Source organism: Callospermophilus lateralis, unplaced genomic scaffold (assembly GCF_048772815.1).
Source record: "Callospermophilus lateralis isolate mCalLat2 unplaced genomic scaffold, mCalLat2.hap1 Scaffold_2121, whole genome shotgun sequence".
Classification (NCBI taxonomy): Eukaryota; Metazoa; Chordata; class Mammalia; order Rodentia; family Sciuridae; genus Callospermophilus; species Callospermophilus lateralis.
In genome coordinates, this window is record NW_027513089.1 from 133,422 (window position 1) to 277,600 (window position 144,179).

General features: G+C 35.9%; 1 protein-coding gene across 1 annotated transcript; it reads right to left on the bottom strand.

Moving 5' to 3' along the window:
* Positions 1-19,863: 19,863 nt before the first annotated feature.
* On the bottom strand, positions 19,864-120,879 carry LOC143390359 (roundabout homolog 2-like). Its single transcript, XM_077108222.1, is given in 12 exon segments — positions 19,864-20,048; positions 38,877-39,077; positions 40,845-41,117; positions 47,623-47,796; positions 59,559-59,764; positions 62,987-63,247; positions 72,211-72,367; positions 77,026-77,151; positions 77,554-77,837; positions 83,035-83,160; positions 84,605-84,647; positions 120,582-120,879. Coding segments are annotated over 12 exon segments (2,334 nt in total).
* Between the last annotated feature and the right edge of the window lie 23,300 nt (positions 120,880-144,179).

Consider the following 144,179-nt stretch of genomic DNA (forward strand, 5'->3'; position numbering starts at 1 on the left):
CTCGGTCACCGGTTCATGTCCTGTTGTCATAGCAAAGGGATGACATAGTTCAATGGCTCCATCTTTTGAATTCCCTGAGACTGCATCAGCACAGGCAAGCCTAGAATGTGATGTTTTTTATGGGCCCCAACATCTTCTTGGTGTCGTGTGTAGTTCATTTCTTCACTGAAGAGAAAAGGAATTCTGAGACACACTTATTAAACACTTTATCAACTTTCTACCATCAGTGCCTGGATTTTCATGCAGTGTGATTTCTCTGGGATAAAGAGACTGGGAGAGGAGAAAAAGCTTTCGCAAAAAAATGAATACATAATAATTCACAACTCTAAGATGTGAGGAATTTATTTTTTATTTGTGAAGTTCCTTAATTCACCTCCTTTATTTCAAAACAAATATCTAAGAAGTTATATTCATTTGTGTTTCATCTATTTGCTCCTCAATCACTGAATTTAGTCTAAAATTTTATCACATAGATTATACAGATTCTTGACTCCTGGTAACTGGCATTTGTAGGCAATTAATAAACCAAGACTTAAAAAAAATATGTCTTTATGTAGATGACATGTAGAATAATTGGAACATAGCATCATACCTTCCTGATTGTCTTGAGTACACAAAAAATTAACAGTTAGGTAATGCAATACAAACCCTGTGGTTACTTGAAATCTTCCTTTAGAATAATCCATGTTGCCCATTAAACCTAGTTTTAAATAAATTGGTCCAAAAAATCTTCCACCCAATATGGTCATCCTTTTATAGAGAGCAAAATAACATGCTATGGCTATATAAATTCAGGAACACTCTTAAAAATCAGAAATCTTCATCAACATGATACACGTATAAAGCTACCAGTCAGTACAAGCCAGAACGTCAACAGAATAACACAAATCTAAGAGAACCTTCGTAGATTTTCATTGTGTAGCTGATTGAATGAATGTGATTAGAAATTCACTGAGCTCACTCTGCTAACCAGAGCCTACATAAGCCATCAGAAGGAAAAGTGGGTGGGAGAGAATGTAACTTACTTTGCACTTACAGGCAACACTGCTGTGAAGTCAAGACAGACACAAGTGCTGCTTCATTTATAAAGGGTAAAGTCTCTTTAGAGAAAATAACCATGTCAGTGCCCAAACTCAGGTATGCCAGTGTATGCCAGGGAGTCAACCCACCCTCCTCTAAATCTTTTCCATGCCATTTTTTAAAAAGTTAGGATAGTACAGGGGTATGAAAAGAATTGATCCCTTCAGAGGATTTGCATCCAATTCAAGAGAGAATATAAGAAAACAAGGACCAGCATGTTAAGTTATCATACAACCAAAGGGAAGTAAAACCATTGCAAGTTTACTTGCTTTGAATAGCAGATTTAATGGTGTTCTATGTCATAGTTTAATGCTCTGGGTATTTAAATATATTTTCAATTGAATTTGAGTTGAAAGTTTGTATGTGCTTTGGTGGAACACTTCCTAATTTCTACTTAATAAAAATATGTAACTGTCCATTGACAATAAAACAATAATGATGCCAATGAGATCCAAACGGGGGATTATCTCCACTGGAAAGCAATTGTGTGTCAGTATTAAAGATATGCAGAACCATAGTATTCACTAATGTTAGTTTTTTCATCTGCTTCTGTATATTGTGTTTATAGAGTTACATGACCAAAATTGGTGTAAAGCTACATGTCTTTCCACATTATCTTAGAGGTGAAGTTACTTTTATTTTCCTTCTTTATAATGTGTACTTCAAATGAAGCACCATGCATTTCTTTAAATGACATGCAATTTACTAATTCTTTTTAATTCCATGATTTTAAAATCATTTATTGTGACTTTAAAAGTGTTGCAAGATAAGGGATTCTGTGGCCTTGGGTAGACTTTTTATACTTTGTTTTATAGATGCATTTTTTTAAAACTGTAGTTTGTTTAAGTCAGCAAACAGCATCCAAAATCTTAATGTGTTTCATTTGATGTTAGATTGGCAAAGAAATTGGCATAAAATTGGTTAATAGTATTGTCAAACAATTGTGTATTGTGTACTCACTGGGAAAAAATAAAATATATTCACATTTCAAATTTGTAAAAAAGCCATTTAATGTAAAACAAACTTGTTTGCAGACAAACCAAAAAATAGACTATTTTGTCACTTTTAGGTCTTCTCATTAATATTTTGTAGCAAAATGAATAATCTTGTCTTCTAATTCAGGTATGGGTTGAAAAGTGACAGCTAGGAATTGGCATTGACCTATAAAAGTCATTAAAATACAATGATTGAGACTGACCTGTAGTTCTCATTCTATCAGCACTGTTTTCCAGATCTGAAGCCTCCATCACACTATAATGACCTTTAGATAGTTAAAATTACCACAAACATTTCTCATCAGAATTACTTTAATGAATTATTCTTAAGTGTAAGTAAATATGATAATTACAAGCAAGTACATAGTTCTTAATTGCTTTAGAATAGTTAATTATAATTGTTTGAGATGTTGGATATTGAACAATTACCTCTGGGACAGACGGGAACAAAAGAATAATATTCTATCTTATTGTACTTCATAAATACTTCATCATTCTTCATGGTAAACTATAACTGTAGGATATAATTCTCCAAAAGTAGTTTCTGAGTTTTTAAAAATAATTATCTCAGTAACTGTAAAAAGCAAATGGTAAAAAAGAAAAGATACATTCATTCATTTAAAAATAGCTTTAAAAACACATGGTAAATGGACAATACATTTTAGAGATCTATTTAACATTGATGCATCATAAAATGCTCTTAGAGTAATTACAAATAATGTTGCCTTAATATAATATAGTGGTGATACATACTATGTGGGGGTTAAAGATGAAACCTACCTGTTATCAATATGATAAAAAACAGACCAATTACAAAGCAAACATTGCTTTATTGAATTTAGTTGTATTGTAGAAACACCTACACATGGCAAAAATACAAAATTATCTCAAAGGTTATTTTAAAAAATGCACTATTTTATCTTGATTACTGTAGATACTAGCTAAGGAAAAAATATATATTTTAATATTGCAGAAAAGCATTTATAAAAAAATATTATTTAGAATCCTTAATTTGTGAAAATGAATTCTCTCTCTCCCATGGAAGACAGCAGAGGTCAAGCTAAACCTCACTCAATAACAGAAATGCGAAATGAAACTGCAATGAAAGAAAACCAAGTTTTATGAGTATAAAGGGAAAGGTATATAAAAAGGCTAACTGGTGATCCCAACTCTTTTTTATCTGTATGAATTCACTGAAGTCTCATGGACAGAGAGTAGGAATTTGATATCTGGAAGTGTCATAAGCCTGCCCAGAGTCACAGAAACAGGGGCAAACATATCCTATGGCTATGTTTTTAGTTTATGAAGAATTAGAAATATGGCATGTCTTTGCATTTTCTAATCAACACCTTCCTTTTGCAGTAGTCAAACTACAAGGGAGGGTATGTATATATATATATATATATATATATATATATATATATATATATACACACACACATGTATGTATGTATATGTGTGTATATATATATGTATATATACACCATTATTATATATATATATATATATATATATATATATATATATATATATATATACATATAAACTCACATCCAAGATATCTGACTAGATATAACCAAGATATGTGAATATCTGAATATATATATATATATATATATATATATATATATATATATACATGTTTAATATTATATGCATGTCTTTAGGTATATATGTGTGTGTATCTCAGATATCTTAACCAAAGAAAGCTACATTTTCACATCAGATACTGTGACCTTATACTAAAATCAATATCCTTTGCAGGTCACTATAACTGCCCTTAGACCATAGTACCATAGTACTCTTTCCAAAAAAAAATAATAATGATAATACCTGGACAGATACAGGCTTTATAGCACACATTTTTTTTAAAACAATTTTCAGACAATCTTTTTCAAGACCAATTTTTCAATAATTTGTTTCTGTCAAATACAGTTCTTGTTTTTATTCTTTTTGCAAGCAAGCACTGAGACACGGTGCTTAGAATTAAATATTCAGAGTGCTTTAAAAGGAAATAATTCTTGCCTTGAGAAATAGATTAATATCTTTTATTAAATCTTGCCCTGATTTTTAAGAAAGTATTGTTTTGAGTAATTTTGTTATGTTAATGGGAAAGACGCAAAAACCAAAGTTTTCAAATACATTTCATACAATAAATTCTGTGTTAGCATCATTTGTATCTCAAACTCCCATCAAATTACCCTTGTTCTATTCTTTCTCAAAAATACTATGTGGGATATTAAAAGTTATTTTAAAAACTAAGAAGAGGCTAAAGAACTGGAAGCTCGAGGTTTGAATGTATGAAGAGTTTTCATCACTGCCTGACTTATTTATACATCTGTCCAAATCTTATGTGACATAAAACCCTTTGTCCTGGGACACCTCATGGGATTAATACTCTTCCAGGATCTGTAGTACCTATTCTGCCATTAGAATCTTTAGTGACCCCAAAGGTATTTTATGCCATACCTTGCTGCATATTTTTTTAACCAATTTAACTCATGGGAAAGAATCATGCAAATTCCAGGAACTCTGTGGAGGTGATGAGAAAAGTGAGTTATTAAATCATTGAATTATGTTTCAAGAACTTAATTGAGATCAGTACTCTGCACTTTCTCAACAGGTATGAGTGCATCATGTTCCTCAGCATTTCCACAATTCTGTGCTCTGAACACTTGAAATCATTAGGCTAAAACTAAAGCATAAAAATAGACTCATTATCTTTCCCCACCCCCAGTTCATATCTCCTACCTCCCACAAAAGAATAATTATTTATTTTTTAAGACTATTGGTTGATTATCACTAGGCTCTACATAAAGTAGAGTTTTGCTAAAATTAATAATGGATCACATGAAATTTAAGAGAAAAAGACTTATCTCAGTAAGAATAATAATAGAACTAAGTCCCAGTAGAATTTTAAATATAGCTAACTAGAAACTACAAAAATCAGAATACTCAGAAATTGCTAAATATAGATGCTCAGAAGTGAAAATGAAGGGTTACCATTAAACGAACTTTCACTGGCAGTGAGTACAAAGACGTTAATATTATCATAGAAATGAAAGTGGAATAGAGAATATAAAGATTTAAATTTGCTTGATTAATTTTGAATGATGGTAGATTGGTGCAATCAATAAATTTAAATATCCTAACAGGGTGATTTAAAAACAATTACCAATGGGTAATGATTCTACTAAAAGATGAAATAGGCAAATGGAAGCAGCCTGGGTGGTGGGGGGAAGACACATAAGGCTAATATTCAACTTAAGAAAAAGGAGTAACATTTTCAGTAATATACAACCCTTTCTTATGCAAGTAATCATTTACCAAGAATTAAATTAATCAGTAATAGAGATGTTATTTTTTAAATATTTAAAAATATGATGTTATTTTTTAAATGTATAAGAGAAATCCTTATATATGCATGGCAACAAAGTATTAAAAAATAAGTGTGTCCAATATCAGCTAACTCCTACTAAAACCATTTGAATATTATATTACAAGTTAAAAATTGGGCTGGGAATATAACTAGGGCTTGCCTAGTGTGCATGAAGCCCGGATTCAATTCCAACACTAGAAAAAAAAAACATTAAAGTTTATGATGAAGATAAGAACTGCTTTTCTCAACGAAGCTCAAATAGAAAGATAGTTTGGATTTCCTTTGATAAATTCCCAAGTAAAAGATTATAATGCTATCAATGTAATAGGTAGTCAATAAATGTATTAGAGCACATACCCATAATATAAAAATAATTTTCAATCATTAGAATCTAAAATAGATGAATATACTAATGAGTAAAGAAAAAGGGCACCTTACAAAAACTTTGAGTATCCAGAAAGGCATCTCAGATTAAATAAAGCTTTAAATAATCTCAATTTCTATTTGATAAAGGATACATTTCTATATATCCATACATACACTCAGGTACACAAATATTTTCATACTGCATATAATTTATTTCATACACATATATGTTTCAACTTTCGGAGGAAGGGGTATTTTGTTTGACCAAATGCTGTTTTGGAGTAAATGAACGTGTGCCATACTGTACATGGCATAGTGTAGTGGGGAGAAGATTGATATATATTGAGATCTCATTATAACTTAGTTGAGGTGATAAAAGGGATAGAATGAATATTCTACTGGAAGCAGAAAATTAAACAAGTGATATAATTTGACAAATGTCAGAGAAATAAATCTGGAGCATCAACAGTCGGAGAAAGTATGGTATGGCAGCCAGTGGGCAGTGAGGGTTTTGGTAATCAGAAACCAGTGGAAGCAGAATGCAGGCTGGCCTTGAAAAGAAAGAACTGAAGAGCACTCAGAAAGAAGGGAAGAAGCAAACACAGCTCAGTCCTAACCTATAGGAAACTTGGTCTGATGAGGAAATTGGTTATCTGAGCCAACATTTGACTTTGGTGGACTCAAACATATGATAAATACACAATATGATACTTCAATGGAGTAAGGAAAATGGGCACCTAACTCAGACTCTAGGAGGCAAGCTAGATTCCAGGCTGAATAGTGCTGGATGAGTCTCCATTTCTTCCAGACATAAGACTTAATGAGCACTTCATTTTCCCTGTGCAAATGCACTGATCCATAATATAGCACAGCATTGTATACATAGAATAAATATAGAATAGAAAATGGCAAAGGAAATAAAGTACTCAATGTTACAGAATGTTTAAAAAACAACAGTGGAATATAGTGTGGCAATGTAGTGGATTAAAGGGCACATGGAATAAAATTCCCCCAAATTCAACTAATGTCTGGAATTATTAGTGAAACCTAAAGTAAGACAGATGAAAGGTTAGTATGCCTGCTCCATATGCTTCGTTTTCCACATGGAGAGAAATGGTTTTGCTCCTCTAGGGGGATTTATGCTTTTGCAATTGAGAAGGGTCAATTATCCTTTCAAATTCTATGTATTCCAGCTTTCTAGGTATGCAGGAAGGGTCAAGATTAAGAATGCTAGGTAATCCTAAGTCTGCAAACTAAATAAATATTATAATTAAAATGGAGTATAAAGTATTTCCATTTATAAAGTGTATGACTTCATGTAAACAACATCACATACCAGATGAAAGCAGAATGGGACAAATTATGATGAGCACAGTCCAAAATGGGTCAAAGTGACTTTCTACACACATTCAATTGAATATAACAAAGCCAAACCAGACCCCAGGGCACCAGCAGAAACTTCATTAGGGAAAATGAAGAACAACACACAATGATGATGAATTTTGCAACAATGATCTGGCTGAGGACCAACTACAAAGGAGCACAAACAAATAATGCTAGAACCTGCAAAGAACAGATGAATGAAAATAAAGATAATGACATACAATAACTTAGTAGGGAAAAACGTTGAAAGCAAAACATAGTCGTCCCACATATCCTACCTCCCATTCCACGTTCCCCCAGGACCCTAATGATTTGTTGATTATATCTTATTAAAGACAAACAACAGAAAAGCTTAGAAACATGAAAAATAATTAGAGCATAAAAGTAAGTATTGATAATTAGGAAATGGCAAAATATAATTAATCCTCCATTCTCTGCAAATATATTTTCTGAAATGATTCCATAGTTATAAAGTGCACAAGGATTTTCATTTCATAAAGCCCCATACAATTACGAACTGCACACAAAGCTATTTTCTCACAACATACACTTGCTATGCCACTTCAGGGCAGTAGTCAAAATACATTCAAACATGGGGTTGCTAGATTAGCTCTCTAGGCATAAGGCATAATGCCTCGGACTTTAACTGATATCTTTCTGTAGGTATATCTTGTCATCAGAGGTTTCAAGTTATCTATGTTTACATTTAATGCTACTAGAAATGATAGCTTTCTCTTTCCAAGTTATATCTATTTATTTTCCCAACCATTTGAGGTTTGAGGAAGTATTTAAAGATTTTGGATTATTAAAAAAATGCAGTACTAAAACACCATGTTCGATATTCCTTTTGCATTTGCCAGCTTCTGATACAACAATGAATTGAGAGGCCTCCTAAATATTCAATTGACTTTAATATATTGACACCCGCTGAATTATTTTACTAAGTTTAGTTGAACATCCTTGTGACTTTACTTGAAAAAGCAACCATTTCACATTTCACTAAATATTCTATCTATGAGCTAAAAGTCTAAACATAATGCAGAATAGCCTTAGTTAGTTGTGGAAATAGAATAGCATCAAAACAGTTAGAAGCTATGAAGCGCTGAAATTTTGTCTTCAATACACTTAAGAAGAACAAAGCTTTATAAAGCACCATTTCACTACTTATGTTCAATTAATTATAACATTTCTCTGGAGAGACATATGTACATATTTCACTATAATTTTAAGCAAGTGCAAGTTCACCAAGTGAGACTTCAGATAAATGCTGGGAAGAAAATAGCACTACCATCAACCACAGCTTTGTAAGTCAGAAGACTATTTTTGAAACAGATCCTTTTTAATATAAATCTTTTATATATGCTTAGAGGTGAAGTCCCGGTAAATATTACCTTATCAAAGGCAATTTTTTGGTGGGGTTAAAGTGTGGGCATTAGACCAATATTTCTTACCTGTAGGTTCAATCTACTTAAGCAACATGTATACCCAGAGAGCAGATAGTAAATATTTTCTCATAAGAAGATCCTTGGATCATCTTTAGCATTTAGAAAAGGCCTGAGTTCTGTGTGTAATAGAAGAAATTGCCTTTAAGTTTAAAATATTTCCTGCAGGTGTTCCCACAAAAGATCTTCCCTCTAAAAAAACTCGGCTGAGGCTATGAAATATGTACTTCCAGCTGTGGGACCCACCAGAAGTCACCCAAAATACTCTGAAAAAAGCAACTTGTCAGTTAAATGAATGAATCTTAAGATTTTCCACGCAGGGTGTTGATGAATGTGCAATGTACACACTGGTTTTGCTTAGGCAGTGACTGCTCAGCAAAAACCAGGATTATACCCACAGAAACAGTGCCTGCTGGGACTAAAGAAAACAGAAAATAGGACCCAGTGAAGGAAGCCTGCCAACATGTGTTATTGTTTGAGAAAAGTGAGGAATGATTCCCGAGGAATTCAGAGAACCTCTGACTGCTGCTTCCCTCACAAGCCTGGAGCAAGGTGGCTCCCTCCTCCATTTTAGCAGAACAAGTGGTTACCACAAAGAACACATGGAACATGTCCTCCCGAGAGAGCCATGTTGGTTGGGCTCTGGGGCAGACCTGAAGGACCTGAAGGACCCATGTTTTCCAAGAGGCACTTATTTTCTTTCTTCTGTCTTTGATACACATGGTTGTCCTAAATGTCTTGCCATTGGCCTCGGTGACATCAGATACTCCGAGACTGTTCCAGAGAGTTTTGCTTCAGCTGCTGCAACTTTTGATGAGTGTTCATCTCAGATAACTCCACCCCACAGCTTCTCTAGATGATGTCCCCCTCTGTGGCCACTGTAACTGTCCCCTCTGTGGTCTCTCAGAAGCTCCTCTCTAGAGGAAGCAGGACGTCCGCAGTATAGGCAGGACATGGTGCACATGTGTGAGCCTTCCATCTTCCGTTTTTGTTTGTTTGTTTGTTTTTTCCTATATGAGCAGTCTTCTCCTCACCCTTTTTGGAACAGTGGAATAGTCTGAGTACTGTTTCCCTTATGCTGCAACAAAAGTTCTAATGAAATGGGTTTTATTTTGTGTATTCATGATTTCTCTCTTGAGTAGAACCAGCGGACCTGGTGACTCTAAAAGCTAGTAACACTGAGGCTGCTGGTACTAAAAGCAGCCACAAACCAGAGCTGGCAACGCTGAGGGGTCTAGCAGCCAGAGAGGATCAGAGTGCAATGGAGAGTTCCAGAGAGCAGTTGGTAGCTGCTGGCTCCAGCTTCTAGTGTAACAGGTGTCCACTTAACTTTTTTTTTCCTTTTTTTGCATTGCAATTTTCTTTTTGTTTTTTATTGGTTGTTCAAAACATTACAAAGCTCTTGACATATCATCTTTCATACATTTGAAAAAAAAACAAGGGAGAGAATTGAACCATTTCACTTTTTGAACATAGCCTTCACTGCTCTGAGGCCTAGTCTAAAAGGGATGTGTTTATCTTTTCCTCCTCTCCCTCTTCCCTCCCTAACCTGGGGGCTGGGAAGAAGAACCACAGCCTCTGGGACTAGAGTCCTCTGTGCTTCTCTCTAGCTAGCAAAGCAATAAAACTTCTTTTTCCTTTCTCTCCAAATCATGTCCTTGTTATCAGATTGGCATCTGGGACAAAGATGGAGCTTTTGGTAACAAACGAATTATGTAGAAGCCTTCATGTCTGATGGAATGTTTCTGGTAGAGTTTAGACTTTGTTTGGGACCTATCTTGTGTCTTTCTTCCTTCTGTTTTCTGCCTGCTGGAATGGGAATATCCTACGCTTATCTAACCATTGTATTTTGGGAGCACATAATTCATCTGACTTCACAATTTCACAGTTGGAGATGAATCTGGTCTTAGGATGAGTCTCACATTTAAATGACGTTTAGCCAAGAGTAGACTTTAGAAGTTGAGTTGATGCTGGTATGAGTTAGGACTTCAGGACTGTTGGGTTTTTAATAAATATACTTTGTATGCAAGAAGGACATGCATTTTAAGCTATAGACTGGAATATGTCTCCCCCAAATTCAGATATTGAACCCCTAAATCCCAATGGGATGGTATTTGGAGATGGAGCCTTTTGGAAATAATTAAGGTTAATTGAGATCATATGGGTCTGATGAGGAAGAGAAGGGCTGGGGATGAAGCTCAGTAGTAGAGTGTTGGCCTGGCATGCATGAGACCATGGTTTTGGTCCCTAGCATCGCAAAGAGAGAGGCAGAGATATCTTTTTCTCTTCATATCCATGTACAGATCAATTGCCATATGAGGAAATGGCAAGGCACGGCAATGTACAAGCCAAACAAACAAACAAAAAAACTTTATCAGAAAATGATCCTGCCTGCCCATGAAAATTTCTGTTGTTTAAGCCACCCAATGAATGCAATTTTGTTATGACAGCCTGAGTTAATACAGGTCTCATTTTAAAATTTAAAATAATGAGAACAGCAAAAATATTTTGTCATTCCTACCTTCGTACACCTATGCAGCTTTTTGTGTTTTTTTTTTTCAACTGAATCTGTCACCAGTTGAGTTGAGACGACTCAGTTAGTAGGGTTGGAGGATGCTTGGATAAAATAATGCACTACATTGGCACTGCTGCTCTCTCCCGTTCTTTAAGTCAGATGGCTAATGGCGCTACTGCAGGACTCTCAGCGAAGATGATTGTCATCATGCGAGTCATTTGACAGGGGCTTTTCTTCCTCAACACCAGCTGGAGGCCAACTCAAGTATTGATTGCTGTCATTTTGCTTCTGTGAGCTCCCTTTGCTCAACCTTCAGTTTTGCTAAGATATGTTTATAGGGAAGCCATATGTGTGTGTGGGGGGGTGAGTGTGCACACATCAAGGTGAGATACTTTTGCACATGTGCTAATCTTACCAATTTTTGTTTTCTTTTTCACCATGCCACTAGTAGGCCACTTACTCATTTTGGACCTAACAGTTCTCTAACAGAAGCAAGGCTGGACTCCACTGTGATTCCTAGGATTATCCAGTGGCTTCCAGAAAGCCATATGGCCTCCTAGGACTATGGGGTTGAGCACATGTCATATGTTGGAAATGATAAACCCTTTTCTCAAACTATAAGAACTAGATTCATCTGCAAGCAAGAGAGATGTTTTCTTTTGTGAAAAACATGTCTACTCTTACTGCTCCAAGTGTCATTAAAGACTCATTCAAGAGTAAGGAGTGTGGGCTTGGAAGTCAAAGAAGCTTCTAGTTCTGGCTCCCCCAATGACTGGTTGAACAGGTGGAATATTGTCACTTAGCCTCTTTCAGCCTCATAAAATCATCAAGTAAATATTGGTCAAATGCCCACTGAATGTCAGAGGCTGCACATGGAGATAGGAAGGAAATAAAGAAGAACAAAAAATAAACACATGTAGGGTGGGGGGAAAACTAAACTAAAATCTCCAAATCTCAGAGGAACTTACCACCTTGTAAAAGGAGCAGATGTAAAATAAATATGTCGGGGTGTTCTGGGGACACCAAGCTGGGAATCACAGTCTGCCTTTATGTAACATGTGTGATCAGTGACCAGTACTTCAAATGTCCATCTTCTGATGAACTCTTCAGTAGTAGTAATGGAGAGGATGAGAGCTTTGTGCTTATTTAAAGGGAAAAGCAGGAGATGGAAGAGAAATACTGTGGATTAGCTAGCCTATCATGGCATTTGGCACATGACCATGGGACCGGATTTGTGCTGTACCTGAAGACACTCTAGAATGGATGATATTACACTTGAGAGCATAATACAGTTTTGTTACTTTGGTGTTTTTGCAGCTTTGGACTGCCCTAGATTTCTGTTCCCAGAGCAAGACCTCATTCTCCAAGGAAGAGAAAGCTTTAGCAGCAGGCAGTGCTGAGAGGCAACATGCTCATTAGAGTCAGCAATTGCCCTGGAGACAGTGACAGTTACCAGTTTAGACCCGGGACTGGGATAGCCACACTCAGAGTATGGGTCTTCTTCCTGCACATGTGGGGTGTCCACAGTATTGAGAGGTCATAGATTGTCTTTCTAGCAACTGCTATTATGAGGCAACTGAGGCTACAAATGAATATTAATACTCATACAATCTCAGAGTCCATGGAGCCTGAGTCCAATGTAGATTACATATATGATTATAATAAATTTATAGTAAGTATCTAATGATGGTAACCACAGATAGTAATAAGGACACCCAAAAGTATAGAGTGAACTCAGAAGACTTAAGGGAGGATTCAACAGAAAAGCCTATGGTTTATAATTTTCTTATAGGTAGAAAAAATATTTTACATATAGGAAAGGGGAGATATTCATTTCAAAAAGGTCAGAATATGTAAAAGCATGAAGAACTAGAGAACTGAGAGAATTTGAGTAATTCTCTCAAAAAAAGGCAAGAACAAATTAGTTAGGAATGCTTTTTGTTGCATATCACAGAAAACCCAGAGGAAATAGTTGCAATGAACAAAAGTTTATTTTTATCTCAAAAAAAAAAATAAGTTCACAATAAGTAATTGCTGGATATGTTTCAGGGTCAATAATGCCACTCCTACATGACTGTAACATGACTGCTGCTGCTCCAAACATTGCACACATGCTTCAGGCAGGAGGAATAGAAAACAGAAAATGGTTATGCCTTACTTTTTTTTTTCCTGGAAAGACAAGAATTTGTCAGAATCTTATCAACACGATTTCAAGTAGATATAATCCTGATTGTGTCAAATGTCTCTTCTCGTGGTACCATGCCCCCACTACCCGCCCCCCCCCCAAATCTGGGAAAATAAAGATTTATCTTCATCTACTGTTGTATTTATAATACCCCAAAGAATTGTTAGAAATAAAAAGATGGATCAACAGGAAGTGGTGAAAAATTATACATTGTTAGAGTATTCAGCCTATGTACATGTAGGAGAAATAAAAGTTAAAAAGTAAAGAAAAGGGTTACCTGGTTTGAAAGGCCTCTTGGGCCTATAAATTTTGGTCTTCTGGTCCTCAAGACAGAGAACCCACTAATTTTCTTTTAATATATATTCTGTAAACTCCCTTGTCAATCACCCTAACACTGTACAGAACATCCTTTGGAAACTTAGGCAATGTTAGCCATTGCCATGAACTCCCTGCTTATCCGACTTCCCCTGAAACTCAGGAAACACAGAACATTCCTCCTTCTCCTCCCTAATCATGCTCCATACTGGGACTCTGGCACATTAAAGGTGAGTGAGTACAGCAGGAAGCAGCTGCTCCTGACGAGAACAGACCTTCCTCATATCCAGCATCTAGGAGCAGTACTGAGATGGGCAAGAGACTGGAGGAAGGAAATTTTATTCAGATCCTGACTGTCACAGATGAGCTTCCTGGCCTCACACAACTCATTCTCTAGGCTTCTGTCATGGAGGATAAGCTAAAATAATAGGGTTGAACTAGTGAAATTATAGAATCCATTCTAGTTCTATGATTATTTGTTGATTTACATCCTTCAGCTCCTCCAAGCATGCACACACACCCTGGCTGTATTTTTTAAAGATTGATAGGATGACATTTAATGGGGAAAAAATCAAGGCAAAAACCTTCCTTTATTAGAGACATGGATCTCTAAGTTAGTTAGATTTACAGTCTTTGTACAAGTAACATTGTAGCCATTAAGGAACCTATGAACTAATATCTCCCCACCACCATTTCCCAGTTTTGGAGTCCTACATTGGTCTAGCTTTAGTCTCTCTTATTTCACTATGAAAAGTTTTGCCATCAAGGCGGCTGGGTAATTCTCTTATTTCCTTCAGAACACATGACTGTTCATTAAGCTTGGAGCTACAGCCTTCATGCTTCTAGACAGTCACAAATATCTTTAAATGTCATTTATGCATGACTGTGTGTATAAGAAAGAGGAGGTTTTGGAATTGGGTTCAGGGAAATAATGACCTCGCTGTCATTTATCATCAATAAGCCCTTGAAGATAATCCACATAGGCACTGCTGGACAGAGATGCTCAGTCAGTGTGCTCCACTAGCTTCTAGGCTCTGCTTCTGATTGCTCTTCTTGGACCATTTTCTTTCTTTAACTTTGGCGAATTACTAATGTTATAGACGATATTTGCTTCTGTTGTGGATGAGATCAAATCACTTGTCAAATAAGCTGATCTTGAAATTTGGGTGGAACGTCTCAACCCTGGGGACTAAAGACAACATGTTCACTGAAGAAGGAAATCTTCATTACTGTGAGTGTACAGCATTCTGTTGTTGCAGGAGAACTCTGACATTTTTCTAACTGGATTGCATCTGCACTTTTAAAAGACAGACAGTAGAGTATCACTGGAGATAATAGGATCTGAAACTCGAAAGCCTTCATATTTTATTAGAGCTATCTTGATCCCATTTCATTAAGTCACTGGAGTGTTATTTCACATTCCGGTGTCTGCATAACTGCATTGCCTTTGTTTCTCAGTTCTATTTAAAATTCCCTGCCACATCAAGGCTAGTGAATGTCACTGAAGATAACTATAAACATGTAATAACTTCCAACTACAGGAATGTGTAGCTTGAAAGCACTTGAATGATCAGGTCTCTTTGTAATAAGTGGGAGCCAGGGGAGGACAAATTAAGTCCAACCACTTGGTGTGGTTGTCAGATTTAATTTGAGATCTGACCATCCATGCATAGACATAGACATTTATCACAGATGGTCAAGGAATGGAAGTGTGTTCTAATGAACAATAAGTCTACATAAAGCAAATGAAAGACTGATTCCCACATCACAAAGAACCTCTAGATCAACCAATCTCAAAATTACAAAAGAACCTGGGAAAGAATGTAATGTGAATTTGCACCATGAAAATATATTACAATGACAACTTAATTTAGTAACTTGCTTTGAACTTTGTTCTAGTTGTCCATTGTTGCAAAGAAACAAATAAACAAACAAAAAACAAAAATAAAATAGCAAACTTGTTGACATTAAGCAAGAATTTATTATTATCTTTACTGGATCTGTGAGTCTCACATAGCATTACAGCCAGATGTTAATTGACTTTTGAAGGTTTAACAGGGTCACGATCAAGATAACTTCTTCAATCACTGGTCTATCATCTGCCTGAGTTAAAACCACTTAGGGCTGTTCAAGCATCTTTTTTTCCATGCCATCACTTCACATGACTAGTTGGAGTATCCACAGAGCATAGTGGTCTGAGAAAATTGGTTTTCCCTAGAGCAGAATTGGTTTTACCCATAGACAAAGTTAGAAACTACAAGAGTTCTTATGACATAAGATCAGGAGTCAGTCAGACAGTATTACCCCTCTCACAAATTATTTGTTACCAGCATATCACAACGTCAGCCTAGACTCAAGGGTCAGGAGTTATATAAGGGCATGAATATTAGGAAGCGTGGTCAGTAGAGGTCCTTCTTCAGAGAACAGCTATAAAAACTTTGTTAATCTACGAGCTGAGGGATTTGCTGTTGCTTACTATGAATAGAGCACTCCTCTAAATAAGATGTTTCTTAACTTACAATGGGGTGATATCCTCATAAACCAAATGAAAATTGAAAATTTCTTAAGTTGAAAATGTGTTTGATACACCTGGTTGGTCCTACTGAGCATCACAGCTTTGCCTAGCCTATCTTTAAGATTAAGTGTTCCAAACACTTCCATGATCCTACTGTTGAACAAACTTATCTAATATGAAGACTATTTTATAATTAAGAGTGAAATATCTCATGTATACACATAATAGGCATTTTGCAGACATGATGGGATGCAAAATAATAAAAAAACTACTATATCTGAAAACTATAGCATTGCAGGACACTGCAAAGAATGGGTTATTTATGTTTGTGATCTCATGGTTGCCTGGAAGATGACAAGCAACACAAGAGAGTACTGTACCACATTTTGCTAGCTCTGGAAAAGATAAAAATTCAAAATACAATGCATAAGCTCATTTCCTACTAAATGTGCTTTGCTTTTCACCATCCCAAAGTTGAAAATTCAAGTCAAACCATCTTAAGTTAGGGACTATCTGTACTTTTGTATGCATTATCCATTTTAATATTGTAATAACCCAGTGAAAGATGAGGTTTTTTTTATTTGTTTGTTTGTTTTTAGGTAAACTAATTGTTTTATATATTTGGTGCATGACAGCTCTGTACCAGACTGTGGTGGATGGAATTCTACATGGCCCTTGAGGTCTCTGCCCCATGGTGTTCCTCCTCTAACTCTTGTTATGTGACAAAGGGATTTTGCATATTTAATTAAGTTTTCTAATTAGTTGACTTCAATACAAGGAGCTTATTCAGGTGAGACTATCCTTTAAAAGCAGGGATTTTTCTCCAGCTGGTAGCAGAAGAAAAAGTCAAAGAGATAAAAAGCATGTGAAGGAATCCACGAGCCACTGCTGACCTTGAAGATAAAGGGGTTGTGTGAAGGCTGTAGAGAGATTTTAGCAGAGGTGGGTAACAACAGCCCAACAGCCAACGAGAAAACAAGGACTTCAATCCAGCAATCATAAGAAATTATGTTCTACCATAATTAAGGGAATTTTGATGCATGTTCATCCTCAGTTTCCAGGTCTGAACTTAACCAGACCAATCCTTAATTTGGGCCTTATGATCCCTAAGCAGAGAACCCAGTTGAGTCTGGCTGGACATCAAAATTGTAGAGCTATGAAATAAGTAGGCATTGTATTGTCACAAAATGTGGTAATTTGTTAGTCAGAAACCAAAAATCTAATTTGGTACCTATAGGGCTTTTGTGGGTATCACACTCTTGCTTGAACTTTGCCTGTTTGTTCTGCTATCCTAAAATACCACAGACTGGGTCATTGATAAACAATAGAGTTTATTTCCCACCATTCCAGAGGCTGGGAGTTCCAAGATGGAGGAATCAGCACATCTGTTTGTCTGGACATGGCTTCATCCTCTAGAGGGAAGAACACCATCCCCATATTGTACAAGGTGAAAGGGAAAGTCTCTTTTATTAGGGTCTTGATCCCATTCACAAGGTCTCATTCCTGATGACATTACACTGGAAATTTGGAAGAGATATAGGCAAACCAATTTCTAATTCCCCCCACTCCTTTACCAGTTTTTTTTTCAATGAACTTTCTCTAGTAAATTCATTTCATTTCAAACTCCTTATCTTGGGATTTCACTTTGGAGAATTAACTGAGTTAACAGAGCTGGTCCTAGAAAGTGGACAGTGGGAGAGAATCCTGAGGTGGGGTCATTTACCAGCCTGATGGTAACATAGATGCAATTACTGGTGGAAACTGTATTGTAACTTGTAATTCAATAGCGTCTTATATCTAACCTTCCTCTGAGGTGAATTGGGATGGGATTGGAGGTAATGAATTTATTTTCTTTTGCATTATCTCCAGCATTCAAGTAATATAGGGGAAGTAGTAACTTTTAGAATCATTGAGTGATTGATTGGGTTTTGTCAAATATCATTTATATACTAAAGAAAGGAAAGGATAAACTCAAATCTTGTAGCCTCATGTTTGGCAACTGGGGTACATGGCATCCTAACTTTCTCTCCAAAAATCTTGTGCAGCTCCACCCCTAAGTCCTTGCTGTTTAGAGACCACTTGGCCTCCCTCTCTGTTGGCTTAATTCTGCTCAATTCCTACAGCTTTCCTCAAAAGACACTCCATATTACTGGCATCTCTTAATCTGGAGAGTATCCAGTGCTACTTGAGCTTCCTTTACACATCTCCAGGCAGCACCCTCTCAGCGGCTGCTTGCAGGGTCTCAGGAGCTACAAGACTTCTTTTCTCAGGTGAATTTTTCTCTTGCTTTGATCTTGTTTCTTTTTTCTATCCCCCTATTTATCCCCTGTGGAATACAAATGTTTATTCTATGCCTTCATATTTTGGATATATATAATTTGCTTCAGACTTTTAGAGGGACTCATGCTGAGAGTTTGCCTTGAATCTCAGTGGAGACTTTGAACTTGAATGTTTGGGCAATCCTTGAATTATTGAGACTTGGAAATGGACTAAATGTATTTTTCACTGTGGGGTGGACATGAACTTTTGAGGGTACAGGCAGAATATTATGGTTTAGATATGAGGTATCATCCAAAAACTCACTCGTGAGACAATGCAAGAAAGTTTCGAGATGAAATGATTGGTTTATGAGAGCTACATCCTGATCATTGCTGATAGGGATTAACTGGATGCTAACTCTAAGCAGGTGGGATATAGCTGGAGGAGGTGGGGTCACTAGTGGTGTGCCTTTGGGACTTATATTTTGTCCTTGTTGATCAGAGTTCTCTCTTCCTGATTCCTGGTAGCATGTGCCACATTCCTCTACCACATTGTTCCACCATGAAGTTCTGCCTCAACTAGGCCCTGGAGCAATGAACTTGGCTATCTATTTACTGAGCTTCTGAAATCATCCTCCTCTAATCCAGGGTAGCAGAAGTGTTGACCAAGTGTCAGAGAAGTCTAGAATAAATGGTGAAGGTGGGAGATGGTGTACATTACTTAGGCTACAGGACCAACTATGATGGAAGTCCTGCCATAGAGCACAATATAGTATAACTCACTAATACTTCCTTTTCATTTTTATTTTTCTAGGAATTTTATCAGACATCATCTTGAAGCAACAGTGTAATGGATTTAATGTGACAACTGAATGGATCTGACCATTGATATGGATGAATTGTAGCAGATCATGTTTCCCACACGTTTCTTATAATCATCCACAGATTTCCCCACTAACTCATATTTTACCAGTCCAAATCTGCATCTTTTAAACATAGAGCTGTCTTCAGGATGATGAGCATACCCTGTCTACACAAATGAGATGCAAAAAGCCTGAAAATGTATGTTCCTTCAGGAAAAGCCACTAAAAAATAATTAGTGACATAAAGGTACAGATTCTCAGCTCTCTCACAAAGTGATGAACTGAACTCTTGTGAAATATAGACTGCATAGATTATCCGGTTAGGATTGACCTAAGTTTACTATCTGTAGGACTTGATTACCATATTTATGCTTGATCTCCTTCTAGTTAAAGGACAACTTCCCTTGAATTCATGAATTCTTTTCTCTGCTACATCATTTAGAAGCAATTCTTCCTTCTCTTCTTCTCTACTGATATGGTTTGAATGTGTATGCCCCTACAAAATTCATATATTGGAATTTAAACCCCAAGATGATAATATTAGAAGATGGGACCTTTGGGAGGGGACTAGGTGAAACCCTCATTAATGGGAACAATGCTTTTATGAAAGAGCTGGGAGAAATCACTCGGGCCCTTTTGACCCTTCACCTTCTGCCAGGTGAAGATGCAATAACAAGATGACACCTTGGAAATAAAGATGAGCTTCACCAAATCTGCTGGTACCTTGATCTTGGACTTCTCACCCTCCAGAACTATGAGCAATAAATTTCCATTGTTTACAAATTACCTAGTATGTGGTATTTTGTTGTAGCACCAGGAATACATCAAGATCTCCTCTACACATACCCTTTCCCCGGCTTCTCCTTTACTACTTCTCCTCCTTCTTCCCCTTTCTCCTCTTCTTCCTCCTCTCCTTTTCCTCCTCCTCCTCTTCCCCTCTTCCTTCTCCTTCTCCTTTTACTCTTCTTTTTCCTCCTCCTCGTCCTTCTCCTTCTTCTTTTCTAGCTTATTTATTTCAGAAAGCATGGTTCCTTTAAGAACTCAGTCATATCAACTAGTTAAGACTTTATTCTGAGCAATGCAAGATGCCACTGAAGAGCTTTGAGGAGAGAAAAATGACACAGAAAAATGACACTTTTCTGTATATTTTATGTAGAAAAGACTGTAAGACAGGAGTGGAATGACAGATGATAAGGGGGGAGACTTCAGGTAAAATATGTGTACACACTCACACACACAGCCCTTCATGGTATGATATGTGTATGTGCCAGTCTCTCCTCCCTTATTGTATATATTTTTAAAAATTTCTATTGTCCATGGAAATTAACAACACTGTCTCCCTTACCACTTGAAGATACGGATTATGGTCACAAGGTCTGGAAAACCAAAAATAAACAAGGAAATTTTTTTCCCATCATTCTCACCCCCTATTTAGGAGTAAAGACCCATATCTTAATTATTGTGCATGGATATAATTGTCCTCTCTACCTCTATCCTTCCCAATACTGAACTGGGTAGAACATTTTTTCTTACATTCATTGTCACATTTCTTGTCTTATCTTAGGCATTCTTTTTTTGCCATTTTTGTTAAAAAAATTAAAATCAGCTGTAAATTGATTTTATGAATGAACAAGTGAATAAAATTTTAAACTAATTAACCAAAGTGGGAATATGAAGAGAATGTCAAACCTGAAACCTGGAAAGGCACCAGAACATTAGTGTGGGCTGTGAACAGGAACTGATCATTAGACCCAAGAAGATAGTGCCTGCAAATAATTAATGCAATTATAACAGGAAGAAGAGAATGTACAAATATATATATATATATATATATATATATATATATATATATATATATATATATATATATATATAGTATTGAGCATTTGCTTTGGGAATCATTTTCCTGAGCATTTCCTTTTTCTATTTAGTTATACATACTATTAGGGTTCATTTTGACATAATTATACAAGCATGAAATAAAGTTTTCTCTGATTCAGTTCCTAGTAATTCCCCTTTCCCTCCCCTCCCTCCGTGTTCCCTTTCCTCTATTCTACTAATCTTTCTTCAATTTATCTATATATTTGCTTAAATTAGTGCCGTGTGTGTGTGTCTGTGTGTGTGTGTGTGTGTGTGTGTGTGTGTGTGTGTGTCTATGATTTACTGTGGTATATTCAAATACCTACATAGGAAATTTTGGTCAGATTCATTCCAGTGTTCTTCCTGTCCCTCCTCCTTTACCCTCAATCCCCTTCCTCTGCTCCATTAACCTCTTCCTACTCTTCCTGAGCATTTTCTATCCATTCCTTAAGTTAATCTTCACAGCAGCCCGATAGGTTTGCATTAATCTAACTTTTTACAGATACTAGCAGCAAGGAACACTTGGGAGAAGTAATGTGTGGACCCTTAATGAAAAGTATGCAAACAACAATTCAAAACTCCACTAGATTAGGTTGAAATTAGGAAGACACTGGTGTGGTTGCTGTGGGGATATATTCTGGCTCTTTTGGGATTTCTTATGAAAACTCTGGGGAGGCTGAATCAGCACATACAGGAAATCAATGGTTCCATATATAAAAAGTTGAAGGAGACAGAGAAGCAGCAGCTGGAGATCATGGTGCATGGAGATTCCAACTTAACACAAACATGAAGAATGGCCCTGGATTGCAAAAGACTTAATCTACTTACACATAACATATGATGACAGAGTACCATTCCTTTGTGAGACACCTGTATTTCAATTCCTTTCATTTTCATGACATAACTCTCACAGAAAGATATTCTTCTCTTCCTTCCACTCTCCTCCTCCCTGGCTTCACTTCCCTTTCCAGTCCATCTCCTCCACTTCTTCTCCACCTCCATTTTACTCCTTCCCCTCTCCCTTTAATGAAGAACAAAGCTAACAGTTGAACCCCAAGTTTCTGATTTCAAACCCACCATGTGCTGCCTCTATTATTTCTGTGTAAAATATGAATTTTCTTGAGACCTATGTGTTAAGTTAGGTTTTTGGCAGGTGTAGAATTAATTTTAATTTATGTGAGAATAAATTTTAAAAGGAAAATTTGACAGGTAAAATTTGAAGAGTTGAAATTGAGAAAAATCAACATAGTCCCCAAAGCAAAAATTATATATATATAAATTGACTTCTGCTTAACATGTGTTTGAAAAATCATCATTATTTATTATGTTCATCATCAGCCACTTAAGAGCTTGTATTACTGGGGCTGGAATTGCAGCTTAGTGGTAAAGTGCTTATTAGAGCATGCATTAGGCCCTCAGTTTGCTCCTTGGCACATCCCAAATTGATCAATCAATTGATCAGTCTTTTTTGGATTATTTACTAAATTCAGTATTTAGTTTTCCTATCTCATTAGTTCTTTGCTTGATTAAGTAGTATATATAATTATTATTTATTATATTATCTTTATATGAAACTTTCTAATCTTGTGTATTTAAATTCTCTGACTCCGGGCAGTGTCTTTCTATTTTTCCCCTATTTTTTTATTTCCCTTCATTATAGCAGATCTCTGTGTAGCAGTTGCTATGATCATAAACAACCTAATCAAAGCAATCAACATTTGCTACATACCTCCTACTTGTGAGGGCCTGTGCCACATTAGGACTGTAAATGAAGTAACATGCTGTACATGTGTATCCATACAGTATCCACTAGTTACATGTGGTTAATTAAATGTAAATTATTTAAAATAAAATGTTCAGTCCTTTTTCATTGGCCACATAATTCCATTGGTTGTGGTATTGAACAGGACAGGTCATAAAATAGATAAATCATTGTCCATTGTGCTCACAGAAAGTTCTAGAATTAGTGCATAACTTATGCTAGCAATTTATGACTGTATTCTGTGCTGTTTGAATTCACTACTTCTTTCTTCCATTAGATTTTTAGTTCCATCTGCAATACTTGCTGGATGGTAGCTACTCTATAAACAAACATGAATAAGGAGGTGGGGGAAGTCTTAGAATTTGCTCTGCAAAGAGATAAACAATTCAAATATGTCCAATTTAAATTTGTCATGTTTATTTTTTAATTAGTGCTCATCCAGCAAAATTTGTACTCATTTGTATTTAGGAAACCTAAAAAAAAAGTTGGTGAACTAGTATAAAAAGAGTAATGGTTAAATATTTTCTATCTGACATAATCACATATAACAGATTGAATTGTCTCTCTTTGTTTATCTGTTCCATACTTAACTATTGAATATTCTCAGGATTACTTAACCTTTTAAATGTGTTTTATGTAAATGATCTCATTAAGAAAAAATACATTTGGGTCAATTCCAGACTTAAATCTTGTACTTTTAGTTTTTGTTTATACCATAGTTAATACATGATGATGATTTTTTTACAGCTTACCTGAAAATCATTAATTTCATAAATGATATTAGTCAAGATTCTTATTGTTAAGTGACAAATGCCAATCTGAATCAATTTAACAAGACAGAATAACTTAAGGAATACAAGAAATTAGTGAATATCCAACACATAGGAAAGACTGGGGTATAGTTAAGTCTGGCAAACACCTTGATTCAGGGTTTGAAGGACCATAGGACTCTATGTATGGATTGAGCTTCCATTTGCTTATTGACATCATCTTATCAACATATAATGTTATATAGATTTCTTCTGTATGGTGGAACGCATAAATTTTAACTGTTTCTGTGTGTTTCATGTTAAGATTTCAAATCCTAGAGATGTACTTTCTTAGATTAATTTGGTGCAATCCTGTTCCCAAGCTTCCTGGATCATTGAACTCAGCCAGGAATCAGAAAATAATTTTTTTTAACCAGTTTTGGTCCGATTCTCACAATTGGATCAACATGGCTGGGAGATGTACTCATGGCCAGTATTGAGGAAGTTATGAAAAGATAAAGGAAATTCTAGAAGGAGACAAAAACAATACACATCCAGGACAATAATATAAAAGAGTTCCCATTTCTTCTCAAATTTTCATTGGCGACTCAGAAACATTTTCCATATGGTTCCGAGTAATCCTTGGGTCTCAACACTCAGATTGCTGCAGACAGCTCTATCAGGCACTCTCTCCTGTTTTTTTTGTTATCTTTTCTAACAAAAGGAGCAGTGTTAGTATTCACAACAGCACGATACAATGAAATCATCTGTTTACCAAGCACCAAAGGCAGTGTTACATATTATTTAACCCTTATTGTGGTTAGAAAGAAAATAATAACAATTGTTCTCTCTTTTTTCATTGCTAAGATCATAATTGAGCATTTAGCAGAAGTTCCATTCCTGAGTTTCTTTCTTTAATAGGCAGTGACCTTTAACAAATAACCACTAATATAATTAATATTTTCCTTCTCAATCTTGCACTCTCCACCCATTGTCTACATTCTGTCTTTCAAATTATATTGGGTCATACAGAGGACACATGCTAGATGTTTGGATTCCAGAATTACAAGCTTCACAGCCAATGTGTATTTGCATAAAAGCAGACTTCTTTTTCAGACATTAGACACACAGAGCAGCCTTCAGTCTGCCAACTTTATTACTGTTCATTTCACCATCCTACAGCAGCTCTTCCTAAAACAGTACCATTAATCTCTGCAATATAAGGTACTCGTCCATAATCACTCACAGAAGAAATAAGATACTGTCTTGTTCTATGGAATACATCAATGATATGGTATTGTTAAGCATTTTATGATTCAGGAAAAAAAAACATGATAAAACTGAATGAATATTTGAACGAAATAGCTTGAAGACAAAAGTGGAAAGCAGAAAAATAATATAGATCTTTTATTTTGGTTGGGTGTGCTATGCCAGCAATACTGTCAAAATATCTGTGTGCCCATGTGGCAGAAAAATGAAAATGCTTTGATAGGTAGAGACTATCCCATATATTTTACAACAGACAGCCACAACATAACCCTGTATATGATATGTTCACATTTCAAGCCCCATTCTGTGACTGGCTGAACCAGCTAATGGGTTACTCCATATTCGAAGATTTACACTAAGCTTTTTCTTTCCAATTTTCCTTGGACTGCAGGAGTTACTGATGCTGATTGAACACTGCGGCTCAATAAACAACTTTGCTATCTCAAAAAATACACCCTCTTTGCCAGCAAGATGTTTGGAGTGATTCCAAGAAAAAGACAAAAAAAAAGAAAAGTCTGGTCAATGGAGAGAAGGAACCACATTGAAAGGTTTGCAGTCCTATTTTCACTCTGGTCATAAATCATTATCCACTCTGGCATTGATTAATTGGTCTTTCTCGAATTCTCCAGAATTCTTATGAAAATCTAGGCTAAAGCACTATTACACTATTAGCAGAAGACAGAAAGGGATACATTTTCTAAATGTTGTCTGGAGATAACAGTGTGTAGGCAAAAATGTGCCACATTGAAAGTAGCTCTTTGGTTATTTACATTTTTAGAGTGATTTAGTTTCTTTTGTCAAAGTCTTCATTCACCCCCTTTCTTATCTCAGGTCTACAACCAAGCCAGAGAGGGTGAGGGTGACATGCTCTACATAGTCCACCTGTCACTTGTGATACCAGGGCATCCTGGCCCCATTGAAAGTTTCTATGTTATGATGTCTAATTCTTCAGGGTTTATTGCTAATGATCCAGTTTTCCATTGGTAATTGAAGCTAGTATCTTAAACAGATTAAAAATGGGTTAAAACAGCTGTCTGAATGTCACATTTGGTCAGGCTTCTGGAGATGAGGCTCCGAATTCGAACAACAGTTTCACTTTGAGAATTAATAAGCTTTTAATTTGAGGCCTAATGTCTACTGATTCCTGTTTTCTGTTCACTGACTGCTATCTTGCCTTCCTTTACTCCTCAATGACTGCAGTTTTTTATTTTGCTTATGTGTTTCTTTTGAAGAAAGTTTGTAATTACACTTTACAGTTTGTTAGTTACAATTTTAAGTGATACATACTATTTATTAAAGAATAGCTATGCTATAAATTTATCAAAGTATACAATCATACAAAAGGAAATAAACCAACAGGTCACATTCAAAAGCTCAAATACAGACCCATGTATATACAGATACTATGTACATGACAGCTGCTTTTGTGTATGAATGGTTTTACAGAGAGCATTTATAATATTGGCTACCCATTACAGATAATAATGAATCCAGATTCCTATTTTAAAAACATGAGAAGGTTATATTTCAGGCAGATAAAAAATGAGTGAGTCAGGCACAGTGGTAAATGCCTGTAATCCCAGAGTCTCAGGAGGCTGAGGCAGGAGGATCGCTAGATCAAAGCCAGCCTCAGCAACTTAGCAAGGTCATAAGCAACACAGTGAGACCTGCTCTCCAAATAAAATACAAAATAGGGCTGCAAATGTGGGTCAGTGGTCAAATACCCCTGAGTTCAATCCCCAGTACCCTCCTGAAAAAAACCCCAAACCAAACAACAACAACAACAAAATCACATTTAAATTTTTTTTTGTACATGAATAGAAAGGAAAATGATGTCAGGGCTATGAATTGATTGCTTGGAAAGATAAAACACACACACACACACACACACACACACACACACACACATAAAAGCTACTATTTATTAAACAAATACACTAATAAACTAATCCTTTTAAACAACTTGGGGACATGAACAAAACATTTGATTTGGGGAACTAACAAGAAGTAGTAGGCAATTTGGGATCAGTATTTGCTCCAATGAGTGTAATTATTGTGTAAATTGTGGCTCTTGACAAAAATCTCTGATTCCTGTTGAGATGTTGTTAATGCCCCAGGAAGAAGCCTGCCTTCTCCAGTGTGATTGCTTACAAAGACACAGCTGTTTCCTTCCTCCTTTTTCCCACAGGAGATGGTCAAATTGCCAGTGTTTCATTTTCAAGTGCCATTGTTCACATAGAGCTTTAGGAAAAGGCTCCTGCTTTTTTATTGTTAATCCAATTCTAAGTGATGATCTTTATTTTAATCCTGTAACATTTTATAACAAATTTATTAGGCACTGACATTAGCCACTAAGGCACAAATAGCTCTGTCACTTTTTTTTTAACTTAACCAGTAATTTAGTAATTTATGCAGCCTCAGAATTACTTTATTGGTATGTGAAATCTGTTTTCATGAAGAATTTATGGGAAAAATATAAATCAAGACCTGTTTCTTCAATACCTTTCTAACATCATTCCATTAGTTATGATTCTGACCGAAAAGCAATGTGATAACGTTTATGACTTGATAGGATACTTTAACATCATATTTTATATTGCATATATACAATGATCAAGAAGGAAAGTACAATTGTTCTATATTCTGAGGAAAGAAGTTAAATTTATTCATTAAAGAAATTGAAGAATAGGTTAAAGATGTTAATGATAACTGAATGCGAGCTCATGCTGGGACCTTATATGAATTAGGTTTGGCAGTCTCAACAAACACTAGGCAAGCCCTAGTTATATTCCCAGCCCAATTTTTAACTTGTAATATAATATTGAAATAGTTTTAGTAGGAGTTATCTGATATTGAACACACTTATTTTTTAATACTTTGTTGCCATTCATATATAAGGATTTCTCTTATACATTTAAAAAATAACATCATATTTTTAAATATTTAAAAAATAACATCTCTATTACTGATTAATTTAATTCTTGGTAAATGGTTACTTGCATAAGAAAGGGTTGCATATTACTGAAAATATTACTCCTTTTTCTTAAGTTGAATATTAGCCTTATGTGTCTTCCCCCCCAACACCCAGGCTGCTTCCATTTGCCTATTTCATCTTTTAGTAGAATCATTACCCATTGGTAATTGTTTTTAAATCACCCTGTTAGGATATTTAAATTTATTGATTGCACCAATCTACCATCATTCAAAATTAATCAAGCAAATTTAAATCTTTATATTCTCTATTCCACTTTCATTTCTATGATAATATTAGCATCTTTGTACTCACTGCCAGTGAAAGTTCGTTTAATGGTAACCCTTCATTTTCACTTCTGAGCATCTATATTTATAAATTTCTGAGTATTCTGATTTTTGTAGTTTCTAGTTAGCTATATTTAAAATTCTACTTTGACTTAGTTCTATTATTATCTTACTGAGATAAGTCTTTTTCCCTTAAATTTCATGTTATTCATTATTAATTTTAGCAAAACTCTACTTTATGTAGAGCCTAGTGATAATCAAGCAATAGTCTTAAAAAATAATAATTATTCTTTTGTGGGAGGTAGTAGATATGAACTGGGGGTGGGGAAAGAAAATGAGTCTATTTTTATGCTTTAGTTTTAGCCTAATGATTTCAAGTGTTCACAGCACAGAATTGTGGAAATGCTGAGGAACATGATGCACTCATACCTGTTGAGAAAGTGCAGAGTACTGATCTCAATTAAGTTCTTGAAACATAATTCAATGATTTGATTTAATAACTCACTTTTCTCATCACCTTCACAGAGTTCCTGGGATTTGCATGATTCTTTCCCAAGAGTTAAATTGGTTAAAAAAAATATGCAGCAAGGTATGGCATAAAATACCTTTGGGGTCACTAAAGAGTCTAATGGCAGAATAGGTACTACAGATCCTGGAAGAGTATTAATCCCATGAGGTGTCCCAGGACAAAGGGTTTTATGTCACAGAAGATGTATAAATAAGTCAGGCAGTGATGAAAACTCTACATATATTCAAACCTCGAGCTTCCAGTTCTTTAGCCTCTTCTTAGTTTTTAAAATAACTTTTAATACCCCACATACTATTTTTGAGAAAGAATAAAACAAGGGTAATTTGATGGGAGTTTGAGATACAAATGATGCTAACACAGAATTTACTGTATGAAATGTATTTGAAAACTTTGGTTTTTGGGTCTTTCCTATTAACATAAAAACATTACTCAAAACAATACTTTCTTAAAAATCAGGGCAAGATTTAATAAAAGATATTAATCTATTTCTCAAGACAAGAATTATTTCCTTTTAAAGCACTCTGAATATTTAATTCTAAGCACCGTGTCTCAGTGCTTGCTTGCAAAAAGAATAAAAACAAGAACTATATTTGACAGAAACAAATTATTGAAAAACGGGTCTAGAAAAAGAATGTCTGAAAATTGTTTTAAATAAATGTGTGCTATAAATCCTGTATCTGTCCAGGTATTATCATTATTTTTTTTTGGAAAGAGTACTATGGTACTATGGTCTAAGGGCAGTTATAGTGACCTGCTGTCTTCCATGGGAGAGAGAGAATTTATTTTCACCAATTAAAGATTCTAAATAATATTTTTATATAAACGCTTTTCTGCAATATTAAAATGTATATTTTTCCTTAGCTAATATCTACAGTAATCAAGATAAAATAGTGCGTTTTTTAAAATAACCTTTGTGATAATTTTGTATTTTTGCCATGTGTAGGTGTTTCTACAATACAACAAAATTCAATAAAGCAATGTTTGCTTTGTAATTGGTCTGTTTTTCATCATATTGATAACAGGTAGGTCTCATCTTTAACCCCCACATAGTATGTATCACCACTATATTATATTAAGGCAACATTATTTGTAATTACTCTAAGAGCATTTTATGATGCATCTATGTTAAATAGATCTCTAAAATGTATTGTCCATTTACCATGTGTTTTTAAAGCTATTTTTAAATGAATAAATGTATCTTTTCTCTTTTACCATTTGCTTTTTACAGTTACTGAGATAATTATTTTTAAAAACTCAGAAACTACTTTTGGAGAATTATATCCTACAGTTATAGTTTACCATGAAGAATGATGAAGTATTTATGAAGTACAATAAGATAGAATATTATTCTTTTGTACCCATCTGCCCCAGAGGTAATTGTTCAATATCCAACATCTCAAACAATTATAATTAACTATTCTAAAGCAATTAAGAACTATGTACTTGCTTGTAATTCTCATATTTACTTACACTTAAAATAATTCATTAAAGTAATTCTGTTGAGAAATGTTTGTGGTAATTTTAAAACTATCTAAAGGTCATTATGGTGTGGTGGAGGCTTCAGATCTGGAAAACAGTGCTGATAGAATGAGCTGTGAAATTCCAACTACAGGTCATGGTCTCAATCATTGTATTTTAATGACTTTTATAGGTCAATGCCAATTCCTAGCTGTCACTTTTCAACCCGTACCTGAATTAGAAGACAAGATTATTCATTTTGCTACAAAATATTAATGTGAAGACCTAAAAGTGACAAAATAGTCTATTTTTTGGTTTTTCTACAAGCAAGTTTGTTTTACATTAAATGGCTTTTTTACAAATTTGAAATGTGAATATATTTTATTTTTTCCCAGTGAGTACACAATACACAATTGTTTGACAATACTATTAACCAATTTTATGCCAATTTCTTTGCCAATCTAACATCAAATGAAACACATTAAAATTTTTGGATGCTGTTTGGTGACTTAAAAAAACTACAGTTTTTTAAAAGAATGCATCTATAAAACAAAGTATAAAAAGTCTACCCACGGCCACAGAATCCCTTATCTTGCAACACTTTTAAAGTCACAATAAATGATTTTAAAATCATGGAATTAAAAAGAATTAGTAAATTACATGTCATTTAAAGAAATGCATGGTGCTTCATTTGATTTACACATTATAAAGAAGGAAAATAAAAGTAACTTCACCTCTAAGATAATGTGGAAAGACATGTAGCTTTACACCAATTCTTGTCATGTAACTCTATAAACACAGTATACAGAAGCAGATGAAAAAACTAACATTAGTGAATACTATGGTTCTGCATATCTTTAATACTGACACACAATTGCTTTCCAGTGGAGATAATCCCCTGTTTGGAGCTCATTGGCATCATTATTGTTTTATTGTCAATGGACAGTTACATATTTTTATTGAGTAGAAATTAGGAAGTGTTCCACCAAAGCACATACAAACTTTCAACTCAAATTCAATTGAAAATATATTTAAATACCCAGAGCATTAAACCATGACATAGAACACCATTAAATCTGCTATTCAAAGCAAGTAAACTTGTAATGGTTTTACTTCCCTTTGGTTGTATGATAACTTAACATGCTGGTCCTTGTTTTCTTATATTCTCTCTTGAATTGGATGCAAATCCTCTGAAGGGATCAATTATTTTCATGCCCCTGTACTATGCTAACTTTTTAAAAAATGGCATGGAAAAGATTTAGAGGAGGGTGGGTTGACTCCCTGGCATACACTGGCATACCTGAGTTTGGGCACTGACATGGTTATTTTCTCTAAAGAGACTTTACCCGTTATAAATGAAGCAGTACTTGTGTCTGTCTTGACTTCACAGCAGTGTTGCCTGTAAGTGCAAAGTAAGTTACATTCTCTCCCACCCACTTTTCCTTCTGATGGTTTATGTAGGCTCTGATTAGCAGAGTTAGCTCAGTGAATTCCTAATCGCATTCATTCAATCAGCTACACAATAAAAATCTACGAATTTTCTCTTAGATTTGTGTTATTCTGTTGACATTCTGGCTTGTACTGACTGGTAGCTTTATACGTGTATCATGTTGATGAAGATTTCTGATTTTTAAGAGTGTTCCTGAATTTATATAGCCATAGCATGTTATTTTGCTCTATAAAAGGATGACCATATTGGGTGGAAGATTTTTTGGACAAATTTATTTAAAACTAAGTTTAATGGGCAACATGGATTATTCTAAAAGAACATTCCAAGTAACCACAGGGTTTGTATTGCATTACCTAACAGTTAATTTTTTGTGTACTCAAGACAATCAGGAAGGTATGATGCTATGTTCCAATTATTCTGCATGTTATCTACATAAAGACATATTTTTTTAAGTCTTGGTTTATTAATTGCCTACAAATGCCAGTTACCAGGAGTCAAGAATCTGTATAATCTATGTGATAAAATTTTAGACTAAATTCAGTGATTGAGGAGCAAAAAGATGAAATACAAATGAATATAACTTCTTAGATATTTGTTTTGAAATAAAGGAGGTGAATTAAGGAACTTCACAAATAAAAAATAAATTCCTCACATCTTAGAGTTGTGAATTATTATGTATTCATTTTTTTGCAAAAGCTTTTTCTCCTCTCCCAGTCTCTTTATCCCAGAGAAATCAAACTGCATGAAAATCCAGGCACTGATGGTAGAAAGCTGATAAAAGGTTTAATAAGTGTGTCTCAGAATTCCTTTTCTCTTCAGTGAAGAAATGAACTACACACGACACCGAGAAGATGTTGGGGTCCATAAATAACATCACATTCTAGGCTTGCCTGTGCTGATGCAGTCTCAGGGAATTCAAAAGATGGAGCCATTGAACTATGTCATCCCTTTGCTATGACAACAGGACATGAACCGGTGACTGAGCCAATAATGCAGAGTATGAGACCTATTAAAGGGTCTCCTACTTGAAAACTGATCCTGATTGTTACATCGAATAGTTTTGAAGTACTGAATATATCGTAGGAAAAACATAAGAAAATATAGTCAGAGCTAGAATTTAAGATTGCGTAGGTAGCACATGGGAAAATGTCACAAGTGGGAATTTCAGGAAGGTTATCTTCTACTTGACTGATTGACTATACATGTACAGTAGCTAACATATATTTCAAAGTCACATTTATTTTGAGCATACGTAGCTGATGTTCAACTTCTTGTTCTCAAAGTCGTGAAAACAAATGAGGGAGGACACTGTTATTAGTGTCCACTTACAAGGTTTGGTTTTATTTAAAAAGTGTATAAACATGCATTTTTTTTCTCCCTTTTAATTTTTTCTTTTCAATTTACTCATTCAAAATGGGTCAAACAGATTTTAGTTGGTAGCCAATTTCTGAGAATGTATCATCAAATATTTATTCCAATAAACTTATGGATGGTGAACTGAACATACTCTTAGCACTGCTTTTTAAGCACTTGCAATTTGGCTCTACCTTTGGTGAAATCAACTTTATATCTTAGTTAAATGAAACACAAAGTTGTATATAGACTGCATTTTTTCAATCATGAATTTAAGTGATTCAGTTTTATCCTTTAGTGTGTACTGTACATGTATTAGAAAGACAAAACAAGATATTGCAATAGATTTCATGTTTGGAAGCAGCCTGAGCATGTCCTAATAATAAATTGCTTCTTTACTTGCTAGATAGTCGCGAGTTCATTTTGTTTGTTTCCTTGGGGAACTTCATGTTATATTCTGACTTAATGAGTTGGAGAGATTAATTATGGTAATTCAGAAAATGCTGTTTTAAAAAGCTATAATATAAATACAGCTCTTGTGAAACACCTTAATTTCCTTTTGCTTGTCGCCATTCTCAGATGGGTCAATTACAATGACAAGTAAAGTTGATTCTAAATAAAACTTTAATTATCTTTTTTTAAAGCAAGTTTAGTACATCTTTGCTATCTGCATATTTTAATGCATATTCAGCCTAAAGACTTAAAATTCCTTCTTTTGACCCCTTGCTTTTGTCAATAGCAAAATCCATCTTTCTTCTCTTAAAAACAGACTCATTTTCTGATGTTCAGACTTTGCCAAGACCATTGTTCCTTCGCATCTTCCTATTTCTACACCCCAGCTGAAAACCATCTAACAGAATGAGTTACACCAGCATTATCCAACCTAGCTTACAGTACAGAAACCCCCTTCACATTCAATCTTTTCTTCATGTCATAAGGAGTAAAGATTTGTGCTTATCACCAAATAAAATTGCAGTGCAAAATTTAAACATAAAAGTTACACAATTAAGAAAGCAACAAGGCCTTTAATATTGTGTTGTGTTACACTTGTGTTACGTGTTGTATGTCAGTATGTCTGTATGTGTGTATGTTCATATATCATGCAGTGATATAACAATTGGCAGATGAGGAGTGCTCATGAAAAATTTTAAAAATGGATCCAAATTTCTTTGACTCACATGATTCAAATGGTTCAATTTAAATTGGGTAAACAGATAAAAGTAAAGATGTCTTTAAAATTAAGCTTATAAGTTTTTCTAGGTGTTCAAAAATAAAACCTAAAAATGTTGATGTCTATAAAATAATCTGATTAAATTCAAAATTTACAAGTATTGTTTCAAAATGTGAACAGAAGGAGGTTAACAGATAAAAAAGAAACTAGAAAGTTCTAGGTATGGATTTCATAGAGGAAAAATGTGTTTCTGGATAAGAGTCTATATGATGGTAATTTTAGGCTTAAAAAAAGACATGTTGGAGATATAATTAAATCATTTGTGTTCTATAACTGGGCTTGTTATCAATAAGATATGTACAGTTCTATGTTACCTTTTTACACTGAGATACAACTTAAGTGTATTTTTAAGTTAATGAGGGCTTAGTCTATGTAAAGGTTTTATTGTAAAACACAAAAGTACTTTGCTACTTTTCTACAAAATGTTAGAAGCTTTCAGCCTTTCTTTAATTCATGTTTTAGATGTGATATTATGTTGTGTTTGCTCAAGTTTACAACAATTTATGTAGGCTTTATAAAATGATGTCTAAAAAGCAAAGATCAGCTTCAGAGCTATAGTAAAATTCATGAAGAGCCCCTTACTTGAGATAAGGCTCTATGTCCCATCTCACTGCATGTGAAAGTGACTATAAAAGAAATAGGCTAGATTTCAGTACATTAAAAGTTGTGTCCAAAGGTTAGTTTTTGTCATGATTACCAGGATCTCAAACAGGGGATATAATGTATAACTCCACCAAAATTCAAGGTAGCTATTATATGAACTAAATATGTTTTTACTCTTGATAATTTTATTTTGTAGTTTTCTTATAAATGGTCTAAAGATTGCCTGTTTTGCAGAGGTACTGCTTTAAGAACTCACAACCTGGGTTAATTTAAGACAAGGAGTTATCACCTACAGGATAGAGAGATAGACATTAAAGCCCAGTGCTCTTAATATAAGGCTGTTAAAACTTATTTGCTAAATGTTTAAGATTAAGTTTTAAAATTAAAAATTTGACTCTTGCCCTCTGAGTCAGTCTGAGTCAGGGGATAGGGGACTTTTCCAAAGAGCTTTGCAACTCTAGGCCACATAACCTCCCGATCAGGGAGATTAATGAGACCAGTGGAGGACAGAAAGCCAGTCAGTGCATTTGCTGTGAAGAGGAGGGTCATCAGAAAAGGGAGACATTCCTGATGCTTCTGAGGGAAGCCACATGGTCAAGCAAGGCCTGGACCCATCCTAGCGCAAATGGCACTAGCAGATCTGAGAAGCTGCTGTAAGTTCCCGAGGACTCCCAAGGAAACTTGGCTGACTGTTAACAATAGATAGAAACAAAAGTCAGTTTGACTTGCTTCATCTTAAACACTTAGCAAAGACAGTCAAAGCCAAAACACAGCTATTCCTGGGCATTTTAAATAAAATAATACTTAAATGTAACTTCCATAAATAAGTAAACTGGATTCTTCAAAAGAGATTCTCAAACATGAATGCCTGATAACTATCAAAAGGAACTGCCAAAGTAGTTCTTAGTTCAAGGCCTTTATTTCTAACCTACACAGGTAGGCCTGGTGTTTGCTAGTATGGTTATCCAGCCCTAAGTAACAGAATTAAAGATTTCTCTATTAGACACAGAGGTCATACTAGTAAAAGGATTTTGCAAGTCAGGTGACATTAAACTGTATCTTAATGTTGTGTTTACATCCCTGAAAATTCTGGCAATGTGACAAATATCCTTAAAGATTTACATACTCAGATAAAAGCCATGTTCTCAGCAATCTTAGCTCCTGGTTCTTGGTACTTCCTGGTGGAAAACATTGTTAGTCTTTGTCTTTGCCATCATACTCATTGGCATATTCCTGTGCTATGAGATTTATTGCTGCATCAGTCTGGTTCCAGTACTAATGAATTCTTTTTTCTCTTATAGACCACCCATCACTCAAATGGCCCTCCAGCCAATTACTTCTCAATCAGACTTCTATCATGGACCCACTCAATAGACCCGATTTTTAAAGGGGGACTCCAAACTGCTTGCCCCACACCGTCCCTTTTCAGCCTGAAGAAGCCAGAAAGATTTTCTTCGCCCCCCTTCCTTACAGCAGTAAGGAGTTCCCAAATTAGAAGGGGGAATGAAGCCAGATTAAAAGTTAGGTAGTCAGTGTAGTTAGGTAAATCTAATATCGAGTGAAATCTAAAATGGAGGCCATGCTGGGAATGACTCAGGGAAAACGCAGGACAACTCATGGAATGTTAATGAAGTCCTGAAAAGGCCCTAGGCCAAAGTCCACCTCAAGGAAATGTTAATGGAGCCTGGGAAAACAGCCCCAACAGACTTGGAGATAGCCCATCCCAAAAGGTGATAATTAAGCCCACCTGTAGACCTCCAACCTACAATTCATCACTGAAAGAACTATAAAAAGGGGAAACAACTGCACTTCCACGGATTCCACCTTTTGGGTCCCCTTCTTCCTCCAGGAGAAGTCTTTTCTGCTGTCCTTTAATAAACTTCTAATTTCTGTTCTGACAAAAAAAAAGTTACACAATTAAAAGTTAATATATGGAACCACAGCCTATTAATTCACATATAGTAAAACAAACCAATAAGAACAGACAATAATAGGAACAGAGCTAAAAAGAGTGAGCTTGCATAGCAATGCACAAAAGAAATTATATACAGAGAAAAATCCTTTTCTTCCTGGAGGGCAAGTTTTGTTTTCTTTCTTTTTTTTTATATACTCCTGACAAGAAAGAGTTAAGGTGGATGGTGTACTTAAGAGAAGAACACAAGTAAAATATCTGTGGGATATGTGTGGCTGTGTGTCTTTACATTGCATTTACAGTTCTTTTAATAGTACATAAATAAAAGAAATTGTTCATTGCACTGTTTAGTGTCATCACGTTCATGAGTTGGGACCTGATGATCCTTCAGAGCAGCTTTGTATGTCTCCTCTCGGTTACTCTAAAAAGAGATGGAAACAAAAGTCAGGAATAAAGCTCAAGAGTTAAATGATGCATTCTTCTATCCTGACCCGCATATTCAAAATCAGAGCAACCGGATAGTAAATGAAGATGAAGTCATCAGAAAGATCTTGGTGTGTTTGTGCAATTCATTTTCGTTGAACCAGAGAAACAAGGAAAATAGAAACACTGTAGTATCTGGAGATTTAAAATTCAACTAGAGCTATTTTATTTTCACTCCCTGCACACCTACGATTATGTCAATATAAAATTTAAAGAAAATTTCAAGTACCCATGGGCCAAATGAAAAATTATAAATAAATCTTAATACTGATCTGATTGATAATAGCCAATAATGATAACTCAGATCCATAAACGATAAGTTTGAAACTATTTTCCCTTTTCATTAGCTCATGAACTCCTCCAGCCTGTGATGTGAGCATAATGGTAATCATAAACTATTTTTCCATGAGGAATTCAAGAGATCATAAAAGTAGCTTTGTCTTCTCATGAGCTATAATCAGGCAAGGGGTTGAGAACATTAGAAGCCATGGCTGTTCTCTTAACAGACTTGGTTAAGCTGAATTCAAAGAAGCAGTTGACAATTTTAAGCAGGCATCATTATAATAGGGAATAGGGAGTTGGTAAATTTCCTAATGGAATTAACACAAATTCAATGTTTTTAATTGGACGAACTGTGACATCCCTATTTTTCACCATTACCTCATATTTTTATATTTAGAAAATATGAAAACCAATGCCAGTTCTTCATTCAAAAAGATAAACTTAATCAATAGCTATATCATTATAATAAAAATATTGTGAACTAACTCAAATCAAAGATCAAATTTTTTTTAAGACTGACTCCATAAATTAAAAAAAAAAAAAACGAATGAAGAGCAAATAAATGAAGAATAGGAAGAACTACTAAGAAGACTCTTTAAAGTACCAAAGGGCCAGAATTTCTCTCTTTTTTATTGTGCTGAGTTTAAAAGAGCAAGAAAAGTATCCAGTGAACTACATTTAATTTAACTTGTAAGTGTTGAGACTCTTTGCCCACGTTTAAACAATTTTCTGTTGTTTTATGGTTGTTTATTTTGGTAATGGGGTTTGAACCAAGGGTGCTCTATCCTGAGCTACATCCCCAGCCTTTGTTATATTTTATTTTGAAACAGGATCTTACTAAGTTGCCCAAGTTGTCCTCAAGCTTGTGATCCTCCTGCCTCAGCCTCTGGTAGCTAGAATTACAGGTGTGCACCACCATGTTTAAAGTAATTCTTACATAGCATAAATCAGCTTGAAATATAAATGAAATATTTATGTCATCGACCTGCTATAAATAGCAATCATCTACGTTATGACCAAACTTGTTTAAAAATCATTGATTTTTTTTCCTGTAGCAGGGAAAGTTTTCTATCATTCTTAAATTTGTTTAATATGACAATATTATTAATCTAATATTTTTTCTGAATCACAATAAACCATAATTTTTATTATTTTGGTTCTGGGGATTGAACTCAGGGATGAGCTTCCATTGAACTACATCCCCAGTGCTTTTATTTTTCATTTTGAGACAGGGTCCTGTTGAGTAGCTGATGGTTTTACTAAATTGAGGCTGGCCTCAAACTTGGAATCCTCCTACCTCAGCCTTCTATGTCATAGGGATTACAGCTGTGCCACACCGTGCTTGGCTATGGTAGCCTTTTCAGTGACCTAAAACACTTACATAATTCACCTGTAAACTGTCCTTGAGTATTTGAGCCCATATGTCCTATGTCAAGAAGGTCACTGGCATTGCGCTGGTGGCCTCCCCTCAACACCTCTGGTTTCCTGGGTCCAGTGGATCCTTTAGAAGAAGCTGTTCCTGATGAGCTGTGGCCACCTGGAGATGGGAAACTGGGCTTGCTATAGGGCACCAAGGCCTCCTCTGAAAAAGAAAAATAAAAAACAATAAAGGGCTAAATTGAACTGCAGCCTGGGAAAATAACATGAATTTAACTCTTACAAGTTAAGCTCAGAATGGACCATTTTACTATTTCATTCTTTAGTAAAATTAAAATTAAGAGGTTTAATCAAGACTGGATATTAAAGGAATTTCCATGTGCAAGCAACATTTCCTACAATAGGATCTGAAGCAGGATTAAATTAAAAGAGATCTTGGGATAAGTATACACTGTTGTATATTATTTGCAAAACTTAAATTCATTATAAAAGAGAGCAGCTTACAGTGAACTACTTTGTTTCAAAAAAAAGCATATCTTAGAATAATTTCTAGAGTTCAATGAGGCTTCAATATTCCCATCAAAACAGAAGAAACGTGGTTTTGTTTTAGTTTAAACCACAGCAATATTTTCTCAATCAATTTAGATCAAGGATTTTGTATTAACAAATTAAGTAAGTTTCTTAAATTTTTGTTGTTGCTTGGGACATAAATATATTAATTGAAAGGCTAGGAATTTCATTAAAAGAAAAAGAGAAACCCACCCAATTTTAACAAATGTGATAATATTTATTTTGTATATTGTCTCCCAACAAATAACTGATCAAATGTATTATGAATAATTATTTAATATTTTGAATCCTTCTTTCCTTCTCCTTTCCTCCTCTCTTTATTTCTTATCTCTCTCTTCCTGTCTTTCTCTAGCTCTTTCTTTTCATCTCTCCACATCTTCCTCTCCACCCCAACTACTCTATTTCTTTCTTTCTTTTGAGGTTTTGGCCATTAACAAGTGATTAGATGATGAAAAATTGTTGGCTGAATTTACTGTTTCTTGCCTTAGATAGTCTTTAATGACAGGGATCACATAATTTTTCTCTCACAGCTTGAATGGTCAACCATTCCTAAACATTTCAGTAAATCTAGATATTGAAATTGTCATCTTCTGGCCCTTGCACAAATTGAATTTTTCAAAAACTTGAGCACAGTGTTGTAACAAAATGTAATTACAGAAATGCATGGGGAGAGGACTTGTCTAATAAAGATTGAGTCCAAATGAATGTGGAATATGTTTCAAAAGTTGTGTGCATGTGTATATGTTTATTAATACTCAGTAAATCCTGATGCAAGATATTCCAAAAAATGCAATAGCCTCACCCCTAATTAATGTCCAATCAGAAACCATGAAATTTATGTTTTAACATTTCCAGGAAGTGTGATTTATAAACAAGAGCATTCTTGTCTCCATGTGAACAGTCATCTACATTTAATCAGTTAACCTTTTCTAACATGAGGTCAGTTGGTTGGTCATTTATTTGTAAATTTATAATCTCAATTAATTCACCTAATTGACTGACAGGAGCTCTCCTTTCAAGTGACTGGTTACTTCTGTCAAAATGACAATCTCCTTGAAGGTAGAGATTAAACTGACACAAAAGCTGAAATTTAGTGGTCTTAAAGCTACTCAATAGAAAAGGTAAAAGGCAAAAAAGCCAAAATTGTCCCCTTAGACCGTAGATGAAGGCTGGAGATCTCTTGGATTCAAAGACCTATGGAGTGGTCAATTTGAGGAGCAATCACCACTGTAATCAGTTTCAAGGAACATGCCTCTGAGGTCTGCTTGAGAAATTCCTACTTCACTTACTGACTTAAGGCAAATATCTCTTGGATGCCCTTAAACAACTGCCATTTCTAGAATACCTGGTAGAAAATAAAAGGGTCACAGCCCACACTTGCTTGGGACTGTGCAGAACACACCTGATCCAACCCCTTGTTTGTGTGGGGCGTTTTGTGTGTCTTCTTGGCGTTCTGTGGAGCTTATCCATTCCTGGGTTTGTCGTTGCCACTCTAGGGAGGTTTTGGCTGGACAATCCAAGTAGCTCTTTGGGTCTTCTAAGCTGGAGGCATGTTGTCTCTCTAGAGAGCTTCCTTTTCTCTCTGTTGAGTTTTCCACATGACCAGCATGCTGGCTCGGGCCTATTTGCTGCCTTAAACCCTGGCCTGGTGGGGGATCTGGTGGTGGTGGAAGATCTAAAAATTTTGAATAATGTTTAGAATGGACTAAAATTTAATGAAAAAATACAGGTTTTAGTTCAAGTTGGAAAAAAAAAAAAACTCCTGCCCTCATACAAGTATCACCCATGCAAAAACAAACAAACAAAAAAAAAAAAAAACAGAGAAAAATAAAAGTCAATTATTGATATGTAAAATGCATATTATTGGTGTCTCTGCTGTCTTCTACCACAGCATCATTGAAATCAAATTTACTGGATTCATCCAACTGTTAAACATGGAAAATGTTTTCAATTGCACACTGGGGCTAACATTCAAGGTTAAAGGGCAACTTAAGGGTCATAATTCATTTTCATCCTTCCGTTTTCAAAGTAGAAATACTATGGCAAAAAATAAAATAATAACATCACTAGAAATTCTAGCAACTGTGCTAATAAAAGAACAAAAGCCAGCCTGCCAATCTCCATAGGAAACATCACCCTTGGGAAATTAAGAACTATATGCCGTATCATATGCAACATATGATTGCCTATACCCAAGTATGTGGCACATTCAGCAATAGTCAAAGGGTTAAGCTAACATTTATTAAATGCAATTAACATTCTGCCTGACAACCAATTCTGGCTATTCGTTTCATGAGTTAGCTAATGAGTTACAACTAATATATTATAATCTTCCAATGTATTAATTTTAATAAATAATAACCAATGTTCAGCATACAGATTGAATATGCTTTATGGTACTAGAGTTGGCAATATATCATGGAAATTTGAGAAGTAGTGGAATAGATAATTTTTTAGAAATGCTTTTTAAATTAAATATCGGAAATGAAAAACTTTAAAGTTCAAGTATCAGCAAATTTTTCATTTTCCTTTTATTAGCTATTCATATCTAAAACTTTGTGTCTTGAAAATCTTCCACTGTGAAATCATACTTCCTTCCTTAAATATTACACCAGCTGAAATGATTTATTTTTTTTCCTTTAGTACTGGGCATTGAACCCAGGGGAATTTTGCCACTGAGCTACATCCCCAGTTTTTTTAATTTGTTATTTTGAGGTAGTTTTGTATGTTGTTGAGAGTCTCATTAAATGCTAATGATTGAGGCCAGCCTCAAACTTGTGACCCTCCTGACTCAGCCTCCTGAGTCATTGGTATGGTAGGTGAGCATCACAACAACCAGGTTTAAAATAATTTTTAAATCCTTCTAAATATTCATTTAGCTTGATTTATTGTGATTTTGTGTATGCTATTGCGTACTTCTTAGTTTATCCTTAGAGTATTGGCAATTATGTTATTTATTCATAAAAAGCAAAAATCATGTATACTATTTATTTCATTAATTAGAAGATACTGTACTTAATATAGCATTGTTATGACACTTTTATAACCAGGTTCTTATTTCTAATAATATTATCATTGAATTTTAAAGGGAAAAGTATAAATTTCTTATATAGAAAAAATAGCTTTTTCAAAGGAATGTTAAACTGGTCATTCTAAGATTTATACTTTGTCTTAGGAGCAAAATTATATTATTCTCTACTGCACAGAGAATCTGGAGCACCCAGGTTGGATGGTTACTAGTTCTTATGTATACTTTTCACATTATATTATGAATTTCTAATTATTGAGGGGAACAGAGTCTCTGTCTGGGAAAATAAGGTTTTATTCCAAACATTTCTTCCAAGATGAAAAGCTAATGTAATGTTGAGATATCTCTTTGTTGGATAATCTAATGAGTTTGGGACTCCCATCACTAAACATTATTATAAATGCAAATTAATTATTTCATTTGAGTTATTGTTCTTAGAGAGACAGCAAGGAGAAATTATAAAATTTGCTTCCAATATAACAGATCTTCACATTGATTTTTACTCTCCATCAGAGCAGCTTAATTTCTAAAATGGTCAAAATGGTATCTGCTTATGCCAGCTAAAACTCTGAAGACTATTTAATATAACCTGAAATTATATAGCTTCATAATTAAGTAATATCCTTGAAGACTGTGTCTTCTAAGAAGAAAGGGCATTGCAAGCACATTGAAATAAACCAACGGGAAAGGGAAATGGAATTGCAAATGGGTATAGAAAAATAAAAATATATAAGCAAATACATTTTATCTAAATTAAATTTATTATTCAATTGTAGGTTGATTCATCTCAACAAAGTCAATTCACTAAAGAGTATCTTACTAGACTACTGAGAATTAGCTATTGTCAGGTGACCACAATCCCATGACATAAATGTTGTTATTGTCCTCATTTTTTATTTGAGAAACTGGGACCACAAAAAAATGAAGTATCTCCATTCTGGATCTTTCCTCCCAAGAACTGCAGACTCTTCTAACCAAATCTACATGGCACAATTCCACTTGGATATTTAGAAAGCTTTTCAAATTGCACATATCAGAACTGAAATCTAGTTCCTCCTTTATAAAATGTGTGTCTTGCATGATATTCCTCTTCCCCACCTGTGGCAATTTCATCCTACAAGTTCACCAAAGCTATGAAGTGACCTTTAAGCTTTGCTTTACTAATTTAATTAACAAGACCTGTGAGCACCATTTCCAGAATTCCTCACTTCTCATCGCTTTCACTTATTTCTGACTTGTTATGAATCCCCTATGTTGCTTCTACAGCTTCCTAAGTATGTGATCTGTTTTACACCTTTTCCCCATTAAATATAACACAACAGTGGAGACGATCTTTTTAAAAAGAAAAACAGAGAAGATCATGTCACTCCTCTGCTCCCCCCCACCCCCCACTCCCCACCCCTCTCTCCAGTAGCTTCCCACTCAACATACTGTAAGGCTGATTGCAACACTGCAGCTTTAAGGTCCTACATCATATGTGCTCTTTTGCTTGTCTGACTTCGTGTTCTATTTTGTTTTTATGCTTGCTCTAGTCATTTTTCTCCCCTAACATTTTTGGTAAATAAGCCCCAGGTTTTATTGCTGTTTTTTTATGTCTTTGAAGGACCTTTCCTTGGATATCTTTGCTTTCATTCTTCTAGTCTTTTCTCCAATGTCACCTTGTATGTGAGGCCTTCCCTAAAGAACATTCTGAAAAATATCTCTTCCCTACCTCCATATTTCTCAACTTCTTTCCCTTTTGTCTTTTTCCTCATGGCAATGATCACCCTCTTATCAACTGCTTTTTTATATTCATGTATTACTGTTGGTCTTTATCTATCTTCCTACACTCAAATGTAAGCTCCATGAAACCAGAGGATTTTGTCTATCTGGCTCCTATTGCCTACCATGTGGAATACACTTAATATATATTTTAAGGGGTAAAGCTAATATTTGACAGAGCTTGGAAAGGGCCCCTTTTCTGAACAGGGCATTAAAAACCAGGGGAAAGGGAACACAGGTTGTAGTCTAAGGAAAATCAGTTTGTTGGGTAGAGAACTGCCAATTTTTACTCAGTGTGTTGGCTTCAAAGGTATTTTTTGACTCATTATGCAAGTGGATAGAAGATGTGGATTCATCAATGTCTCCTTAGGTGTGCCTGGGTTTTGGTATAGCTTTTGGGACAGACACAGAAATATCCATTCCAATTCTTCTGGGACACATGGAGGATACTTTCTAGTACTAGACACCATGGGAGAGAGTTTTTGATAATGACATATGAGACATGAAATAGGTTCTTGTCATTAGAAACTCCCAATGATCACCCATTATCTGTCTTTGCCTCACTCAGAAACCATAAATATTTCTGAAAATAATGCCATCTCAATTCTGGAGAGACCTACACCCTTACATTACTGCTTAGAGGAGAACCACCTGACCTTGATAGATGAGTGTGTCAATAAGAAAGTATCTTTTACTGTGCCAAGACACTGAGGGTTAGAGGTTGTTTGGTAAAGCAGCTAGCAGTAATTACCCTAATTAATATAGCCATAAAACACTATTGTAAAATCTATAATGTAAAAGTTTTATTGTAAAGTGTCCATACACTATAAATTACTAGGCAGCAATCTTCCCAAAAAGAAAAGTTTGATTTTATGTAAAGAAGTTTTGAATTATTCCTGACACATGGATTCATATCATGTAAGTGCCATGTCATAAGCATTTATTGTAAAATAACAATATTCTTAAGGCCTCCAAAATAAATGTCCTTGTTTCACAATTAAATGTGTCTGGATTGCACATGTGGGAAGATATGTGAGCCAAATTTCCTTTGCAATATCACTTAAAATATATCTACTAATAACACATAATTCATAATCACTTTTCAAAATTGAAATTTAGGGACCTATTTTTTTTAGAAAGATAAGCAATATATTGATCATGATTTAAACTAGGAGGAAGATAGTTTTATGTGAACATATTGAAAAATCTTGCAGAAAAAAGGATTATAGAAGAAAAAAGAGCACTCTACTTTTTGTATATTTAAATTGTATGCCGTCCACATATACTACATATGGTCTTCAAAGATTTGTAAAAAGAACACACTATATTTTTCTCTGTTGCCACAATATTCTGAGCAGAAAAAAATATATAAAATTATTAATTCTCCAAGTTGTAGCATATCAGTGAGAGCAGTCTTTTCTATTTAGAGTGAATAAGATCAACACTGCAAACTGTTCTAAGTGCTCAACTAATCTCCAGAGCATGTGGAGCAGAAAGGCTTTGTTCACCACAGGGTATCTATTTAGAGAGAATGAAAAACTCAATTGGACCCTTAATCTTCATATTCCATAGAAACACTTCCCCATGAAAACAAAATAAGCAGGATATATGAACAAACCTGAAAGCTTTTAGAACAAGCATGTTTGGCTTTTTTAAGCCTTCTTAGCATTACAGGGTGACAAAAGAAAGCACAAAGATGGCTGCCTGACACAGAGTGCCCCTTCCCACAAAGGAAAATGCTTTTTTTTTTTTTTTCCAAAACAAGCTTCATTCTGTTTCATAATGATGGATGTAAGAGTGCTAAGGACTAGGTCATAGCTTCTCAAAGGTGGATGTCCATTAATTTTAACCCATGGAGCTTCAAAACTTCCTATAATAGGATTATACCTCAGAATAATCATGAATGTCTCCATGGTTTATTTGAACATATCCCCAAATGTTTCAAACATTCAGCATGGCTAGGTTAATCCTAGTGTTTAGTTGGACAATCTCAGATAAAGTTTGTATGCTTATGAAAGATAAGGTTGAGAAGAGGGAAGAAACTCATTTTTGAGTCTCACTGCATACTAGGCACTTTAAATATAATTATATATCCTTAAATATACTTCATATGTGCTTATGCTTAGAATAAAGTTTCATGATGAATATATTTATTCAGACTTTAAAAGATATAATAATTAAGTGGAAAATGTGGGAAATAGACTATGCTCTGAGAGCAGTTGAAATACTCATTATTGACCATGGATAACTTCCAGTAAAAATATTTTCTGAAACTAACTATTTAAGCAAATATTCAAAGATTGGCTATTCAATTAATTGACATACGTTGGCAAACTATGACCTATAGGCCAAATTCTTCCACTATTATATCATAACAATTTATTAGATATTAGTCGCACCCATATTTTCATTTACTATAGCTCTACCCATGCAATAATGGCAGTGCAGAGTACTTGTGGCACAGGCCACATGCTAAAAAAAACTCCAAATATTTACTCTCTGAATTTCAATAGAAAAAAAAAATATATATATATATATATATATATATATATATATATATACTAGCCCTTTGTTATGGTCCAAATGACTGTATATCCCTAAAATTCATCTGTTGAAATCCTAACCCCAGGTGAGGGTATTGGAATATGAGGGCTTCATGAGGTCATAAAGGTAAAGTTCACATGAATGGGATTAGTGCCCTTATTAATCACACCCCAGAGAGGTCTGTTCCATCATGTGAGAATTAATAAAAATTTACCATCTGTAAACCAGAGTGTGAGCCTTCAAAAGATTCCAAATCAGTAAGTGCCTTGATCTTTGTACTTCCACTAATATTAGCCCAGAGATCCATGAGAAATAAATATTTGTTGTTGAGAAACTTTCTGCTGTTTATACAGTTATGATTATCTGTTATAGCAGCCCAAGTAGACACTCTTCAACTACATAACCGCTAGCATGTTTTAAGCTCTGAAATTCACGAAACTAAAAAATTACTAAACCATTTCAAGTTCTTTTCCAAGAGTGAAAGAGATTATAATTTCATATCATAAATGTTTTGATACTATGACATGTGCACATGCTGCTTATGTTTTTTTTCCTAACCTTTAAGTGGAATGTTTGCTAAAATACAATAAAGAAAAATTTCAGAAGGGTAGAAAAATCAACAGTTAAGAGTGGTACAGCTTCTCTTTCTTGGGGATTAATCATAAAGACATAATTCCAGATTGTTGAGAGAGAGGGTGTTTCACGTAAGCAAGACCATTTTGCCAGGTTCCTGCCTTGTATGTAATGAGGCAATGCCTAATCTACCATAGATATTTTAATCTGAGTTAATGACCAAGTAGAATGCATCTCTTCATTGAGGAAAGAAGAGGAACAGAAATCAGCCTACCATCTGTTATTTCTTCCCTTCGGTGAGGCAGTGCTGGCTGTTGGTCCATTCGCCCTCCCTTGTGTTTGTTGGTGGGCCTGGGCCTCTGACTTTGATTCAGGGCTGTGCTCGTGTTACTATCAGTAGAAAATGGGCTGGTGGGTCGAGGTCTTTGAGAGGAGGTAAAGGCTTTTCCTAGAAAGAAAACAAAGGGAGTGGGGTATAGGGAAGGTCATTGTAATGCACTGATAATGTCTTGTATTTTCTGCTCTTCCTAAGGCTAAGTCTGTGAACCTACCTAGAGACGCCATTGGAAGATACCAAATATTGGTGCACCTATAAAAATAAATATATGCCCTGCTACATATAATGTGTTCAATTTTTATAAGCTAAGAACATCCCACCCACAAAAATATTTCAAACAATTGAACATAAAACAAATCCACCAATCCAAAGCTTCATACTGCTTGATTAGTTTTTATATTACCTTGAAAATCTTAGTGATAATTTTATAGTTATATGCAAATTCATGAAACATTATTTCTCAAAATTCAAGAGGTTATTTCTTAAATGAATTGCACACTGTTTCATTTTCACCCCTGAAATTTTAAAAAATCTGAGCACAGTAAAAAATGCCTTGTAGTTTTATTTGAAAAGTCTGCTCAGGTACACATGCTAAATTGACTTTACCACTTATATGCAAACAAAATGAACTCTATCTCTTAGTGGAAACTCAATAACATCAGTGTAGAGGATAGCAGGTTAAAATCACCTTGTATATCCAAAGTGAAGTAGGTATTTTGTGATAACTGTATCTGAGCAGACTTCAAATTCTTATGGACGAATGAATTGTACTATTTCCCTTTCTTGTGGTTTAGTACAAAAGAAGTGAAATTTATTCTGGGAAAAGGTTACCTAATACATTTTCAAAAACGTCTTTTAATACTGTTTATTATAGTAAGAGAAGGATGGTTTATGTTCATATATTTATTCTCTTGTCATGTTTTCATTTCATACAAACTTATCCTACATAGTTTCATTTTCCTAAGTCAATGTTACATGATGTTGCTTAATGTTTTATTAGCTATTAGCACACATGCAATACATGCAAGGAAACTAATAAATTAGTTTTATTCTGTCTAATTTATTAGTTTCCTTGCACTTTCTCACTGTTCTGCTTACAGCTAATGCCACAAAAAGCACTCAGGCAACATAAAGTTTTTGACTTATGCTTTATAAAGCAAGAAAATTCAAATAACAGTTATATTACAACATATTTTAGATTGGATGCTATATGAAAATAAACCTCTGCAATGCTTGAGAAATCATTTTATTTTGCTTGAAGATATCTAATACGTGCTCAAAATAAACATTGATGATATAATTCAAGACAATTTCCAAGGCTCACTTTTCTAACCTGAGAGTTTAATAAATATCAAGAGCATATCACTTTTATTTAATATTTGAACACTACAAAGATTTAAAAATGCATTTGATATTTCATTAGTTTTGTAAGAGAGCTCAGTTTAATTCATATATTACCATCCTAAATGTGAAGTTAAGAAGTACATAAACAAATATTAGAGCATAATCATGCCAAATTGTTGTTTTTTTTTCCCAGAAAAACAAATGATTACAAACTGCTAATCTATTTTTAGAATTAAGACTGCATTTCTGTTTGTGGAATGAGCAGCATGTGAAAATGACATAATTGGTCCTTTATATTATTACTTATTACTCTCAGAAATCAATATTAAATTCTCTAATGTACAATATACACGTAGTCATCATTTTATTCAACTTGCAAATGCAGTAGGTGTATCTTTAATTAGCATCCTTTAAAACATATAATAAAATATTGTATTAAAATCTTAGCCAAACAATAAGACCCTCAGCCATTTGAACTGTTAGACTGAAAGCCTTACACCTATTCACCCCATGCTGAGGAAGGTTTCCCAGAAACTGCATTTGTAGAAAGAGACGGGGCAAAGGAAAGTAATGGAGATAAAAGCTGAATAATTTTAATCACTAGGTTCATTATTAATGTGTGCAGATTTTGCAAAGTGTGAGTTATTGAAAATTTAATGGCAATCTGAGTTGCTGATTTGCCGTAATATAGAAAGGAAGTATATTCCAATTAATCAGCAGAACCGTGAAGAGAAAGGGATATTAAGGATAGAAGGTAGTAAGTTGGAGCCTATTTTTGGCTCTACAAAACTTGCATCAGGTCAGAGTTCAGACAACAGAGCATCCCAAATGTTCATGCATATTACAGAGAGCCCTGCAGTCAGACTTGCTGAGAAAGAAGAGGAGAAAAAAGGTAAGTGTCCCAAGGACAAGATTCTCTCATGCAAAGAGTGTTGACTTTGGAGTCTACAAACCTGTTCTTGTAAGGCTCGTTCCATCCAGCCTAAAACCAGCTTTATCTGCTGCTGCCACCAGTGCTTGTGCAAAACTGCCACTGGCAAATATGGAACCATCTGAGGAGCTACCTACACTAGATCTATGACTAGAAAAGTTACAATCCTCATCAGATGCAGAGTCCCATCCATTTACCATTGAACCTAAAAACAAATGTAGTTGTCTAGTGAGTTTGTATATATTGCATATCTCATGTGCTTGCAAACACTATACGAATGAGCAAGTACACTGCCTCGACTCCTTGCCACTTTGAAGTTTCATCATGGATTCCTTAGCTAAACATTATCCGTGTTTTAAACACACTTAGTACAAATGAAAGAAGCTTGTGTAAAATCGGTATTTGTTTGAAGCACATGTGCAAGACATGTTCCAAGTGGTTCATTTCTTACATTGTTTAAATTGTTACATGATCATTTTTCCAAGCAAGAACTGCTATGTGTATTTTCTACAAGTCAGGGAGGATCACTTTTATTGAAACAAATTATGGTTAATTTAAACTGATCGGTGACTTGCTTGAATAAATAGTATGGGTATAATTTGAAGTTACTTCAGAGGGCAATGGTAATCTGCATAAAAACTTGAATGCCGGACCTTGTACGTACAGTTGTATTTCATAGAAGATCTGGAATTATTTTAAGATTTTAAGGTGAACAGTTAATTACTGTTTAAATAACAAAATACATCAACTAAAATGTATAGATGACATCAAATCAACTAAACATAGAACATGAGGAAAATGTTAGTTTGCAAAAGTGCTATTAATTTCAATATTTCTTATGCTTTCTTTGATTTTTAATATTTGAAGAACTCTAATTTTCTCTTTAACACTGATACTTATGAAATTAGCCTTTATGGAGACTATTATCAGCATTTCTATCAATTTTCTTTTTCAAAATGAACTATGGCAGTAGAGTAAAAAAAATGCAACTTTATATTTAAAGAAAATACACTTTGAAGATATTGACAACTTTTTTTCTTTCTAGAAAGTCACTTAGTATTTTATGCATATACATACACACATATTAGATAAAAGCACACTGGGAACTTAACTCATTATGTAATAAAATTAAAATTGCAGTACATATTTAAGTTGGTGTACCATTAATTCATGACAAAATAAATTATCAAGTATTGTTTACCCTATCTTCTGCTTTTGTTAGAAGAGGGACAAAAAAGGACTTACAAAAAGTTAATTTAGAATTCAGGCTGTCATGGTACAATAACACGGATGCATGCATTCTCAAGACAGAGAAAACTGAAACTGAAAGGGTTAGAATGATCTGGAAGTTAAAAGGGTGTTAAGTGTAGCAGAGAAAGATAGAGTCTTGATTCTATTTGCCAAAAGCACAAAGATATACTTTTTACTTTCCAAACAAATTCCCTTGACACAGACCACTGCAAGGAACCTGAGATAACACCAGCAACTGAGCCTCCTCTGAGAGATTCATTTCTAGGTTAATAATCACAAGTCAAGGATCAACAGCCCAAAATGAAAGAAGAAATGATGCAGTGGGTCTTGGAATATAATGCTACAGGAGATAAGAAGAAATCAAAGTGTTTCAGCAAGGGGTCACAAAAGAAAATGAAAGTCGAGAACTGGGAATAGTTTTAAAACATTCAAAAGCTCAGTTCCAAACCCTTCCATGTTATTTCTGTTTTTCTAAATGTCTGTGCTCACTCTCCAAACAAGCATCTCCTTATTGTTATTCTAATTCATCCTGACACTCCTTTTAGCGGATTTCCTTCTAGTCCCTTCTATCTTTCCTCATTGTTATCTACATTATCTTTTCAAAGCATCAATCTTATACTTTGTTCCTCCGTTTAAAGTCTTACCTATAACACCAATGCACATAAAAAATTAGGAATCTGAGACCTCCCCCCAATATTAAGCCAGCCTACCTTTGCAGCCCATTCTGTCCCACAACTAGTGTAATCTCACTCTCTCACCCACACATCACTTCCCATTTCTTGACAATACTCTGTATTGCACCAAATCTAATAATCACTGCCAAACTTTAAAGTTCAAATAAAATACCATCTTTATCCCCTGGGTTCTACCTTCAACATTCTGTTAGGGTGACTCCCTCCTTTGTTGTGAAACATTGTGCATGCAGTAGTCTATCACCTGTCTCCCTATATTTTGTATATTGTATGTATTTTTTCTGTTCCAGGAAATAAAACTCTTGACATTAAGAACTATCTCTTCTTCACTTCAGTATTTCTTGTACAGGGTCACTGAACAGTAGGAATTCAATGAACAGTGGGCATATGGAATTAAATGCATTTATTGTTTTTTTATTCACTGTAAATTCTTTGAGTGATTATATTTGATGTACAATTTCTTAGCAATGACCTTTCTTTAGTTGCAAAAAGAATGTTCTTACAAGCATCCTCAGAAAATTTATTAAACAAATTAGTGAATATTTGTTGATTACTTTGGAACCATGGGAAAAGCAATAACGTCTTCAAGTAAGAAAGTAAAAATTGTACTATATAATTTTTATTATATAAATTAGGATATATATTATATAATAAAGTTCATATGATGTACATCTTGGTTAGGCTTTGATATTTTTGAATATCAAGGTTAAGCAATATTGTCTTCCAATGAAGATGCTAAATATCATTAAGTGGCAAGTGGCAATTTATTTGTGTGTGTATATGTGACATCTCTATTGAGATTCACCCATCCCAATGCACTTAGCCCAAGCTCTTATTTTTGTTGTTATTCTTTTAAAATTTTCTTATTCCACTTCTATCCACTATGATCAGCCAAGAAATTGAGTCTACTCTGCCTGCTGTGTGGTTCTACTCTGAGGATCTAGAATATTGACAAATTTAGTTTCTGAATCTGCAAAATTTAGAAAAAAATCTCCCATCACAGCAATGTTACCAAAGAAATCCCATCTTGTAAGACTTCCCAACTTTCCCCCCAAATAAACTGTTATCACCCTGTGAAAGTGAGTCCCACACAAGAGGATTTCCATACATGCATCTGCCTTACCCTAAACAGATCAGCAACTTTCCTACTTTTGTGTTTGCTCTGATTTCTCTCAATCTTTCAAGCTTTAATTTGACACAATATGGCCTCAAACATAATCAAGAAATATTTAAACATATTTAAATTCATTTAAAAATGAATTTATTTTTCATTTGTTCATGAAGCTTTTCCTGATGCTCACCGACTCCCTTCTCTGGGAAGAGAGAGTGGCCTGGAAGGCAGGACATCAAGTGGGTATTGGTTGATAAAGAGACAACATTAGCTATTCTTTTACTTGTACTTCCAATAAGAGCAAAGCGACTAGACAGATGACTTTAGAGTTAAAGACAAATATACTATAGCTATTTGGCCATATTAGGCAATGAGAACACTAATGATCCCAAGTGAAAGAGAGAAGTTAAGTTAGTTGCTTCAATAGATTGCAACCAATATAAACAGAAAGAAATCGATATTTCCTTTTCCTTCATTACTCTGCCTTTCTGGTAAGTCTTCAACTTTCCTCTGAATTGGGGATGAGATACATAGAAATAGTACCTTCGTAGGACAATTTTAAAGCAGTTTAGTTATATTGTATGAACAAAAAGGTCTATAACATATGTTAAAGTTCCTACCATAAAATCGTTAAAATTTTTAACATTTATTGATTTTACCTCTCAGTCATTACAATTTTTCCTCTTACTTTTGATTTGAACATCAAGAATGATCTGAAGATTCAGGCAAACAATTATTAAAGAGAGGAGGGAAAGAAGGAGGAGAAGGGTAGAAATCCTTGAGGAGGAAGACAAAAGGGGGAGGAAAAAAGACAGTAATTGAAAGAAAACAAAAAAGAGTAACTCATCAATTAAAAAGGAAGTCATTTAGTGGTAACAGTTTTTTTTTGTAAATGTAAGCATAAACATGAAAATAAAAGTGAACACCAGGTAAAAGGAGTTCAGCCAGAGATTCTTACAAATTATATGAGATTTGTATTCATTTGACACATTATAGCCCCAAACATAATCAATACATACTTAAACACTTAATGAAAAATGAATTTATGTCCTATAGAGAAATTTATTTGTGTTTATGTTCTCAATCTTTCCAAATTTCTCAGCTTTAAAATTACTGAAAGGTCAAAAAATATCTCAAATGTATTCAAGTTGTTAAAGAAAAAATGCACACAGGACATTAAGTTGTTGCTCAAATGTTACTGAACTTAAAATACCATGATAAAGTGGCATCTTGCTGTGTCTCTATTACATCTTCAGCACTAAAATTAATTTATGATCAGTCATCAATTCATTTACATGTCGTTATATGCTAAATCCTTCCTTGCTGATAAATGCTTATCCTTAGATCCATTAAGCTAGAGTAAAGTCTGTGCTTTCTAATATGACCCTGATAATTGTTGCATTACCATTTTTATGAGATACAAAAACTAATGTTCCCCCATTTTTTGAGCCAATATTTAATTCTGAAATTTTTTCTATGAAGTTCTCATTGCCTAACTACCTGCTAAGTAAAATCTTCAACTCTAAATGTCTTTGATCAAATCAATCCAAATATTGACTTCTGTTTAGAGGCAGAGAAATATTTCAAGTCTCTGGAAATTCTTTTTACACTCAAATGTCTGAATATACAATAGTCCCACCTATATTCCAGAGAGAGAAAGGCATGGGGGAAGGTGGGAGGGAGTGGGAGAGAGGGAGGGAGGAAGGGAGAGAAATGTGTCATATAGGAAAAGCAAAATAAGCAATTAAAAAATCACTTCCCTTGGTTCATATAATACTTGTTAACTCATCTCAAAATATTGTGCATAAAATATGCACTTTTCTTATCCATTAAATTCCAAAGTATATATTTAATTTCTTTTTAAAGACATCAGATAATGATTTCCTTAATTTTAGCATTATTCCTGGAATTTGCCTTAATACTCAATTATTATGCTTTTGTAGCAGAAGCAAAGTGTGGCAAGTGTGTGGAGTGTGTGTGAGTCTGAGTAGGGAGTGAGTGTATTTGTGTGTGAGGGAGAGAAATTGTTAGGCCATTAGGCTTCACCATCTGTCAGATCAAACTTTCCCGAGTCCAAGGACCCAAAAGCTGTGTGCTCAGGTCAGATGGTGAGGATGTCTGGTTTTATTACTTTCATACTCTTCTGGTATGGGAGTTCCAGTAAAAACCTCCAAAGATATAAAGTGGAAAATACAGGGCCACAATTTCCTTTCAGCTGTAGTGTTCATGTGGGATCCAACAGGCAAGGAAAATTTTATTCGTTTCACTTTACAACACTCAATCTGGGTCTTTTTGTAATCAGTGAGGCAGTTAGAATCTTGACTACATGTTCAGGACATTGTCCTCTCCCACTCTCCTCTTGCCTTGGTTTGTTTTCATGGTGGTGTCATTAAATTCAGGAAACACTTATCCTTGACTCCCACCACATTTTGGAAGTTAGAGAAAGAAATCTTGAAATCTTGCCCCTCCCTGGTACTCAGAGAGCAAAGCTGACAAGTTGAACATTGAGGAAGAAACGGTCCATATTTCCCAAGACAATGTTGCATAGACATTGCTTAGTCCCAAATGCAGTGTGATGGTATGAAACTTAAAAAAATGTACATTATTACAACCAAATAGTATTAAGCACAAATTAAAATAAAAATTATAAAAATAATATTCCTTCCAAAAGAGCTAATGGATTTTAATTTTATTAGAAAAAGGTAACTGCACACAGAGATAAATATGAGAAGAATAAATAATAAAAGTCATATCAAATTCAATATTTTTATCAAAATTAAGCACATTGTGGGAAAGGATTAACGTTTCCAGCGATAAAATGCATATTTTATTTTTATAAATACATACTTATTCCTTTCAACACACACACACACACACACACACACACACACACACACACACACACAGAGAGAGAGAGAGAGAGAAGTAAAAAAAACCAGAACATTATTTTCCTCTTCAATATGCTAATTCTGAGGATTAGAATGAACTGGGCATTTCCAGGGCAGAGATCATAGTAATTTATCTTTAAAGTAAAACTGATTGATTTTGTTCATTCTTCTGCCACTTATCTGGTAGATAACCTTCAAAAAGGATGTAAATCCTTCTGTGACTCAATTTCTTTAGCTATAAAATGAGAACAACAACAATAATAATGAGGTTATGAGGATTAAATGAGTTAGTAGATGGTAAAACTTTACATCAGGGCAGGGAGTTCTTTCTACAAATGTAAGAAACCAAATAATTTAGGCTTCTCCATTCTATAGTTCTGTCATGCATTCTTTAGTTCTGATTTCATACTTACATCTTGTTTCTTTACAAACTCTAACATTTAAATCCATTCTTAGCTCAGCCAGCCATAGGAAAAAACAAGCCACTGCTTAGAAGGGTATCATGCATTGACTAGGAGCTAGGTTTTCTACTTTATTATTATTATTGCTGTTTGGTTGTTGCTATTATTAAATCTAAATGTTTATTCAAATGACTAGAAGTCATGGGCTTAAAATAAATGTTTGTTTAGGGAATAAATACATGAAACAGGAGACTTGCAAATACATATTACCATTACTAAGATCATGGGATGTGGAATTATTGATATTTTCATTTCTTTTTGTTCTTTTTCATTCTTGATGATCATTTCAAGATTTAAGTAGCCATTCACAAACTACATACTTGCTATGGAAATATTTGCAGTTAATGTATGTATATATATATATATATATATATATATATATATATATATATATATATATATATTTTACAGAATAAAGCTCTGTAGACTGTTAGTGGCTGGTATTCCTTATGCTGGCAGTTGGGAGTACAATTCAGCCAAGTAAAATTTGAAATTTTACATAAAGACTTTCAGCCCACCCAGTGTTACTGTGTTACCCAGTGTTACATCCATTCTGGATGGCTTTAGAGTCTCCAGGAATGGAAATTGTTAGTTCTATTTAATAAAAATGGTCATTTGCTTCATGAAAATGACAATATAAGGGAATTTCAGTTGAAAGTAAAGATTAATTTACACCACAGGCGAGTTTAGAACTCTAAGAAACTGACGGTAAGTTCAGAGTCCTCTAGTCTCCAAAGCTCATTGAAGGAGTATGTGTATTATGGCCTATCTCTATTAGCACTATTAAAGTAGCCTTATAGCTGAACAAAACCTAAGAACATCATTAGAACAATATTCATTAGCACGTTGGTTTTGATTACATTTGGTCCACATAAACATCCACCTGAGCATATGTACAGGCATGTGTACACACACAATTACATGTATATCCTAGTTGCTCTCCCTCACACACAAATACATTCCCTCGCTACATAGACTCACACATATTCCACACACATTGTGCCTTGTCTTTCATACACACATGTATACCATACACTTTACACACATGTTCACAAACTGTATAGAATTGAAAACTGTGTAATACATGCACATACCCTGTATAGATGTGCACACCCCATTCACACTCACACTGTATATGCACTTTCAATCTTCCTTGTTCTCACACACATTTATACTCATGCACTCTACACCCTACATATGTACATACACTAATACTCACATCCCCTATGGCCACACTAATACCTACATATACTCATTCACACTTCCTACACACATACACATAGACACACAACACACCCTGGAAGGCAAATCAAATCTTTGATCAAACTTTCTCCTCAAAGTCATTGGTGCATGGAAAGACAAAAAAATGTGTATGGGGGAGGTGCTTAAGTTGCTTAAGTGTAAAGTACAACTTCTGCTAAGGAGATGTATTATTCATAGGATAAGTGCATTGTGGAATTCATGCCTAAACACCCTGAGGTTTCTATATTCAGAAGTAATTAAGCAGTGAATTCAAGTAGGGAAATTTAGACTTTCTTTTCTTAGCAATAAGAGCTTCATTTGGAATTAACATTATATTACCAACAGGAGAAATGCAGGTTACTTAAGATGTTTAAACTTGACATCTTAACCAGTGGACTACTTTAGACATCCTTACTTGTTCCTGACAGGTGTGTATGTAAAAGTGCAGAGTGGTGTTCTCCCAATTTATAGATACATTTATCATCTTTCTAATTATAGTATTTAATAAAAGAACTACATCAGCATAGCTGACTTTTTTTCATCATTATTGCACATTTTTACTGCATTCCTAAAGGAAAAAAAGAGTTCAGTATCATTAGTGAAATATGCAAAAATATGCAGAATTTTACCCTTAAGGAGATTATGCTAGAAATTCAGGCAAAGAGGCTTAACATAATAGTGCCCTAATAAGTCAGCTCTCTGAATTCAAAGATTTTAACTTTTGCTCTGTCACTCTGGGTTGGATCTGGGTTTCAAATCACACCAGTATATCTGCAGTTCTTAAATCTTAATTTGACTGGCAAGCTGACCATCCATCAAGCAAGAAGAAAAACCGAATAGTGGACTCATGCATCATGCACTTCCTCATGCAGAGAGGGCTGTACAGGAAAAGTGAAGGCACTCATGTTTTCTCAGCACTAAACCAGTTTCCATTTGTGTTTGCAGAACTAATATGGAACACAAAGTCTGTGGAATTCGGAAACTGTTGGATTAAAAGTAAATTAAGACTGTGATAAGATGCTTTCTAGGATGAAAGTTGTCATCCAGGAAAATACAGATATGTGTAGTTTCCTTAGAAATCCTAAAGAAATGCAAAGACCAGGCTTAGTATGGAGTAGCTAGGTCTTCATAATTTTGTAAAAGGCATTTTTTGTGTGTGTGCCTGTGTATCAAAGAATGTATAACTATGTGAACAGAAATACTGAATTTTTACTTTTCACCATATATATTGTGTACATATTAAGATTTTAAAATTTCCAATTGAAATTGTTGGACATAGGTTACACATCAGTCCTGGAATCATCAGAGGAGGGTACCAACTGAAGTCTTTCACTTGGTGAACAAGGCAAGCAGAAGCCAGAGGAGTAAATAAGTCAAAATAAATATACTTCTTGGAAGAGGGGAAGTTGTTGGATTCTACACTATAAAATGCATAAATGCATGGTTTATCTCACTATGCATTTTCCACTCTAAAAATAATACCTTGTGCAACTGAAGAGTCTTTTTCTGAAGACTTGCTTATTTTCATCAGTGAATGGTTTTACAGTGTGAAATATCAAGAAGCATTTTAAGATTGCATTCATTTTGTATGTTCCTCCTGATATACAAAATATATCATTTCTAAAAGTTTTTTTTTTCTTTTTTTTTTTTTATGTAATAGACTTGGTTCCCTAGCACAGTGAACTTTTCATTAAAGCCATGACTATAATTGAGTTTTCTTTCATGTCTTTAAAGCTTTTTAAAATTCATGAATTTTCTTATCATTTTTGCAGCAAAGCAAAAGTATTTCCAAATCCTTTTTGAATTTTGTGTTTAACATTAACATATTTAAAATGTTACAGAAATAGATGGAGTGGAATAAATCTTACATAAGAAAGTAAGAAAGTACTTGATTTTTGATGCATTTCAATATTGCAAATAGGTCAGTTATTCATATTAAATCAGTTCCATTACCTGTCACAGAATTGTCTATATTGTCCATACTGGATCCGGGTGTCTGGTCTAGTGCTCTCAGGGGCCTGGGGATTTCTAAAGCTTCCTCTTCATCATCAGCATCATCATCTGGAACATCTGTTTCCAAGTCAGAAATCAAGGATCCTGACACATAACCTAATGGTGGAACTGGGGGCTGTGGGGGTGGATTATTGCTTTGAATGTGCCTAGAATTCAAATGGAAACAATAAAATGGGAAAAGCAGTCCATTAACATTCAAAAACATTGTAATAAGAATTAAATGGCATGCTATGGTAACAGTATTCTTCTTTTGCATTAATAATTTTGGAGTTTACAATGCTTTATTACATACACATCAATAGAGACAATAGGTCTCTGGGCATATGCCTTACCAACAACCACATAAATTTAAGAATTATTCTAGTGATATAAACATATATTTTGTATAGATAAGTCATCAAAAACAGAATGAAAATACTTGTCACAAGACTATTTAAATTTACCTTTTCAAAAAATAATATATATACCCATACATATATACATATACATATTATTTTGTTTCCAATTTTTGTGTAATCCACCCATGCGGCCTGCTAGCACTTAAGATGTCACTGGAATGCCTAATGTTCCTTCTCTTCCATCTTCAACACATTTCTGGACTTAGGAGGATTTCTTTTTGCATGACCCTCTCAGAGCAGGCTGAGTAGTATTTTCATTTGCCCCAGTTAGGGCAAGTATCTTCTGCTCTATCTACCTAGTTGTGCATCTATCTCAGCCACCAAAATCTTGAACTTCTCCAAGGCAGAAACAATTCACCCTAGTATTCTGTGTTTAGAACAAAAGATGTGTTAGATAAACCCTTTGCAATGAGTAAATAATTTTAATCTCAACCTTCATTAGATAAATAGAATCTTATAATTACCATCACAGTTTTGAAACATATTCAAGTAAAACTTAAATTTATCAAATAAGGTGGCTAAATAATGTGCAACTGGACACCTACAAAATGCTAAGCAAAAGCACTGCAATGTTATTTTCTTCCTTCTTTCCTTTCTTCCTTCCTTCTTTCCTCCGTCCCTTCCTTCCTTCCTTCCTTCCTTCCTTCCTTCCTTCCTTCCTTTCTTCCTTCGTTTCTTTTTTGGGGGAAGTACCAAGATTGAACCCAGGGATGCACAATCACTGAGCCACATCCCCAGCCCTATTTTGTATTTTATTTACAGACAGGGTCTCACTGAGTTGATTAATGCCTCACCATTGCTGAGGCTGGCTCTGAACTCAAAATCCTCCTACCTCAGCCTCCAGAGCTACTAGGATTATAGGTGTGCGCCACTGCAGCCGTCAGCAATGTTGTTTCTTAATGTAATTTAAAAGCAAATGTACTACAAGTTTTAACAGAGTCTTTTCATTGCTGTCATTCAAAAGTATCTTAAATACCCCTTCTATTTAAGCAAGACTAAAGAGTAAGTGTTATGTTCTTTTACTGTTGTCTTTTGAAACTCATTTCCAAGTCTGGCAATATCCCCTGTGTATCGTCACACTTAAGGGAAAGTAGTGCTGTCCTTGACTCCAATTGGAAGAAACAACAAGAAGCTCTGCTTTGGGGATTTTTCTAGACTCTGCCTCATAACTCTTCTCTTTGCTGACTTTATATGTTTTTACAGAAGTTAACTATGTCTTTGAGAATAATAGATTTCAATAAATTCTTCTAGTGAATTCTTGAATTTCAGTGTGGTCTCAGGACCCTGATATTTGTATTTTTTATCAGAAATGAGAGTGGTGTGAGGACTGCCCTTTCATTTTATACATGAGGTATTATTTCTGACATCATTTTAAACACATTAACTATAGCATGCAAGTGGTAAGCAAGTTGCCCATAGTTATGCAGATAGGAAGCAGGTTCACCTCCATGGTAACTGCCCCAACTTGGGCTGTCCTCAGTCAAAGCTCAGAGTATGGAATCAGAATCTGCCTAGAGGTGGGACTTAGGACCAATATATTTTAAAGTTCTCCATATGATTTCAAAACACACACAAATTTGAGAACCCCTGAGCCAAAGTCTCTGCTTCAAATGACTTAAAGTTGTGATTTCACCAGTTAACCTTGAGAGAATCCTATCACTCTTTAAGTAATTGGCTTCATTTTAACCAGTGATGTATCATAAAATAATTATGTGTAACAGGAGGTTGTCTTTAATCTTTAGAAAAAATGAGAAAATGTTCAAGACCCTCTTATCCTAAGGAAAGAGCATGTTTATACAGCTTTAAGTGACATACCTGTTTGAGAATCTCTTTGTATGTATAGTTAACTATGTTATATTTTAATATAGCTGTTATATTTTAAAAATAGTCAATTAACACTGAGAATAAGAGTCATCTCATAATCAACTTACTCTAGTAGCTAGAATTACCCTCCCATAAAAAGAAAGATAATATTATCTTTTAAAAAAGCTACCATAATTTCAAGCACAGGGTATAAATCAAGAGAACATAATTCAAAGAATGTCACAGAGATTTTGTTTTCAAGGGTGCAGGCCTATATATCACTATCTGAGAGAAAAACATTGGAAAAAACAACCAACCCTATAAAATTATGATCTACCATATTTGTACAAGATACCTATATGAATTGCATCTATAATTTATGAAAGTTTTTAAATAATTAGAAGAAAAAACTATAGATCCTGGTGTGGTGGCACAGGCTTGTAATCCCAGTGGTTCAGAAAGCTGAGGCAGGAGGATCACAAATTCAAAGACACCAATTTAGTGAGGCCCTAAGAAACTTAGAGACAACCTGTCTGAGGTGTGGGTGAGGGGGGCAGCTGAGCATGTGGTTTAGTGGTTAAGTGACCCTGGGTTCAATCCTTGGTACCAAAAGAAAAAAAATGAAATTTGGGTTTTTAATCTATTCTTTATGATTTTAAAAAATGCATTTTCTGTTAGTACATTTGTTATTTTTCTGATTTGTTTAATTCTGCCCAAAGAGGGTCTTTTAATAACTGACACTGACCATAAGTGATTTGCAGAAGCTTGGATTTACATATTCACAATCACATGCAGAATTAATCACAGGCATTTTGAAGAATCCAAAAGGAGTCCTTCATCATGGCATTAAAAGTGAGTTCAAGGATAAGCTAATTGAAGCTAAATCAGTTGTAAATTAGAAGATTCCACTGTAGCCAAATAGCACTTTAGACTGAATTTCAGCAGACCTGAATTCTTGCTCTAGCTTAGTCTCCAACTAGCTATGCGACTTTGGTCAAATTAACATTTCTGTAGTAGTTAAATCATTTTCTAAATGATTAACGAGTATACAAAATCAAAATTTTGTCCCCATGTGTATAGTTTTATGAATATGTCTTGTGAATTTATATAAAAGGGCATTTCCATGTGCAGAAAACATGGATCCCTTGACTCAATGAATATATTTACCATGTTTGTTTTGCTATATCAAACTGATATGCCCTTGTCAGTTCATCCAGGTGAGCCTGCAGCATGGGTTGCATCTCTACCCGTGGAGATGGAGTAAGAGTGGCAGTAGACTGTTGTCCAAAAGAGATAGCAGGAGAGGAAGCCACGCCTCAAACAGGTGGAGTTGGGACCCGATCATCATCTTCTTCCAGTTCATTTTCCATACCCTGGTGTAAGTATGTTTGTACTGGTAATGGTGGGCACCAACTATCACTGTCATAGCTGAAATTAGATGAGGAAAAATGCACATTAATAGACAAACAAAAATGGCTACACTGACAATAAACAGCAACCACATGGTGTCTAAAATGTTCTCTCAGTTTACTTCATCCTGATCACATTGTCAATGCTACTATAGTAAATCACCTAATTTGAAATTGTAATTACAACTGTTATCTCAGTATCTCAATTTATTCTTTAAAGATCTTTTTCGCTAATTGTTACCCCACAGTTACAAAAAGCAATAACTTCCCAACAAAGTTACTCATGTGGAAACACCAAATTGCTAATTAAAGACAATTAATGAATTTAGTGCTTGTAGACTTAACTGCTTCCTTCTCTTATGCACCAGCAGAATACATCAATAGAGCTGACTGACCATATAAGAAGTATCAGAGAACTTGATTTGCTTTTTTTTAAAGAGAGAGTGAGGAGAGAGAGAGAGAGAGAGAGAGAGAGAGAGAGAGAGAGAGAGAATTTTAATATTTTATTTCTTAGTTTTTGGCAGACACAACATCTTTGTTTGTATGTGGTGCTGAGGATCGAACCCGGGCCGCACGCATGCCAGACGGGGGCGCTACCACTTGAGCCACATCCCCAGCCCCTTGATTTGCTTTTATTCTAGACTTAAGACAACCTTTCTATTTGATATTCCAGTCATAAGACTTCATGACACAAATTATACTCAATATTAGTTTATTTCCCTTATTTTTATCAGTAAAATCAAATGCTTCTTCTTACATTGAGTGTTAAATTCAAACCAGAAAACAGAAGTTCAAAACCTTGCCCTACAAAATATATATTTTTTAAAAATTGTTTTATTGTAGTAAAATATTTAATATGAAATGAACCTCATTGACATATTTTAAGTGCACAAAATACAATTATTTTAAATACTTATATTTCATGTTCAAATTACATCTAGAAACGGGATTATGGTCCAGGAATATGACCGTAATATGACCAGGAATATGTTTTTGTTGTGGTACAAAATAAGCAGAATTTCTACTTATACTTTTTCTGTAACCCTAATGTTTTCAGAAATCAAATAAGTCCTAATATACTTTTTTTATAGATTTTTAAGTATAAGATAAGAATAATAAAGGATTTAATTGTTTTCTTAATTCAACATCTTAAATATCTCCTGAATCTGCCTCCTACATCTCCTCTTCCATAATTATTGATCAGTCACCTTCTATAAAATAGTTCAGTAGCTTTCTGATTCTCTTTTCTTCTTTTCCACCCTATCTTTAATGCAGGCAACAGGATGTTAATTCACATCACACCTACACTTACGATCATAACTAATATGAGAAAAGTCAAAACTCATTAGCTGGCTTAAAAGATCCTTCCCCAATGGATTAATCTGTTATTTTAGCCCTGTTTCTCAATATTTCCCCAACAACAGCCTATTTTCTAATTTTTCCTAAACTCTGGGTCTGCGTATGACTGTTCTCAAATCATCTATCTGCCTGTGGGTTCCTGGTCACCTCAAAGGTGGTTAGTTTTGTGGAACCTTCTCTACCATTTCCATATACAACTGATTAGAATTTTATAATACCTACATTGTGGAACTACCCATGTTATATTGGGATTATTTGTCTCTGTCTCTTTTGTCCTATTATTCTGTGAGATCCTTAAGTCCAAGAACTATTTAATACTCTTCTCCATTGCTAGTGCTTAGTACCTAAAATTAGAATTAACTATCCATATCACAGCTATGCATAACTAGTCTTGATCTCCCTTATTAAAAAAAAACTGTAATTCATATAGATCCACTGTAAGTTGAATATCTTCACTTGAGTAACATTTTAATCATTTTGTTAAAAACTGAATATATCATAAAAACCTGCATGTGGACATGTATAGCAGTTTTATTTATAATTGCCAAAATTTGGAAGTAGCTAAGATATCCCCAGAAGTTGAATAAATAAACAGATACATCCAGACAATGGAATATTATTCAATGTTTAAAAGAATTGGGCTTCAAGTCATAAAAAGACATGGAGAAAACATAAATGCACCTTGGTAAGTGAAAGAAGTCAATATACAAAGGGTATAGATTGTATATTTCCAATTCCAGAACATTCTAGAAATGGCAAAACCATGAAAAGAGTAAAAACATCAGTAGTGCCAGACTCTGGGGAGTGAGAAATGGGCAAAAAGCAAAGTGGATTTTGGAACAGTGAAGATACTTTGTATGATACAATAATGGTAGATACATGTCAACCTGAATCTGTCCAAACCACAAAATGTACCACATGATAAGTAAACCCTGTGGGAAATGATGCATTCTGGGAGATAATGATGTGCCAATGCAAGTTCATGAACTAGAATAATTGCACCAGCTTGGTGAGAGATGATAGGAGATTATGCATATGTGAAAGTTGGGATAAATCACTATGCTTTTCTTCATTTTCTTGTGAACCAAAAACTGGTCTATAAAACTAAAATCTCTTTTTAAAGTAACCCCAAATTTATCATTCTTTTTTCCCAACAGTTATGTGTTAGGGTCCTGACTTTATTTCATATAGCATACAATTCAGTAGATTGATATTAAGTAAATTATTAAAAATACAGGGTACTGTAGAATTGATTTGGAAGGCCTAATATTGTTTTGGGGTTGATCAAGGCTACAGTGATCACTAAAAAGAGAAAATTTTAAGTGACATATGTGGAAGGGAAATGGTTTTGGAACAATTCAGATAGTTTCCTAAATGGCAATATCTTCCAAAGAAAGAAAAAAAATGGGCACAGGTGAAGCAGAGCACCACTTACATTTTTTTTCTATGAAAATATGAGAATGGTCTACCAATTTTATTTCTCTTATCTATTCTGTTTATTAAATATATTTAATCTTTAGTCTACCTTTAGGATAGGTTTTATAGTTTCTCAACATGAATCTTCTGCTCAAACTAAATTGGTTTGTCTCCTCTTGTCTACGTACTTTTCTGGTAGGTTTGTTTATAGAATCCAAGTTATTCAAATAAACTGGATGCCTCCAAATTTACCTATCTTAATCTGATAAATCCTCAAGCTATAGGTGAAATCTCATATCTTTATAAAGATTTCCTTGATGAGGCCAACTAGCATTGCTAAACTACTCTTCTTAACTGGTGCTGACAATATTTTTCTACATTTATTTGAAAATTGATTATGCACCATCTAATGTTCTTTCCAATGTTGGACTCTTTTAACACTTTAAATTATTTTTGTATTTACTTTTCACATGTTTATGGTATCTTTTTCTCAAGTGGATTTAAGCTACCTTAGAGTTATAACATGGAACTGTTCTTGTTCTGTTGCCCCTAACAGTATACCTTAAAAATAGTAGGTTATAAGCATATTTACTGATTTTAAATGAAAACACACAATTTGATTAATTAATAAAAATGCTTAGGTTTATTTTCTTACTTAACTTTAAATATCATATTATTAACTCAAACAAAAAAATATACAAGAAAGCTAATCATAAAATAATTGTCCTTTTTCAGTATAGAATGTGTTTACCATTGTAGTTCATCAATTAAATTTACATTTACTTTGTAAAATTCAGTAGAAAAGAGCACATTTATTTTTGTGTCAGAAAGTCATAATTGCACTTTCTTACATTGGTTTATTCCCATATATATTATACTTTTAAATAAAAAACTATATACTTAATCTTTCAAATGAAATTAGCCATTTCATTTGAAATGAAATGTAAAATTTGTGTAGTCCATAAATAGTAAACTGTTCTTACTTTCAATAATCTACTAGAGATATACCTATGGAATGAAAACACAAAATGAACATAAGAGAAAGGAAAAGTGTATGGTATATGCATCACATGTGTTAAGGTAACAAAAAAAACATGGTAGTAAGTTGTATTAGATTCATTTTTATTATTCAAATAATATCAGGCAAAGAAGTGTCTAACCATTAAAACATTATTTTTAATACTATGTAAATGCATTGCATTGTGTATTAAATGACTAAAACATATTTCATCACCTATCTCACAAACATACTATACATTTTATCACCAATTCTTCTATGTCCTTTTTCAAAGTTACTCTAGAACTTTAATATACCAACTCTGTATATAAGTCTACATGCAGTATATAAGCAAAGCTGGGAACAGTCCATGGATTCAAAGTGATTTGTACCAACATTAGATAAATAAACAAAGAAGGAAAGCATATTCAAAGAAGAAAAATATGAAAGAATAGAGGAAAGGAATCTGGGATATAGTGCAAATCAAAATGGCGAAGAATTGTTCATCATCTCTGAAATAGTCAAGTCTTGATCCATTCCAGAGGAACATATATTTTAGGCTTAGTTCATGCAGCTACTAAGGAAGGATGAAAAGACTACAGATGTGCCTATGAAGTCTATAAAAATGTAAATCTGTTTTGATAGTTTCCTTCACATTTTATAATACACATCTTATTTGAGAGATAGAATTTCATCTTTTTCTTGTGTAACATTAAAATGAATAAAAATTCTCCTAATGCCAAACCATAGTTCTTCTGGCCAACCTTTCCTAGGGAAGTGCTTGTTCTTTTGACATTCTGTCAGTGAAATATGAGGCGTCATGTTATGTCTTGACTGATGAATAATGATAAAGATGATGGCAAATCAATGCTGCATGTGAACTAACTTGTTAAAGGCCAAATACAAATATCAAATTACTAATAAAAAATACAATGAAGTTCAACACTAGCAAAAGCTTGCCAATCTCTAATTGCAATAACAAAGCAAAGCACCAGTTTTATACTTAATTACTATTCAATGCTTCCTAGCATCATGACTATAATAAAATGTATATATTTATAGTGAAGAACTAATACATTTTAACACTATTTTGTCTAACTGAAGATGCATATTGATGAGAGAGAACATTTAGCATTGTTACCATATTATTGAATTAACAATTAAATATTTTGTTTTTTGGAAAATGCTTTGATAACTTTTGGTATTTAGTATTGTAAGGAAAGACTGGTCCAAGAAATGGTTAGAAAGAAAATTGCTGATTTCTAAACACTTGGAAATTATACTAAAAATTGTAACAAAAACTAGAGACTATACTTTCCAGATCACAGTTTTTATCAGCTAGGAATTGTGCCTAAATCTACTCCTTTCGCACCTACCCACTTTCATCCTCTTATTTTACTGCCTTAGCATTTTTATATCATGATTTCTAGATCATATGCTATGATATCTTGTATGTGATCCACCTGCAATCTCATGTCCTTCAGCATCATGTTCTCCAATCCATCATCTGTATTCAAAAATCAGAATTTTCCTATGGCATTAAGGATTCAAGATGAAAACTAAGACTCCATGTCAGATGTTGTCATACAAAATGTAGGTTAAAGCTCATAAAACCGCATACAGAAGCCACCAATTGCTGAAGGATGCAGACAAGTAATTAAAATAAAGTGCTGAGGGTAGGGCATGGAAGCGGGTGGTACTGAATAGGGGCAACTAAGAGAAAAGCAGATACCTCTAACTAGAATAGGGCAGGGTTTCCAAAGGAAGACCAATGGAGCTATTTCTACTCTCATTTTCTCATCACACATAGTATTAATTTTAATTTTTTCTTTCTCCACAGAAATTTCTTTCCATTTGTTCAAATAGTGACCTTAGTATTGTTTCAATGCAGCTATTGATTAATGACCTATTTCTAGTACATAAGATCCATTAGATCAGAGACTTATTTCTTGTTCTCCTTTGTCCTTACTTTTTGCTCTATATCTGGCATCTAACAACCACCCAACTTGGCAATGTTCTTTATGAAGAAATGATTCAAGATTCACGGCAATATTCTCCAGCTATCAGCTTTTTGAAGACTTACCTGCTTACCTGGCATCTATGATTATTCCTTGGGGTAGACAAATTATTATTTTGTATACAAAATTCCCCAAGAGCTCATTGTACAAAATCGTGTGTGTCAGAGAGAAAAAGACAGAGACAGAGAGACAGAGAGATGGAGATGGATAAGTGTTGTGAAGGGGGTTACTATCTAGAATGTGCTTTCTATCTTCCCCTCTGGGTCACAGGTCAGTTTTCCCTAGTAATTGTACATTTATCTTGTGTCTCCTATGTCTCTTCCAAGTACAATGCTTAGCACTTATTATACTTGATAGAAATATTTGTGGATTAAATTATCTATTAGGATGTTAGAAATAAAAGTGTCATAATCTGTATATCTCTGTAAGTAGTATAACTGCAGAATCCTTGATGGATAGAAGTAAAAATTATCAAAAGCAAAAAATTAATTCTAAAGTTTCTGTACTTTGAATATGAAGAAAACCTCAAGCCTAAATTATGAAGTTTTCACACTAAAATATAAAAAGATTCTATAGAAGTTCTCATCTGTGAAATAGTCAACGTTAATTTCATGAATAGCAGACTACAACCTGAGTCTAATAATATTTCCTTTTTGGTAGTGTGAGGTTTGCACATTAGAAAACACGAAAATGTGAAGATTATATGCAAAGGAACAATATCAGCCTCAGCTTAGTAAGTTTAATTTGTTCTTTTTGCATTGACTTTAAATATGTTTTCATCACAAACAATTGAAATAAAACCTACAATATTCTTTGAAAAAAAAAAACCTAAAATAGAAGTAAATCTAATTCTGTGGTTAGTATTATTAACTGTTTAAGACCTAACCATTACTTTGAGCAAGAATGACTTTTTTTCAGCAAATACTAGGTAAAGTGATAAAAATTCAAAGGTAAATAAGGACTAAAATACATCCTAAATAGACTTCAAATATACATATGAATACATATACACATGCATGTAGATATATACATATACATGTATATGGTCAACAAATATAATTTACCTATTTAAAAAATCAAGTTGATATTATAGAAATCTTTAAAAAGGGATTTTTTAATATCATATATTTTGGATGAATATTTAAACAAATTAAAATCCCCTTAAGAAATAAGTTTTTGCTTTATATCTTGATATTCTGAAAATGATTTTGTCAAAAGATAAAAGTCTGCAATAGCATATGTTATTTCATTATCAAATTAGTATTTCCAATTCTACTGCTAGATAAAACAAATCAAGTGATAAGTTTAGTACTCACTTTGATGGAATTAGTTTTATTTTAATGAGTAACTGGCCTTATTATATTGTACATATATTTCAAGTAGACTCAACAAAAAAAGAAAATAGAAAGAATTCCAAATTACCCATAATTTTTGTGTGATTTGTGTTTTCAATTTTATGCTTATAAAGTTTTAATAGCATTGCTTTCTCTTCATATTCATCTTTTAAATTTCATTCCCTCATTTTGTGATGATTCTGTTAAAAATGCAGACTGTAAAATTCTGTGTGATAATCTTTTCTTATGGAATATTTATCTTTGCTCTTCCTTTTCTTTTGCAGTGCTGGGGATTGAACCCAGGGCCTCACACAGGCTAAGCAAGAGCTCCAACACTGAGCTACGCCTTCAGCCCTTATAGGTCTGCTATTTCTTTGCTCACAATTCATGTGAGACTAACACATTTATACCTTGAGGTAAATTAATTTCATATAAAAAATTTAATTTTTTTTAAGTTACGGAAAGAAATCATGTACCCTTAGCTGCCTATTTCATAGGTCAATATATTTCTAAAATATATAAATGATAATAATATGAACATATATGGGCACTATAATCCCAGGGAAATAAATAAAGTCCTTTGGAGGGAGAAAAAAACATACAAAAAATATGTGATGAGTGTGTGTGTGTGTGTGTGTATGTGTGTGATGTGTGTACATGTATACATACTATGTGTGTGTGTATATATATTTATATATATAATTCATGTTATATCTATACAGATGTGTGTGTATATATATATATATATATATATATATATATATATATATATATATTATATAGGAAAATAATATTTTTGAAAGAAAACAAAAGCTATGACATAGAAAACAGTTATGAAAAGTACTCTGGGAACCTCAGAAGATTTAGAATGTAGATAGAATAAATGATAAGTACATACATATAATATTTTTTTGAACCAAGACAAGATTTAAATCTATCATTCAAATAAACTGATATATATATATATATATATATATATATATATATATATATATATATATATATTTCTAAGTAAAGAAAATTTATGCAAAGAAAAACTGTCTGTATTCTCTATTTTAGGTTACATAAAGGTCTAGTCAAAATAAACAGTGACCTAGGAATTATAAGGAAGACATAGGATTTATTCATACAGAAAAAGAGAATATATTCTTTTGACCTGTTTTTTTTCTTTCAAATAAAAAATTATCTGTGTCTGTGTTCAAAATCAATTAACACTTAAGCTTACAGAGGACACTAACTCTTGTTAGATGTTTCAAAAGAAAGAATCAGAAAACTGATCACATTTAAAGGTCCTCAAAGGAAATTTTCTAACTTAAAAAGGTTTTGTTACAGAGTGTGCATTGGCTTGAACCTCTTTTATTGTCCCTGCCCCCAAATTCCCATCAGAGCTGATGATTAAAGTTCTACCCACTTCCCAGGTCCCTACAATTATCCCATTGTGATGGCGCTCTACCGTGGTGTCCTGTTATGGCCAGACATCAAGTCATTAGAGAACTGCAAGGGATGATGAGGAAGATTATTTTAATTTCCTTTCAGCCCTTCTCAGGAGTGGCTCTTTAGTTCAAAGAGCCTTGGGTACTTGCTTTCAAACTAACAAGCAATATTATAAATGTAGGCTGCATTATCATGATTGCAGACAATCTGAGGCACTTGAAGGCCAAGGATTCACAGTCCTCAATATGTGCTGTTTTGTGTTTATCAGCTAAAAATACACGGACAGTGCAAACAGGAAAGAGGGAAAATGTAATGAACAGGGTGGGAGGGGAGCTAAGAAAGAACAAGAACTCAGGGCAAAAGAGAACAATAGAGAGTGGAATGCAAGCTGGGCCATTTTGTTGGTATATAAAATACCATTTACCCATTCTCTTGCTGTTCCACTCCATAGTGTTCCAGCTCTATGCCAGGAAGGGGTTGAACTGGGGGAGGAGGTAGAGGGACATTGGCCCAGGTTGATCCATTGTTTTTCTGTGGTTTAGAGGAGTTTTTATTTTTCCTCTTTTTTCCACCTTTCCCACCTGGAAATAATAATGCATTTATTTAGAGATGGTGAATATCAGAACGAACAGGCAATATCAGGTGGAAAGATGTATTTGTTTTCAAAATACCAGAATCGCTATGTTAGAGATGGTAATAGCTATAAACAATGAAATTATATAATCAGAAACACATTTTTATAAATCACTCAAAATGATATTGTTTCTTTCCCATTGCATTAACTGCAGAGCTGAATAAACCAAAAACATGGCTGCTGTATCAAAAGAACATTTATTGATTTATTCATGTCTGCTGCCTCCACGTTTTCACTGTTAGAGGAAATAATGGTCCATAACAAATTCTTTTAAATGTCAGATTTTAGTGCGTTTAAAATGCTCTTTTGCATAATCTCTCTCAGTGGAAAATACAGTGTCTAAGGATACAGGCTTAACTTTTCCATTAGAATTTGCTCAATTTAATTAATCCAGGAGAGTAACATTTTACTCTCAAAAGTCACTGATAAAAATAAATCAAGTAAAATCTGGAGAATACCTGTAAACCTCTCACAATGATACATTTCATACACTTTTTGACTAATAAATGGCACAATTACTTTTGCATATAGTGAGAATATTTCCCAGATGTTTTAACTATCACATTTTGTAAATTCCAAAAAGATGGAAAATTAAGGATAATATAGTAATCAGTTTCAGTACTATTTGTTACATGAATGAATTCATGCACAAATATTAGCAGAAAATAAATGAAGGGTGTATGAGCCATATCTGAGATTACACGATGCTTAATGAACTATAAAAATAAAATTCATCATCTGCATAGTGCTGTACTTTTTAAAATCAAGTAAATAAAGCTTTTTCATAAAAATGGACCTCAGTTGGATGCAGACTGAATACTTCATGAGCAAAATGAAAATGACCTTTCAGGGGTGACTCAGTAACTTCCAATAATTCCACCTCAACTTATAGCTAAATTTTAAGCATAGGATATTTGTAGCAGGGCTATCTAGCCATTTAGATCTCACTAAGAAGTCAATCCATCCTTTTTCTTCTACAACTGCTGAGTCAGATTATGCAATTTGGTAATAATGTATTTGAGTGCCAGAAAGTGATAAAACTCTTAAACTAGACACTACAGCCAATTATTGAGTTGTGTACATTTTCCACATAGGATACATAAATAAATATTTAAAAGAAGATCCCTACAAAAAAAGTGCTTTCAGCTTTCCTCTCACTTCTATTCTTTGACAGGACAAAAGATATTAAGAGGAGGGTAAGAAAGTGTCCTATGTTTAGTGAGTAAGAGTTTGGTTTCTGAGTTTGAAATTTAACTCCTCACTCAAAAGGTATTGCCTTAACTTACATACATGTAAAAGAAATATGAACTTATTCCACTTTTTTTTCTTTGGTACTTGGGATTGGACCCAGGAATGTTTTACCATTGAGCCACATCCCCAGCCCTTTTAGTTTTTATTTTGTGACAAGATCTTGCTAAGTTGTGTAAGGCCTTGGTAAGTTGCTGAGGCTGGACTCAAAATTTGTGATCCTCCTGAGTTGTTGGGATTATAGGCATGCAAAAGTTACTACTTCCTTGAGTTGTCATGAGGATTATAAGATATATTGTATAGGAAGTGCTCAGATGCACAGAAAAACTCAATAAATGCCAATCATAATTGCTTTCTCCTGTCTTCTCTTCCTCATAGCAAAACCAGTTTCACTTGTTTTCTGAAGTCTTACTTTTCAGAAAAGGCCTCATATTCAGAATAAAAATAATAATATGCTTGCTCGGTTATAAGTATGTAATTTTTGTTTTTAAGGTAAATGAACCTCAATTCCTCATTTCCTTAACCCACCAATCACTAAGGTCTATTTCCTTTTTACAGTATCAGAACTATATTTCAATGATTGAGAGAAGAATGCTTGAGCTATTTGTTCTTCCTGATCACTCCCTTTCAACTTTATGTATGCACAATCCTAATCACATTCTACAGCATTTTAGAAATGTCATTTGAATCTCACCTGAACAAAGTGCCTAAGAAAGAAGTTCCTACACCTCCGTATTCTAGATGATGACACTAAGGCTCTGAATGTTATGTGATTCACTTTCACATAGCAAGAGAACAATCAGATTTACTACTGAGCAGCTTAACTTGAAAATATTTCTAGAGCTCTGAACCTCATTGTTGAAGCCCTTGCTCAGGTTCAAGAAAGCTACTCATTATTATGCTTCCAAACAACAACAGGCTTTTAAATGTGTTCTGGAAATAGCTGAAGCACAGAGAGAATTACTGTGGACTTTACAACCAACACTTATTTTTCCCCTGTTCTGGATAAATATCTGTTCTTTCATTTGATCAGTCTGGGTAGGACTATTATTCATCAACACATGCATCTTAGGACGTCTTAACAACACTTTGAGATGGAGGTGAGCTTGATATAACTGACAAATGTTAAAATCTCTTGAGATCTGAATCTTTAGAGAAGCAAGCCACAGTCTGCTGCTTCACCTTGAACCCTGTATCATCTGAAGGCCAGAGTACCTAAATTATGTTTTAACGAAGCAGATATTGATGCCTTGTAAACATATTTGACCCTTTTCTCTTAAAATAAAAATGTAAATAGTTGGATAGTTAAAGCTTAAAAAATGACTTCTCTGTAAAAAAAAAATAAATCATAAAAGCAATTCATTTTAAAATTAAACATATGGTCTATTTTTAAAAAAATATTAAAAGATTTAGCTATTGTTACCAATATTTTATATTATATACACATACAACTATGATTTAAAATACTATTTTAAAACATCTGAGTTTTATTGTATAGTTTTTACTGGTTGGATATTTAACAAGAAGTACTCAGAACTTACATATTGAATGCATTATAAAAGTGTTTCAAAGAGGGTAAGAAGTTCACTCAAATAATTCAGAAATGCCCAATTTTCTTTGTCACTGTGATTATTTTAAATTGGTTACACCAATGTGCACAGATTTAAAAAATCCCATAATATATGATTAGCTAGCCACGGGGCAGTTAATTCTTAGATTTGGCCCCTAGGAAACATAGCTATAAATAAAAAGAATTAAACAAAAGTGTAACATTAAACTCAATTAGACTAAACTGTAAAAGGAATAATCACCTCACTCTTACCTACTAAAAAATGCTTTCTATCACCAATTCAAGTAATCCTGTATTCAAATGTAGATGAAGTAGTTAATATAATTCCTGGATATATGTAAATGTCACTCAAGAGATTAATGGATTCAAACAGCAGCAAGCACCATTGTGAATCCTGTTCTGCTTTCAATTACTCAAAAGATAACTTTTAAATTTGGTGAAAATCAATCAATACAGAACATTTAATGAAAGATTTACAGGTCTTATGGAGTCCATGGCTTGCAATATGGAGATTTCTTTTCATATATTGCTTGATCTTTACATATATTTAATGAAATAAAAAGGAATATCCAACAAAATTACTTTTTAATTATTCAGAAAAATTGTGGGACTAATTATAAATAAATGCCCGCATAAATGACATAGAAGGTCATTCAAAACATTCCCTTATATTATTAAGCCAGTTTAAATTCATAACAGATGTTTAAAATTTTCTGAATTCTATAATGTACCTAATCCTACCAATAGGCAAGAAGAGCAAATGACTCATTTTGGAGGGAAGAGAGAGCATTAACATTTTCATTCTGAGAAGGTTCCATCTCCTGAGGAAAAGTAATTTAGTAAATGTAACACTAATGATAAGAAAAAGTTAACTCTTCATAGTCTTGATGCCTTGGAGACTGCACAGTATCATAGTACACTATAATCCTTTATTATTAATATGTAATTTTAAAAAAACCAAACAGAAACTCCATAAAAACAATTAGCATATAATTAAGCATATTAAGTAAGTGGAGTCAGGAACCAGTCAGAAGTAGGCAGAAAAAGGCATGTGATGTAAATAGGTGGAATTTACAATGTCGTTAATACAATATCCTCACATACAAAGGGAGGATAACTCATTAGGATAGGAATATATTTCTATCCAATAAAATGCGTTTTTCCTTACACTTGTTGGTTTAGCTGATATTTCTCAAATATATATTAAAAGTGACAGCATAAAATAGTTATTGTTATCAAATATTGTATTTTTTGAAGTAAAAATTAATAATTTCACATATTAACATTCATATTTAGCATAGTAATCATTGCATTGATAACTATTACATAATATTTGAGAGGTTGTCCTAAAATAGGAAGTTATATCATTGGCATCCTGATATGAAATCATCTCTGAGATTATTTTCATTTCAGTTGAATTTATCTTTTGATATCAATGACCTGGAGTTAACTTTCATGCATGATCTTTTTATTATAAAGTTCTTTGGACTCATATATTTGGTTCAAGATGGAATGAACTCATCTTCTCTTTAAGGAATAGTAATTAGTAAAATGGCACTATTTTTCTTTCAATACATTATTGTGCAGTTAGTACGTAAGTGATGACAATGATTTTTATTGCCCACCCCCACCAAGGCATAATTTCACCAGGATCAAATGTTATTGTCATTTGAAAGATAAATGCCTGACAGTGGCTTGCGATTCAATATTTCATCATCAGTTGTTAGGGAACACAGGTCATATGCTGGTGACAAACAAATATTTCTCCTTACTGTGATGAGACCAACCTGAGAGACTGCCACTCCTTTCTGAGCTGTTGTGAGAGCTGGTGGTGCTGAAATCCTGTGACTGGTTGTGTGGCATTCTATTAGACAATCCCTCAGCCAATCGGTAGTCAGGGATGTAAAGTAAGGCTAAGGGTTAAAGTCAGAGGTCATAGTGCCATCATGTGATTAGTTCACAGCACAAGCCCATGCAGAACATGCAGTTAGCAACTCAGAAGCGGATGTCATGGGAGAGTGGAGGAATGACTCCTCTAGCCTGTCCTAATGGAAGTACAGATGGATTGCTGATCACTATATTGAAAAACAGCTGAAAGGATGAACCCGATTGGTGTTGGTGTGTGGTAGCGGCGGTGGAGGCAGTGGCGGTGGTGGTAGGAATTGTTCAAGGTACTGAATACATGCCAGTATGTTTTTTTTAGTTTAGGTAGTGAACCTGGTAATGCATCACTGAATTGAACAACAAATACTAATTTCTATCTCATGCACAAATGACATGAAGTTAACTTCTCAGGACAGAAGAATGTGACTCACCATTGTTACCTTTGTTCTGTTCAGGCAGAGAATAACCAAATCCCATCAGATCTGTTTTTTGCTGAATTGAGCTTTTCCACTGTGGATCAGGCAGATCGACAGCCAATTCATGGATGCTATTGGAATGCAAGATCTGTGTCGTGGCATATGGGGTAGCCTGTGTTATTTGGCTGGAACTGTTGTAAGTGGTTTTGGTAGTGAAGTCAATGCTGCTATAAATGGCTCCATATGAGAGCATCTTTGCTGTTTTATCCCCTTGGCCTGGAACTGGTGGCAGCAAATCCGTGATGAACATAGGGAAATGAAACAATTTAATGACACACAGGAAGCCCAAAACTATGAGAATTGAAGATGAAAAATAAATGTGTCATGCCACACGTTTGCATTTCAGCTGAGATGGGCTTCATGAACCAATGAAGGGTAGATGATATACAACCATCGCCAAGCTATCAACCTCAGTGACAGGCAGGCCTACTGCTCGTCCTTCACGTCTCACTGCTTAACACATCCCTTCCCCCATTTCCTCTAACCAGGAATGAAAAATTTGGGATATTTCACTACTGAAACATGCTTTCAGTTGTTCACTATGTTTTAGAATCAAGGAAAGTGGTAGCAAGATACAGCAGCAATGAACAGAGGGAATCTACAAATTGTGCCTGAAAACAGCTCTTTCCACTTCATCCCCAAAGATATGGAATATGGCTGCTAAATAGTTGTAAAAATTTCCAAAATTATACGACCCTGATTTTGAAATCCATTTTTCTGAAGTTTTTACTTGACATTTATGTGATCTGATTTTATAACTGCAGAAATGGAGAACTGATGGTAAAAAATGTGTTCTTTTTTTCTTGCATAACAAAGGAAAATTTTCATGAATAAGTCATTTCCATAATATAGCAGGATTTAACTATAGAAAAAGCAACATTAGTGATCAGTGAGTTTAATTTATGCTATCAACACTTAGAAGTGGAGAATTACAGTTTCACGTTGTAATACAGCAAGAGTAAAATTAAACTTCAGGAACAACACTGAATATCAATCGGTCCATTTATCATTTTGGTATGCTGAATTATCTTTACAGGATGCTTTATAATTCAGATCTGCCACCTCGCTCCTGAGCTCTTTTCCCTTTTCAGAAGAAAGACACTACGTGAATCTAAAAGAGAAATCACTAACTCTAGTATTAATCATGTACAGTTAAGATAAATCTAATTATAGTGCAGTCCTGAATAATGTATGTTCTGAAAATATCACTTCATAGGACTTGAGGTCATGAAACCACTTGATCTCTTCATTATAAGACATTTCAACTGTCTTTAAAACTTTTAGATTTGATAATGCCCATAGTACTTGAAATAAAAGTGCTTACAGAAGTATTAGCTTTTCTTTGGAATTTTATAAATACTAAAAAAAAATCTTCATTAACAACAGTGACAAGAAATTTATAATATATTGTGTACAGTGTGCAATTTCACTCTTTCTGAAGTTTTGAAAGTCTGGAATACCAACCTGTTTTACAAATATGTGGATGTTTATTGAAGTAAAGATTTTAAAGGCATCTCAGTGAGACTGTTACACATATTCACATTTTAAATTATGCTAGGTTGCATAAGCAAGAAATTGTTTCTGGATTTCAGAATATCAAAATTGTTTTTCTGTCATTATTTATTTGTGATTAATAATTATAGAATCTGATTTTAAGAAGCATTGTTCATTCTCAAGTATTAGTATCATTTTTTTTAATTCTCAGAACCTTGAATATTTAAGACTATATCAAAAATTGGCAAAAAATCCCCACCAGATCTTTTTTTTTTTGCATAAGTTTTTGGGCTCTCTCCACCTATCTCTCACTGCTGAATATTTGAATATTAATTGAATAGAAATGTTTCTCCTATGTGGACCTCAGTTTCTCATATCTTGAACTTAAGGTTCTCCAGAGTCCCTTCAGTTACATGTTATTGAAAGGGTTCTGTGCTCAAACAATTAAAAAATGGAACAATATTGTCCAAGAATATAATTCTACATAATATTACTAACAATTAAACACTAAAGTTATGGCTCTGGAAATAGAGTATCTCTCTGTCTCTGCTAGATGAAATTATAGTCAGCCTTCCAGCCTAAGTGCTTCTATATTGATTTTTGGGCTGCATGTATTGTCTTCAAATATTATTTGATCACTCCCACATTTTCAAAAACTAAATTAAATTATATCCAACACTGAAACATTGGAGGATCACACATGAATATCTGTATGTGGAGGAGAATCTTATAACACGAAATACTCTGGAACTCTGGACTAGCCCTCCATTCAACAAGCTGGCTCTGAATAAGTGCGGCCATCATTAGGAAGGACTTTTCATTTAATATTTCTTGCTGTCCCCGCCAACCTTAATGCTGTCTGACTGGCACTTGTTAACATTTGTTTTGGAAACCTATGAATTCGAGAAACCTTGACTCCAGTTTGGATTAGTGGTGCAGCTTTTGAGTACCTTGGCTTTATTTGTATTCATGGATTTATTTTATTTTTGCCCAATGTAATTATTTGTATGAAGGACTGCCTTCCTCATGGCATCATAAGTTACTTGAGAACAGGAGCCTATTGGATTTATGCTTTCATTACCATAATTCCTCACCTACTGTTATGAGAGTAAGCACTTGCTGATGGAATGTTTAAATGCATTTCTCATAGTTTGCATTGGTAAAATGCAAAATTATGAGATAATTAATTTTTTCATTTTTCAAAATATGATTTTCATTACATTCATATATTGATATTCTATTTGTAAAGGGAAAATGTCAGTATCCATGCTTATTTTTCTAAGTGAATGTGGTTATAAAATCATACATATGAACCCAACTTCAGACTACACAGCAGTATAAATAAAATAGCAGAGGCATTAAAAATCTACCAGAGGTGCATTCTATATCCACTTCTCAAATTATCTTGCTTAACTCTAGTCTCTTGACTTTAAACATGTAAATATGTTTATGTATTTCATAATTATGCAAAAGACATAAATTTAAATATACAAAAATGTCCTACAGTATTTCTGGCACAAGTGTTTAAATGACTATCAAATTGAAAAGAGAGTGGGTAGAAACTGGAAAAACTTTGTCTTGGCCTTGATATTCATGCCATAAAAATAAGGTACAAATGGAAGAAAAACCCTGCATTCTACCTTCAGTTAAATTGGACTAAGATATTTTAGATGTTAATTTAGCTTGCTAGCCAACAGAAAAAGAAAATGTTTTCTCCATCTGAGGCATGTATCTCTTGATACAAAGATAGAACCTTGTGATGTTCTAATACAAAGTGTAAAATAGGAAGTTATTATTGACTGATAAAAACTTTGGGAACAGAATTCCTTTAGGCAAAAATCAGTCTGCATTTTAGGGGAAAGATGATCTGTTTCCTTGGTTGGGAATACTCAGACACACAAACTTCCCAGGCGACAGTAAAGGCATACAGAGAGAAAGCAGGAAGTCAAAGAAACTTACAGCTTTCTTTGTATTTTCTCATTTAATCTGATACCTTTGGGAGTTGATTATGCAGTTAAGCTCTGTGTGAAAACTATATATTGTCATCCATTTAATTCTTATTACACACCTACGAGGTAGGCATGGTTATCTTTATATTTTATTTTCAAGAAGGAAAAGGAGTTAATTGAAATGATATTCATAGAAATCAGGCTTATGAAATACTTAGTAACTTTATAATTTGAGGTATTACTTTATATGCAAATACATTGTTAATCCATCTTGAAGAGAAAATGCAAGGATCCATAATTACTCCAATTTTTTAAAAAAATTTTTTTAGTTGTAGGTGGACACAATGCCTTTATTTTTATTTATTGATTTTTATGTAGTGCTGCGGATGGAACCCTATGTCTCACCCATACTAGGTGAGCACTCTACCACAGAGCCACAGGCCCAGCCCTTCTTTTTAAGTGTATATGCTTATATAGTCATACATGTGAAATCCACTGCAGCTTTTAGTAGAACTGGAACAGTTTAGCACAGCCCTGGGTCTTCCGAATTAATTCTCCAAGTGTGGAAATCTTCTAGTGTGTCTATCTAAATTTGCTTTGCTTTACAAGAATCTCCGAATTCCTCACTCCAGTTTTCTACTTTTTCCATTCTCCACCCAGAAGAAGCCTGAATGATTTAAAAGTGTTTACATCTCAGCATTCTCCTCTTAAAAATTCACCAATAATTTCTGATTACCCTCTGGACAAAGTTTAAACTCTTAATGTGACTTAGAACATCTTTTCTTTCTTGTCCCTTTGTGCTTTCTAACATCGTTGAACTCAACCGTTAGGAAGTTCCGTCTTTCCCTTCCTTCTTATCCCCTCACCTACCCCCCCTTTGAGTGCTGGGTAATCAACTTAGGCCCCTGGTCATGCTGGAGAAGTCCTCTACCAATAAGCTACATCCACAGTCTCCTATTAATTTCTTAAAAAGGTTGAATGTCTGTCATTTTGTCTTTTAATTTTTTTCATTGTAGATGGACAACAATAATAACTTTATTATTTTGTTATTTTTAGGTTTGAACCCAGGGCCTCACATGTGCTAGGCAAAAGCTCTACCATTGAACCACAACCCCAGCCCAATGTCTCTCTTATTTCTAGTCTTTTATTTCTAGCAGCCTTTATTTCAGCCTTTTTTATCAGGGTACTGATAAGGCAGTTCAAGTCCATTTACTGTCTGCATAGTATTGTACCAGGAGAAAACTTATGTATAATTGCTGAGCCAATCAGGGAATTCTCTACTCCTCTCATCTTTATCTAAACTAACCTATCCAATTGACCAGAAGAAAAAGTGCATTTGGGAGGAAGCAGTCATTATTTATATTAGATACAACTCTGTCTCTTTAGAAAAACCTATGGAGGGGAGTTTAGCGTGAAATTTTGGAGGTTTTATCGTGTCAGCCACTTTGCACTGTTTTATCTTTGCTTTGGAATAGCAATTAATGATTGTAGAATAGAAAGTTCTCTCTGAACATGCCACCCCATCTAGTTAACTGTCTTCCTCACATGAAATAAAATGGGGTAAAGGATGATCACTATTTATACCAATATTATATTCTTTCTGACTGCCATAGTGCCAGGTACACAGGAGGTACTCAATAAATACATGTTGAATAAGATTTTGAAAAATGAAGTATTTGTTCCAAAAGCATAAACCCTAATTAACAGTATATTCCCTGATTTTAGTTACCTTGTACTGATATTCCTAAAAACAAAATGTATTATGGATACTTCCACATTAATAATGACCTTCTTTACTTTATTTTTTAAGGTATTATAGACACACTAATTTTATAATAAAATATTTTGGAAACATACAGCAATATTAATATATGTGCTTTATTCTTTTAACTATGGAAGAAATACTCTCCATCTCTTAAAAATATCTGGAAAATGAAAACAGAATCAAAAACAAAATTAAAAACAACATTATTTCGAAAAATACAACTTACCTCCACGCCCAAAATTTCCAATTTCATTTGGTCCACTATTGCTGTTGTTCACTGGCAAGGTTGTGGCTGGCCATGAATCATCAAGCCATGGATAGCTGGGATCACCCGCATTTAGAAGGCCTGGGCGGCTACAACAGAAATGAAAAGGAAATCAGACTATGGAGCTCAATGAAAGATTTTGATGCCTGTCTCATGCACTAGAAAGGATTAAGGAATTTAAAAAGATTTTAATTGAATTTAGAATTAAAATGTGTAGGCTCTCAAAATTAAAGAACTTTGGCAATTCATTAAGGCTATATATAGATCAACCCTGTCAGTGGAAGAAGTCTCTTTGCCTGGGATCCTGTCAAACTCCACAAGAAATCAGACTTCTGCCCTGAAACTGGTGGGAATTGGCCATAGTAGTAACCCCACACGAGGTTTGATGATAAATTGACACCTCAAGGGAACAATCTTTCAGAATGGCTTCTTGGTATTAGCCATTTCCAGGACTTTGGGTTATTTTGCTCCCAGTAACTGCAGTCCCAACATGAATCTGTCCTCTCTAGCCTGTCACCCTTATTGTGAGCCTTCATGTTTGATTTAGAGGCAAAGAACTTGAAAGAAATTAATGAACAGTACTTATACTGTTCCATCAATAGCACATTTCCAATTTCTTTAAATGGAAAAATATCAGGGGGCTATTAAGTGTTTTTCTGAAGGCAATAAAAGACACCTGTGATCTGCTCCAGCATGTGAGTATAGTCTACAAGGAAAATTTCCTTCACATCATATTTAATAAAGAATTCCGTTCTTTAATGTTAAAATGGGATTTTGATTCCTTTCCAAGTTATTAACATATTTACAAAGAAATAGAACATCTATAATCATTGTACCTTTTTGTTGTTGTTGTTGATAGACCCCTTCTGGTATAATACCTAAGAGAAACATGTGTTTCTATGGGAACTGCAATAAGAAGATTCAACTGCTTCCTTGCTACATCCACTAGTTCTCATTAGACTTAATCTCTTTTTGCTAAAATATTGATTAAATGGGAGATTGGAAGTTATTACCAGAGCCTAATTACAATCTCCATATTGGCAAAGGGAAAATAGATGAGGATATATGGGTTTGTTATCAGCTTTTATCAATTTCAATTGAGTATCCAAAGTTGTGGAATCCAGTCCTATCAATCTACAGCCTATTCATCATCCATGAATCATTTACTTTGTGATCGATTATATGTAATTGTTCACTCACAGCAATTTAGTGTGAGCCAATAAGGAGTCTTAAACAACAGCAACTTCATTTGCTAATGTCTAATTAATGCAGTAAACATCCTGCTAACAAATGAACACATTCCTTGTGATATTTACCACTAATTTCTTCAGGGGCATCTGGGAGATATGAAACATCTGGACTTGATTCCTCTAAAGTGCACAACAGATAGATCATTAAACCTAGTAGTAAGCCATTTAACTCCTCCTAGAATTCTCAGACTTATAAGTGATCATTTATCACAATAATAGCTTCTTACTACAGAGTTTTTCTAGTCCTGATTAAAAATACTAATAAAGAATCTCCTTAGCATACCTTCCATTGCTCATTATTCCTCCATCTCCTCTTTGAAATGTAACTGTAAAAAAAAAAACACAAAAAAACAGAAAGGGATGTACACACACAAGTTGTCAATATTAATTACAATTAATAACAACTCATATTGGACCTCAGTTTAGAACTAAGCCTATGGAAATTTTAACAAAATATAATTAACATAATTGTGCAGATAGTAAAAAGCAGTGGTTTGGCTCAGGGCAAAGTTATCACTTGCTCCAACTTTAATAGAATATTTCAAGTTTCTTCAAGTCAAAAGTATGGATAAATAAAAGTGACAATTTGGATTTAAACATCAAACACTATTATAAGTGGTGGACCTAGTAATCCTGGATGAGTGACACAGCATTAATGAAGAGTTATCAAATAAAACTGCTAATAATAACATATAACTGTCTTAATTAGAAGGCATAAAGCAAAATATATACTAGAAATTGAAACAGTAGGGTTTTAACAGGTAATGTCTTTCCAACAAGATAAGAAAAACAGGTAACTGTTATTACACATTGCTTATCATCACAGATCCTTTAAAATATGCTAATAGTTATTATGAATTGAATAGGTATAATTACAGTAGATGTAAACTGTAACTAATAGAGAATAGCATATTCATGAAAATAAAATTTTAACCAATTTATACTAAATAGACTCCAATTATATGTAATGATCACAAGTTAAAATTTTCTACAAAACTGTGTGACTTATTAACAATGTCCACTAGTATCTAATAGAACCAAGGTCAATGAAGCCACTCCCTCCACTCAATGTCTTCCACTCCACAAAGCTAACATTGAGCAAGTGGACTTCCAGGAACAGCCAAAGAATGTAAATATCAGTTGTGGGCCATCACCTTATCCCAAACTGTTTCAGCCAAATGTATTTAGACTTCAAAATGATTCATACCCGAGAAAGGTAATATACTTTTCATACTATAATGTTTGAAGTAGCAAATTGCACTCAAATTTATGTAATATTTGTCCAATGAAAACTGAATATGAATGATTATAAAGTCTAAAATAGCTTCACACTAGTTTGTATCAAGTTTTGCCACTAAATTATTTAACTAGAAAATTATGGACAAGGTATTTGTTAAGAAACTTACAGATTACAAAATTGCAATAAACTTGGAATTCTAAAATCAAATCAAAACAAAACAAACAGCAAGGGTCAGTTAAATCAATCCCTGGGAATGAAAGAAAAATACCATTTTTCACAGTTGTGAAAACAATACATCTTATCTTTGGAACAGAATAATTATGTCTATTAAAAGTTGTTGCTTGGTGACTAAAAGTGAAATTTACTAAAATTTTAATGAAAGAATTCATATTTCAAGTAAACAAGCATATTTCCACTCAAGATAGACAAATTGTTTGAATACTTTTTTATTTGAATGGTTCTCCAAAATTCTTCTGCTTTTCAAGTTTGAGCTATTAAATATGATAACTCTTTAAATTTTGTAAGTTTCCAAGCACTGTTTCCTAGGCCCATATGAAAGGTCATCTAGTAACATTACTTTTCATGACACTACCAGGAAATATGAACATAATTCCAAGGGTCCATCAGGATTTCAAGACAGTAAAATAAATAAGGGCCTTCAAACTGGGATCTGAAATATACAACCTTATCATTTTTTCAGGTAACACCTCAAATGCATTGTAAATCAATCCTGACAAAACCTTAACATCTGCCCAGAATTGGCAGTAGATAGCTCCGCAGAGATGATGAAAAAATACTGATCACTACAGAGTGACTTCAGGGCTGGGAGTCATGAATCAGCAGTGCAACTGTATCACATTGTGCCTCTTATTAATTGCTTAGAACACAAAAGAATTAATCTGAAACAATTAATGCAAAAAAATTGAGCACTAGAGGTATTCAATAAAGGCCTGATTAGGACACACACATGTAAAAATGCATTTTCACAATGTGAAAGTGGTACAGCTAATTAGCTTTCCATCTGATGTGACTTTCCAGTTATGTGGCACTTTAATGGAATATCAAGTGATTGTTTTACTCTGCCAAAAGGGAGTTAAGATAATGCTGTGAACATCATTGCAAATATGCAAATAAGCAGGTTCTGATGGGCTGCATCTCAAAAATGTGCTGTTTAAGAGATATGTGAGATGCCACATAGTTCTCCCTAATTTAGATGACTTTTATTTCATCATCCAAAATTTCTGATACTGCCATAGGAATAAAGTATAGCAAAGCAAAGAAAAGAAGCTGAAGCAGAGTCTCAAAAAATTGCGTTGTACTTAACTCTATGAGATAACCAATGGCATATTTTCATCAAATGTGAAGTTTAAAGTAGTATGACATAACACTCAAAATACTATCAAAATATATCATTTATTAAGGTTAATTTGCAGATGTGCTAGAATATAGACCACATGGGATGGTCCATATCTGCCAGTTGAGAGCTAAATTTGGAAGCAAAATAATTAATTTCAAAGCATTTCACATTCAGTATTCAGGACATATCCATTTTATTTGTGTCCTAGTTGTCATTAACACGTGTTTCTCAAAGGATTCTAGACTGCTAATAGTTTGTCAAATATTCTATAATGTCATTCATCTCTATCTCTGCATGCCCGCTAACATAGGAAAAACTTCACAGAACATTATGTGAATGCCTGAATAACTTAAAATGGGCTCCATAAAATTTAGTATACACAGGAATCTTTCATTTTGCATTTTTCTGTCACAGAAGAAGGAGGTGGACGAGGAAAAGAGGAAGAAGGAAAGTAGAGTAGGAGGAGGAAGAGAACACAAACACATATTTTCTCTTACTGACACTGGTTAGCTGTGTTTTTAAAGTGAGGGAAGAAAGGGGACATCTTTTCACACTTCTTTTTTTAATGTTTTGCTTCAAAATATTTAGATTAAGTTCATTTTGAAAAGTAGAACAAGAGTAACTTAGTCTATAAGGCCATCAAAGGAGATTACAAATTAGAATGAACAACTAAAACTTCTAAAATGGAAATAATATATAGCATTTTGATGAATGTTTGTGTGTATATAAACATGCAAGTGTGTGTGTGTGTGTGTGTGTGTGTGTGTGTGTACGGGCATGTGTAACATAAAAAAAAATGCCATTGCATACTACAAGCTATTTTGAGGTAGTCCTCATTTATAAGAAAAGTTTAACTTGAAGGTGAAAGAAAGTGGGGTGAGGGGGTGATAGATCGTTGGTGAATAATCTTTTCCTTGTTAATTTTTTTATAATTTTGAAATCACAGTGCAGTAACTTTGTACTAATCAGAAATAAATTTGGAGTAACTTAATTATTACAAGCTCTTAATCAGAAGTCTGTGTGGAATCTCAAATTAAAAGCTTACAAGGCATAACATATAGAAGTTTTGACCAAAAATGAACTGAATACTAATAATGTTTCCAGAAATTTCTCCCACATACCAGTGGGATTTTTCAAAGCTATATCATATACAAAGTAAGTCTACTACTATCTGACAGGATTAATACTACATGTCTGCCAGAACTGGGAGGAAAATGTAACTATGTGGTAAATTGGCATTTTGAGGTAATGTAGCTTTCGGAGTGCCTATCTCTAGTAGTTCACATTTTCCTACTCCAAATTCTTGCAGCCAATTCTCATTCTCTTTCCTGATATGCTTATTTGGCAAATATGAAAGCATATTAATCCTTTTTAATAAGCATTAACTCACCCCAGATAATCAGAGTATAAAAATTCCATCAAATATTTTAGCTGCTTTTGGATAGTACTGTCAAGTAACTTATTTCACCACCAGTTATAAAACCTATGTGTGAGGTGTTTAGCATTTTCAAATTTGCTCACTCATGAATTGTTTATATTTACTGAGTTTCATAAAATGTTAACCTCAGAAATAATATTCAGAAAACATAACTTACCCTTTATACTTCTGGAAAATTACATTTATTTTCATTAAAATTTGATGACTTCAGTAATCACAAATAGAAAAATGGATAGCAGAAGTTTGAAAAATACTGTGCATTTATCATAAAGATTATAATACAGTTATATACATTTATACTGATATATTTATATGAACCTAATCAAAGCTATATAGATTTTTTCCAAACTTACATTGTTCTTTTTTCTATTCACAAAAATTATTACAGATATTATCAAATATTTACTTCAAATTCAAAACCACTTAATATTTTCTATCTAAATTTCTACAACTTTTTTTATTGTTTATAATAGTTTAAGGACTGAATATGTTGAGCAAACAGGACCCCCCATTGGCAGTGATATGGAGATTGATAGTGCTCAGTGAAAATTAAGGTAGATGGTGCTTCATGTTGCTTATAGAAGTATGATATTATTTCATTTAGGATATGATACACAGAGATGCTTTTAGTTCTTGCAGCTACACTTATTACTATGGGTCAAAACCTGAGATGTGTATTTATATCTGAAGAGTTTAAGTAAGTGATTAATATGCAGATATAAAATTATAAGTTGATGTGTAACATTGTCTCAGAGGATCCTCTACTTTCTCCTATGTGAAGAGGCAAAACATGTTTAGTCCAGATTTTCCTTCCAGATGATATGAATATATAGATATACATTTGATTCTTGATATTTAATCTAAATTTTAATCCATTACTGTTCTCTGATACATCTGTTACACCCGCTGACACCTAAAAGAAAGTATTAACAGTGATGAGCAGTTTTTGTTGTTGTTGTTGTTTCTTTTCTAAGTCTTCAAGTATAATTTTCTGTAATAATGGCAAGTTCCAAAGGAGCTATAGTATGAGTCAATGGGTAATGTTTGGCCTACATAGAGTTAGCTAAGGCATCCTACCCAGAGTTTGGATCACACCTTGTGAAGTAATTCTGCACTTACACTATTTAACATCTTCTTTTTCCTTCCTCTAGTGGATAAACAGAAATGAAGAAGTAGGAAAAAGGAGGCCTGAGAAAAAATTTAGCCTGGTCTACAATCTTACAGTCAATCCAGCTGCATTGAAAATATGTTTTCTAATGTAGGAAAATTCCACCAAATATTTAATTATGACCACAACTGAATTTTGAAATAATTGTGCTATAAAATAATTTAAATATTGACTCAAAGTGGAACCTGATTGTACAAAAAAAGTGTTTTATCATAAATCAACAATTAGAGACTGTAAATATAGATTTGAGACTACATACATATTACCAAGTAGTGAAAAAGTACATATACACTTCAGACTACATTTTGCAAATCAAGTCACATTGCTTGAATTCTATTTGGTTTAGTTTTCACTTTTCTATTGGTATATTATAGTTTTACATAATAATGGAATTCATTGTGATATATTTATACATGCAGAACTTGGTCTGCTCACAATTTGGTCTGCTCCATTCCTTCAAACCTATCTTCTTTACCTCTCTCCTCTCTCCTCTCTCCATATTCCCTTGCTCTAGTCTTCTGGGTCTCTTCTCTATTTTTATGATATCCCTTTCCTTTCCTTCATTCTGATTACCTTCCACAGTTTTTATACTATAAAATTATAAGACTTACTAAGAAATCTGTATGAAAACCAAAATATAAGCAAGGCCAACATAAGAATTTTTAAAATAATTGTTATAAGACCTTTGAGGTAAAAAGCCCTTATGAAATCTCTTTGCTCTTTCATGTATGATTATTAGCTCATACATGAAATGTCAAAAATAGAAACAAAAGATAAATACATATTCTATTACTCATTCAAAATCCTTTGTTCTTTAAGTTATAAAAGGATGAGAATGTGAAAACTTAAAAAGGTGGAAGACAGGTTATTTTTGGAGGAAAATATGTAGAAAATATCACAAATCAGACATGTAATGCTAGGTATCTGTGGTTTGGCAAATTTTCATTTGCTTCTCATCTGGAGCAGCAGTTGCTAGAAGGCAAATTACTAGCTGAAGGGAAATCCATTCTGAGAGTAAGCCATCTATCAATTAACTATAAAAGTTTTGAAAGGCTTTTCTCTGGCTTGGCCTTCTTCCAAAATATTTGAAGGGCATAGCACATTCCGAGTTAGCAGTTTTCTACAAGCAGATGGATATCAATCACAATGAGAAATGATAATGGGAAATGTACTATTCTTGTCAAGTTCAAAGACCAACAGATATTTTCAAATTAAGTGCATAGGTTTTGCAAAGAATGGCTGTTAAAAAAAAGAAGTAGTAGAAGAAAAAGAAAGTCAGCTTAATGTGATTGTACTAAAAGTGCAAACCTACCAACTATGAGAGCTATTTCATTTGTAAGTCATGAATGAATGAAGAAGTATGAAGTTTAAAAATGCACCATTCCAAATATGGATATATTAGAACTCTGCACTGAAGTGACTTGCATAGTTCATTTTTATTATCTCTAAAGTCAAGTGAAAGGATAAACACAAAATTGTCCTTGAATTAAATCAATTTTTCCTTATTTTTTAAAATCATTTATATGTATGTCTCACAGAGATAAAATATTCCATAGTAACTGATTAAAGAAAGGGCTGATGAACAATACATTCATGGGTGAAGGCAAGGGGCTAGAATGCAAAACAAGAAAGTATATAAGAGTTTTTTTTATTGGTTGTTCAAAACATTATAAAGCTCTTGACATATCATATTTCATACATTAGATTCAAGATGGTTATGAACTCCCAATTTTACCCCAAATACAGATTGCAGAATCACATAGGTTACACATCCACATTTTTACATAATGCCCCATTAGTGATTGTTGTATTCTGCTACCTTTCCTATCCTCTACTATCTGCCCTCCCCTCCCCTCCTATCTTCTCTCCCTACCCCATTTACTATAATTCATTTCTCTCCTTATTAATTTTCCCATTCCCCTCACAACCTCTTATATGTAATTTTGTATAACAATGAGGGTCTGCCTCCATTACCATGCAATTTCCTTTTCTTCTCCCTTTCCCTCCCACCTCATGTATCTGTTTAGTTTTTTTAATGTTCAAGACTCTATACTCAGCAGTTAGTTCTGAGCACACCTCTCTGGGAAGAATCTCTAATTGGTGCAGTGGTTTAACACTTGGATGATAGAACATAAGGAATTGGGCAGCCAAGAACCACTGAGAACTGAGAATGGCAGAATGTCAAACACATGGAAACCTCTGTTCAATGGATTTGCCATACTCCTTTTTCTACTCCTGGAATTTATTTTGACCAATAACTAATAAATTTAATCTTCACAAGATGCAGACATAAGTCACAATATCACAACTAGATTATTATGTTTAATGCTGTCAAATAACATGCAATACAACTGAATGGGTGGTATGTCGTATATTTTTCACTATGTACATATTGTATTTGATTATATTAAATCTTCTATTTTTAATGTTTTGTTAAAAAGCAAATGTCTTAATAATAATTTATTTTGACAGAGCCTTTGCTGATTATTAAAAATGGAAGACTGAATATAATGTCTCAGAAACTGTTTAAATGTCTGTAGGATGATATTATTTTAAATAGGTCCACTTACAAATTCTAGAAAGTATGAAATATTGTCAGTTTCAGATGAATTTTTGCTGTTAGAGATAATATTTAATGTAAATTATGATCAAAATGTAATTGAACATAACTTCAGCATTGAATATCTTCTCTCATTTACCCACTTTATGATTTTATCTCTTTCTCTCTCTCACCTGCTTTATCCCTCCCTCCTTTGGAGATAATTTGAAGGTCATAATATCTAATGTCCTTAATACTCTGTCTAGGATTCAAAAACAATTTATTAAAAAAAATAGAACATCCAAGGTTTTTTGTTTAATTTTGGTCTGCTGATCTGCTTCTTTCCCTTTTCCTTTTGCTCCTCTCTCCTATTTTTTTTTCCTTCTAAAAGGCTGCAGTTCACACTGAAATAGACTACACCATTTAAGTGAAGAGTAAATCACTCCACTCATGCCTCATCAGTTTTATTAATATTATTATTATAATTAATAATTATTATATATTATATTATTATTATATTATTATTATTATTATTATTATTATATTTTTATTATATATTATTATTATTTTTTTTGAAATTAGGTGAATTCAAAGATACTTTACTACTTAGCCATATCCTTGGTAGTGGAGCCAGATTTATGAATAGGTAGTTTATGTAGTTAGGTAAATTGGGTCTAATTTCCAGTAAAATCAATCAAAACTCCATATTGAGGATGGAGTCCAGGATAAGGGGAATTGAAAATGTCCCTAAGGCCCTAAGCCCACCCCAAGGAAATTTTAATGAAGCAGCTCACAACAAACATGGAGATGCTAATCCAAAAGCCCTTCCTGCCCAGATTACTCCTTCAGCCCACCTGTCCTCCATACTTTGGGTCTTCCCACCTACATTCCAACACTGCAAGATAACAGAACAAAGGACATCAATGTGACAGGAATGCAGGATAGCTGAAGGAAGACCTTAGCTCTAAAAAAGGTAATAAGACCTTAAATTTTTTTTCAAAGTTTTTTAAAAAAATCTCTTTCATGGTTTCTACCACTTTGGTCCCCTTTGTCTTCTTGGGAGAAGTCTTTTCTACTGTCCTTTAATAAACCTTCTACTTTCTGCTCGAAACCTGCTTTGGAGAACTTATCTAGTGTTATACTTCAGCATTGGGGAAGCAAGGACTCTTCACCAATAAACACCCTAACAGGTTTAAATTTATTTTGAGTAGGGCCCTAGCTAAGTAGCTGAGATTATTTTTGTTAAGGTTTGATTTATGTAGAATGTGCTATTGCAGTAAAGCATACTGTTTATATATATATATATATATATATATATATATATATATATATATATATATATACATGTAGTATATATATATATATATATGTAGTACATATATATGTAGTATATATATATATATATATATATATATATATATATATATATATATATATATTCATATGGGGATCTTATTTATATTGTGATTCTTTATTATTGTAATATTATATTTTCACAATATATATGAATAGTAGGCTATGATAAGTTCTTTTTTTGCTCTTATAATTGAAAAGATTTTTGGCTAAAGTTACATATACCTTTGTAGATGAATTTTAAAAATTTATGCTTTGATTTCTTACTTCATTTAAAGTAAAGCTTGATGATTTTCTTATTATTGCATTATCGTTGTATTTAATTGTCGGGTTTATTTTGACATTATCATAAAACATGAAATATAATTTGCTCCCCTTCAGTATCCAGTAATTCCCCTTTCCCTATTCTCATGCTTTCTTCTATCATATATTTACTTATAGTTTTTTTTTAATTATTGCTTTATAGAATGCACATAAAAGTAGACTTCACTGTGATATATTTCTATTTGTATATAGCAGTTTTGGTGAGATATATTGTCAGTTAATTTGGGGGAAAATGATCACCTTTGTAATGATGAGTTATATTATTTACATGGGATGTATAATTCAGTCTTTTACGTGCTTTTTGTGACTTCTATTTTCTCATAAGTTCTACATATTTTGTTTCTAAAAATGTACACATGTGAAATACCACTTGCATAAGGCACCTATGTAAAATTTATACATAGTGTTTTATGCCCTTTTTTAAACTGGATATATTATGAAATGTGACTGGCCCCAGTGACAATTTTTCTTCTTCTTTTTTTAATTTTTAATGTTGGTTGTTCAAAACATTACATAGTTCTTGATATATCATATTTCACACTTTGATTCAAGTGGGATATAAACTCCCATTTTACCCCGTAAACAGATTGCAGAATCACATCAGTTACACATCCATTGATTTACATATTGCCATACTGTGACCATTTTTCCTACAGATTATTATTTATCTCTTCCAAGATCTATATTGTATTGAGCTATGCCCTTGGGCTTCAAGTGTTTGGGTAAGTACCATTGCATACTTACATGCTATCATGAACACATATGCTCTAATTTCAGTAAGTCTCTGTGATGGGGAGTATCATGTATATTCAATAGCAAAATAGTTTCCACAAATAGATACTAATTTAAACTCCTTTTGAGTTAATGATTATTAATTTGTTTTAAATGTTCATCAATATTACCTAATTTTTTCCATGATGGGTTTCTATTTTGTATTTCTAAAATTTCTAAAGATTTTGAATTTTTATAGTTAATAAACATATCTCATGTATAAATTTGAAGTTCAAACTTCTGTCTTTTATATATTTTTTGGCTTAAAAAATGAGAAAAGGATCCAAAAATGCAGTTAGATATTGATTTCAAAAAAAGAAAAAGGTTTAAATTTCTAAAATTGACTTTTTTCTTTACTCATCATTTATTATAGATTTCTTGTATGATTGTAAGGGTAGGTTATTTAAAGTGGATTCTAGGGCTTATCTTTGTTAATTATAACAGGAAAATGAAATAAGATATTTCTCCACACTATGGCTGCAGGAAAATGAATAAATTTCTTTAAAATCATATGGTAATAAAATTGTTAAATGACATACTTACTAAACATCCACTCCTTAAATTTTTTTTACTGTAATATTTTTTTTCTGTTAATCATAAATTCTATCATCTAGATTTGGGGATTTAATATAAAATCATATGGAATAAAATTAGGCCAATCCTAGAAGTATTCATACATAATTTGTTATTTACTTAATGACATGTTGTGGAGATAGCAACTAATGAACATATTTATTTTTAGACAGAGTTACTTTTTGGCTTTTCAGGTTCTAATAAGCCTTTTAGATTTATTTCCATACTGAGTCACTCAGGGCCACTGATGTTTGTTTTTTTATTTATTTTTTATTTTTTTATTTTGTAATCTCCAGGCATTTACCCTTCTAAGAAATCTGTCTTGGGAGCTCTGTTTCTGAAGAGTTTCTTAACATTAAAGAAAAAAATGTATATATGTTGCCCCTGAAATGTACTGTCAATGCACTCTCTTCAAAATGGAGAGAAAATAATATTTTTCCAGACTGACATCCCTGTGTTAGGAGCTAAAAATACACTGATGGTCTTTGAAGAAATTTCATACAGTTCTGTCTCTGGGTAGTTTTCTGTGGGCTGCTGAATTGCCACTTAGTATCCAGATACCCATGTGTTTTTATCTATACTATGGGAATAATTTCAGAGGGCACAGATGAATAATGCTCTTCATGGAGGCTATGAATACCTGTATGTTCTATAGTGCACAGCTGACAAAGCCCCTGGAATACACTGTGCACATTCTATTTGGTTAACCGTTATCTGCCACTCACATGAATTTCTTTCAAAAGTTTGTAACAATCTTTTCACTTTAGGCATCCATGTCATCCACATTCCCAAGTATAAAAGTTTGAATCTTTCTTTTCTGAATTCCAGGTTCCATTTCTCTTGTGGTTCAATGTGGTACATATAATTATGTTTTTTTCTTTCTTTTACACTGTTTTTCTAATAAAAATGTTCTCTGTTCCAAACCTATATTTCCCATGTCCAGCTATGTTTAGAAAATGACATAGATAATTGTATTTGATAATTAATAAAGGGGAATTGAGAATAATTCTTGCTCATGTTTCCCTTCCTTAGAAACTGAACCTTTTCAGAACTGTTCCTGAAAAGTGAGGATCATAATCAATCAGATATATTACAAAATGTTGATTGACTGTATATTCTCTTCTAAAAACTCTGTGTTCAAATCCTTGGCCCATTTCTTGATTGGGTTATTAATATTATTATTATTACTATTATTATCATCATCATCATCACTATTATTATTATTTACTTAGTTTTTTGAGTTCTTTTTGTACCCTAGAGATTAGTGCTCTATCTGATATGTGAGGGGTAAAATATTCCTCCTAAAAGGTAGGCTCTGTCTTCACCTCACAGATTGTTTCTGTTGCTGAGAATAAACTTTTTAGTTTGATTCTATCCCATTTATTGATTATTTGTTTTAATTCTTATGCTATAGGTGTCTTATTAAAGAAATTGGGGCCTAATTCCACATGATGAAGATTAGAGCTTGTGTTTTATTCTATTAGACACAGAGTCTTGGGTTTAATTCCTAGGTTCTTGATACATTTGGAGTTGAGTTTTGTGCATGGTGAGAGATAGTGGTTTGTTGAAGAGGCTATCTTTTCTCCAGTGCATGTTTTGACACCTTTGTCTAATATATAATAATTATTTTGGGAGGGCTGGTCTCTGTGACCTCTATTCTATACCATTTGTCTGCAGTCTGGTTTTTTTTTTGTTTGTTTGTTTGTTTGTTTGTTTGCTTGTTTTTTTGCAAATGCAATGCTGTTTTTGTTACCATTGCTCTGTAGTATCACTGAAGGTCTGGTATAGTGATACCACCTGTTTTACTCTTTCTGCTGAGGATTACTTTATCTATTCTTGGTCTCTTATTTTTCCAGATAAATTTCATGTTTGCTTTTTCTATTTCTGTGAGGAATGCCATTAATATTTTGATCAGGTTGCGGTAAATCTGTATAGTGCTTTGGTAGCATTGTCATTTTGAAAATATTACTTCTGCCTACTCATGATCATGGTTGATCTTTCCATCTTCTAAGGTCTTTTTAAATTTTTTCTTTAGGGTTCTGTAGTGTTTCTTGTTTAGATCTATTACCTTTTTTATTAAGTTGCTTCCCAAGTATCTTATTTTTTTGAAGTTATTATAAATGGGGTTGTTATCTATCTTCATTTCTTTCTCAGAAGATTTTTCACTGATATACAGAAATGCCTTTGATTTATGGGTGCTGATGTTTTATCCTGCTACTTTGCTAAATTAATTTACTAGTTCTAGAAGTTTTCTGGTGGAGTTTTTTGAGTCTTCTAGGTATATAATCATATCTGGCATTTGCAGGTAACTGGATAGCATTGGAGAAGATAATGCTAAGTGATGTTAGCCAATTACAAAAAAAAAAATAATGAGGCTGATTCATTATGGGGTAGGGAGGGGGAGCATGAGAGAAATAGATGGATTCTCAATAAAAAATAGGGGTGGAAGGAAAGGAAAAGGGGCAAGAATGGTGGAATGTGATAGAGACCATAATCAAAAGTACATGTACAAAGACACAAATTTGTATCACCATACTTTATATATATACCAGAGATGAAAAATTGTGTTCTATACATGAAATAAGAATTGTAATGCTTCTGTTGTCATTTCTTTAAAAACATGATAGAAATATAAAAAAATATTGTTCATAAATTATATACATTAAATATGTGCATGTTATATATAGAATATATACATATATATGCACATATATGTTTATATATAGATCTAGAGAAGGCAAGTCTCTTTCCTGAATTCTTAAAAATCAATTAATTTGTTAATTTGTTCTGCTCTATTAGCACACAATTTTATTTCTCTTGTTGTACAGAAAGTATAGTTAAAAAACCCATGAACCTCTAATTTGTGTACAACAAGATTTTCATCTCTTACACCATCTTACCTACCTCTATACCATCTCCCATCACCTCCCTCCTTGTTGTCTTATTCAACGTTTCTTCATTTCTTCCATGCTAACTCCCACTTTCCTCATTGTGGATCACCATCCACTTAGCAGAGAAAAAATTAGGTCTTTGATTTAGGAGGATTGGCTTACTTACCTTAACATGATATTCTTTAACTCCATCCATTTACTTCCCAATTCCATAATTTTATTCTCTTTTAATGTTCAGTAACATTTCACTGTGTAAATAGACCATATTTTCCTTGTCCATTCATCTATTGAAGAGCATATAAATTGGTTCTATAGTTTACCTATTGTGAATTGTTTTGCTATGAGCATTGATGTGGATATGCCTCTGTATTATGCTGTTTTTAGCTCTTGTTGGTCTAAATTGAGGAGTGGGATAGCTGAGTAAATTTTGGTTTCTTTCCAAGTTTTCTAAGGAATCTCCTTATTCTTTTCCAGATTAGTTTCACCAATTGAGAGTCCTACCAACAGTGTAACAGTGGGCCTTTTTCGTCACATCCTCACCAATATATATTTTTCCTTGTAATTTCAATAATTTTCATTCTGATTGGAGTAAGATTAAATGTTGGAGTAGTTTTGATTTGCAATTCTTTAATTGCTAGAAATGTTGTTTTCAAAGCAAAACTCAAAGACAGTTTGTTATAATTAGTAACCCTAATATTACCACTACATGTATAACTACTTGGATTGTATGTTTCTTTGAGAATACCAGATTTCATGTAATTTTTAAAATATCAATTCAATCCATTATTTAAAATAGGAACCTGTTATACTTTTTATTCACCATATGGTCTATTCCTGCATCATCTCTATATACATGAACCCAGTGTACACCTATTTTTATCCCCAAACTCTAAAACGATAGGGTTTCAAAACATGCTCCCGGAAATTGTGGAAGAAATACGCATGTCACCTGCTCCATGTATTCCTTTCATCACATCATCTTCTGGACACAAAATGCAAAACTCAAACTTATCTTATTCTTCTCCCAAAGCCTCATTTTAATGAGAGAATGGATTACTAAAATCATCTATGTCTGCATTGCCTATTATTTTCAAATTTCAATCCTATGGTGAGTATACACTTGATTCTTTCAAGGATAGTGCATTCAACTACCCCCCTTTTGAAATTATCCCTGATCTTATCACTCATTTTGTACTGGAACTGATCTCCTAACATCCTTATTGATATCTATTTACCCAAGTGCCTTGTTGTGACTGACTCTTCATGTGTGTTGACATTCCCATTTACACTTTAATAGAAATTCATTGGATTGCTAAAAGGGCCTTTGGTCCCAATCCAAAACTCACTCTTCTTCCTTACCCTACACTGGAATCCTACCTACTCTCTCTATTTCACTGCAAGTTCTCTTTTACATTCAGTAGTACCAGGTACAAGATCTTAGGCCATTATCTATGGATTTAGAGGATTCATCTCTGCAGAACATAATTCAAAACTATGTATCCAAATCAAGGGCCCAACAAACTTGTGTGCTTCAGATCGTACCTAGTTTTGTATTTTGATACTTACATTTCACCTTACATTCGTATAAATATCCCAGTTGTCAAATACCCGTATTCATCTAGCAGAATGACTCCTAACCCAAATCGAACATGATATGACCCTTAACCATACTCTGTTCCCTCAATTGATTTTCACATAACAGCAGGTCCTGAGTTTATCTTGCCATACAGGTATGTAGGGAATCCTACAGCTGCTGAGAAGCTCAAAGGTAGATGCAGAAATGATCCCTGGAGCAAATGTAGGAAGCTAGGTAGGACCTGTGAGGTCTAAAGTCATCTTCCATGGCCAAGAACCCAGTCAGGATGAAGGGATGAGGCTGAATTAGTCTCTCTCTTCTCAGTGCAGTGAAGATGGACACAATCAGGTGTGTGGATTGCTGATCCCGGGCTCCTAGGGTATATAGACTTTATGTCTTGTGAAAATGTCACAGGAATGTGGGGCAGCCTCCATCTCATGGGACCCTTGGAAACAACTGTTAAAACAAAGTGGTTGCCAAGGCAGTGACCTCATTCACTTCCCTGAAGGAAGTGACCTCACCTCACTTCCTTGGTGATGGAACTCTCTGAACTTGGGATCCAGGAGGCGAGGCATCCAGAGGCAGTTCCACTCCCAGTGGGCTCACTTGATTGTCTAGATCAAGGCCAGAGTCATTCTTTGTTGGTACCTAGTGATGTGTGGATAGCCAAATGCCTGGAATGGTCTCAACAGGGGCCTTTCCTGAGAAAGAAGTGTTGACTCATTGCTGGCTCCTGACAACTACACAAAGATGACCAAGGAGACCAGAGCTAAGACAGGACAGGTCACTACTGAGGAACATATTTTCACCCACCAGTCAGAGGACAGAGTGGATAGGTGCAGACCAAATACAGGGGTGGTTTGTGTGTCTCAGTGGGTGTGTGTTTTAATTTGTGGTTTTGTCTCATGTTCTGAGAAAATGAAGGAAAAAAGTTTTGTTTTTTTTGATTGTTTTTTTTTTGAAATGGACTGTTAACTAGTGAGCCTTTTTATGTCAGTGGATCCCACTCGGTTTGTGGTAAAAGAGAGTAGAGAAAAGTATGCAGCCGTGAATGTGTCCTGTCTAGTGGAAATCTTTGCAGGACTCCTCATGGCCAATTTATGAATGGACTGCTGCTTGCCTTGCAGATGGGCAACACCTACCAAGATCCTAAGTTCCTGTATTCTTCCTGAATTTTGGCCACTCTCTGAAGGGGTTCGTGGATTTGTGTCCAAGATATGCACCACATTCAAGCTCTGTGACATGGCCATGGACTGGATTGCTGAAGGGCATGCCAAGCATCTTAGAAAACTCAAAAATTAGCATGACTGGTAAGGATCTCTCTGGAGAATTCCTGCTTGGATAGATAGCAACCCAAGTTGCATGATTAGGAGCTGTCAGTGCCACAGTGTTCAATTAAAGAAAAGTTTTTCTCCAGGCTTCTTTCTTCCCTATTGTTCTGTTCCCCTGAATGTCAGGGAGGTGTTTGCCTTAGGGCACTCCTTTGGGACTCCTCAAGAAAACAGTTTCAAATGGAAACGAAGAGGCTTAATCTGTGCCTTTGAAGTAAAGTGCTTTGTAAAAGCTGTGTCTGAATCAGACTCTTGGCCCTGTGTGTGGCTGTGAATTACATTCTCAGCACCCCAGGAAACTCAAGAAAAATCACATGTGTCCATCCCACACTAAAAGGATGAAAAAGAAGTGTACTATTGGATGAAGTCTATTGCCTTCCTCTGGTCAGGCTCCTGACCCCTATGAAGTCAGAACAGGGATCCTCTGGGTCAAATGAGTTGTTGCAAGCCCTCCAGTAACTAGCACACAGGTGTTTGGGGTTTTTCATGAGTCCAGTACACATAAAGAATCTACCCCTGGCAGGCAGGAGGCGTCTAATTTGAGAAGCAGAGCAGTATTAACTACAGGCCCATTATATCTATCCTGTTTCTCAGGAACGGTGTCTTGGCCACCATGACATTTGGCATATGATGGGTATGAGAGCTTACTTTGCACACCATCTAAGACTGCTCACCGTATAGAAATCCACAGCCAGAATGTTATGATGAGTGTCTGTATGGAAGAAGATGAGAGCCATGTGGGAGTGTTTTTGTTAGAATAGTGGTCTTTTGTGTGGTGGTTGGAAAAGATTACTGGGTCCACCTCAGCTTGAACTCTGGTGTGATGCCATTAGAGACTGAGTTCTGGAACTGATCTCAAAGAACTATTGCCATGAATTGTGTTTGGATTTTAGAAGGCCAGGCATTAGAGGAGCCTTTGGAAAGGAGATCTTTGCTGAGGGTGGCTTTCTCCACAGCACTGGGAATCTCAGCCAGGATTTCACATGATTTTGCTGTGAAAGCCTTCTCAGCTACAGTTGAGAGCCAAAACTCACAGGAACCTCATATTTTAGACCCCAATGGGCCTGGATTCCTGTGACCTTTCGCCACTCCTTGGGAACCTTGCCTGCATGCGATCTTGAGAGGTTTTACTGAAAGGAGATTCCTCAACACTTAATGGCTCCTGAATGAATCAAAACCCACAGTGTCCACTTCTTCATTCTTGAAATATGGCTAGGCCAATACCATGAAGTTTTTGAGAATCCCATGACCAGAAATCCCTGGAGAACCTTTAGATCTCCTGTTGCTCATCATGACTGAAGCAGTGAGTGCCATTTTTGACTGAGTGGAATTCATGACCATGGTGAAGAGCAGAGATGCCAGTGAGTAGGAGCCAGCAGGGAACTGGGCCTGGAGCAATGGAGTGCAGGTGTGTGATCCAACATCTGTGGTGGGCCCCTGTGGTTCTGTCATTGGCTTCCAAATGACATGTGACTGACAAGGTGTAGCCAGGAGACCCGAAAATATAAAGGCATGTTTTTGTGGGGAGAGGATTTGGTGTGATGCTCAGAAACAAGTTGCTACCCTCAAGTGGGTATGATATATGGGGTATCAGCCCAGTTTGTGTTTTTGACTTCAGACCCTGACTCACCCCACGTGACAGAGCTTTCTCCAGCACTGTGTACTGGTTGACCTTTTTGTATTTCAAAAACAAACACCAATTTTTCAGGGAAGCTGAAAGAAATGCCATTAAAACTGGGCAGTGAGCCAAAGGCTTCACAATCCACTCAGGGAGACATTCATACTCCAAAGGCCACAGTTACCTGCATACAGAGGATTCAGGACTGCTGCCTCCTATTCCTATTTGAAAATATGAACCCATGTCCTCCTGTTCACATGGACTCAGACCAAGCTTTCATGATCTCACTACAAAGGAAGCTAAAACACAAAGCTATATTTCTAGTGGACGAATGTCAGAGGCAGATAGTCAAGAAGTCATTAGGCCAGCAAAGTTCCATGTTTGTGGAATGTTTACCCTGTCCTCTACTTTTGGGATCTCTTCTGCCACACCCAAGTTTATGAGCTCCTCAGAATTTCCAATTTCAGATATGTATTCACAGGTTTTTTTCCTCTTCTCCTCTCATTGTGTCTTCTTTGGGGTGATAGTAATGTGCAGGCATTGTGGTGGATGATAGTGGAAGATTTTTATGTGCCACGTGTTCCCATATGTATTAGACTCATTTTTGATTTTGCCATTTGAAATATTGAATCTCTGACACTAACCCATAACCTTCTAGGCTCTGACTACTTATCCTAACATCGATAAAAATAATCCTAAAGGAATAGAAGTAGAGGCATTTGATAGGACACATGGTGTATACTTGGACTTGCCTTTGCTTCATCAAAGATACATATTATAAAACCTGTGACACATTTTTCTCATTTTACTTCTCCATGAATCTTCAAAATTAACAAATATGTAACTTCCTGACTCCCTGTCTCTGTCACCTTGGTCACAATGTATGTTTTTATATACATATATATATATAATTCTACTGCCATCACAGGTATATTCTTGAGAGTACTCTCACTTTGGTAACTACTAATTTCATGAAGAGATCACTGCCCCCCAATACACTGAGGTAACTGAAAAGTCAAGCTGTGGTGAGCTTTATACTTCAAAAAATTTAGATATGAAACAATGTAGAGGGAAATGAATATTTTGGGTACATATGTGAAGGATATATATCCCCTTATGAATTTCGATTGGCGTACATACTATTTCATTTTAATGTATTAAATATATATATATATATATATATATATATATATATATATATATATATAGTATGAATTTGCAAACATGAACTATTTGTGTCATATACTTATACTACCTTGATTCTTTCATGTCCATCTGTGTGGATTTATAATCAACTTTTCAGGAGATATTTTTCCGGAATATTCATTTTCTTGACATACATATTCATTTTGGAATACTCAAGATGAACTTCAGTGAATATTGAGTGCTAACCCTAATATTTCTACAGTAAGTGACCCAGTTTAACATCAATGAAAGTATATTCATATGGGACATGATGTGTATTTTGAATTAAATTTTTATTCAAAATTGTTGTATTCTTATTTCTTCAGTATATATACATCATAGGATGTATCATTTCATCCACAATTTACAAATTGATATGCATATGATTCACTTTCATTCACTCCCTGTATCAGATCCCATGTATTTCTCCATGTTGCTTTACTTGCTTTTTCATGAGATTTCTTTTATTTCACATAACTTTTGAATTCCTTCATCATTTTCGAAGCAAAACTCAAACACAGTTTGTTATAATTAGTAACCCTAATATTACCACTACATGTATAACTACTTGGATTGAATGTTTGTATGTGAATACTAGATTTTATGTATTTTTTAAAATATCAATTGAATATTATTAAAATATATTACATTATTTAAAATAGTAACCTGTTATATTTTTTATTCACCATATGGTCTATTTATTCATCATATCTATATACATAAACCCAGGGTACACCTATTTTTATCCCCAAACTCTAAATGATAGGGTTTCAAAACATGCTCCCAGAAATGGTGGAAGAAATATGCATGTCACCTGCTGCATATATTCCTTTCATCACCTCATGTTCTGGACACAAAATGCAAAACTCACATTTTTCTAATTCTTCTCCCAAAGCCTCATTTTAAAGAGAGCATGATTACTAAAATCATCTATGTCTGCATTGCCTATTGTTTTCAAATTTCACTCTTATGGTGAGTATACACTTGATTCTTTCAAGGATAGTGCATTCAACTACCCCCCTGTTAAATTATCCCTGATCTTATCACTCATTTTGTACTTTGCCTGATCTCCTAACATCTTTATTGATATCTATTTCCCCAAGTGCCTTGTTGTGACTGACTCTTCATGTGTGCTGACATTCTCTTTTACACTTCTTCTCTGCATGGTCAGACAGATTTACAGGGAATTGTTGGGCGGTGTGCTAGGTAGGACTTTTGGGTGCAGGTAGACATGGGGCAGCTGTTTTCCTGTGGACAGTGGCTGCTTCAACCCCAAAAGCAGCTGGTTGTTCCCCACCAGAGCTGTCCAGAGTTATGACCTTTTAATTTTATTATCAGGATCATGAGGCTTCTAGCTGGGATCACACCTCCCTAAGAGGTTGTAAGGAATTTCTGTGAATAGAAATCCACATAGTGGTGAAAAGATCTCAGACCAGCAATCCCTTGGGAGGTGGAAGTTAAAGGTTAGTTTCACTCAGTTGGCAGAAAAGTTTTGAGGGAAAAGTTCATTTTCATAACGTTTCTTTTGGCTGGAGATAGGATAAATGGGGCAAAGATGAATGTGCTTTTGTACATTGGGCTAATTGGGTTAGATTGATGAACGTGGTCACATATCCAGGGCACAATATGAGCTACTTTTGTATGTACAGATTCTTTTACTTCCCACTATAATCTCAGAGGGTAGACATCATCACTCCCCAGTTCTTACAGATGAGGAACTGAGATGTGGAGAGATTGAGGAGCCGCCCAGATCACCCAGATGGTAAATGGCAGAGCTAAGATTTGAACTGCAGTCTTGTGACACAGTCTCTGGTTGTGACCAGTATACTGCATTACCTGGACATGCAGGGAGGGTCTAGATAGTATGGCTGGATATGTTCCTGATCTCTATGGCATTCTGTGAAGCAGTGTCCCATTGGGTGTAAGTCATCAATTGCATTTCATCACTTCCAGTAGCCTCCTGGAGGGAAGGGTTCAATTCTGTGTCCTGGCACCCTGCTTGATGCCTGCCATTTAGGACCTGTATCCATTTGCAGATCTCCATGTCAGCAACCTGGTTCAGAGTGGAACATGAAGGCAGAGGGCTTCAAGTGGTCTCCATGACTCTTGCCAGCTCTTATCAGGATGAACAGAGGTAATGTCTTGGATCATTGTTTAGGGTTCACTGATATCAAAGCTAAAAGATGATCTTAAAAAAGAAAAGCACTCATTTCTGATGTGTTTGGTTGCTCTCCCTCTTTATCATTAATGTTTTCCTTTTTCTGGAACCATGTACAGGCAGCCAACCTCCCCTGCTCCTCTGTAAAAGTTAAGCCAGCAAGGTGTTTGGTTATCATTGCCAAATAAATTAATTGAGAACTACTATTATCATCTTAAAGCTTAATTCTTTCCCTTTGTACTTTCTGGATGCTTATAGGATGTTGATTCCTCTCCAATCTGCTGGGCTTCTGCAGGAGTTCCAGATTTTTCTCCCCACTGTGAGAGTTTTGTGCATTGAGTGTAAAGCTTCAGTTATCAAGTGCTTAGTTTAGGTGTGGTTTGTCCACCCAGGGTTCCTGTGTTGGAAGCTTGCTCCTGAGTGTGGTGATATGGGGGATGGTGAAACCTTGAAGAGATGGAGCTAGTGGTAGGTCACTGAGGACACTGCCCTCAGAAAGGGAGACCTGAAGATGCTGCCCTTAGAAGAGACTCTGGTTAGTTCTTGCATCTTGAGAGTCATTATGAAAGAGTAAGACTTCTCCACAGTCTCTGGCTTCCTAGCTCATCATGTGATCTCTCCTTTTTGCTTGTATTCCTGCAACAATGCGATCTGCCATGATGTTATATAGCCAAAGAAGGAACCCTCATCAGAGGCTGAATTAATAAGAATATCTAATTTTTATTTTTTCAGCTTCCCAAACTGTAATATATAAACCTCTTTTCTTTATAAAGTACATAGCCCACAACCTCAAATATACGGGTCACTGGCGGAACTCAGAAACACCATGGAGGAACCCAGCAACACCACCAGGGTAGTGCCAAGGACACATTATCCATCAGATCTCTCATCAGACGAACCAGAGGGAGCACAGGGTTGGACATCTGCACCTTCACCAGCACAGTACTAACACCAGAGATGCGAGTTCAAATCATTCTCACAGGAGTAAAAGGACCTCTTCCCCAAGGAACAGTAGGCTTATTTTGGGGACACAGTTCTTCTACTACAAAAGGACTTATGATAAGTCCTGGGGTAATTGATCCCGATTATGAAGGTGAAATAAAAATTATAGCTAGTTCTCCAAAGGGTATATCAGTAATTTCACCAGGAGACAGAATAGCACAGTTATTAATAATACCCAGCCTACATGATAAATTTTCCAGTAGTACAATAGAAAGAGGTTCCAGGGGATTAGGCTCCACAGTTGTAGATTGGTCTCTGCTGTCTTTAAATTTAGATTCTCGCCCAATGCTAAAACTAAATATTCAAGGATATGAATTTAATGGGCTACTGGTCACATGCAGACCTTAGCATCATATCTCATCAAGAATGGTCAAAACATTGACCATTACAACAAGCCAGTCAAACACTTTGAGGCCTAGGAGTGGCAACTAATCCCCATAGAAACACAATGGTGTTAGATTGGAAGGATCCTGAAGGATGTGAAGGAACTATACAGCCATATTTATTGGATCATCTTCCTATAAATTTATGGGGACGAGATATCCTAGATCAATTAGGTTTGCAATTAACAAATAATAGCAATCCAAATGCGCCCACTATTAGGGCTAGACAAGATTTTAGGAAAGAAAAAAGATTAGGAGAACAAGAACAAGGTATAGCAGCACCAATTCAAATATATCAAGAAATAAATAGACATGGATTGGGTTTTCAGAAGGGGTCACTGAGACAATAAAAATTACTTGGAAATCAGAAAGACCAGTATAGGTTTCTCAGTGGCCCCTGAGTAAAGAAAAGATACAAGCAGCCCATGACCTGGTCAAACAACAATTAACGAAGGGACATATACAACCTTCCATATCTCCCTATAATACTCCTATTTTTGTCATTAAAAAGAAATCTGGTAAATGGAGATTATTGCAAGATTTAAGAGCCATTAATAATGAGATGCTTATTATGGGACCTGCTCAATCAGGGATTCCCCAATAGTCTGCTTTGCCAAAAACCTAGTATGTTTTAGCTATAGATATTAAAGATTGTTTTTTTTTCAATTCCAATTCATCCTGAGGATAGTCCACATTTTGCATTTACTATCCCTGCACTAAATCATGAAGTTCCTATTTGAGATATGAATGGAAAGTACTCCCTCAAGGGATGGCTAACAGCCTAACTATGTGTCAAATTTTTGTTAACAAAGCAATCCAGCCACTTAGAAATATTTCACTATATGGATGATTTATTATTAGCACATAAACTTAGAAACACGTTGCTAGAATATTATGCCACACTTACAAATTTAGTAAAAAATTATAATCTAGAGATAGCAATAGATAAAGTACAATTAAATTTTCCAATTAATTATTTAGGAGTTCTATTATCTTCAACCATGGTGCATTCACCAAAAATTCAAATACAAGTAGATCAACTCAAATCACTGAATGACTTTCAAAAATTATTAGAAGACATAAATTGAATAAGACCTTATCTAGGCATACCAACAGGAGAGTTGCCTGTGTGTGATGGCCTGGGATTCTGCAGCTACTACTTAATCCAATAGCCACAGTGTGACCCATTTGTCCAATAAAACATTTTCCACAGCGGCAGGGAACATAAAGTTACTGCTGTGGGTAGTAGAATATGGTCTTTTGTTAGCCGGAGGTGACTGGAGATTTTGGATGAAGTTAGAATATTATTTTTGTTTTTGTGGGTGCTTTTGAAGATGGTATTGATCCACCTTCTGAATGTCTTGACATGGGGTGCAATTGCTCTTCTCTCATGCCTTGTTTTCCTTTCCTTGTTAGTGACTTCACTCTTGGTCACGACAGAGGATTTAATAAAATAGTTGGCTGTGTATCCACTCTCTGCAAGGGTCATATAAAGGATATGGATTGTCTATAGGCATAAAGGGGATTCAGCGATAGCACTGGCTTGATATATTAACCTTAGATTCTACCTTTGTAGTTTGAAATTCAACTTAAAAAAATAGTTGGTTAAACAAATCCAAGTCACATTTTTCATTAAATGCTGCAAATAACAACACATGATTTGCAGAAAGCATGAAAGAAATGGATTTAAAAACCTTTTTTTAGCATGAGAATATTGGTTAGAATAGATACTTTGAGAAGTGACACTTTTATCATCAGGGTGTCCAGTTGGGATTCAGGTTCTTTTTGTCCTGAACAAAGAATTGAGCAAGACCCAAAGAAGTAACAGACAAGGTACAAATTAAATAAAGTTGAAGTTAGAAGTAGCATTTCATAAAGTAGAGTGCAGCGGACCAAGCAAGAGAGGCTCAAGACCCCAGTGTCTGGGAATTATCTTATATACTGAGCTGTGAAGCCTTTTCTTCCCTATGTGGACTGGATTGAGGACTGTATCCCATTTGCTCTCATTGGTTACCTCATGATACCTGAATAGAATATTGTCCAATATTCCCTTATTGGTTACTTTAGAATGCAGCTCACTTTACCCCCATTGGCCATTTTAAAGTATAGAAACTATGGCAGGAGTTGTCATGGTGATAGCCCTCAATGGTGGGAGTTGTCATGGGAATGGGACTAATCTTAACAGGGACATGATGACTTGTTTGCCTGTCTTGTCCTCCAGTGGCATCTTCTTACACCCTGCCTCCACCAGCTTGGCATTTCTGAACTCTTACCTAACACCATCATTTCTTACATTCTTCTCAACCTCTTTTTATCATACTCACTGTTTATAATGCATTCCAGGCACTCAGGATAAAACAATGGTGCTGGATTTGAGCAGGAGTAGGGATAGGCTTGACCCTTGCTTAAATAAGAAATAAGATCACCAAAAATCTAATTTAGAGTGTTGTAAGGAAGTTCAAACAATTAACCTATTCAAGGAGGTAAGAGAATCTATGTGCAAGAAAAAATGTTTAAAATAGGAGATATGCAGGAGGTAGGAGAAGTTAAGATAGCTTATTGCACTAAGTTTTATAAGTTTCTCACTGTCTCCCTCACACCTTCTTCTTTTTTTATTCCCCAATAGAAATGACTATATAAAATACAGCTACAAAATTCCAGTGTGCATTTGATATATTAGGAAACTGTGAATCTTGCTTTCCAAAGATCCACAGTCATTTTAAAATCATGGTTGTAGTAGGTTGGGGGGAAAAAAAGATAGCAAGATAGCACTCAGAGATCTAGCTTAGTCTCCCCATGGAGTGAGTGACCGTTGTATATCATGATTCTTCAGTGTAAATGGAGATAATGCCCAACTAATAGGTTGATTGTGCAAACTCATGGAGAAAGTGTGTATACAAAATCCTCATAAAATACCTGTTCATAATGTACAATTATTAGAACTTCTACTCCTCCACCCACTCTCTATGTAACCCTGTTTGAAGACTCACATTTGTATGACCATGTTCTTATGTATTCTGTTCTCAAAAGCCAGTGCCTTATAGGCCACCCTGCAGAAGAATGCTATTGAATGCTTCATCTTTTCCATCATAAAATTTATTTTCTTAAATCATAATCTTTCTACACTGAAGTTAAAGAAGGGAGTGTAGTTTACTTTTGTAGTGACAGACCAATTAGGAAGCAGAAAAACTCACCTCAAGAAAACACAATTGTTAGATTTTCTTGAGACCTACCTGCTTTCTAAATATACAACTTAAATATGGAATCATCTATATCATTCCAACTAACTGGTCTTATGACTCCCTGAGGCACTTTTAATAAATTTTATTAATCTCAACAGGTTTCCAGTTAAAACCCAAAACTCATCAAGAGAGATTCCTAGGAAGCTGGATTCTTAATAAAATTCCCTTGGTGATTCTTATTTTCAGTTTAGATTAGGCTACAATGATGTATGTAAAAAGTAATTACAGAGTTCAAGATGCTTAGCTTCATATGTAAATGTATACTATATTTATTCAATTTATTCATTCATTTACTTAGCAAATACAAACTGAACTCTGAATATATCAGGTACTATCTCTGGAGATGAAAAGGTAAATAATGGTCCTTACCCTCAAGGAGACCATATCTGATAGTGACAGATAAAAGATTCAAATAAGTAGGTAAAATAGAAGCATACAGGAAAGAATGTTTGAGAAAATTAGGATTTAACAGAGTGGTTAATGTTTTCATAATATTCTTCACATGCTTTTCATCTGACTTTCTTCTGACTCTTCCTTTGCCCTAATTACAATGGATATATGATCCAACACATTTTTTTAAAAGAATACATTATCTCAGGCAATTGAAATGCCCTATTGCTGAGTGTAACATTAATTACATCACTCAAGGTACCATTCTAGGTTTGAATAATTACATTCTTTTCTGCTGAATAATGTTGGCATTGTATTGGTATCTTGCTGAAGACCTCATCAGCTACACGAATCCTGTGGCTTTAAAAGTAGGATAAGAAAAACTAATAAAAATATTTTAATTTGAATTACTATGGCTTTAATTACTTAGAACAGTTTTTCTACTAAAAGCAGGAGATAATTTTTTTAATTCAGTCCCCTTTTGATAACTAACATTTGTGAAAATTAGATAGAGAAAATAAATGATATTAAAGTTTGGCTTTGTATTTTCCTTCAAGTATAACTATAGTAATTTCTTAAAATAATGTTGGGTATGATCAGTAGCTATCTGTTGACATTTGAAGATGCATTATTCACTTCTTGGAGTGTCATTTTTCTCATACATGTTAACTGATTGTTAACATTTCTCTTAATTTAAAGGTCTACAATATACTATCTACTCAGATATTACAATATTACACATAAAACTGGCTTATAATAAACAAAAATTGTTTTGAATTTAAAAAAAACACTAGCTGCTTTTAAGAGTTTTCAAATGAAGATTTAATTACTGTGTGAATAGCTTTCTGTGGACAATAAAAATTGATATTACATACTAATTTTATTCCATGCAGTCATTGTATGTCCTACATAGAAGTCTAAACATGTCTCTCTATATTCCTGGTGAAGAAGGAATGAGACCTATATGACATTTTGTTTTCTTATCACCCTAGGCTAACTGTGGAGGTCTCAGATAAAAATATGATATACTCAGGTAAAACTGAGAGTATTTGAATGTAAGCATGACCAGTTTGCAAACAACTTGCCATGAGAAGGAGGGATTACTGCCACAAAATTAAGGAAGATAAACCATAAGCAATGAGAAGGAGATGAAGATATGTGGAAATCACTCCTTTTTAAATTAATTAACAAAAGTGTTTTCTGGAATTCTTTTTTTTTAAATTAATTTTTATTGTAGGTTGTTCAAAACATTACATAGTTCTTGATATATCATATTTCACACTTTAATTCAAGTGAGATATGAACTCCCATTTTGGAATTCTTTGTAATATGAATAATTTTAAAAAGATAACCCTTTGAGGAACTTAGTATACAATATTCACAAATGATTGCTTATATGTTGCTCACAAGTGATTCATATTAACTATACAATCTATTTTACTGCATTAGGAAGAATGTCTGTTTGATTAATTCAGAATTTATTTAGCTATAGTCCATGTTAACATTAGTGTTTTCCTGAAGTTTTTTTTTTCAATGTTGGTTTAAGTTGCCATAACTTGAGAACAAGTTTTTAAAATGTGCCTTCCTACATATTTTATAAAGTATCTTTAGAAAAAAAATGGATACTTTCATTCATATCTGCCTTTTTAAAAATTATCTTATTTCCAGCTAGACTTGCCATGGTCTTCAAGGACAAGTTGATGTCATTCTGAACTATATGTGTTATACTGATAATCAGCATCATTGCACCTGAAATGCTGCCATTTTTCTTTTGTGTGATTGACCTTGTTATTTTAAAGGTGGTAGCAGTGGGGGGAGGAATTTGGAAAAGCATCTAAAAATCAAGCACTTCATAGCTCAGCAGTTCATTGTAGACACTGAGGTCAGATCAGGTGCCAAATAACCTGACAAATTTGGAATGAGCAGAGGGACAGCAACCTAGAGAATGTCAGAAGTTCACAATGTCACCACAGCAGCAGAAAATAGGGTAGCTACTAGCAATCCTTTTCATTATTTGGCTGGTATTATTAGTGGAGACAATGAACTCTTCCTTTTTACTTTCCAAAGACACTGTATAGATACATAAAGCATCAATAAAAATGGATTCTTACAAAGTCCTGGAATAGTTAATGCAGTCATTTGTAATATGAATCACATTACTGATGCAATAGCAAGAAGTTGAGGTTCAGAGGGCAGTTTCTAAGTAGATATATTGAAAGATATGTACCAGCACTTCATATTACCTGCTGATGTGCAAGTTCTAACAAGGAAGTTAAGTGCAGTAATTGACATGAAAGTCACATAAATCAACCAGAATCCATTTTATCTTTTTTCCATTTTTTAAAAAAAATGTACCATTCTAAAGTCTATAGAAAGAGTCAAACATTGGATACATGCTACTGTCTATAGATGAGTAATTTAAAGATATAATGTAGAATTTTGAATTCACGATTTTTCTCTGACACTTGAAACTAATTAATTAGGTGAATTTTCTTCCCTCAAATGAGAATGATGAATACAATTTCAGTTATTTTGTTAAGTCTAATCCTCCTCCACCATTTTCTTTTACACATATCTAAATATTTTGCCTGTTCTCTTATGTTTACATCAAGTTTAGAAACTCAAAACTGTGAAAGGGACACCTATAACAAAATTATGAGAAGAACTAATCCACAATTTCTGCCTTCCTGGAGTAGAGAATACTGACTAAACCTAAATATTTCAATTTAGTAAAATTTTTATGAGAATAATATAGTACTGAGATTTATTAATTCAAAACCCCCTTAATGTTCACATCTGACACTTTTCTATGATTAGTTTAATTCTACTCCTAGTTTGACAATATATGTCATAAGATCATTGACACCTTTAAAATGAATGGAACAAACTTACATAATATCTATAATAAAAGCTTGCCTACATTTATCTGTACATTTAATTTTACCTATTTTGTTATTTTCTATATTTCATGTTTTCATAAATACAATAGGACATGGAGAGAACTGATAATTATTTATATTATAAGAAATAAGTAAAATTACTTTTTAAATTCATAAACATTACTTTTCTTCCTTTAACTTATTTCTTCCTTTATCTTATTTATCAATTGAGATTAGCTTTTGAAACGTTGGCTCAATGGCATTGTTATGAGCATTAATGATCATTTAGTGTATTGTCAACATATATAATTTCACATGTACCAAGGTATGTACCAAGCATGAGGGAGAAAGCTCACCATTTACTGACTGAAAGACAATCCTAGCATTGTACTTTTTCAAATTCCAGTCTTGATGTAAACAAAGATCATCTTGCTATGGTCTGGTTGTTTTGTTCTCCTGGGAATGCATGGCCTTAGAGTTGAACAAATGAGAAATATACCTTTTTTATTAAAAGGTTAATGAAATTCTTTCTGACTTTTTGGAGGAAAGTTCAGTTTGGTTTTTTTTGCCAATGTCTGGAAACTTTCCCAGTATGTCCAACTAACCTGAATGACACAAGCCACTTTAAAAATCAATAGTATAACCAAGACTTCACCCAAAAGTGTTCTCCAAAGGTGTCTTCATTTAAATGTGTCAAGTAAAATGAGCGATAAAAATAAAGGAAAAAAGGAGAAATGATAATTATAGGCACAATAAAGATTTTGAATTTTGATCATTTTAATCATTAATTATATATTAATTTTATGACATTATTTTAGCATGAATAATTTTAGTAGAAAAATGATTCTATAAAATATATACTAATATAGTCAGTGTAATTATTTATGAAAAGTCAGAAAATTATTTTTAACTCACTGAAATAACTTCATCCAAAAATAATGTACATGGAGACTTCATAATTTTCTTTTAGTATCTTATATGCCTGGAATGAAGTTCCAGAGAAAAGAAAAAAATCTTTATTTCTTTTGCCAAATGCCACTTCTATTTGTTTTGTGATGTAGGGGAATTAAAAGTATCATCTTTTGAGAGATGCAGCCAGTCATGCCTTTATCAATTGTTACAATAATTAATGTTATGTAACAGTTGGGCAAAAGGCTGTTTATGGAGAAGGAAGCTATATGTCACCAAATGCCCATTTACTAATTTTTACTGGAGTCATTGAATGAATATGCAATGTATTGATTTTAAAATTAGAAACTTATAAGTAGAATAAAGTAATTATGGTAAGCAATCATAAACACTCATCCCTTTGTTCTTCTACCCAGGATGGTTTTTGGGTTAGTGGACACTTGTTCTCACCATAGGGAACAAGGAGAACTTATGCTTTCCTAGGAGATAAATAGCACTGTACCCCTGTGTTTTTTTTTTCCAATTTAATATCATGTCCCAAAGGATCCATCCTTTTTTATTTGTGGGCAAAAATTGCTGTTTTTCTACTATTGTTGAACTAAACTCCAGATAATTTGAACTCGTTAATTCACAAATATTCTTCAGTTTTTAATAACTTCTTTTTAATATGTAGTTGATTATCATACTTTTTAAAAACAGAAAATTTCCTAATGCATATTTAAGTGAAACTAATTAAATTATGATGCACATTAATTGAATTACAGAATCATTTTTAGCTTTTCTTCTCGTCATTCAAATATTTCCCCTAGCTATTAATTGTCCATTGTCTCTCATATGCACAATTTATCTATTATTTTTTTAAGCCTGACAATGTCCCAAGCTCTAATCTGGATATGAGTTCACAATACTGAATATTAGCTCCTCAGGGTCTTAAAGAGTTCACAAGTTACCATGTATAACTTGACTATAAAAATAAATGAGAACTGAGTATGGTAACAGAGACAAGGAATGGGTTGAACCAACATTGTCTATTTAAGATAAAGTTATTTATTTATAAGAAAGCAATTCCCCAAAAAGCTCAAGAAAAGCAACTCAAAGTGAGGATTAGGATAAAAGTTTTAAGGACACAGGTATCAAACAGGTTAGGAAAATCAAATACTTACTGATTAGAAATCAGTAGGACTGTGAAGGGAGAACAGGTCTGTATTGAGACAGCCCATGGGGATCACAGCAGATGAAATCATTGAATCTTCCTCATAAGTTACACTTTAAGGTTACTAACTCTAACTCCACAAGAATGTTTCTGTCTTGCTATCAAGTTGTTATGACTTCCTCTTTATATCTTAGTTAAAATTCTAATGTGAAAAAAATAAAATGATTGGCATTGTTCACACTCTGAATAAACTTCTTAAATTCAATTGGCTAGTTTAATTCTATCAGATGGGGTGCAGACAAGTGGCATTTGCCACCTGGCTCCATATATTCAGCAGGGACTCTGGACAGCAGGGTCAGGCACGATCAGGACACCACAGCTTAACTAGGATGATACCTAGCAACTGAGCAGATGATGAACACTACTCCCAACTGCTCAGTGAGTCTAGAATCTGGCAACTCCTCCACATCAATCATTTCAGCCTGATCTAATGCTGTGTTCTTCTTCCTTGGTCTAGTATTCTCAGAATCAGTGTCCATGTGTATCCCTCAGATTGGTGCTTTTACAAATTAGCAGGATCTCACAACTCATGGATGAATAAGTTTTTCCCTTTCTAGTTTACCTTTTCAATTGACCTCTTGGAGCATGCTGGGATCTGAGGTTTCAAGACCACACCCTCTGCCTGCTTGTTATAGGACCTCAATCAACACAGCAAGGACCTCATTATTGCCTTCATTTGGTAAGGGAAGCCAATGTAGAATTTGAGGGGTATGGAATACACCCAGTCATCTGAATTCTCCTATGTGTCTCCAGTCTGTCCTCAGTTCTACTCTGTTCTAATTGGTGTCTTTGGTTTCAAATTTGAGAGTGACTGTGAATTCAAGAAAATTGTAATTTAGTAACCCATGGTATCTATTTCTTTTTTACCTGTCTTGGCCTCTAGTTGCTAAAAATAAGTTTTATTGTTTATTGTTGTTAGTTTTTGGTTTGTCTGTTTCAGAAGTCATAGACAATCTCTACTCTATATGTACTTTGACCTGAAAATTCAGGACTTTGAGCTTATTATTCTTTCTTTAAGTTGTCCAACTGCATAAAAAACAAACACCTTTCTTTCCCAGTCCTTACATTCCTTAGCTGCCACTTGGTTTCTCTAAAACTTGATTTCAACAAGTACTTTATTTTGGGTAACTACAGTTGACATTTTAATGAACTCTGTGTTTGTGTGTGTGTGTGTGTGTGTGTGTGTGTGTGTGTGTGTGTGTGTGTTGATGCTGGGGATTGAACCCTGGGGATTTAACCCAGAGCCTTGCACCACCTCTAAAACTGAGCTACATCTCCAGAGCTGAATTTAATAAATCGTTGCCACTACATGCCACAGCTGCCTGCATCAAAAGCTTTTAAACCCACTGGGTTTTCTTTATTATTATTATTTTCCCATTTTTTAAATTGGTGCATTATAATCATACATGGTGATGGGTTTTGTTGTTACATATTTGTACATACACACAATAAAGAAATATAATTTGGCCAATATCATTCCCCACTGGGTTTTCAGCCCTAGCAGGCCTTAATGAGACTAGATAACCCATCCTTGACCCCCCACCCCCCACCAAGTCCTGTGCCTCTTGATTCTAATGTCTGCATCCCTCTGGTTACTTCAGTACTAACAACTGAAACACTCTGATTGTTATTAGGAGACAAGGAATTTATTTAAGGGAAAATGGAGAGTAAGGCTCAGAGGCATGCATCTAGAAACAACTCCTAAAACTGTGTCATAGAACTGGTAAGGTGAAGATGCTGTCACCTTCACCACTAAGTGCCAGACATTGCAGCCTACATCCTCATGCTATGGATCAGTCTCTGGGTACTGCTGCTAGCAATGGTGCCCTAAAAACTTGGTCAGAAGCTTCACCTTCTACTAGGATTATGTAACAGATAATTCCTCCAGCCATTAAAGATAGTCAAAGTCCTAGGCAGGAAAAACATATCATTTGTTTATTTCAAAGAGAGCTGTTCCAAGACTGAGTTACATGGGACCCAGATTTTTAAGATTTACAAACATAATTGTTGCTTATAATTTTCATACAATTTGAATAGACCAAGAAATGTGCTTTAGAAAAACTACTTTAGAGTAGTTTACACCCTAATTTTCATTTCTTACATGTTGTCTAATGTGGGCAGTATGGTGTAAAAGATTCTGGACTTTAGAGACATACAAACTTTGGTTTCAATTCTCGCTCTGATCTTTATCAATTGTGTCTATTGATGAATATATTATTTATCTTTTAAAGTCTAGTATGCTGTTTGTATCAAATGTGTATCATAAAATCTACTCGTAAATTATTATGAGGATAAATGTAACTTACATAGAGATGCTGAAAAACAATGGACTTGATTGTATGGACAGAGATGTTTTTTATGATTATAATTGGGCAATTTTCTAACATAGAGTACCTGTGACAAGTATATGGGAAGGCATGGAGCAACACAGAGAAGATTTAGCAATACCAAAAGATACTGTGGTATTGTTGTGAAATAATTCCTAACATCTCTCTTCTTTTAACCTAACACTTGTTGCTCATAAGTGGTATACTGTTAGAAAGAGATACCTGTTCACCAGGTATGACCTTGACCATCACTTGTCAAGATTTTCACTATTGAAAGTCCACTGTGTTATTTTCTTCCTAAGTTTGTAACGAACCCTCTCTTGAAAGGACACGATGAAACAGATAACTCCATCCTAGTGAGCATCTTTATATCTATGAGCAGTGTCCTTTGGCAGTTATTAGTATAACAAATTGCAATACTAACTTTGTGGGGAAAAACAATTGAGAAAGTATTAATTTCTTCAAAGGTGTTGCAAGTATATTATTTATATAAATAAGTAGACTATATAATACAAATATAGAAAATTCATATACATATACAAATATGGATTTACACTGTTTTGTTCTCTCTCTACGTATACATATACTTTTTGTAAAAAAAAACTTTCTGAGAAAACCATCTGTAATAACCATAAAGTTTAAATGATTAATGTATTTTAGAAATCTTTAGGCAACCAGGTGGTACAATTAACCACCTGTGGGAACTTGGCTTCCAAGCGAATCTGTAATGATTAGAATCTGTACTATCCATATTCATCACAGAAAGGCCTAGCCACCAGATGTCACCATTCTTTTATTTCCCTCCTGGTGCCTGAAGCAAGCTTGAGACATTATTTTCTTCCAAGGGACTAAGGGAAATACGTGCCTTGGGATTCCTGGGATTTCAACAAAAGGTCTTTTTCTTATGAAGAGGAATTGTTTTGTCCATGCAGATTTCCTTGTGGTCCTTGAGCACTACCTGGACAATTCCTGACAGCTGAGGACCCAAGTGGCTGATATTTTGTGGCTCATCTGATGGGGAAAAATTCCACTTATTTCTTCCAGGTTCAAGTTATAGGGAAAACTGACCTGGTGCCTCAAACTCTCTGTGCAAGAGAGGCCACAGGGTGTGTTAAGGTCCTGGAGTCAGGAGACCTCCCTAACTGGGTGTGTGGTCCTGAGAAATTACTTACAATATGAAGATGAATTGAATTGTTTCTAGAGTTTAAACTTTCTACAATCCTCTCTCTCTAAATGCTTCTGCTGAAAACCCTGAGCAGCAGGATGGGGTGATCTTAGTCCAAGAATGAAGACACCCAAGGAGGACAGGGAAATGGGATGGAGAAATCCTGCAGGGAAGGTTCAGAGGAATTTAAACATAAACTCATTCACTGTAACCTGAAGTAGTGTTAAAAAACCTGGAACATGCTGGGATTACAGACCTTGTCATTTTCACCCCTTGGTAATCCACCAGCCCACTCTTTCTCCATTACAGATATGACTTAATATGGATCTGTAATGCTTAGTGAATGTAAGGCATTCTCTCTGGAGGTTCAGAATTAACATTTCATGCCCGTCAGTGTTCTTTGTGGTCCCTTCAGGGCATGGGATGTGTTTCATTTCTTTTTGAATTTACAACAGTATAATGGTTGGGTATATGTCCAGAGTGTTCCTAAAATCAGGGGCAGGAAGCAGGGCAGAGAAAGAGGAACCAAACTCATTATCTAGGTGCCTACTATATGCCAGGTATTACTAAATACTTTACATTTATTTCATCTTCACAATAGCCTCATGAATCTGTATTTATTATGTTCACAGATAAAGCAGCTGAATCCCAAATGGTTAAGTGGCTTGCACAAGGTCACAAAAACCAAGCGGTAGCAACTCTGACGGCCTCATTTAAACCATTCTACAAAGGAAGTAACTGAGCCTCAGGGCATTTATTAAAGTTGCCTGCACCACTAGACAGTTGAACCTATAATCTCATCCTCATTGGATTTCACCGCTGGATGGCCACAGGTCCTTACAGGCTTGGACTGCACCACTCTGGAGGATACATGGTCATATCAGCATTTGCACGCTGCCCCTAGAACATTATTTATGGCTACAATTGGTCTAGCTCTCTCTTGTCTCCCCTAAGGCGGCGGAATTGCGAGGCTGGAAGTCCTCCTCAACAAGATTGAGAGTTTGCAGACAACCCCTGAAAAGCTGGGGCGTTCCGAATTGGAATTGGCTGAGCGCTCCTCTGGGGAGGGCGGGGAGTTTGCCGAATGTCCCTGGCCGGAATCCCTGCCTCCGCGAGCCAGGAGCTCAGAAGCAGAGAGAAGATGGAGAGGTCGGGTTGCAGAGGGTTTGAAGAAATCGCGGGCAGACTCCCTTGCCCTAGTCCACTGGACCCAGAGGACTGTCTCTACCGCGCATAGGCCTAGTGTGGACGCGCTGTGCGCGGCCCCGCCAGGGCTGGGAGTTTGCAGACCGTCCCTGCCGCGGCCTGCTCAGCTGCGGCCCTGCAGCTCGGAGGCGGCGGTGGCCACCCCGGGCGCGATCTAGCCCAGGTACCCACGCCTCAGGCTCCGGGCGCCACGACCCCCAGCCCAGCTGCGCCTCGGGCCCTGTGGGCAGGGTGGCGGGAGGTGATCCCGGCTGCTGCTGCTCCTGCTCAACAAGAAGGTAAGAGCTGCTGGGTCGGATGATCATGTCGGAGCTCGCCATCCCCGGGGGTGGGGGGAGATGCACACAGAGGGGACCGCGGGAGGATGGGGAGTCGCACACCTGTGCGCTGGAGAACCTGCACCGGGGGCGGCACAGCCCCAGGCTTTGCCTGCCTCCTCTCCCGGGCTGCATGGGTTCCCCGGCCGCAGCCGATTTGCGGGACCCAGGAGTGCAGCCGGGGGGCGCGCCGTGAGTCTCCCACCTGCCCCGGGCAGCCCCTCCCAAGGGGAGAATGAAGCCCTCCAGGCCGCGGGTGGAGGAGGCTTGAAAGCTTTCCTTGGACCTGTTCAGAGGAGGCTCCGATGGCACAGGCTGGAGGCGAGCGGCCGGGAATGGCAGATGGGCGCTCGAACCTTGGAGGAGCCCGATGGGGTCACGCTGCAGGCGTGGGCCGTGCTGGACTCCCGGGGACTCAGGCGCGCAGGGTGGGTTCGTCTATGGGCCAGTGGGGGAGAAGAATGAGGGGGACTGGCCCCGGGCTCCTGGGGAGGAGGGAGGAGGCGAGCAGGCTCTCTGGGCCAGGAGATCAGGCAGGCCCTTCGGGCCCCAGGGCCCCTTGGGGACTAAGGGTTGGACCACAATCCGGCCAGAGCTCTGAGCGCGGCTGCCGGGTCGCTGAGGCTGAGGGAGCAAAGAGCCCACACCCGCGCACACACTCCCCAAGAGCATGCTCAGTGCGGTCTTGTGAACTTCCTGCCGAGTAGCGAGCAGCCCTGGCCCCCAGCTCCAAAAGTTGGGGGCAGGGGGGTGCGTGAGTCGGGAGCGCTGTGCCCTCCTGTCGCCCTTCTGTGCCCCTGACCCCTGCCTCGCCTTTGCTGAGCTCCGGGTTCTGCTCTCTCCGGCCATCCCTGCGGTTGGGCACTGGGGCGTGGATGTCATTCCCTACTCCCGAGGCCGTGTGGCCAGAGGCCTGGTGGCGCGGCTGTCTGCCAGGTGGATCCTGTCTCAGTGCGCCCCTCGCGCGCACAGACCGGGAGCTGCAAGCAGGCTAGGTGGAAGGGGGTGTGTGAGCCTGGGGAAGTTCGCGCACGCACACTCGCTGTCACACACAAAGCCGCGCTTTCCTAGCCACCCTGTCGAAGAGCAAAGGGGTGGCGCTTGCATTGTCCAGCAGCGTTAAGAATAGCCAAGCATCTCTGGGCGGCACAGACAAGGTGATGCTATGGTTTTCTGAGACGCTAGTGGAGGTCTAAGGCCTTCACTACTTCTAGCTCTGCCTGCCAGGACCCAACACTGGGAGGACGCCAATGTCTGCACCCGGCCCTGCTGGCCCGGTTAGGAAATGTTGGGCATTACTGGGGCTGTGAAGTTGGAGGGGAGGCAAACTGTTCCTGTGGGCTGGCAGCACATCTGTCAACAAAGGGTTAAGAGTAGGATCTTGTTCTAATAGTCTGTAAGTGGAGAACAAGTTAATTAAACCCAAAGCTCCCCAGCTCTTTGTCAGGACCTGAGCGACTTGGTTGGTTATTACTCCTATCGGATATTGGCCTCTGTCACCCACATTTTGATTCTTGACGTGGGATCAGAACTCTTGCCTGATCCAAGAAAATAACAACCTGGGATAAACCATCTCAGTTCATTCATCTGAAGGGATTTTCACTCCTTTCTCCTTTGCTATAAATTATTTTTGTTCTGATTGTTCAGGGCTGAGATGGACACCTTTAAATTTATTTGACAGTATAGGATCAGAGTGAAACTCCTCCTTTTAGAGGATTTTATAGTTTTCTTCAGTTTTCAACTTAATGTACCTGTGATCAAAGTGTTGAGGGGGACCCCTGAAAATCAAGGTGGGAAGAGAGTGACCTTTTTGACCTTTTAAGGAACTGAACTAGAGGAAGGAAGTTGCTCTGCCAGCCTACTGTTTGTGGTGGAGATGGGTGTCTGGAGATAGGGCTTGGGCATTTTCTTTCCTCTCCTTCCTTTTTTCCAGCCTGAACTTCTGACTTTTGGACACTGGTGACTAGAATCACTAGGAGAAAGCGTCTATGGACTTTTGCAGGGTTTGCAGCTACCCAAATGGCCACCAGTCAGTTGGTTTTAAGGTGAACTGCAATGTCAGGAGAGCTGCTAGGCTCTGCCCAGATCTGTCAGTGGTATCTGTGTGCTTCAGTCCCAGCTGCTGCAAAGCAGCTCACTAGCCTTTTGATCTCAGCAGTGTGCATTTCAAGTACTTTGTGTTTGGAAGTGTGAATACTGTACTCATTTATATATATATATATTCACACACACACACACACACACACACACGCATCCGTATACATTTTTATAAAGAAGCGTGTGCATATGTATGTGCATATGCAGTGTTCCTTGGGAGAATCTGGAGGCTGGAAGGGGCCTTAAGAGATCACAAGAATTCAGGTTTTCTCCCTTCCCATTCAGTTTTCTCAATTTAAAAATAACCAACCAGTCTTCTGCTCATCTGGTCTCCAACGGCATTGAAATGCCGGAGTCCCCCCCTCCCCTGTGGCCCTAACTGGGGGTGGGGAGGGTGGGGAGTTGACTCCTCTCCTGAGAAGTATAGCTGCTCAGGATTTGTCCCAGATAGCAAACTGACATTTGACCTTTTCCTTATGTTCCACAGGTTTGGGGGTCCAAGTCACTGCAGGGTCACAATGGAATAAGTTTTGTCAGGAAACACGTGTGTTCCCTGCCAAGATGCCTGGAAAATCACAAAGAATAGTCATCAGTCATCAAGCCCTCTGGGCTTGGATGTGTGTACCCTCTCTCACTCTGTGATTATCCTGATTGGGTTTTACCCGATTCCAAGAGGCTTAAAGAGCACCAGGGATTCATTTTCTTCTCTCCTGTCCTCCTGTTTGTCCTGTCCTCCTGATTCTATGAGGGGTGACGGGGCTGGGTGGGGTGGCCGTCTATGTTGATGCTATTATAGTGAGTCTCAGGAAAGTGGTTCCTTCAGGTTTGTCTCTGGGGGGTTGCTATGGTGACTGTCAGTTTGTAGAAGTATGTATCCTGGTGCCAGGTGAACAGGTGATGACTGAAGGAAAGTAGGTATGTTCCAAAATACAGGTACTTTAAAAAAAGGGAGGTAAAGATTTTATATTTTCTAGGGGCAGAATTGCCATGTAGGTGACAGTGGAGCATTAGGAACTTGTCAGTGCAGGTTTTATTAGGCTGCCTTTAAAGTTAATAATTGCTTTGAAGTATAGAGTCACTCCTAATAGTCTGAAGATGGCTCTACTTTGAAATTTCTGTTGAAAATTCAGTAAAAATCTTCTCGACCCTTAAAGTTTTATAAAGTTTCTCAGCTAAGCTATTGTCCTGTATGCACTTTACAGCCTGTGTCCATATCACTAACACAAATACGTGCATGACCCTGATGTTGTCTGTAAGTGCACTCAGTATATATCCAGTCTTTACCATGTGTCATGCATTCTGCTGTTGCTTAGTATGAAGATGTCCTTTCTCTGAATTACCTTCTCACTTTTAATTCATCTGACCTTCTCTTTCAGTGTGTTAATGCAAACTAATAGCTAATAGCTCTTGGAAAGCCACCAAGGTGAGTCCCAGGAGCCTTTAGTACTGCGACCATGCTCTCAGCCGAGAGTGGGGACTTAAGCTGTGTTTGCCCATTTAGGCTATTTTATTTTTTCCATTGCCAGAATTAAATGGACCTTTCTCTGACTTTGTTCTGTATGTTGTATGCATGCATAAGAAGGGTTGAAGGATTCGACTCTCTTGTCTACACACACAGTCTCTGGAATCAGAGTGGGGCCTTCATCTTGGGGCTCTTTGTCTAGCCTTGAAAGTCTGGAGAAGCAAGGGCTGTAAGCTATTGAGTCAGGTTTGGAGGGAGCAGTTCTCCTTGGAAATTAGCACTATCCCTTTGTCACCTCCACTGCCAGGCCCGTGTTAATGCCTGCTGGACCTTGGCCCTGCTGAGGATGGATAAGAAACTCTACCACTGAGCTACATGCCCCAAATCCCCTTTCCATACATATTCTTTTAAATTTTGTTTTGAGACAGGATCTTGCTAAGTTGCCCTGGCTGATCTTGTATTCACAGTCCTCTACCCTATTGTCTGTGAGTTCAGAGGTGAGGTGTAGCCCAAATATTTCATTACTAGTAAGAGTTCAGTATTGCTGTTTGCAATATACTTAAGAAGTCAGCCTTACAGTGTTATCCCTAGAATAACAAGAGCTCACTTGTTTGCTTCCTCTGTGGTTGCGGCTGGCCCTGGAGGTGTACCAGCCCCTACTCCTGTCTGAGCTCCTTAGTGTTGTACTTCTGCACACGAACTGCTTATGGGTCCTGTCATGCTGGTATAAAATTCTTTTTATTAGTATCTCACACAGAAAAGTCTTCCACTCTGACAGTTTTGGTTCTTTTCTACATCTCTGTCCCTGCCATGGAAGTATGTTGTAATGGTGATTGTCAAAAAGATTATATGTCTTGGTAGAAAAATGTCAAGAACAGGTAATCAAGAAAATAAGAATGATAACAATGAAAAAGATTTATCTTCCATAATTGACATTAGTCTCCATGCTTCCTTTGTATTATCTCATTTAATCCTTATTACAACCCTGAGGCATTGTTGCTCCTAGTTTTTATACATAGAAAGACTGTAACATGCAGGATCATGAAATCTGGCCAAAGTCTTGAACAGCCTCAGGAGGCAGTGTGAGGATTTGAACCCAGAACCCATGCAAGATGGACCATGTCTAGTTACTAATGCTGTCAAGGATATCATATACTTAGCAGGGCCTCCTTTATAATCCCAACCAAGAAGTCTTAAGACACTTGGGGTTTGGAAGGGCAGCAGTGGAGTTCTTCTGGACCCCCTTCCTGTCTAGCTGAGAACACAGACCTGCAGAGAGGTTGACAGACTTGCTTACCAGCAGTTGGAAGTGGCAATGCTGAGCCTCAGCCCTGACCCTGGGTCCCCTGGAAACAATTGATATCAATGTGTGCCTGCTTTGTTTATAGAGATGTTCTGGGAAGAGAATGTGCTGGACTTTTGGGTCTTCCTAGAGTCCCCAAGTGGACTCACATCCAGCTTCACTTTGGAATATGGTGGGGGAGCAAATATGGGAGTGGCACAGTTCTCCCCCTCCTGGGCTGGGGGTACGTAGGTGATTTATGTCCCTTTGAGTGATATGTTCTCTTGTTGCTTTTCCTGTGCAATTTGACATCTTGTTTTGCCAGGGATAGAACCCAGGGCCTTCCACAGGCTATGCATGTGGCACTCTACCACTGAGCTACATGCCCAAACTCCCCTTTCCACACATACTCTTTTTAAATTTTGTTTTGAGACAGGATCTTGCTAAGTTGCCCTAGCTGACCTTGTATTCGAAGTCCTCTTGCCTCAGTTCCTGACATAGCTGGGATTACAAGTGAGTTGCTGGGATTACAGGTGTGTTCCACCCTAGCAGTCTGACATTTTAAGGATACTGTCTGGGCTGAATGTTATGTTTTACTCTTATTAATTAATTCTCTCAATGTGTCATTGGGTTCCTGCTCCTCTAGGCATTGATTTTTCACCTTTAAGAGCACAGAGTGATGTGGCAGTGGTGTCAGAACTGTTCCTGGACCAACTAGTAAAGGTTGCCTGTGAAGGCAACCCCACAGTATGAGGAATCCTAGAAAGAGTGCAGAGGCCCTGCAAGATGTTCCTCTGATCCCTGAGATCACCCACTTGGTGGAGTTTTGCTGCTGGGTCTACCAGTGGGCTCCATTTCCTTTCCTTCTAGTCCCTTCTTGTGCTTAGGAATGGATCCAGCATCAGTTCTCTCACCTGCTCCTGACGTCAGAATGTTTCTGCTCAATGAATAGAACTTAGCTGCTCAAGGGGTTTGGAGTTCCTTGAGAAGCTCTGTGGTTAGGTCCTACTCCAAGAGTTAAGTTCAGTCATGAAGACAAATGCAAATGTGAATACACAGAGTCAGCCTGTATGACCACTTTGGGCCTAAGGTTGGAAAGTAAGGGGGTTGAATGGACTCCAGAGATCTGTTCAGTGCTGATGTTGTCTGATTCTACACCTCTGGCAAAAATGGGTGTAGAATAAACAAATTCCCTCAATGAATTAAAAAAAAAATAAAAAAAGATTGAGAAAACATTCAAGATTCTTTTGTTCTTGTATAAACTCCCTTTAGCAGACCGTGAAATGCATACCTAAGAACCAACCCTTTATTATCGCTATCTTTTGGGATGTTTACTTTTATATGTTTAGAAATGAAAAGCCTTGATCCTGTATCTCAGCTTAGAAATAACCTCCCTTCCTCTAGTGAAGCAGTATTTTTCCCTGGGGAAATTGAAGTCCAAAGACCAGAAGATGATTGGGCTCACAAAATTCTGTGGTTCTGTGCCACAGCATCCTGGGAAATGTGACTCTGCATTGACACAGCCACGAGCCGGGCCAAATCCTGTTTACATGACTTCTATGCATCCCTGTGAAGCAACTACATTTAAAGGATAAGGGTTTTATATCAGTCTCCTTGAAGCTGATTTTTTTTTTTTAGGAAATTTGTTATTTTCAACTCTGATTTTTTTTTTAAATTTACTAGTATTCATAGCAATGAGTTTTCTAAATGACCAATTCTTTATGTTGCACATCTTCTTTAGGGAAGCACTTTCTGATGCCCCTGTTAATCTCATCTTTCATCTTTCTGTTTTCCTTTGGTACCTTTGTTAGTATTTCTGGTTGATATATTTCTGTCATTCCTTCTTTGTATATATATTTTTTTCTTTAGGTACTGGGGATGGAACCCAGGTGCACTTTAGCAACGTCTTTTTGTTGTTGTTTGTTTTTTTAATTTTGAAACAGGGTCTCATAAATTGCAGAGGCTTGCCTTGAACTTGTGATCCTCCTACTTCAGCCTCACAGTCACTGGAATTGCGGGCCATGCCACCACACCCAGCTTCCTCCACTATAATTGTTAGAGCTAGTAGAGGTAGAGGCAGCAAAATGTGGAGGGCATGTAGGGGAAGGGGAGCTTTTTTCTATCTTCTCTCCTAGTAATGTACACTATGAAGTCTCTGCTGTCCTCTGTGAGACCCCTGCAACACAGTATCAGGCCTCTCTGTTGCTTTCCCCCTTTAATGCAATTTTCTACTCTCCCCTAAGAATGATACATCCTTCCCACTTCTCTTTTATTTTTAATCATTATGCTTGCTAGATGTAAAGATGACATCCATTGTTAAGTGGGCAGTCTACACTGTACATTATTTTGTAGGTGCAAGTGTCCTTCTCTTGGGTAAATACGGTCACTTTTCATAAGTTCACCAGGCCTTATTTGTTATTCAGATATTCAAAAACTCCCACAAGGGCAAATTTTTCCCCCCACTAGGCTTGTTCCAACAAAACAAAACAAAACACCCCCCCCCAAAAAAAAACCCACATCTAACCCAAGAAATACACAGAGAAGAGTTTGGAACTCGAGTAGGCACAGACTGAGAGCTCATTGCCTGGCACAGAGCCTGGCATGCTGGAGTCACGAGAGAAGCCTGCTGGTGGGGTTGGTGAGTGAACCCCAACTCTGGCTGGTGAGGCCTCTGAGCTGGGCTGCTGTGGCCCTGTGGGCTGGCTCTGTGCTCCTGAACCCAGCTTCTCATCTGTCAGATGACCTGTCACTCAGCTTCTCCTGTCCTGGGGGTGTGGGAGGTTTTACTAGTGTATCCTTCAAGGGAACTCTAGCTTCTCTAATCTATCCTTACAAATATTCTTAGGTGTGTTCCTAATTTTAAGGTCCTATGTGATCTTTGTGCCTCTATAAAGTTCTGTTTTTCACAAATCACTCTGTGGACTTTTTGTTGACATCTGCCTCATTCACAGTGCATGTAATACATGGGCTCATGAAGATCAACAGATTTAAACTCTCTCTCTCTCTCTCTCTCTCTCTCTCTCTCTCTCTCTCTCTGTGTGTGTGTGTGTGTGTGTGTGTGTGTGTGTGTGTGTTTAATACTTAACCAGGGGTTATAACCTTATTGTCATCTACAAAAAAAAAAAATGGAGCAGTAAGTGTTGTAGTTCAGGTCTGGAATAGCATCATATAAATGAAATCTCCAGAGTTTCTGTGGAAGACTTTATTAGTGAGGCCTTTCCCCTAGTCATAAGTAGGGGGTGCTTAGATGCTGAGGATGATGATTTTTATTGTATTTTCCTATAAAGTGTACTAGAAGTTTTTCCATGATATCCTGAGTTGCTATTTCTATCATATTGCCTTTTCTCTAGCTGCCCCTAAAATCAGAATCAGAAACAGCTTCCATTTTTGATGCCATGTCTAGTTAATATTCTCCAAGTTCCAGAAATTCTTCTTACCAGTCCTTTTGTTTCAAGAGGGACTTTTCTTTCCTTTTTCTTTCTTTCTTTTTTTTTTTTTTTGGTACTGGGGATGGAACCCAGGTGTGCTTAACCACTGAGCCCCATCCTCAGCCTTCTTTTGTATTTTATTTAGAAACAGGGTATCACTGAGTTGCTTAGGGCCTCGCTAAGTTGTTGAGGCTGGCTTTGAACTAGCAATCCACCTGCCTCAGCCTACCCAGTGGCTGGGATTACAGGCTTGCACCACTGCACCTGGCTAAGAGACTTTTCTGCTTCCTCATTGTTAGATTACATCATCCTTGTATTGCTGTTGTAACAACCACAAACCCAGGAGCTTAAAGCAACACTCTGTCACTTTTAATTCTGTAGGTAAAAGCTTTAATGGGATTCTCACCAGCTAGCATCTTTTCTGTTGGCTCCATGGGCAAATCCATTTCTTGTCTTTCCTAAAATCTAGGGGTTGCCTGAATTCTGAGCTTGTGTCCCCTTCCTTCAGCACCACCAACCCTGAGCTGAGACCTGTGCTCTGCCCCCATGCTGGTACTCTGGAGAGAGCTGAGAAAGGTTCTTTTCTTTTATGGATCCAAGTGATTAGATTAGACCAATCAGGATAATCCACGATAATCACCCCTCTGAAGGTCCTTAATTTAATCACATCTGTCTTGTAGGGTAATATGATCATAGGTTCCAGGGATTCTGTTATGAATATCTTCAGGGGACATGTTTGTGCTTACCACAGTCCTCAAAATTCTTTGAAAGGAAACGATTCTTTACCCTTTATGAAAACTAGCTTTTTGTGAGTGTGTTTGTGTGTGTGTGTGTGTGTGTGTGTGTGTGTGTGTGTGTTTGAAGGTGTTTAACTGTTATAGAAAATTTACCTGTTTCCTCATTCCCCTTTTTGAAATAGTCACACCAACTGTTTGCAAAGCATTTTAGTATCTAAATAAATTTTGAGTTCTGCTAAGGCTAGAGAGAGAGCCAAGTACTCTTACATGTCACACAGTATGTAATTGTCCCTGAACCTTTTATTATAATGAGTAAACGGAGGAGTGAAGCAAACTTGTTCAGGGTTACATAGCCAGAAGTGGAAGAGCCAGGTTTCAAAAGCCTACATTTTAAAGCTGTTCATTCTTTTCATTCTGCTTTTCTGCCTTACAAGTGATTATGAACAAACAAAATGAGCAATAGTAATGGAAAAACCTGAAATAATGTCAGATCTCTGTGCTTCTGCCATAATAAACAATGAATATCACTGGTGGTAGATTGATTGCACTAATGGCTCTGATTAATGGCCTGTCTATAGCCACATTCTTCCCCCAGTAGCTTTGTAGTACTGCTTCCTTCCCGTTCCCCATCCCTGGTATTGGTTATGTGACTTGCTTTGATCAATGGAATGTTAGTAAATACTGTGTATAAACAGTTTTAAGAGCTCCTATGTGTTTCTGATTGGCTTTGTAAGTACTGGGTTTATTCTCAGATCTCTGCCCCTACCATGAGAATATGCCCAGACTAGCCCAGTGGGGTGAGCCAGGATATGCCAGCTGATTCCATCCTAGAACATCCAGCTTTTTTCTGACCCATCAGCTGCTCACAGTCTCCTGAGCATGTCTGGCCTAGATCAGCTCAGCCTGGCCTGTGTCAGCAAAATCACCCGTCTAGCCTGTACCTTTGTGTACAAACATGCTTGTTTTAAACCACTGAGTTATGGAGAAATTTGCAACAGTTGATACACAGCTCCTATTAGATATTTGAAAAACATGAGAAGTAATTTTAGTGTCCTCTGGAAGATCATTTTGTATTAGTTGTAACTAATTAATATTCTTTTAAGATTATAATTTTAGCTGTATGAATGTCCCATGATATCTGCTCTTTCCCTGTTTTTAGCACAACATTAAAGTTCTTTAAATTCTCACCAGTTTCACTCAGAAGCAGACTCTGTTCTTGAATAGTTAAGAGATTTTTTTTACTCTATATGCTATTATTTTTTAAAATATATTTTTATGTGGTACTGAGGATCGAACCCAGTGCCTCACATGTGCTAGGTGAGCATTCTACACTGAGCCACAACTCCAGCCTCAACAATGTATTTTTTTTCAAATCTTCTATTCTGGCAGCTTTTGATTTGAATCTATAGTAACACATATATTGACTCAGAATTCACATATGTAACAGCAAGTAAAGTTTTACGAAATAGTACTTATCTTTATTAGTATGATGTCCTCCAATATTTTCTATTCTCTTTTTATTGCTTTTAAAAAAATGCTGGTCAGGGATCAGCAGACTATGGCCAGCTGCCCCTGTTGTAAATAAAGTTTATTGGAATGGGGCCCAGGCTTTCTAGTGGAAACTAATTGGAATTAAAATGGACACAAATTCCATTCCAGTGCTAGTTATTTATTCATTAGATTCCAGCAGGGCCTTTTTTGTGATATAATGGAGTCCATTAGTGGAAGAGGTAGAGAAACAGTGATCCTGCCTTCTTTTAAGAACATCTCTGGCAAGTGGTCCTTATTGCCACATTTCTGATTTATGGTGGTAGTATTTCTGAGCATAATACAATTTAGAGACATTAAATTATGAACTTTTGCAGTTGAACAGATTTTAGGAAAAAAAAAAAATTTTTTCACTCAGACCTAATTGGGCCCTTAAAGGCCAACTTTCTTTAATACCTACATTTTCCAAGCTGTTAGGAAGGACGACATGGTTATTTATGTTGTGTGGCTCATGGAATTGATGAGCAAGAGCTGAGGCAGAAAAGACTTCAGAATGATCTGGATATGTCTTTTTAGAATCTGAAATGCCAGATGATGAGTGGCCACTGACTCATTTCTTTTATTGGCAGTGAGGGTAGAATCAAAATGCATGAGGTTTGACTATAGCATGAAAAGCTTAGGTAAGATCTGAGGGACCTTCCTCAAGAAACATAGCTTCTTTGACAGCAGAGTAAGTTCCCTTGAGCATTTATGTTGTTGCTGCTGTCCCCTTAGTTCAGGTAGGTGGGTGGCTTTCCCTCTAGGTGGTTGGGTGTGTGTAATTAATAAGGATTCTTCTGGGCACCAGCAGTAGAAACCTTTTGGAGCTTGTTGCAGCCAAAGTGGAGAATTCACATCAGGGACTGGGAGAGGTTCCAGGAGCCACCTGCATCCTGGGATCTAGGCTCCTCCTGCTTCCATTTGCCTGGCTGCTTATTTTCTCTCCCTACTATATTCCGCTTTTCTTCTCCCAAGGGCAGAACTCTGGGTAAAGGTACCCGCTATACAAGCCTAAGGTTTCTCTTGTAATGCCTGCCCCAGTCACCCAGGGAGTGTCCTCTTTGTGCCAGCTTAAAATCACTCAGAGGTAGGCAGGGTTGGGACCTAAAGATGGGACTCTAGTCTAGCCTCAGACCCAACAGTGTGGTTATAGGCATTTCAGAAATTTGTGGGGGCAATTTTCATTGTCATTCCTTGAGAATTGCTATAGCACTTATTGGGTGAGGACCACGAGTGCTGTGTTAGTCAGCTTTTTATCACTCTGACCAAAATACCTGACAAGAACAACTTAACAGGAGGAGAAGTTGGTTTGGGCCACGTGGCTTCAGAGGTCTCAGTTCATGTCAGCCAGCTCTGAGATAGAAATATTATGGCATAAGGGATGGTATAGGAAAGCTGCTAAACTCATGGCAGATGGAAAGCTGGGAGAGATGGGTTGGGGGAGACGAATATGATGGGACCACAGATAGATTAAACCCAGGGCATGACCCCCAGTGACCTACTTCCATCTATTTGATGGATTACTCCACTGATCAAATGGAGTAATCCGCTGATGAAGTCAGATTCCTCATTATCTAGTCATTGCCTAAAAATCTACCTTTGAACCTTCCTGCATTGAGGACCATGCTTTTTAACACATGAGTTTTTTTGCGGGGGACATTCCAGATCCAAACCATTATAGATGTAAAACATCTATGTGGGAAGAACAGTCTTGTGCCACAAGCTGTATGCTACAACTAGGTTATCATGGGCAAGCAAACTTCAATCTACACCTAACTTCCATATAAACATCATTTTTGTATATTTTAAAAAGGCATCGACTTTTCCAGTCAATGAAGAAAAAGATTGCTCCCTGTTTTGTTGGGGAAGTTACCCTTGGAGATTCATACCACCCATATAGCATTACCTCATCTGCGATGATTTTATAACCTCTCAGTTGGTTGTGACTCTCCATTTCACATTTCACATTAACATTTTCATCTGCCCCCCCTCCTTTTTTTTAACATAAAGTGCAGGCATCTAACAATGCTATTATGCTGCTAGAGTAATCCTGCCCAACTAATTTCATATTGAAATACATTAGGTTTGTCATAATTACTTTTATTCCCATTTATGTTATTCTTATGGCATTCAGCAAGTATGTTTGAAACTATGTCTAGATAGTTTATGTAATAATTTGACTTTAGACAATAAAGGAGTATTGGAAATTTGCTATAAGCTGGAGGCTTTGGGGTCCCATAGGTTTCAGTGTTAGGGGAGATGGTTTATAAAATAACTTTTCCCTTCTAGTCAATACTTCAGCTGAATTACTACTGCTAATGTCAAGCATTTTAAAGAAACAACCTGTGACCCATACATTGGATGCATCAGTAATATAATATAGATGTTGCTCCCAGTCATACTGCTTCTCTCCCAGTCACACATACATGTCATAGACTCTCCTTGGTGCAGACCTTCTGCTCTCCCACATATGTGGTTTAATTGTTGTTTTTGGACAAAGGCTCCCTTGTGGGTATTTTCATTATTCTGGTAAGACCACAGGAATGGGAGGTTATATTAGTCCACATTGTGCTGTTACAACAAAAATACCTGATGATTGGTAATGCATAAAGAGGATTTGACTCACATTTCTGGTGGCTGCAAAGTCTAAATAGCATGGTGCCAGCATTTGGTGAGGATCCCCTGAGTGCATCAAAACGTGGCAGATGGTATCACATAGTGAGAGCACATGGTGGGAGTGTGTGAGAGAGCTCACATGATGGAAAAGGAAGCAAGGGAGTGTGAGCTGAGAAAGCCAAACTCACTTTTGAGCCAAACTCACACAATCCATTCTCATGGGAAGGAATCCAGTCCTATGAGACCTGACCACTCTTTTGAGATAGCATTAATCCATTCACTGGGGTAGAGCCTCCTCTTACTTTTCACTAGGCTCCTCCTTCACTGTTCATTTCTACCACTTGGACAGTGGGAAGTGGGGGGGACCATTGTGAAATCATAGCAAGGATTAAATCAGATTATCACATGATTTTTCACATGAGCCCACTGCAAGGCTTCAAGGAGATCTGTGAGCTTTGGTGGCAAATTATTGCACTTTGATGTTTACTAATTTGTAGCAAAATTTAGCAAGTCCTTCATTTGTTGTTGTTGTTTTTCCATACTGGGGTTTGAACCCAGGGGCACTTTGCTACTGAGCTACATCCCCAGTTCTCTTATTAGGACTGGATCTCCTCAAATTGCTGAGGAGATCCTCCTGCCTTAACCTCCCAAGTCTCTGGGATTATAGGTTGGCACCACTGCACCCTGCTGCAATTCTTTCACCTTTAAATGTTGGCCTCAAATTGCTGCAGTATGAGTGTTATTTGTGACTTTTTCACCAATAGATATACAATATTTTGATTTCACACTGTACATGGTTAGCAGATATCTTAAAATATCAATACTCATCGCCACTTGGAAATTATAGTGGTTGTTAAACCTGCTGCTAGACAGTGTTATTAATGTGCTAAATAAACATGTATATGTATTACTATATCATAATTTAAAAAATATTTTGTCAACTTTTTAAATATAATTGATTTCCTCTTGAGATCCTATGTATTTTATGCATTGAAAAAAATCCTTCTGTGAGGGGGTCCATATGCCTCTTCAGTCTTCTGGGGGGGGTGGTATAGAAATTGTAGAGCATTGTGAAACATTCAGCCTGCTGCTCCCCTGTCCCTTCCTGTCACCAGGAGTCCTTCTCTTCCTTGGCTTTCCCCAAGGCTGTCAGACAAGGGTGTGGAGTGGGTGTGAGCTTATCTCCACCTGGCTAGTTTTCTTCTTAGACTTGGTCAACCAGTTGAACTATATTTGTGACTCACTCTTCTATCATATTTTGAGGAGGAAAGTTTGTTAGAATATTCCCTTGGTGAAATTGACAAGTTGTATAAGGTACATGAAGCATTTACTTAAAAACATACTGATTATGTGAATTCTAACCAGAAGTGTGATTTCTGCTTCAGTTTTTCAAGGGGAGAAAAACCAGACATTTTTTTCTTCATATGCTTCTAAGTTACATAATAACCAACACAACTGTAAGAAGTTACTCTGTTTTGCAGATGGCTCCTTGCCTGTGAATGTGTGTAGGGGGTTGTGTGTATGGCTTATGTGGGAGAAGAATGTTCTCTAGAAATTAGGACTCAGGGTAGAGGTAGACAGGTCCATAGGTATGTACTTGACTTGGTTGCTAATTTGCTACCCAGTGAGTCCAGCTTGCAAGGTGCTGTGTTGCAGCTATAACTGGATTTCTGGAGTGCTGTCAGCCCTTTTCTGTTTCTGGAAACTTCTGCTGATAGGAAGTGACTTTGTCAGAATAGCTTTCTGCACTGTTTCTCACTGTCCTCCAGACACTAAGCTATTGTTGCAATGCCATGAGCATCTTTTTCTTCTTATAGCTTCTAAGTCTGTGTTTAGAGCATGAAAATGCTGAACATTTCCTTTCTAATTCTTTAGAAGTTATGGTAGGCAAGGACCTTCACATATTCAACACAAATACCTTGGACAATTATATTAAATGATAATTGGAAGAATGACTTTTCATTTTTGTTTCCAAAAATATTATGCTGAAAATTGGGATCAAATAGTCTCATGATTTTTTTCTTCATTTTTCTATTGGTCTAGTTATTACTCACATTTCTCCTTGAGTATAAATCACCTCTTAAAGAAGTGGAAATTGTTACTATTCATTTGAAATAGGGAGAACATATGTGTATTTAACAAGCTTAGCAATGAAGTGACAGCATCTCACCTCTCTCTCTCTCTCTCTCTCTCTCTCTCTCTCTCTCTCTCTCAGTGGTAATAACAAAATTCTATTGTTTTCTGGACCCACTGATTGATAGTACAGATTCATGTTTGAGACTGTGAATGATTAGGCCTCATTTTTAAAGTGCGGTATCTAAGATCCTTTTTTTTTTAAACAAGCTGTTCTTCCATGGGATCTATATAGCCAGCTGTTTTTGGCTTAAAAAAGCAAGAAACTCACCACAGTCAATTGACTAAGAGGTGGTAATCACACTTACTTCAAAGGACCTCTTAGCCTTCTGTATCTGTACCACATTCACTTAGCCTGTTTTATAGAGGTTTGATTTGGGTTGACTTGATCTTAACCCCACCTTTGTAGATTGAGTAAATAAAATCCAGATGATCTAGAATGTAGGCATTTAAATATCCATGAATGAGTCATCTCCTAGTCAGGTGGATGATGGAATTAATGTGCAGCTGTGGACCCAGATCTCATTCCTATTTTATAGATATTATTGCAATAAAAAGTGGGAAATACAGGTTCTATATTCAACCTGCCCGGAAGAGGTGAGTCCATGATGTGTATGGATAAACACTTTCTCCTGAGAGCTGACCTTTTGGGCATGGAAACTGGTATTCTGGGGAACACTAGACACTCTGGAAACAAGACTTGTGCACATTGTCTGATTTCATGCTTGTGACAGTTAGATTCCCTTGTTTTCATTTAATAAACTTGAGACTGTGTGAAGAGTCTTATCTGCAGTAACTCCAATAATAAGCAAGGTGACCACATAATTTATCATTGAAACCTGGACTCTTTGAGAGGTAAAAGTGGTGCTATTAATGTTTAGGCTAAGATAACAGACATAAAAGGATATAAGATCACCTGCAAATCAGGTGCTGATTGGGGGTTCAATGCAGATCTCTGATTCTAAAGCCTGCCTGTTCTCCATCACAGGCTGTTGACTCAAGCCACCCATCTACAAATGAATTCATGTGGTGCATGTCAAATGCCCTTCTGAGGATGAGTCCTGTTCTAAGTGTGGAGCCAAAGAAAAACACCCCTAAGCTAGGTAAAAGGTTTTTGGCAAGAGAAAGATGTACTAGAGGTCTTTCGTGTAGAAAGTGTTTTATCAAGAAGGCAGGTAATTTTTCTTTTTCTAAAATAAATGGTTTTTCATTTATTTTTTAAAAGAACAGATCTGCCTTAGCATTTACAAGAAAAACAAAGTAAGACTCCTAACATCTCATATCCAGGGCAAACATCTTTATAGCCAGTAGTAAGACAGTGACATTTGGTTGTCCCTTGGTGTCCAGAAGTTATTTGTTCCAGCACCCAAAACATAAAGTAGCATAGTGTCTATATCTCACCTATGCACATCCTCTCCATGCTTGAAATAATCTCTAGATTACTCATAAAACCTAATACTATGTAAATAGTATGTAAATAGTTGTTATATGGTATTATTTGGGGAATAAAACATGAAAAAAAGTCTACATGTATTCAGGACAGAATTTTTTTTTTCCAAAATGTTTTTTTTTTCTGAGTGGCTGAGACTTGAACCCAGGGCTTCCTGAATGCTATGCACATGCTTTCCTACTGAGCTATACCCCCAGCCCTTTTTTCAAATATTTTTTATCATGGATGATTGAATCCACAGATGTTGAACCCAAGGATTTGGATTGTAGTAAATTCTTAAGTAGTAAGGCATGTGCATACAAATTTACCACCCACTTTTAGCACTGTGTCCATGGCTGTTATTGTCAAGGCAAATTTGTGTGGTATAATCATTTCTAAGAGATGTAGTCTAAAAATCCCAGCCCTTCAACGTAACTACATTCCCCGTCTTGCCCCACTCAGGCTTGTGATGAGCTTTGTGCTCTGGTGAATGTCAGACATGTGCATGACAACTCAGCAGAGGCTCAGCCTTAAACATACATGAAGTGCAAGGCTTTTTAAATGCCATTATAACCCAACCATGGAAAGTAATCAAGAGCTTTATGCAGCATACCAGGATTTATTTGTTCACAGTGTTAAGTTCACTGGCTGCCTTCTAAGCCTATGGAAGTGTCCAAGCAGAAGTTTCAGAGTAGAGCAGTTCTGTAAATACCACAGCCTGAAAAAAATAAAAGTCCTGTTGGAATGCCACTTGTCATCAGTCTGCAGTGCCAAAGTGACAGGCCATGTAGAGGCCACTTCTTGGAAGCTAGAGCAAAGGGGTGGATGGGCGAAATTTATGTATGTGGTTGAAACTTTAGGATACAGTTTTGAACTGAGAGCCATTACTTGCCCTTTGTTGTATATCTAGATTAATGTGGGATCTGCATGTGTGTGATATGCAGGAATCCCTGGGTTCAAGCCTCAGCCATTCAGAAAAAAACTTTTTGGAAAAAATAGTTTCTGTTCCAAACATGTGTAGACTTCTTTTTCTTGTTCTTATTCCCCAAACAATACCATACAACAACTATTTAGGAATCTTGGAGTATCTAAAACATCTGAATCCCAGAGTAGCAAAATGTAACTTTCTGGTGATGAAGAAAAATCTCCCTCCCATTGGGAGTGATCAGGAAGTCCTGGAGGGGGACTGGAAGGCTCAGGGATTGCACCTGCCCCATGCTTTGTTTGAGCCACATCATGAAGAACATACCCATATCTGGTTCACTTTGTGAAAGGGTAGACATTTCTTTGGAAGAATGAGAACCCCCAACCATAAGACAGGCAGAAAAACAAAACTAGTTTGGAGGAGAGGCATGAGAAAGGGAACCAAGGGAAGAAAAGAGCATGGGTGGTGAGCAGCGGCCGTTCAAGAGGGAGACTGAAGATGTAAAACAGCTGGGCTGCTGGGGTGACATGAAGCTGCTTGCATTAGGCCACCACAAGACACCCACCAGGAAGTCAGGAGATCTGGAGGCCGGTCCCTATGACTAACTAGCTGGTAAGCCTCTGCCTCTTTTGCCAAAGTGGGAGGGTTGGGTCAGATGTTATCCTGTGTGACTTTAAGCTCTGAAAGTCTTTGGTGCTAAGCCAATGAACTATTCTTGAAGGGCTCTCCAAGACCTGGCTGGCTCCATAAACATTTCCCAAGGTCTTATACTTAAGACACTGGCACAAAGGCGACTACAGCTCCAGAATCCCCATCCAGAGTGCGACCCGCCATAAATGCTTCCCATTGCTCCAACTACAGGAAGAATAACTAACTCTTAGAAAGCAGGCATGATGTACCAGACTGTTTTATAGATCCTTTCTGTCAATTTACATCTCTTAGCTCTCAATCTTACCAAAAAAATGAAAGTAGTAGTTAGGCCCTCCTGTTCTAATTTTACACATGAGGAAACTAAGGCATTTAGAGGTGAACTAATGTACCCCATGTTTCATTGCTAATCTGGCAGACTCTGGTGGAAAGGCATTGTAGCAGAGGGGGCTGTGTGGGCTGACTCTAGCATTGCCTTGAGCTGTCAGCATTCCCAGAGCACCTCATAGATGGGATACTTTAGGGACAGCTTTCCCTGGGAAGGCATTTGGACTTGATCCTGAGAACAGTGGAGAGTAGACTCCTGCAAGAATTTAAGGAGGAGTGTGGCTTGGGCAGATTTGGAGTTTGGATGGCTGTTCCTGCCACTGTATGCAAAACAGGGTACAGAATACGATGGGACAGGAAGGGCAGGCTGATGTCTTGGTGAGAGATCATGGAAAACTCAAGTCAGGAGGGGAAAGGGTGGCAGGCAGGGAGGTGGTGAGAAGTGCAAGGTCAGGATGATTCTTAATTCAGGGAACGCTTTATTCAAGGCACTCTGGGGGTGCTAATGTGTGCAGAGGTGTTCCCATATAGGTGCAGAACTGAGCCCCGGAAGTAAAGACAAGAATAAATGGGGGGTTGTGGCCTTGTCAGCATCAGGTAGCAGTGAAAGCCGGGAGAATGGATGATATCACCTTGAAAAAGTGTTACCCTGGAAGAGCCAGTCCTTTGAAAAATTCTTGCACTTATAGGCTACATTGAAAAGAAGTTGGCCACCAAAGTTGAAAAATGGCTGCTAAAGCAGCCATTCCTGAGCAAGCAGGGCCAAGGGTTTTATGAGATAGGTAATCCTGACCCTGGTGATAACATTTTTGAACCCTCACTGCATGCCTCACACATTTTTTTTGAGCACTTTGGGTACTCGGTATACTCATCTACTCTTCAAAAAGACCCAATGAGGGGGCTGTGGTTTTGGCTCAGTGGCAGATAGCTTGCCTTGCACAAGTGAGATACTGGGTTCCATCTTCAGCCCCACATAAAAATAAACAAACAAAATAAAGATATTGTGTTCATCTATAATTTAATTTAATCAGTAGTATTCTGATTCCCATTTTACAGATAAGAAAATTGAGAAGGCATGGAGACACTTCATCACCAGTTATCCATGGTCACATACATCATTTGACCAGAGGCACCTGGGAGATATGGTGGTGTTGTTTGGATATGAGGCGTTCCCCCAGAACTCTTGTGTTAATACAGGACTGTTCAGAGGTGAAATGATTAGATTATGAGGAGCTGTGACCTAATCAGTGGATTGATTCATTCGAAGAATGAATAATTTGAATGGATTACTGGCTGCTAACTGTAGGCAGGTGGGGCGTGGCTGGAGGAAATGGGTCATTACAGGTGTAATTTGGGGATTGTATTTTATACCTGGACACTGGAACTCTTTGCTTCCTGGCTGTCCTGTACTAAGCAGCAAAGCAGCATTTTTTTTTTTAACCATGCCCTTCAGCCATGATGTTTTCACTTTGGGCTCAGAGCAATGGATTTGGCTGACCAGGGACTGAACCTCTGAAACTGGGAGGTTGGAATGAACTTTTGCTCCTCTTTCTGGTCAGGTATTTTTGTCACAATGATGAAAAGCTGACTAACATATAAGGCCTTCGAGTTTTTATTGCTTGTGTCCATTTGGAAATCTTTGAGGACCTTCCCAAATTCTGCTGAATGAATCAGAGGCTGAGAAGGGAAGGAAGGTGTTGGACCTGTACTGACAAGAGGAAGAAGGTCAAAGGAAGTATGGGATTGTTTTTAAGGGGTCAGAGAATTGCTCATAGGCAAGATCAGTTCACAGGGAGATTTCCAAGGCATAGGCAGGAGGGGACTGGGCATTTCTGGACAGATGTGAGACGCGGACCAAAAGCACTGAAGAGAGAGAGACTGGAGGAACAAAGCAGGAAGGGCAGAGCTGTTTCAGAATTGGAGAGGGCATTGCTGACTTCATTGATATAAAATGTCCAGGAAAGATAAATTCACTGACAGGAAACAGATGAGTGTCATTCCTGGGCCTGGGGAGGAAGACTAGGTTCAGGGATTCTGAAACTAAACAGAGGTGATGGTTGTACAACAAGGTGAATGTACTACATGCTACTGAATTGTACACTTTATTTTTTATTGGTATTGAGGATGGAACCAAGAGCCTCATGCATGCCAGGCACATGCTCAACCGTTGAGCTGAACATCCCTCCCCCATATGAATTATACATTTCTAAGTATGTTATTTGAATTTTAATGCAAATATTTTTTTTAAAAAATTGGAGAAAGCAGAGGTGAGCAGGGAGTAAGGTGAGCCCTACCTCTGCCCATGCTTGCTCCCTATTTTGTAAAGATCTATATTCTCAGCATTGCCTAGTCCCTGGTACTTTCTTGCTTATGGAGAGGAAGCACTGTGAGATTTGGTCCTGTCTGGAAATGCTGACCATACAGTGTGTGCTCAGAGAATGTTTTAACACACAAGAGAATGAGGGAGATCCATTAATTAGCAGGTGGGAGGAAGGAAGGTAGTGCATGTTCTGCTTGGCTGAGGAGGAAGGGAAATGGAGTTGGCTGAGGACAAGAAAAGTCCTGAATTATTATGCGACCTGGGGAAAACCAGGGCCTCATTAACCTGGTCACATTGTTTATGTAGGTACTCTATATTCATTCATTTATTTTTATTTTATTTTTTTGAGCTCCCTGAGTGCAGAAGGGAAGTTAGATTGTGAAGCAAAGCCATAATTTGTTGTTAAAAGGTGGGGATTTTGGTGGGGTGATCAGAGAGGTAAGATAAGGATGTGGAGAAGAAGGCACTGATAGTAGATGGTCCAGGGGGCTAAGAGAATATGGAGGGGAGAGGCGTGGATGACTATAAAATGGAAAGGAATGATTCCAGGACTGTCATGGTGAAGAGCAAGTCACTGTCATTGGCAGTGGAGGTGGCTCAGGTGGAGGGAAATCATTGGGCCTAAGACCTGCATTGTTGCATGTCCAGGGCAGTGAATTCTAACATTTAGTGCTCAGGGGAGAAGAAAACTTGCATTTTTTCACCCTTAAAAATTAAAATCTTAAATTTTACTTAGTTATACGTTGGCAGTAATACATATATATATATAAATATATATATATATATATATATCTATATATATATCTATATATATATCTATCTATATATATATATATATACATACATTTTTTTTTAAATGTGTTAGGGTAATGCTTATTTGGGACTGAAGGGATATATGATCAAAATGATTTTGAAGGAGGTTTTGAAGGTTGGGAGGGCCTTAGATGTCCTTGGGCCATTGAGAGTGATGTCTCACAGGCGACCATGTCGGATGGCTTGTTGAAACAGAGACCATGAGTCTGTACCACCTCTAGGTTGACCAGGCTAAGCATCCCTTCCAGAAAGGACCTGGGTTTACCCTGGTGTGCCTGGCTGTTTACCAATTATTCTTTGTAGGATCATCTTTTCAAATGTTCACAAATGATTTGCTAAATATTCCTGTTTAGAAATTGAATACTCAGGATGTATAATTTCTGGGCTCCACCTCAACCTCCCTAATTTTATTTTATTTTTTAAATCAATCAGTTTGCTTTTATCTCCCTCCTCTTCTCCCTTCCTGGATATATGTTGATATTTCCCCTTATCCTCCAAGAGATAATGACCTAGGAAAGTTCTCCCCCACCACTCCCATCCTTAAGAATCTGAGATACAATTTTCCCGAGTCTTAAAATTTGAAGTGAAAATAACTAAGAAGATCTGAGGGGAGTGGGGGGCAGGAGAAGGAGCCTCAGGAGAAGGACATCCCTTTCCAATTCTCATTTCTGTTACTGACCATGTTTCTTCTGGGAAAGTTGCTTAATTGCTCTAACTTTCAGTTTCATTTATAAATTGGAGAGGTGATTACTGATCTGATAAGGTTTTGGGAAAAAATAAAGGAGTTATGCTTGTGAAAGTCCCTTAAACTTACTAGGACTTAATAATGCCTGTTCTTTCTTGACATACCATTTCTCCATTTGTTTTTAAGCTCTGGCCTCTTCTACATTTCCACCCTGGTGGGATAAGTGGTTTGAGAATATAAGGTAAGTGCTGTGATTTTTCTGTAAGACTGTCTTCAACATGTCCATGTTATTGGTGAGTCTGGTCTTTTCCGTGTGATCTTTCTTTCCTGATTTCGTTTCTCAACTCTTTATCTGGCATTACGGAGGGTTTGGGGCATTCTTAGTTATGTTTATAGTTTTGGTTAGTGTTGAAACAACTCATTAATGATAAGTTGCCACAGTCTGGCTCGGCACAAAATAACTGAGCCACCACAAAAGCCTTGTAGATTCAAACAGCAACTCTTTATTCCCGAACTCTCACCGGCACTCTACACCCACGTTCTGGGAAAATCCACACCTCCACTGGGCTCTGCATCCCAAATACTCTCTGAATCCTGCGGGAACTCAAGGAGCGGGTGCCCTATTCCCAGCAGGATCCACCCTAAACCCGGATCCACTCTAAACCCGGATCCGCCCTAAACCCAGATCCGCCCTAATCCCTGAGCAAGGTCACCTTTCATGGAATGTCACTGCAAATGACCTGGGTCCAAGGCAAGCCCATTTCCACAATGGAGAGTCCTCCCTCTAAACAACATTGGGTAGGCTGACAAGGAAATTGCCATGCGTCTTTCCTACTTGGCTATGGCTCTCAGCAATAAGTCTCCCCCTCCCCAT